Below are 117,968 nucleotides of genomic sequence, written 5' to 3'. Positions count from 1 at the left end.
TTAGTTATTAAGATGATCAAAGCAAGATCAAGTAATACGAGGTTAAACTTGAGATTCAAAGGGTTTTCTCCGTAGAAAAGGCCGAAGGAGCGAGAAGTATGAGTAACTTGATTCAACTTTGACGGTACCGGAGACATTTGCATGAAGGAGTTATTGACAGGGTTTAATAATCTGGCCATGACAAGAACCTGCAAATTAAAACCTAATTATGAGAAGGATTAGAAATGAAGCATGATAGGCCCCACGATCTGGGCTTTCCTCAAAGCGACGATAGGGCCTAAAACTAAGGCCTGCCTTAACTTCGTTATTGCCAAGCCTAGAAGATTTGTATCAAGAATCAGTAGAAGGCGGCCGTTTATTGTGAAGGTGATTTGAATACAATATATTCAGCTGCGTTGCAGCCACCACCTGCATAAATATAAAATTGAGAAAAGTATTTCAATCATCTCTTTGCACGTTAAAGGGGATAAAAAGCTATTTGTTGGATCTGATTCATATAATTAAATCAATTTTTTTAATTGTTAGCATGGTGTTGTTGGACCTAAAATGCAGCTGGTTTGATTTGCATAGATCCGGTAGTTTTAATAATCCATTATTTGAAGGTATTCGGTAGAAATTTTTATAAATAAGCCCTCCTGTTGAAGTCCAATGCACTTTTCTTGGGCTTATAAATAAAATAAATTGACATTTCTTAGTGCAGCTTGGTAGAATAAATTATGATCTGATAAATTTTGAAGATTAATCATTACAACGTTAATAGCCTAAAAATTGTGTAAATAATAGGCTACATTGAATTAAATAATAAAACCCAAATTAAAAAAATGAAATCTAATTAAATAATAAGTTCTAGATACAAGTTCTCTTCAAATCAACGTCCCTGATCTACTGCATGAAGACAGGTGACTTTGGCAAGAGACTATGTCTGTACGTGTAAGGCGATTTAATTGAGATTTTTGATATATTGCGGATCCAATTAAGGACAAACCAGTTCGTACTTGCAAGTTATAATTGATGCATGGGCTAGGCTCTTTGCCGGCGTCTTGATTTTTACCAGTACACTTGTTTTCAGTCAGCTCACGGCGCTGCCAGTAAAGAGTCGTCTATTTCTGTTGTAGACGAGAGGTTATGTTCTTATGCGATGTAGCGACTTCTTGCATAATATTACCGGAACCTTTACTTGTATATCTTCTACCTGTCTAAGAATTGGAGTTCGGACCTTCTGTTAAAGGAAACAAATGGGGAAAAACCGGCCTTGCGCATACACAGAACTCTTGAAAAAGAAAAAACCATTTAACTTGGTCGATGATGACATTTCTGCAAGTATAGATATTTAAGCCTTCTGTCATAGGTTGCTATAACATCTCTTTTACCCGAAGTTGAAAAAAAAAATGATGGATCCCGCAGAATCTTGGGGAAAAAAAAGAGATGACAGCATTTTTATCTACCTTCTGGGAATATAACCTAATCAGATTCGCATCAACACCAGGATATATACCACCATCCTCCCAATTTATAGACCTCTGAAACAATTACATCACATTCAAAATCTAAAAATGCATGTTTCAATTATAAGGCATTATTTTCATGGAAGAAGAACAGAATACTATGTATCAGTAGCTATTTTGGGTCAAAGATACAGTCAAGATTTTGATGTCTCTCACTGGAGGCATACCCTTAAAGCTCTCCATACTGTGGAAAGGTGGGGGTTTCTGTTTAAGCACGCTGTCCACTATCCTATAATGATGAAGATCATATTATATAGTCAATAATAGCAAAAGGTAGGAGATCTGCTAGGGGAAAGACGCTTCCTTTGTCCCCAAACAATAGGACACACTTCGTACCCTAAAATTAAATTAAACTTCTCAGTAGATGCGATCAAACTAATAAACATACATTCCAACCTTACATTTTGGCTATAATGGCCAACAAAATGATCCACTTTTGCAATCGAACAGAGAATGGATTACAATATTATATAAAGAACTCAAAATATTCAAGTCAACTTCACCCATCATCATCCACATGAATGGCTATGAACAGCAATCTTTATAAAAATGCATGTAGAATAAAGATATCGACAATTACCATGTAATTTGCATCAAAGTTTGCTTTTAACAGGGATGGTGGTGGTGGTGGTGGTGGTGGTGGAAAAAATTATAGAAAAAGAAAGCGAGGAACCGTGATCTGAACAAAGTGGGGAAGGAGTCAACATCCACAGCAAACAATCCCCATTATTAAAAAGCCTGCAAAAAATTTAAATCAAAACAAAAAACCCTAACACCATAAATTTATATCAGGAATCTCTAGGGTTTCAGAGTTAGTTTCAGAAAAGCTTACATTAAAACTTGAAACAGCCAAAACCGTAAAATCAGGGTAGTCTCTCAAAAGGCTCTCACCGAGCACCTGTTTCAAAGAAAAATGTGAAAACCCTGGGTTTTTCTTGTAAGAAGAAAAGGTAAGAACCTTTCTAAACAGTGGACCAACAGAACTGATGATTGGCATGCCCAAAAGACAAACCCTAACGTACCCAATTCATAATATTACTCAGCAGTATAAAAATCTAATTAACTATGCAAACCAGACGAAGAAATAGATCACGAATTCCTGGGGTTTTTACCTAATTGAGAAAATCATGGAGATCAAAACCGTTCAAGGAAACTAACTAGAGCATCACATAAGCCAAAGAGGTTAAGATTGCAAGCTGAAAACAATTACAATTTCAGAGACATAAATATCAATCTAAACGGGATAATCAACCGCGATAGCAAAAGTTAGAAATAAAATAACATACCTGATTACCTGATAAGCATGAATGATCACAGATCATTTTATTTTGCAATGATAACATCCCCAGTGAAAATATGGCCATGAAACAAAGGAATTGTGGAAAAAAGACCAAAGATCATTTATCTTTCTATTACCAAAACCTTAATGATATAAAGCATGTAAATAAATAAATAAATAAAAACCCAGAATAGGTAAGAAAGTAAAGCCGTGTCCTTGCAAAGATGTGGAGCTTCCCTCATAGCGCTAATTCCAGGAAACTAGAGCCAAAACAAGAAAACATACATCTTGAACCAACTTATGTATATAAATATCGTATTGAGTTAGAAGGAAGAGAAAATAAAACGCACATCATTGATCTTGGTATGATCATGCTGCTGAAAATCCAACCAGGAACAAAAATGGCAAGATCAAGGATATATTTATCCAAAATACCCCAAACATGATCATGAATCTAGGCTCTTGTCTTTTTAAAAGAAAATCTAGCGAAGGAGAGAAATTGTAACCTAATTAAGAACGCATTTATAGAAGAAAAGTACACACATACCCAGAAGCCAACAACCATCTTTAAAGCTGAAACTGTACCGGAATAGTAAGGAGAACCCATAGAACTCAGGATAGATAGCGCCACTAATGACTAGATTGATTATGTTGAGATTAACCCATCAAACATCAACTTATCATCAGCTCATGGCGCTATCCCTCCTGAGCTTAACAGATTCTCCCATACTTATGCACATAGCATCCATTTGAAGCCTTTACCAAGAAAGCCTGAAGCAAGAAATATTTGAAAGAGCCATAGCTAGGAGCTAGCTATTGAAGATCCTCAAGTCATGACTCACATGGTGGTGGGTGCAAAGGAGGGTGAGAGTCTATTTATAAAGGGAGGAACGTGGTAGAGCATTATGGAAGGACGGTTTTTTTTATCATTTTATTTGTAGTAGTATTTTCTTATATTTTTATATTATGGTTTAAGTCCATGTGTAATGTTTTTCTTACTCTTTACCTGTATATATACTTCTGCCGACTACGTCTTTCATGCTAGGAAGATCACTCGGGATACGGTATGGACTATGGCCTATAATTTTCTAAATTCGAAATTATTTTTTATTTTCTCGCAGCTTTGCCGCATGGTAGCCATGAATTCTTTCAAATTTTGTCTCGAGTAATGTTTAGAAGGAGGGAGCCTCAATATTGTCTAATATGCACTCTACCATATCTTGACCACTGGACAATTTGGACTGGATAGTAATTGACAAGCGAGCTAGCTAGTTTCAACCTCCAAGCATTTCCAATACAGCAATGACATGGTTATCGTTGTTAGCATTAATGAGGCATTGAATTGTTTGGACTTTGGAAACCAGCTGTTTACGGCTGATCAAAACCATATACTAATATTTGTTCTCCATAACGTCGAGTTCAATTATAAGATGATTATATATATATATATATATATATATATATATACACGGACACTCATTTACCAATCCGTTAAGCCTCTAGAGATAGAGAGTTATATAAATTGGAGACAATATCCAGTTTACGATCCATGATCTAGGATGTGTACAGAATCAAAACCTAATGCTTTTTGCTTGTGTTTGATGAGAGTTTTCCTGTCCGAAACACATCCTGATTTTTTACCTAATTCTTCTTCTTGTTACGATGGTAAGGATTAATTAAAAATGTGTTTGGAAACGCAGTGTAAATTGCATTATCAAAAAATTTAAAAAAATTTTATTTTTATTAAAATTTAATATGGTTTGTATGTTTTGAATTGTTTTAATATATTGATATAAATATTAATTTTTAAAAAATAAAAATTATTATTGACATATATTACAGCATAAAAAATTATTTAAAAAGTAAAATATCTCAAGACGTCCATGTGGCATTATGATCCACTTTTTTTTTCCAAGTCTTCGTTCATCAACCCATCTAGTGATTGATACTCTCGAATATCTACCTTTGAAATTTCAAGTTCTCAACAATTTAATTGTCACTGTCATATTGAGGAAGCTAAATTTCAATATGTATCGAAATAATTGCTCATGCATATTAATTATATGGATACATGTACGTTTTCTAACATGAATAGGTATGGATGTAACAAGGGGCGGAATCAGTCGAGACTGACAGGGGCTCGAGCCGCTGAATTAAAAAAAATCCATGCTTTCTCCTTGAAGAATTTAAAATTTTAGAGCTAAATCCAGTAAAATTTAAGTTCTGTCCTTTAAATTGTTTTCTAATCCTGGCTTTCCTATAAAAAATCTTGTCTCTGCCCAGATAGGGAATTAACTAGATTAGTAAAAATTGTATTGATTTTCAGGTTCTAGTCTTTTTAAGAAAAACCTGCTTAAAGCCTTTATTGAACCAAAACAAGTTCAGAGCATACATAAATGTTTGCGGATGATTCATTAGTGAAAAATAATGAAGCCTTGTTACTGGTTAACATGGAGGCCTTCCCTTTTCGTATATTTTCTAATCAATAAAGATGTTTAATTTTTCATGTTTTGAATTTATCCTTTAAAAATTACTACTTCAAGATCACTTTAGACTTCATAATCATTAATTTTAAAATTTATATAATTAGTTAAGATATTCATAAATTAATCCAGATAGTTATGTTAATTAAAAAAAAAAAACGTATCGTTAATTAATTGAGCACTGGGCGGGGGCAGGGTTCAAGGAGTGCCTTTACTGTTATCCCACGTCACTTGTGAGCTTTATAGATACGTTGCCCTATGCTGTTTCTTAGATATTTTTATTTATTATAAAATATATATATATAAATACAGATTTTTTAATATATTTTTATATTTTAAAGAATTTAAGTTCAAATAAAAATTTTTATATATACATATAATTAAATAAATTGAAAATTATATTTGAAAATAAATAAATAAAAAGCCATTAACAATACCTAAAAATAAAACTTGAAAAATTAAGGATATTTACCCAGTTGTATCTATTAAATTTATTTATTAAAATAATTTTTATATTTAAACAAAAAATAATAAAAATACATTATATTAAAATGAATCAGAATAAATTTTATCCGTACAAAAGATTAAAAAAATGATTGATAAATCAGAAAAAACTCTTTAAATTTAAATGCATAACTAAAAAATAATCATTATTTAAAAAAAGCTTTCTAAACAAAATAAATAAGAGAAATGGTACTGATTTAAATATAAATTAAAAAATTTTAGAAAAAAAACCATAAAATATTTTTTTAAAAATAATTAGAAAACAAGAGAGCAAAAACTAGGTGCTGCTAGGCTTGACTTGCTTAGTCTATTTTGTCAAGTTACGCGTGATTGGGCTATGATTTTTTTTTTCTATTTACAACTAGGGTTGATGACATGCCCTAAATTTTTGTGGTAAAAAAAATTAGATGACGCATCGTCTGATTTGCAATGGTTGGAAAATTACAACTTCAATTTTTTTGACCAAAAAACTTATTTTTCAACTCACTACTGAATCACAACAGCTGTAAAATACTGTAGGAACCGTGATAAACTTATATATGACCTATAAAAACCCAAAAAATCATTCAAGAACATAAATTAACCCAAGTTTAAAATCAACTCGGGTTCAAGTCTATTTTTCACGAACTTTAAAAAGTAAAAAACACCCACGATGAACTCCCCTTGTCAAATATAACCATTTGACACTAATATCGTTTGTTTTAGTGGTCTAAATTAATGTCAGCGATAATTCTCTTTCTCTATCATTTAAATTCGACGATATCCCTCCCTTTTTCTCTCTCTCTCTTCTTTTTCAACCATGGATTGAAAAACAATAAAAATATATTGAAAAAATATTGAGATGCTGAAATTATATAATTTATGTTATTTTTAAAGTTCAACAATCAAAGTGTGTTTTTTATGAAAACTTATAGCATGTCATTTATATTTGACTCTTCATTTTAATTTTAATTAAAAAAAATCAAAACTAATTAATTTTTAATTAAAATTAAATCTTTAAAAATATAAAATTTTAAACGTGAAATGATGAACAACTAGTTATATGACCCGTGTAATACCGCGAGTCTTTTTTTTTACATAATTTAACACTAAATCAAACAAAATAAAAAAAATTAAAAACAAAAAAAAATTAAAAACAAAAAAAAATAATTCTATAATATAATATATTAATAAGTGAAAGGCAGAGAAAAGATACAGTAGTTTCCCCGTATTTTTTAGAGTATTACTTAATACTTAATAAAGTCTTGAAAGTAAAGAAACCCAAAAGTTCTAGAGGAATACTAAATACTCTTGGAACCCCATATTCGTCAAAGTAAACATCATGACTTAATAATCTCAATTAGAGTCGGCAACCATCCTGCATCACACTTAGAGCTTGAATAATTACTGATTGATCATTATTTAGTCTCTAGCAACTAAGTGTAATTTAAGTGCTTGAATGCTTTGAAGTGTATTATTTTAACTGTGATACTGTGACTGTCACTGTCTGTCACTGTCACTGTCACTATCACTACCCTTATCTAGAAAGGCGTTTGTGATCTTTTTGCAACTTTACTCTTTCTTTTGCAGGGGTAAGAACATGATGCATGGAATTGGTGGTTGCATTTAATTTGCAATAAATCCTTCGGTTATTTTAAGAGAAGAATAATTGGGTTTTCGATCAGGAGTGTGCATGTCCAGGAAACACCGGCTTTTCTGCACTAGCCATCCGCTTCAGTACTTGCACAAAGGACTGGAAAATTGCTATAAAAAAAAAAGGACGGACCAATTTTTTTAGTACAAAAAAAAATTTAAGTGGTGATAGTATTTTTAAATAGATAATAAAAATTTAAAAATTAGATTAAATTTTGATTAATTTGATAATATAATAAAAAATAAACAAAAAAATAATTTATTGTACAAAACCCGTGATTTGACACACGAGATTCTGATAACCCTTGTAAAGATGAAATCATAAAAAAATCAATTATAAAAAAAACTTAAAAAAAAAATTTAAGTAAGTCTAGTCCGATCTTTTAAATCCGTAACCGAAAAAATTAACAAAATCCTGATAAATAAAACTTCAGGAGATAAAATTAAAAAAAAACTCTAATAAAATAAATTAAAATAAAATAAATAGTAATAAAAAAATTAAAAATAAATCCTGAATAAAATAAAATGAACTAAAATATTAAGAGACGCAATTAAATAAATATTCCAACTAAGATAAAGATATAAGACAATGAAGGATGTAATTAAAAAGATAATATTTAGTAAAAAAATCTAATGAATGTTAAACTGAAAGGAAAATCTCAATTTTGTGTATTATTTCAAAATTTAAAAATAATAAAAATCAAATCTAAATTAAAATAAAATTGAAAATTTATTTTAAAAATAGTGGAGAAAGCTCTAAGAATAATAGAGAGAAAAAAAAAGACACCATAGCAAAACCCTATATTGTTTTTTATACATATGCTGCTCATTAATGGAGGTGATACCGTGAAGGATAAAAAGCCATCATGAAAGCTGGATTTTAGCCTTTGTACAATGATGTACAGGCTGGACGAAGATCGTGGGCGCATTTACACATGCTCGCGTGAATGTCATGTGCAATCAATTTTTTAAAATTAATTAATATTTTATATGTATTTAAAATATTAATTTGCTCTTTATCAAACTTGATAGTTAAAAAAAAAACAAATGGAAAAGACATAAAAACACCTTCACTCAAGGCAAAGACAATTTAAATTCAATGGCATTGTGTTAATTTTACTGTACAATAAAATATCGCATTACTTCGCTGAAGGCCACTTGTGTTTTGTTGTCAGTGGCGTAACTATAATTTTACTGTTATAACTCACAATGACTGAGTTTAAAAAAAAAAAATACAATAAATATTATATTATTTTTTAAAATATTTATTTTAACATCAACATATTAAAATAAAATATATTAATTTAAAATAAAAAAAAACCAAATTTTTATAAAAATTAGCTCAACCTCAGCTCCTTCTTTCAGTAACTGCTCCCATGATGAAAGCTTGTGACGCTGCGTGCGCAAGTTTCAACGCATGAAGTTTCATAGTTTTCGAGTATCTTGTTCTTAAATAAATATTTCAATTATTTAAAATTTCACGATCGAATGAATGTTTTTATGCACGGAAGCATTGAAGAAATTAACAGACTTACAAGTTTTTACTTTATTTTTAAATTTTAAATAATTAAAAAACTTATTAAAAAATATTTAAGATAAAATGCTTGATTGTAAAAATTTAAAAAATTCGAATAAGAAGTTACATGTACAACAACAACTATATGTAAAAAATATAATAACTATCTAGGTGGTGACCCAGTGGTAAAAGCTTGGGATCAAGAGGTTTGCTCTTTCTGTGGTCTCAGGTTCGAGCCCTGTGATTGCTCATATGATGGCCACTGGAGGCTTACATGGTCGTTAACTTCATGGCCCGTGAGATTAGTCGAGGTGCGCACAAGCTGGCCCGGACACCCACATTAAACTATATATATATATATATATATATATATATATATAAAAATTTATGACTGTTATTAATTTCAGGATTTGTAAAGATTAATCGAATGTAAATTAACTCAAACATCCCATATAAATTAAAAAACACATAAACTCTATTGAAATGATTGATATAACAAGAACATCTTTATTATCTAGTATATTTTAATGACTAATTTGTTATTAAATCACTTTCAGAAATAAAAATTAATTTTTTTTTCTTTTTAATTTTTTTTATTTTTAGCTACGTTTTTTTTTACCTCCTCTTACCTTTTTCCCCTTGTTTGTAGAAAAAAATCTAATAGATATCACTGGCTTTTATATGTTCATGATAAAAATATATATATATGATATAGTCAGGAACTTTAATTAAAGTTTTCATTATATTTCATATATCTGATATATAATTTTAGATTTGTTAACTATTTATATGTGATTATATTCACGGCTTGTGAGTTGGTTATTTTTTAATGGTAATATATCATAAGTTAACATTAATTATCTTCGTTAATTTTTATTCAATTTAAAATCACTTTTACTATTAAAATATAATAGCGCCGCCGCTCATTTTAATATTAAAATCAGCCAGGGTGAGTTTACTGGCTAAAAAAGATTGTTACGCATCAAAAAAACATATGCATGATATTTTTCATATTAAAATATATTTTTTCTTAACTCATCATAATTTTTCACCCTTGGCTCTTTTTAGTCGTTAGGTTAATTATAATTAAATGTAGACGCAATTATATAAAAAACTATTTTTAAATAAAAATTGCCATACCTTTTTTTTTCCATACCTTTCATCAGGAGTAACCTCATCCGAGTCGCGAAGATGGAGTCGACAAAGTCTGTCTCCTCTTTTCAGCTTTGAAAATGGCTTCTTAAATCAAAAGCTTTGTTGATTTCTCCAGAATCAACCTTTTGTATTCCGGGATCAAATTATTGAAATCTCCTTAATATTGGAAAAACGATTCAACAATTCTTCGTCAAGTTAAATTTTTTTTAATGTTTAAAATTGTCAGATGGTTTTTCATTTTTTTTTTTTAATTCTCTTCAACATTGTTGGATGGAGCTTCCCATAATTTTTCATCTTCAGAAAAATCCTTAAAATTACTGAATGGAGGATTTCCAATAATTTTCCGTGTATTCTCCTTAAAAAAAATTGAAAGAAGCGCTCTAATAATCTTCTTAAAATTACTGGTGTTACTATGATAATTTGTAATATTTTTGAAGGATTAATATGCAGTTAAAGTTAGTTGACGAGGCATGGAATATTTTTGTATTAATTCAACACCTTTTCTATAAATTCATGTAACTCGTGATCTAATTTATTTTTATATTAATATAATGAAGACAATTAAAGATTACTTAAAGTATTGTATAAATGTATGATTAAAGTTTCATGTAAAGATTGGATTGTATACCCTTTGAGAGATCAGACAATATTAATTCATGAGGTGACCTAGCTAGCTGAACTTCAAGATGAAAAGTACACGAGGGGGAAACAGGAAAAAACACAAGTGAAAGGGGAGTCCCTTGAAATTCTGTATTCACTGAGGAGCAAAGAATAATACAAGGGTGGAAGAACTGAAAATCTGCCTTGGGCCCTGGTCATTCTATACCCTACTTTCTCTGGCTCTCGAGGGCGCAGCACCCCTCGGCACTTGGTTCAGCTTTTCGACAGGGGGTTTTTCTTGGAGACCCCATCTCTCCTATTTCTTTTCATTCATCAGTACATACTCTTCACAGACTCAGCTATGCCTGCTACTCTCTCGAAAATCGTGACCCTGATGATCTGCATTTCATTAATTTTATTCTGGGAAACCCATATTTAATCGTAAGGACATCAATGCCTTGATAGAATCTGACCGGCCCCTCTCCATCCTCTGCCGAAAAGGTGATAGCAATCTTTGATCCTTTTTGGCCTATTAGGGCATTTTTTAACTAGTTTCTCATGACTTGTCTCTAGCAAACTAGGTTTAGAAATCGTAAAAAATCATGAAAACCTTGTATGTGTTTGTCCTTCTGTTTTTGTTGGCTTGGTAAAATCCTTTCCTGGCCAATATGGTCGAAACCAAAGGTTAGCAAGTCAACAGAAGGTAAGAAAATTAATAAATGCGTTACAGAGCAAATACCGCAAAAACATAACTATATTAAAAACTATTGATTAAATATTAAATGTCTAATTTTATATATGTACTACTGGCTATTCTTTTTTCTCTTTTTTCACAGGTCATATAAATCAAAGCGTATTGGAATACTGAGTTTAATATCTTTCATGTCACGAAATTAATTTAATTACCGCAACAAAAATCTCTTGCGTGGTTTAGAAGCAAATGCTATTACGTGATCGATTCTATAACCATTAATTAATATATTGGAAAATATTCAAACCTTCTTGCATGTGGTGGTCAATATTGACGGGTTTTAGGGTACCATTCCACCACTCTCTCTCTTTTTTCTTTTCTTTTCTATTTCCTGTGTGGAAAAGCTAAGTGCAACTGAGTCCTTGTAATTTATCAATATTAATTAATTATTTTTTAATAATTGAAATAATTAAGTATTTCATTGATGGATTTGGATTATTTCAATTTATTGGTTTTTTCCTTTCTAAATATCTTCTTTTCTAATCAAATTTGCTTTGCTTTTCTTTAGTTTTTTTTTTCCAAAAAAAACATGAAATCAACAAAATGATTAAATTATACAGATCTAAAAATAGATAAATTAAATATTTAGTTTCTAAAAACTCGAGATCTGATGAATTAGTTTTGTCACTGTGAGCTCGAATCTTTAGCCTTCTTTAGCATTTGATGCGGTGATTGATTTAGTAATTCTGTAATAATTGATAAATCTTGTCGTTCCCTTCCCCATTAAACGCTAAACGCTACACAATTTCTTGACTAGAGTTTCGGTCATATTTAATAATGCATTTTGAACTATATTTCAAAGTAGTTTTTAAAGTATATACAGATTGCAAGAATATTAAAATGATTCTTCGATGTTTTCATGATATTACTGAACACGGTACTCCGATGGCAAATAAACAATCAAAGCCCCTTGACCATGTTTGATTTGGAGTTGTATAGCCTAAACTATTAGCTATGATCCGAGTGTTGGCGTGCAAATAACTCGCAGCTCATAGGGCGAGAGGGAATGACAAAAGTTTGATGATGGACTTGAGCTAGATTTGAAATCAATTCTCAAAGTATGTATAGTTCGAAAAACTAACAAAACGATAATCTTTAATATTTTCACAATATTACTAAACGCAATGCTTTACTTGTAAATAAACAATAAAAGTCCCTTGACATTGTTTGGTATGGTGTTATATAAGCCAAAACCATTAGCTATGGTCCGAATTTTGGCACCACCAGAAAAACCAGGGTATGCAAATAACTCGTAGCTCATAGGGCGAGAGGGAATGGCAAAAGTTTGACTTAACAATTCGACAACAAATCTAAGAGATAAATCTGGGAAAACTAATCTATAACAGTAGGCTGAACGATTCTACCACGTACTAGTTGAGGAGGAGAATGGCCCAAAGCAACTTCTGTAGCCAAATGAGCGAACATGATCAGTTTCTAGCCAGATAAAAAAAGTGTATAGTTTAATATATATATGTGTGGATGTGTATAGGTCACGTCAACATACTCGAAAACTCAGGAGAGGGCCGCCTCATTAATGCCACTTGGGTCTCACAGGTTTCTTCTTCAGCTATGCCCCCCCTCCCCCTGTTCTTTTCCAGCCTTACCTAGAATAATGGTATAATCCTTGATAAAATCTCCCACCATGAACTTAGCCCTTTCATTTAATTAACTGAATAGTATGAACTTTATCGAAGAGTTTCGGGAATCACAATTGATTATATGCCAGGTTTGTTTTGCAAATTTGACAGACATTTACTCATCAATTCTTGTATATAATCTGTGTATCAAAGCTAAACAACTCCTAATTAATTAGATTTTATATAGTCGTTTACATTCAGATTGCTAAGAACTTACAAGAATAGAGAATTTTTCTCTCACAAACTCTTTTTAAAATTAAAATCAAGATCAAGGGTGCACCCTAGATTGCATAGGATGGTGTAATAAATATATATTTTTTCCAACAGCAACATAGCATACATTTTCATCCTTCAATGACTGGCCTGAAACCCCCCACCGTAATGGCAGTTTGGCTGATGTGCCATCCTTGCAGCAGCCTGCAAACTCTGTCGCTACGTCAGCCTCTACATCCATTTGAAAACTGCATTGACATCAATATTTCTGGACACTACAAAGTGTGTATTAAACTATTAATTGATTAAAACTATATATTTCTTGCACTTTATTTTTCAAGAAAAGGCATATTGATGCAATTGGATTATGCAAAGCCTTACAATTGACAAAGCAGAACACATTTTTTAGATGAAAAGGCTGTAAAGATCTGAATGGACAAGTAAGATCAGCGGCAATGCCAAGGTTAAAAAAACCAAGCTAAAACTTGTATCCAATCTTGATTCCGTACTGCCTCCCCAAGATAAAATTATAGATTGGTCATGGTGTGATTATATCCTTTTGAAGATATGTAATAGCGAGGAGGTATTAGGTGGGGAGGCAAATCCCAAGAGATAGAATTAAGAAAGGATATAAAATCATTAAATCTAGAGAAAGTGGGTGGGAATTTCACAAAGGTCAAAGTGAATGTGTGTGGGGGCATTGGTCAAATCACGAATCTCCGTATGAAAAATAAAATATACTCTATGAATTAGAGAAGAATAAGACTTCTCGGTAAAGGGGTCCACAACCCGACAATCTCTTCATATTTGCTCTCCCACTTGTCCTAGTCTTAGCGATACACCTAACGTCAGAGCCGGATCTGGCCCCTATGACTCCCTTTCATTTCTTAATTTTTTTTTCAACTGCGGGTAACCAAATCAATTTACATTATTAATTTTAAAATTTGAAATTAACAACTAAAATAATTTACTATTTTATAACACTCAAATTAATAATTTTACGGAGAAAACTTAGTATCTAATGTAGAAATACTACTCAGGTCTTTATATTTTTAATTTTTTTATTAACATAAATGTTCATATTAGCTTATACACATCTCGACTAATCCTACAAATCTTGAAGTTGACGACCATATAAATCTGCAGTGATCATCATATTACAATCACAATACTCGAATTTGAGACCATAGAAAAAAAAAAAAATTTAATCTCAATCTCTTATTACTAGACCTCTTTCTAAATAGTTGTATTTTTTAATTTTAATTTGGTAGGTGGTTTACAACACCCTACATCTTGGCTTCCATAATACTCTAATCTCCTTTTTAATTATCATCAAATATTCGCTTGTTTGTCATTGTTGTTGCTGTTGCTTTTCAAATAATTTTTCGTACTGAAATGCATGTCAATGATATTTTTTTATTTTTTAAAAATTATTTTTAATATTAGCACATAAAAACGATCTAAAACATATTAAATTTTAACAAAAAAATAATAATTTTAAATTTTTTAAAAACACGGTTTGCACCATATTCCCGAATGGTGTCTTACCACCAGCAAACCTTTTAATCAAAATAATTTCATTGAGGTTTCAGTTAATAAAATAACTCAAAACGAAATTCACAGAACCCAATTAATCAATCCTTGCAAGAAATTTTCGATTTGAGCAATGAATATATATTTCTACAAATTGCCAAGAAAAAGAAGAACCCATTCAGTTTTAGATTGAATATGAACACAAATCCCTATAAATTCTGAGAAACCGAAACGAGACCAATTTACCTGGAGATATTAATTGGTTAATTTTCGTTTTAGTTTCTTTTTCTTTGGATTTAACCAAGCTTTTTATTCTGTTAACGATATATACAATTATAAGGTTTTTACTCGTAATGCAAGATATCGGGCTTCCTTGCAAGAAAATAAACTTGAAATGTTTTGAGGTATATATAAACCAAAAAGAAGTGAATGGATCCGAGTAAAATTGCCTTGCCACCTTCATCAAAATATCACCTATATTATGTAACCATGGAACTTTTCCCCAAGGACCTGACATAAGATACCTGACATAATGCATACATCAAATTGAGAACGATAGAACATAGCCAGTTATGGCATCTACGTTCTCTCGTGTGTGGAGGTGCAGCTAGCATACGTTTACAAGATCGATCCAAAAAGGGAGATCTCTTTAAAGTCACATGCTTCCTCCACCAGAAACTCCGTTCCAAGTCCGGCAACAAAGATGAATAGCGATGTACATTTCTTGCCATGTTTGTGTATAGATTTGACGGGTTGGCTAAGGTGCCCACGATACACTTGTATTATCAGATACGAGTTCCATCTTCCTCTACTTGACTTTCATAGCTTGGACATACAAGGAAAAACTCTCCACTTGGATGGTGCATGATCAATCCGGATACGATAAGGTTGTTATTATTTTTAGCGTTTTTTAATGTTTGATATTTTTTAATTAAAAATATATTAAAATAATATATTGTAATGAAAAAACAAATGCTCACTTAGTTAACCAGGGATATCTGCCAAGAACACAGCTAGTCTGACTTCTTAGATCAGCATAACCTATATCTTATTAATGACGAAGACAAATTATACAAGTATCGAATGCTTGTATATATATGTCTCTGAGACATGCATGTGACATCCCACAAGTTGGGCTAGGAGCTACAATTGATCTGAAGTGAACAGTGCTTATGATGCAGCTGTTATTTTCAATATTGATATAAAACCAGATATGGCAAGAGAACTGACTCATTCGCTTCTTACTAGATGCAACTTTGTCATAGCTTAATTATGACTACATAAAAAAATCTTGATAAAGCTGTTTTTTTTCCCTTTAATTCTCTTCCTTGTGGTTATAGCTTGCGAGGGAGGTTGATATTGTGTTTTAAGGTATTTTTATTTATAAATATATTAAAATAATATTTTTTATATTCTTTAAAATATTTTAAAAAATTATATATATTTTTTTAAAATTAAACTTTTTCAGAAGTTCATTTTAACCATACTCTCAAACTCATTTCATATCTTTTCTTCGCTTTTATTAGCAAAAACTTTTTTTAGACTTGCTTTTCAATGCATCTTTATTAACTTATATATTGGAGGGTTTTTAACACAATAATATTTGTTTATTTTATGAAAAATAGTTTTTTTTTAAAAAATTTTAAATTTTTTTATATTTATCTGAGATAATTTATGAAATTAAATTTTGTTTTCAATTTCATTCTTATTCAACTTTAATTTGTAAAATCTGTTTCTCATTATTTTAATAAATTTAAAAAAAATTATTAACAAGTTATTTTCCATGATATAGCCAAACACTGAAAATTATTTTCCAACTTATTTTTCATAATATCACTAAATATTAAAAAAAATTAATTTCCAAATTTTTTTTAAAAATTTAATTTATAAAAAGAACTATTTTTCACAAAACAAACATATCGTTAAAATGGAACTTGTTTTCCAACCACTACATTTTCGGTATTCAAAATTTTTCATTCTATATCAGTACCGTGAAGATCCATCCCATTGTTATAGGTTTTGCATATAATACCACTGATTTTATGTTTTCATCAACGTTGTACATATTTTAGATTCAACCATGCATCCTCTCCGCTACCCTTTCTAGCTGGTAAGTTCCGAGCTTCGTGTGTAAATGGTAGTTGTGAATAATGACACGAAGCTATAGATGCTACGTTATCCACTTATATTTCCACACACAAGATCATGTGAAAGAGCCAAACATGTTCCGAGAAAACACCGCAGGAGTGCTTTTCTTTTTATCCATTGACATTGGATATTTTTGGTCGTTTCAGCTGGGACATATTTGGCCCAGGGATTGTTCAGTGGATGTGCATGCCCACTTGCCCACCTTTGTTATATTTTCTGGTCAGATCCTGTAACTTCTATTGGAGAGGAAGAAAAAAAATCAAACGAACTCCGATGAAGAGTGGAAAGCGAAGTTCGAAAGCAGGTTTTTGAGACCCTACAATTAGGTATGCTGGATGTTTGATTTGATAGAACCATCATTTCAACGGCATCCTGTCCTAATTCGGGCTTCTCACATTATGCTGTTAGAATTGAATTTCTCTTCCTTGGATGTTTTTTTTTTAAAAAATTAATATGGATTTTCAGGTTATTTTATGAACATCTCAATTAATTTTACAAGTTTTAAAATTAATAATCACGTAAATTTTTAGTAGTCTTGAGGTTTATGAGATTTAAACTAGTAATATTTAAAAAACAAATTTAAAATCTAACTCGTTGAGTTACACTACTCATTATTACTCATTTTTAAAAGTTACTAATGAATTAGTAGTTATTTTGAATTAGAGAGGTTTTTTTTTTGAAAAAAAAAAAAAAATTAATTCTCGAAATTTTCTCTTCTACCAAATAGAGAACACTCACACAATCAAATGGATTAAAAAAAATACTACGGGTTTCTTCTCTTCAATTTTTTTATACATTCCGGTTGGGTTTGCACCAATTAGCCATGAGAGAAAACTCGTCTCGACTTTGGGCGATGGGCCATTGGCTCAGTCTGGGCCTGAATTTCTGAATGCGTACTTTAATTTCATATGAGTTTCTGCTAGCTGACATCTAACTCTTTCGTGGATGCATGGGCCTATGATCAGGGGCAAATTAATTAGCAAAGTTGGGCTGGGCTTGATCGAATCTGGTCTGATGACGAAAATTGCCCAGTAACGAACAGAACGCTTAAAGTTGAAAAAATGGCTCCAAGTGCTGTGGTGATTTTCATCCATGTTCACGGGATTGTTAGTTTTGGACCATATTCTGCAACACTGTGCCCATGCCTCTTCATCCATTTTGAATATAAAATATTTTTTATTAAAATAATATATATTTTTTATATTTTATATTTAATATAAATATATCAAAATAATAAAAAAATATAAGAAAATTAATTTAAAATTTAAATAAATTTAATTTTTTTCAAAAATATAATTAAACTACAATATCAAACAAGGATTTATTTTGACACCCAAGATGGACAATTTGCAGTTTGGACACCTTCTTTCACTGTCTGACAATTAGCATGATATGAATTAATCTCGCTCTCAATCTCAACTGATAATCGTCAAACTTCTGCTTGATTTTATTTTTATTTTTTTAGAGGATAGACTTTGTGTCTTTTCATATTTAATTAAGAAGTTAAAATTGATACGTGGATCCTCACAGTGAATTTCACAGAATTTATTAAATATATAAATGACCACGAGTAAAATAAAAAAATTATGCAGATATAAATGGTACCGAAAGGAGCTGAGAAACATGAAACGAGAGTTTACGCTAACAAAAATAAAAATGGAAAAACAAAGAAACGATGCCGTTTACAATTGGACATCCCATGCCCAACTGTCTCGAACTCTCGTTTAACGATAACAAAAACTAACCAAGAGATTTTAACAGGCCACCATTCAAAAGAATCTCAATCCACAAAGTTTCTAAAAGGAAAGCGGATATAAAGTAAATACGTGGCTGAGAGGCAAGGAATTTCGCCCTTTACTGAAAATCGAAACCAACAAAAATAAGAAGCCTCTATATTCGTAACTTGCGTTAAACTATAGAAATGAAGAGTGAATAAGAGGGGAAAAAACCAATGGCTTCATCATGTCTGAATTCTTTAATTCTACCACCTTGTTCACTTCCTCGTAGAGTAGCAGAGACTTGTGCTTCTTTATCTTCTTCTTATCCCGCGTTAAATCCTACTAGCAGCAGCACAGGAGGAGCCTTGAAGCCTATAGTTATCAATGGAGACCCTCCTACTTTTGTCTCTGCTCCTGGTCGCCGTATTGTAGCTGGTAATTTACTAGTCATCATCTCCCTTTTTGGTTTTGGTGTTTTTTTTTTAACTCTGTCTGAGCTTGGTTCTTAGTAGTACCGATACAGTATTGTCATTTTCTGGTATTGGTGAGTTCTTTATATACTTCAGCTTCATGACTTAACGAACTTGAATTGTTGGAAGGCAGTCTTAATGTTGCAATGCAAAATTTGAATTATGTAACAGAAACTAAGTTAGTCCTGATTATTTTTGTTGAACGCACCCACATTAGTAAGTTTGACTAAATTTTCAGAGAACTGAAACGCTATCCATTCTGCATGTTGATATACACTAGTATGAGTGGTGGTAATTTTCATTTATTAACTCATAGGATAATATACAGATTCTTAATGGTTACTGGAGGATGTATGCTTAACTTAATTGGGGTTTCCCCGCTATGGCATTCAAGGTGCCATTTTGCTCGGCTGTGATGTCTTTTGTCATTAAGTCCTATTTTGGAAGGAGATTTGTGAAATGTTTTTGTTAGTTTTGTACAAGTCAAAATTGATTTTTTTTTTCATTTTTCAAAGCGATAAAAGATATCTTTGTGAAGATTTCATGTGGAGATTGAAGAGAAACAATATAATCTCTATCAATCTATTGTGCTGGCTTTTATGCATGCCATTCATTAACTTTTTCTTCACTGTCTACTTTGACTTGTATTCATAGTTGGAGATGTTCATGGAGATCTTGACCAAGCAAGATGTGCGCTTGAGATCGCTGGCGTACTGAGTTCTGATGGTCAAGATTTATGGACTGGTGGAGAAACCGTATGTCTCTTATTCGTCTAATATGCAGAAAACTTTGAACTACTATTGGTCTACAATTTATGGACTGTAATCTTATATGATATCATTAAGATAACACTATCCTCTTCAAGATTCTATATTTGTTGTCTAATGTTTTCAAATCCTTCTTTGGAAATGTAGGTATTGATTCAGCTTGGAGATGTACTTGATCGAGGTGAAGAAGAGATAGCAATACTGTCCTTACTACGCTCATTGGATATTCAGGCAAAAGCTCAAGGTGGAGCTGTTTTTCAGGTTTGTAGTACTAAAGATGGAAAGAGCTCTGTCAGTGAGGCAACATCAACATCATGCCACAGCCACATTTTAAATATTGCACAACAGAATATGAATTAAGGATTATTGAAGTTCCTTTAGGATTCCTACCTCTTATGTCTCAAGCATATAATCTTCTGTCATCCTGCAAACTTTTCAGTAATTTGAGTTCAATATATTCATTTTAAAAGATTTCTTGTGAAACTCCAAGATATTATTCTCCTGTAAAAATTTTCTTGATTTATGTTTTAACTATATTATTGTTTTGATAATAGGTCAATGGGAATCATGAGACTATGAATGTGGAGGGAGATTTTAGATATGTTGACTCGGGGGCATTTGATGAATGTTCAGATTTCCTGGCCTACTTGGGAGACCACCAGTACAACTGGGAAAATGCTTTTCTTGGCTGGATTGGAGAGTCTAAAAGGTGGAGAGAAGATCGAAAATTGTCTCAGAATCAGTGGGGTCCTTGGAATCTGGTGAAGGTACAAAAATCCTGTCCTTTCACTTATCAAATGCAGTGAACCTATCTGCTCTCCTTCTGTTCCTCCACAGAAACTCTCCGTCTTTGCCTTTACCTGCATATGGCGCATTTACTGATATCATCTTAAAATATTAGGGCAGAGGCAAAAGGGGGTAATTGCCAGATCAATCTTGTTGAGACCAGGTGGTCCATTAGCATGTGAATTGGCGCGGCATGCAGTTGTGCTCAAGATCAATGACTGGGTATTCTGTCATGGTGGCCTCCTTCCTCGACATGGTAAGAAATAAAAATAGCAGCATCTCTTCTTGGAAGATTTGGTTGTCATGCTGTTTATGCTTTGCTAAGACATGTAAGATTTTTATCTTTTCTTGTTTGAAATGCCTGATAGGAGTATTGGTACTTCTGCAGTTGCATATGGCGTTGAAAGGATGAACTATGAAGTATCTCACTGGATGAGAGGTGTAAGTGAGGATGATACTAGTCCTAATTTCCCGTTTATAGCCACAAAGGGTTTTGATTCTGTTGTTTGGAACCGCTTATACTCAAGAGACATGCTGGGTTTGGAGGGCTATCAGATTAACCAGGTATGTATCCTTTAATGGTGTGTATTTCTATCTCTTTCTTGTGAGGGAATCAGGCAATTAAAAATAATATGAAATGAAACAAACTTGTTGCCCCTGAAAACTACAGCCACTGCTTATCAGAGCATGCATTTGTCTGCCAACTTGATTTACTTTAGGGTGGATTACTTCGTCTTTGAAGCAAGAAGAAATCAACTCTTTCAAAATGAGATTTTCTGATGTCGTGTTTTTTTTCCCATGATTTTTACTCAATTATTGGAGTCAAGATTGAACTGTGCCATCTTAATACTGTAGTAACTTCTCTGGCTTTTGGAACTAAAAACTGTATGCTCATCAGATACAATCCGTTCTTGAAGAGACGCTGCAATTGCTTGGAGCTAAGGCAATGGTGGTAGGGCATACTCCTCAAACTACAGGCGTAAATTGGTACTCATCTATACTGTCTTTAGTTAGGTTCCGATTTGCATCATAATATGGCAGCTATTTTTTCCTGGTCGTAGTTCTGAAATTCTGTGTGTTTCTTGCAGTAAATACAACTGTAGCATATGGTGCATCGATGTTGGAATGTCCAGTGGAGTTCTAAATTCAAGACCAGAGGTAATTTGAATTTGGAGTGCCACAATTCTGCTGCATAGAACACGTGAAAACAGAAAAAAGGAAAATTAATTTGCTTCAAAAGATCTTGCACCCAAGTTGAGGAGCCCCTGTAAAGCACTTCTTTGTCATTCAAGCAAACAATGAACCACTTAAAAGGTGATGGATTTTTTTTTCCTTCACTTCCATTCTTCAGGTGCTTGAAATAGTAGAGAACAAAGCAAGAGTAATAAGGAGCAAAAGGGACAGATTTAGTGAACTTCAGGCTGTTGATTATACATAAAGAGAAGCAAATGAATTGACCAGGTATTGTTCTGAATCAAATTTTCTTGTTTGTTGCTTTATTTCATGCCCCACGTAAAGTAAAATGCTCTGCAAGGACACAGTTCGGCTTTGCAGATTCTGCGTTGGATGGATATAACCATCTGCTGCAATGCTTTTTAGCTTGTAATGTATTTGCTTCTGAAAAGCTGCATTTTATTAGATGCCGTGCAGTACGGGGCAAGGCCTGTACGAAAAAAAACATGAAAATTAGGGTATATCACTTTCAAAATGATGGGGGATTTAAGGGTTCTATTTCTGTTTTATATGTTTGCAGGAATACACCTACCTTGACTTTTTTTGTGGCAGATTCTCTTCCCATTGGTTAAATTGTTTTGTAATTAAAAGAAATAGTTCAACATCAAGTCAGCAGGAGAAGTGGAAATTCAGACAAAAAGTCCAAAGTAATTACGCGCATAGACGGGATGATATACGGGGAACCAGCCTTCATATTGTTGTCTAATGAAGTTAGTATATATTAGTTTGTAATAAGATCAGAAGCAGGCTAGTGATTGCCACATAAAAATTGATCTATATCGAGCAAGAATAATAGCACTAGCAGGCTCCGGAGAACATATCAAGGCAAGGCAGACCTGGTTGCGGAGATAATGTCTGGCCTCCCCGTTATTTTCCCTGTGGCTACATATTTGTATCAACGAACGCCATGGTACATGCAATTTATCCACTATATTGCTTTTCTTTTTTGGCATTTTGGGTTTGTCGCTGCATTATTCCTCGAGTAAGAAAAACCAAGTCAGCTAGTTCTTTATCACCGCATAAATCTAGCAGAATACCGAATGAAGAAAACAAGAGCTTCAAAATTGGAATTCAACTCCTGTTAGCAAAACGAAGCAAAATATTTTGTGTTAAATGATCCATGAACTTGAGGGTACTCAAATTCGATAAGTATCATATCGAGGACTTCAAGTAGGTCATGATATTATTATTTTTTAGGGTAAATTAATTACATGGACCCTCTCAGACTCTCAGTCTCAGTCTCAGAATCGCAAATTACAGATGCTGTTAAGAGGTTTTTTTTTTGGAATTTAGCCAAAATCCTCCTGAGATTTCCTACTCTCGATGAGAAAAGCCTCATTTTATATGTTCGATAGTTCCGTCAGAATTTTTTTAAAGTCATTCCTGAGAATTTTATTTTATTTTTTTATTTTTTTGACATGGCCTGGTTCTGATGTTCGAGACCTCTCCAGGTGAAGAGAAGCATTCTCCTTCCTTCTTCCTTGGAACTTTCTCTCATCGACTCCTCGTTCTCTAGTTTTTCTTAAACGACAATAACAAAGTGAAGTTGTGTGCCCTAAAATAAAATAAAGAACACAATTTGAGAGTGCTTGTTTTTGTGTTGATATTACTATATTTTTTTAAAAAAATATTTTTTTATTTTAGATAATTATTTTTATATTTTGAATTGTTTTGATATAAAAATTTCAAAAATAAATTTCAAAAAATAAAATAAAATATTATTTTAATAATTGTTTTAAAAAAAACTAATATCATATTACCAAACAGTATTGGTAGGCTGCTCACTATGGCTTTGAAGTCATCTCCAACGTCTCTCTTTGTAAACTCCGCTACTCAATACCCACACCATTTCACATTATAAAAAACCCAAACAAACAAACACTAAATTCACATGCCAGTATCCTTCACTACCACCACCAACCTCCCTCTTATCCTACGCACCCTCCCTTCTTCAACCATGGCTTCTTCTTCTCTCGCTATCCCTTCCGTTTCTCTCAAAACCCTCTCTTTCACTTCCTCTGATGCTTTTAACAAAGGAATTCGAGGATTTGCTCTTAAAAATGGGAACCCATCAAGGGTTTTCATGAGCTTGTCAGTTGGATCACAAACTCAAACTGTTGTTGTTGATGATACTTTGTTTCTCGATTACAAGCCTACCTCAGCCTTTTTGTTTCCTGGTCAGGTCAGTCTTTTATTGATTTCTTTTACCTTTCTAATTTTACCTGCATTGGTTAATTCCTAATGTAGGAAATCGTTAGATAAGGCTTGATTGATTTTTGTTACTGGAATTAAAGATTAAGAGCTTAATTGTTAGTTTGTTGATTAATTAATTAATTGCTACTCCTAAGTCCTAACTAGAGTGGTGTGTTGTTGTTTGTTCTAAGTAATTCAGGGTGCACAAGCTGTTGGGATGGGAAAGGAGGCTCATAGTGTGTCAGCTGCTTCCGAGTTGTACAAAAAAGCCAACGATATATTGGGGTAAGCATTCAAAAAAATTATTCCTTTTTTGTCTCTTTCAGTCAGCTTTAGAACTTCGGCCTGGAATCTATATTCATTGTCTTCGTAAGCATTTGTTGGATGCAGGTATGATCTTCTAGAACTCTGCACCGGTGGTCCAAAAGAGAAGCTGGATTCGACTGTTATAAGCCAGGTACTCCCTCTTTCTGCTATGCAATGTTTACTGCTTTACTCTGGGCTTAATTGTCCTGGCAATAATCAACAGTCATTTATGCCATAAGGAGACAAGCTCACCCGATGCAACATGTATGGTTGTGAAGAGACTCTACTTTGGTGAAAAGATGTCAACATTTTCTTTTAAATTACTAGGTCCCATGTGATAGATTTACTACACCAATCGGCTTGATCGGTTAATCTTATTTTTGAAACTAGGATAAACACTATGTCACGGATCTACACCCTTTTATCTAAATAGCTGCATTAATTTCTGGTGATGTTGATGCTTAGCTGTCATGCATGCGGTGTTATTATCGGTTAAGATTTATAAATGGTGATTAATGGTGAGCATCTGTAACTATCAATGCAGCCTGCTATTTATGTCACAAGTCTAGCTGCAGTTGAGGTGCTCCGAGCTCGTGATGGAGGCCAGCAGATAATTGACTCTGTTGATGTCACATGTGGTCTTAGCTTGGGAGAATATACTGCGCTAGCATTTGCTGGAGCCTTCAGGTGAGCATTTAACTCAAGAAAACAACTGTTGTATTTGCAAACTAAAGCAACTTCATCTAACAATAACTCTAACTGAGTTGAAACAATATTGTGTTGATGTGTTTGCACAAATTGATTTATGAGCTTGCTACCTCCTCCTTCGTATTCATATTTTAATTTATCCTGCATTGAGCCAAGCACTTTTAGATTACAATGCTTATCAATATGATGCTTCTGTTAAAATCCTGTTGTGTCGTACATTTGGATGAGCTCTGCCCAATAGTTGATCTGACTTGCAAATTAGAAGGACCCAGTTATATTCAAACTTAAGTGATGACTACCTCATTTAGGTGAGCTCTGCCCAACATTTAATGTGACATGCAAACTAGATTAATCCAGCAATATTCAAATCTGATCGATGATTGTTACTGCTGGGTGGTTATCTGGTCATTGCTTATGCTGTGTTCTGTGTATCAGATCGGGGTAGATAGAACATCTTCGTATTCATGTTTTAGTTTGTGCACCATTTACTGTTTTCAGTTAATAAAATTTTTAATCGCTTACAGATAGTATATGCCTATATGATTCCTGCCTTTTTATATGTCACTTGTGTTTATGTATTCACATGTCCTGTTTCTTTGGATTCCATCTTATTATAGCTTCGAAGATGGACTGAAGCTGGTCAAACTAAGGGGTGAAGCCATGCAGGTAATCATAGCTGGCTAAGAGATGGCTATAGTATATGTACACCTCGTATTGAGTGTTTCATGACATGTTTTAGTAATAACATTTTCTATGAAACTGCCTACAGGAAGCTGCCGATGCTGCTAAAGGTGCGATGGTCAGTGTTATAGGACTGGACTCTGATAAAGTTCAACAGTTGTGTGATGCAGCCAATCAAGAAGTTGATGAAGCTGATAGAGTTCAGATTGCAAATTACCTATGTCCTGTAAGGTTCCTTTAAATCAGATTCTTTTAGTATCAGTGCCATACTTGGTGTATTTATTAACTTAATGTATGAACTTTGGTATTGAATGCATTTTGGTAGGGTAATTATGCGGTATCTGGAGGTGTGAAGGGAGTAGAAGCAGTAGAAGCCAAAGCAAAGTCATTCAAAGCTCGAATGACGGTAATTTTGTTTCATCATCGTCATCGTCGTCATCTTTTCACTGTTAATAACCATGGTTCCGACTTTTCTCAGGTTCGTTTGGCAGTTGCCGGTGCTTTTCATACAAGTTTCATGGAACCAGCTGTCTCAAGATTGGAAGCTGCATTGGCAGCCACCGAAATCAGACAACCAAGAATACCAGTTATATCCAATGTTGATGCACAACCACATGCAGATCCTGCAACAATTAAGAAGATCTTGGCACGCCAAGTAAACTACTCTTAACTTGCTTCTCCATGATAAAGCAGAGGAAACAATAATTTGATCCTATAAATTCAAACTTGCAGGTGACTTCTCCTGTTCAATGGGAAACAACAGTGAAGACTCTCTTAACCAAAGGGCTGAAGAAGAGTTACGAATTGGGACCTGGAAAGGTACAAATTTATCCCCATCTCATAAATTACAGAACCAGAGTCATGTAGTGGTAACTCATTCTAATCTACACTCTTGAAAATTCCCATCTTACCTAGTTTATTAAAATCATTTTACCAGGTTATTGCTGGCATTTTCAAGAGAATGGACAAGAAAGCTGAAATAGAGAATATCAGTGCATGAGAAGGAAGCTAGAAGCATGCCTCAAGTGGTTCCTGATCAACATAATAGCTGGAGCACAACGTGCACAGGACCTTCATTCCAGTGTATGGCAGTTCAAAATTTCTAGGACCATGATTTGCAACTTCAGTTTTGATTTGAGATTAATTTGTCTCGATGCGCACTAGAAACTATATATTCAGATTGGCAACCGCGTCAAATAATTATAATGTATGGATTTTCTATGTACGCGGAGTAGCATTAAAATAACAGTTTAAAGGGAAGAAGGGGTTAAGGCAAAGTGACTAATTATCACCTTATCTCATTGTGATCTGTATGGAGAGGTTCTATCCAAGCCTGCTTAATAATGTTGCTGGCGTGCCTCGCCACCCTAAATGCAAGAAAATTCTTCTCTCATCCTTTTGTTTTGCGGATGATTTAATGGTTTTTACTAATGGGCTGTGAAATCTGGGGAATTTGCCTGTGAGATATTTAGGCGCTACCCTTATTACAAAGAAGCTATGATGATTGTAAGCCCCTTATCAGTAAACTTCCTGTTCTAACTCCGCGTTGGGCATCAAAAGGTATCTTTTGCTTGAAAATTCAGTTGGTTTCCTCCAAGATACTTAGTATGCAAAACTATTGGTTCCCGTTTTTGTCATCTCATCCAAAGTCATCAGAGGTAGAGCAGAGATGCTATGCATTTCTAAGGGTAAAGAAGGTTTTCGGCTGCAGGGGCAAGTCTCATGGAAAAGTGTTACTCTTCCTAAGCAAGGTGGTGGATTAGGTCGAAAGAAGTGTTGCTCTGTCACTCTTCCTAAGCAGAAGGTGGATTGGCCTCTTTCTAGATCGGATGTATGGTGTGACTTTTTGTGGTGTTAGCTTGTGATTTTACCGTGAAATCTTTATGTGATCACATCAGGGAGAAGCAAGTGAGAGTTGACTTTCTACCATAAAAGAAAAAGAAAAGGAAAGTAAGAGTAGACTGGTATAAGGTGGCATGGGATAGTTTGCACATACCAAGGCATAGCTTCATTGTGCTGTCAGCTATTTTGAATAGGCTCACCATCAAAAGAGGCGGGTTAGAACGGGATGGAGCATTAAAAAAAGTCTTGTTTTTCTCTTGCGCTGCTGTCAGAGAGGTATGAAGCAAGGATAAATATTTTACAGGCGTGTTGGAGATAGTGATACTGAGCAGGAGTGCGCAAAGAGGAATCTGCAGAGGAGGTTTTGCTGCTATGATCGCAAGGTGAGGTTAGTGCTCCTATAATTATGTAATTTGGTGGGAAGGAAATAGGGATCCATGAGGCAAAAAAGTTGAACAATCAATGCAATGGGGAAGAATTACCGCAGAATGCTAAAAAGAGCACTGAATTTCTAGAATTGCATGCAAAATGGAATTTCTGAACTAGTTTCGGTTTTGCTTGTTGAAACGGGGAAATCCCATTCCCATTCCCATCCCCATTTAGCTCAATTGGATTTAAAAACAGTTGACTGATGGATTCAACTACAAATGTTCATAGATTCTTCACATCACACTCCATTAAAATTTAAAAAAGCTTTTGATACGAGTAAGAAAGGACGCAAGGAATAGTCTTCATAAAGAAGAAATAAAAAGAGAGCAAAATCCCGAAAGCAAGACATCTAATTTTGAAAGGAAGGTTGATTTCCAGCACCAGGTGGTTGCCTCAATCTCCTAAGCTCATCAATCCACTGCTCTCCACCAACCCCACCCGCCCAGTCAGGAACAAAACTACCCAACGACACACCACGCATTGCCTCCATAACACGTGTCGCATTCTCTGGCGTCAACGGCGCATTCCTTCTACTCTCGTCCTCTCTAAACGCCCTCAAGATCGCCGTCTCAGATTCCTCTCCTACTCTCTCTTCTTCTAATCCCTCTTCATCGCCATCTTCGCTGCTGCTGCTCTTTCCCTCGACATCTTCGTTTAGATTAAGAGTCGAGATTCCATCCTCTGCTTGACGCGCACAGTGGCCGTTGTCAAGGTGGTGCTGGTGGTAATCAGAAAAGTGGGGATTGTTATGGTGTTCTTCATCTGAGTTTGATTGATCGGAGTGGGAGTCATCGTAATCAACGGCTGAGATTGGCTGGTAGTATTCGGGTGTGTCATCCGGATTCGTTTCGGTATCGCTTTCCGAATTGTTGTCTACAAAACAGATAAAAAGAAAAGAAAAGTAAATTGGAGATTATAAACCAAGAATAAGGAAAGAAAAGGAATGTGAATGTGATTGACTGATTTTACCTTGAAGGAGATCGGGTGGGGAAAAGGGAGTGGCGTTCATCGTTGGAGATGGAGATAGAGAAAGAAAATTTTAGAAAAGCAAGGCCAAGATTGATTGATTTATTTAAAAAATAAAAATAAAAGTGTCAAAAATACAGAAAGTTAAAAATAAAAATGCTTGCACCAGCCGGGAATCGAACCCGGGTCTGTACCGTGGCAGGGTACTATTCTACCACTAGACCACTGGTGCTTGTTGATCTATGAGTTCAAGATAAACTATATTATTAATGAATACAATCTAACTTTTGGTTGCCTGGAAGAGAGTGCTTTGTTTGTTTTAACTTTTAACTAGATCCACACGCATTTGATTTGAGCTCGCTCTGCAAAAAGGGTGGGTTGTGGATAGTTACTCGAGGGTGGGAGAGAGGGTCGAAGCGGGAAATGGGGATGTTTCCCATATTAAGGGCTTCGATTTCTCGGTCTCTCCCAATCAATGTTCCAAATATATCACTATCAAATCCGAATTCAATTCCTAAGAAAAACGAGTTGTTGTGCAGCTTCATCCGAAACCATAACAATTCGGCGGTGAGCTGTTTTTCCCAGTTTCTTCCTTTTCACTACTTTATCGACAATTGCAAAAAGAAAAACGCAATAGTAATGTAGGCGGTTAAGCCTGAACGGGAGCTCTCAAAATCAGCTCCTTCAAAGAGCCTGGTAAGTGTTACCTGCACCTTAAAAAGGTAAGCCAATTACTTGTTCATCTTTATGCTTTTGGTTGGATGTTAATAACATTTATTTGAACTTTGAAATTTGGTCTTTTGATAGGTTGAGAGAGGTGGGGATGATGCATTCTTTGTTCACGACTACAATGGGGGAGTTGTTGCTGTTGCTGACGGTGTCTCTGGGTATGAAACCGTACATAAGTATATTGCTATTCCTTTTTATCATGCATTTTTATCACCCTAAAATTCTTGGCATGAAGCTCACTACTAAAACTTCTTATATTACTGATACAAAGACGAGTTTTGTTTCCTCAACACCACCAAGTGAGTTTCTTTGTTTGGCTGGTGGAAAAGTTGATGATATTACTGTGATTGTTGGTCAGGTTGTGAGCTCACAACATATATTCTTCCCTTGGCTGAGGATCAAACTGGTGAAACTCGTAGAGAACAGGAAAAAACACTCGAATTATAGTCACGAAGTTCTTATTTATTCCTGGCTTCTTGGTTGTCTTGTAAAGTTCGAGGATCTTGTAATGACGCCAAGGAAATTGAAAGTGTCCACATTTGAATATAAATTGACGCTAACATGGAAGCGAAATTACATAAAAAAGATCACCTCCTCCTCCTCCGCCCACCATAGCCCCTTTTTTCCTTTTCTCCCATCAAGTAGTTAGAAACTTAGCATTACCCTGTCCTTTCACCAATGATGGCCGTGTCACGTGAGTATACCATCGGAATGTGCTAAATGGGCAATCGCTTCTGCTGTCATCTACAGGCCCTCCGTAAAGGTTGATTCAACATGAATGCAGTGACAGTACTCCCAGTATGCTGTAGGGGTGCAAAAGCTGCGGTTTACGAATTATAAGGCCGCAGAAGCATGCGTCCATATTTGGAAGGAAAAAAAAGGCAAATCCAAATAGAAAAATGATAGTCTTGGTTAAAAATAAACCATCTCCTAATGATGCCATTGAAATTGACCGAGACGAAGGAAAGTTTTACCCGGATACCATTCTTGTAGATTCAATACTGTCATCTGCTCCTGGCATAACTAGACTCGTGGTATCATTATGTCAACCTATGATATCTTAATGTTCGCCAGACGCCATAATAGAGACCCCAAAAATAAAACCGAGTAAAAACAAATAAGCTCCAAAATCATCAATGGAATCACCACGATCAGAAAACTGAGTGGAAATCAATAGCTGCAAAAGGAGAGATAGCAATGGTAACTAACTCTTGAGTATCCAGATAAACGATAATTTTTTTTTTGTTGAAATAAAATAATCTTGCATCGTTATGGAACTGAAAATTTTAAGGAAAAAATGCAGGGACAACAGGATTATTAAATGAGCAGCTAAGTATTCAGCAGTAAATTCTATATGACCAATCAATTTGACTCGTAATACCAATTAAATTGACAGCAACTGGGCCTGAAAAAATGGTACACGTGCTTGCTTGCGATCTCTCGTGGGAAGCTAGCATCTCATTACTTGTACACATTATTGTGATGCATCAGCAGAATAGCGAATACCCTTTCGCTCCTTGGTTATTCAAGTGACATTGTCACTGTTACTATTATCATTGAGTTCCTGAAAGAAAGATTTTGAGGCCTCGTATGTAGACCAGGAGATTGCTGCGGCTGGTGCATGGAAGAGCATCCTTGGGATCCAACCTCTTATGAGGCCTCTGTAACCATCCTTTTTAACTATTGTTTTAATCACATCTCCAATTGAACCACTTTTAAATCTGTCGCACCCACAAACACCCTGCATATCCAATCAGTGTTCATTGTTATCGTTAAGAGAAATTTAACACCCGTAATAGATTATACACAAATTAACACATGCTATTGTCTTTATGTGACAATGACAGAAAGTGAACCTGAGAACTAATTTATCATAAGAGTGTTTGATTTTACGTTCAAAAAGTGTTTTTGCTTTAATTTTTTTTAATAGTTTTGGATCATTTTGATGGCATTATTTTAATGCATTTCCAATCGAAAATCACTTTAAAAAACAACCACTACCATAATCTCAAACATTAACTCACTCCATCTCCCCTACTATGCAAGGGTTTGCACCACAGGACCGGACACCAATAGGTTACATGATACATCTAGTAGCCTTAGTAGATTCTTACAAGCTATGCCTTTTGAAATACAAAATGGAGTGGACCAATGAAATTCTTCAAGACCTTCAACGCAAATTTATCATCAATGAACAAGCAACACTTACTAGGCATCACAAGACACACAACAGAAAGACATACAAAAATTGACTAGTGTCCAAGTTAGCTCAGGAGTCGAATTATGTGGTACTTGCATAAGAAGGTGATTACTGCTGGCTAGGCTAGATGGTCAAGTCATTAGTATTTGCGAGGCTCTATGGAAGTCAATTACAGAGAATAGCAGGTGCTTGGTTGAAGAATATCCTAATTTATAAATTGGACATGAGCCCAGTATTTGCTGCTCCATTGATAGATTGATGTCCCCGCACTCTATTGACTTTCCAGCGATGTTCTTTACATCATTAGTGGAAGAGGCATAACAAGTTCCTTAACAAACAAACAGACATGCAGAGGTGTGATATCAGTAACATGAGAATACCAATTTAACATTCGGTATTCAACTCTTGTCAAAGTCATTTCGATTGAGACTGATAAGGAATAGTCAGATGTGGAAGATTAAACCAAACCCATAAAAGTATAAACAATGAGAGATGACAAATTGCTTCCCTTACAGCCATAATACTTGTAAAGCACCTAATATACAGGGTTTGCAAACTGCTAAAAAATTACATCGGGCTCGGTCAGAAAATGAACTGTTGTTATGGCGTGCCAAAACTTTAGAAGATGTTCGGACTATGGCAGCATAAAAAAATCAATAGGATGATATAAATGTTAGATATGAAGCCGGAATAGTGCGATTAAACAGGTAGGCATCCTCTTTCTCTATTTGCCTCATATTTTCTTAAAATTGGCAAAATAGTTCACTGTGAATTAAAAACAGAGCAAGAAGAAAATACCTGACACTGCAACTGAGTTTTAACAACATCGAGTGGTGTGGTAATAGCAGCCGCCAATGCTCCAGCTGCAGCACCAGCAGTAGCATGAAGAACCCAGTTCTCATCATTAGCACTCTCAGGAGAAATCTCCATCAAGCCCTTCTTCGCAGCCTCATATGTTGCAAAATAAACCGCAGTAAATGGAGCATTCATCAAAACAGTCGTCCTATACGAAGCATAAAACGCACCAAACCCCTCTTCTCTCACCACCCTCTTAACACAATCCCAAACACCCTTATAAACACTATCACTCCCCAATTGCAATCTCTGCTTTACCATATCCATTGGTGTAAAAACCGCATCGCTAGCAACCGTTGCACAAACACCAGAGACGGCGTGAGCAATTGAACTATTTGGGTTGTCTCGCGACAAATGTTTCTTGCAGACTTCATAAACTGAAAAATGGACAGCGTGGGCAGGACCAGCGCCAAGAGCCATGGCGGCAATGCCACGGTAAAGGGAAGAAGGGCCTCCGGATTTGAGAAGGGAATTGAGGACTTGGGTTACACTAACGGATTTAATGGGGCAAGACCCGATTGCTTGCATATGGGTCTTGACTGTATCAACAGGGAACATGGCCATGTGTTCCACAAGACCGGCTATGGAACCGGAAATCATGTATTGCCAAAAATGGAGACCGTCGTAAGAGGTTGCGGAGGAGATTTTCTCCGAGTGGAAATCGGGGCGGAAATCGGTGGGGTTTTGGAATTTGGTGGTGGTGGCATCGGTGGCCATGGCGAAGAATATTTTGTCGTTTTATTGAGAGAATTGGTGGAGTGAAGAATTGAGAGATTTTGACTATTCTTGTTCTGAGATAGATTTTGGTGTTGGGTTATAAGGGTTACTTACAGCCATACATACAACACTTACATCTGTTGAAGTTTAGCAGAAAGAAAGGGATAAATGGAGAAGGAGAAGGAGAATGAGAAGGAGAGGAGAAGGTGGGTATTTATTTTTTATATAAGATTAACGTGGGTATCCGGTTAGGGTTTCCAAGATTTTGGGTCTCTATTTTCTTTACAAAAATATGTGTCATGTAAGATTTGACTTGGTTGCGGCAAGCACGGGGGTTTAGGTGTCCGAATGTCAATACAAGCTAGTCCCTAAATTCTTAACTAATTTTAATTTAGACCTCTAAACAATATTTTTTATGGTTATTTGACACACACATTACAAATTACACGTTCGAGACCACATTGCAAGATTATACCATGCAAGCAGAATAAACGAGGACAATTGTTGACCAGAAGGTGCACCATGTTTTTTTTTGGTATAACTAGATATGTTTAATGATGCTTCCATTTGTTATATTTTTCAAGGTTTTCTTATATTATTTAACATTTAACAAAACACTAATAAAGATATGGCTTTTAATGTCTCTCCTAATAAAACATTATTAATTCCAACAATGCTTTGTTTTTTTTTTAAAACAAATCTATGTATTTTTTTCAATTTTATTTTTATCTTTTAAAATTTGGTTAGTCAAGGATTAAGCTTCATAAAAAAATTTATTTGATTTTTATAGGTTATTCTAATCTCATGACCCGGGTCACGGGTTTGAAAGTATAACTTGGTTGATTCAATTTTTTTTTCTTTGTTTAATTATCATTTTTTGTCAATCTCATTCTTAAATATTTTATTGTTTGAGAATTATGCTTCATGATTTGTTTTGATTTACTTTCTACGAGATTATCATAGTCTCGTGATCCAAGTCATGAGTTTAGTGGGTTAACTCGGGTCATATTTTTTAGTTCCTTTTGAGAATTGATTTCTTAAAAAAAAATTCATACTTCAAAATTGGATTTGTTGAGAAATGTGCTTTATTATTTGTTTCAGTTTATTTTTTATGAAGTTATTATGGTCTTATGATCAGAATCATGAATTTGATAAGTTATCTCAAGTTGTTTGTTTATCCTTTTTTAATTGATTTGTTTTTCTCAATTTTATCCTTTAATATTGGATTGATTGAAATTTGAGTTTCACAATTTATTTTGATTTTTTTATGGGGTTATATCGGTCTCATGGCTCAAGTCGTGAGTTTTATATGTTAACCTGAGTTAACTTGGGTTCTTTTTTTTTTATTTGATATTTAGTTGATTGAGAGTTAGGCTTCACAATCTATTTTAATTTGCTTTTTGTTGGGGTTACCATGGTCTTAAGATCAAGGTTATAGATTTGACAAATTAATCTCGAGTTGATTCAATATGCTGTCATTTTGATATTTTAAAAAAATTATCTTAATTTTTTTTGTTAAACTATATTTTGTACCAGTTGTCCGGGTTGTCTTTGAATTTTTTAAGTCAATTAAATCACATCTAGTCAACAACAAATATTTTTTTGTTTGTTGGTATTTTTTTATGTTAAAAAAATTAATCCAACCAATAACATATTGTGGGATATTGATATGGTACTTTTCTATTAAATTTTGTTGTGATCATTGTATTTAAACTATTAAATTAAAAATAAACTAGTAAACATACATAATTTTAATATATATTAAAAATGGTTCCTACTTAACTATTAATTTTTTTTTCTTTAATCAAATCTAGATCATCAAATTTACAATGTACTTACCATAGTCACTTACGAGAGGCAAGAAAATCATCAACAATAATTACTTTGAAAGCACACATCTAGCCAAAGCATTTAATTATAGTGTTATTATTTTATTTTCACCGAGGCTACGGATATAGACAGTTTCTTAGCTAAATTCTTTTACTAGATGCTAAAAATTCATCACATCCATAACAAGGTGATGAAGTCGGATAATCAGTGTGATGGCGTGCGTGAATAGAATGACAGAGCAGACTCCTAAATTGAACGGTTTTGAGATTAATAAAAAAAAAATTATAATTTTGAAGGAGTATGAATTATTTGGATATGATATATGCGATAAACTTATATTGTTTTAAGTTTGGTTGATTATCAAATTTAAATATAGTTGACATGTTCACCAAATTTATTTTATATTTATTAGACACATATTATCTTAAGTTTGATTGATTATCAAATGACAATTAATCTTGGATCTGATACATTCGCCAAACATATATTGCTTTGGGTTTAGTTGATTGTCAAACCTAAATATTTTAAGTTTGACATGTTCACCTGATTTATATTGTCTTAGATATAGCTGATTATTAAATTCAAGTATCTTAAGTTATGCCAGACTCATATCGTTTAAAAAAATATTTAATTTATAAAAATTTAGAGGAAAATCATGGTATTCACATATTAATGAGTAAAATAATTTTTTTTAAAAAGTTTTAATCTCTCCAGCATCACTCTCTTATTTTTTTTTGCTCAACCATCAAAAGTCCAAGGAGAGTTTTGGGCGGCTATCTAGCAATGTTTTAATCAAGCAATGCATTTTATTTTCTTATTGTTTAGTAGTAGTTACTGTGAATTGTGAAAGATGCGATGTACTCCACATTCATTTGAAATATAAAGATGCAGTGTGTGCTGGAGCCTTGATGATAATTCAGTTTTTATCATGTTCAAAAGGGAACATGAAGAGTCATGTCCTATTGTGATATCACTAGCTAGTGTTTTCTCCTTGTATCAAAAATATAATAACTTAAGGGATTAATTTGTACTTTAAATCCTTTCGTGTAATTGGCACCAAAGTTTAAACAACCTTGCATTTGTTTTTTAATTGAAAAATACATTGAAAGTGCAGGAAATGATTTGGACTATTGTCTCCATTCTTGTTGTATGAGAACGCCTCTGAAGGCTGCAGAAGCACGCGAGCTCTTGTTTGTATGTTGCACTACCCATGCATCTTCCTAAGATTTCTGGGTTACAAGCGTTGGGCTGCAAGCCAATCCATAGTCTAGAAATCTTTCTGACGCATGGAAGCTCTTTGAGTGATGTTTTTGTCGGTAAATCCAAAGTTTTGGTGTTTGATAGTCAATTTGTGGGCCTTGATAGCTCTACCTTCCTCAGTTAGAATCCTTCAAAAGACATGGCTGAAAAGGAGGCCGATTTGTAAAAGAATTGTTCTCTTTTCAATTTTATCAAGATCCATAGACAATAATACCCCCTCAAAAGTTATAGCCTTTCCTAAAAATCAACTAGTTATTTTTACATTTGAAAAGTGTTTAATCAAAAAGATTTTTTTTTACTTCAGTTTTTTTTTTTAAAAATCAACTAGCAGAGCAATGTCACCTTCGGCACAAATTGGCAGCATTTCAACCTTACAGGAGACAAACGCACATATCTGTCCAAAGACCACCGAACTGCCACTACAATTGGCGAGTCCGTGGCCTTTTCAACTTTCTTTCTTTTTGAACAACATGCTTGTCGGTGTCCATTGCCATAAAAGTACTAAAAATATGACCTCAAAATGATCAGATAAAATTTCTACAGTTAATTCTGGCAAGTTGAAACGATAACCATAGGAGAAGTGGCTGAAAACAGAAATTACTAGGAGAACGGATCTCAAGATCCATTTGGTCCCAAATAATACAGGGATAAGAAGATTACTTGCATCAACCAGTAAGCGAACAAAATCCATGCTCACACAGGTTTTGATAACTTCATTGCATTACTTGTTTGTGATTTTATTTATTAGATTTGTCGCCAAGATGTCCAAGAACAATGGATCTGACTTGGTCATTGTGAGATGTCCCGGATGAACGCATTAATGTCAATCTCAGAAGTTCCACCTTCAGCAATTGCATGTTCACATACTTGTTGAAGCTCTCTTGATCTTCTCCTCATTTCTTTGACTTCAGCTCTTCCTAAATCCATAAATTTCTGCACAAGCCCTGCAATTTCCTCTCTTGCCACCAAAGTTTTGGCTACCACCTCTTTCTTCATTCTCCAACCTATCTTCCAATCCTCCACAATTACCTTACTATGAGTCAGTTGGTCAGCAACTATAGGGAAGGTAAGAAAAGGCACACCAGCAAAAATACCTTCTTTAACAGAATTCCACCCGCAATGTGTCCAAAATCCCCCCACAGAAGAATGGCACAACACTTTCAACTGGTCACACCATGGTTCTACCAACCCCATATCACCACAAACCTGTCTCAACCTAGAAGTTTTATCGCGTGCCACCCACAAGAATCGGACACCACTATCACACAAACCAGCTGCAATCTCATCCATTTGTGCACTTGAAACTGCAACGTGGCTTCCCAAAGACACATACAGAACTGAACTTTCAGGTTGGCAATCTAGCCATTGTACAATGTTGAGTTCATTGTTATTGCTACTTGAAGAAGAATTGTCTCTAAGTTTCAAGTCAGGTATGGCAGGACCAATGGTATAAACGGGAATTGAAATTTTATATTTTAAAGCCTTTATAACTTGAGATTCAAGCTCATAAATTGACGGAAATAAGAGGTACCGTGCTTTAGGAATCCACGAAATAAGGTCCAAGATTCGGTGAAGTGTATATTGGTTGCTTGCAAATATGAAGGATGGGAGATCCAGTAGACGTAATGGAGAAACTCCGGGGATGTAATCCACTATTTCATTACCCTTTTCTGTACCCAAATAGAGAAGTAGGCATACAGCAAGCAAGTTATCAGTATTTTGCATTTCTTCTGACTTATAGAATCACTGAACAAAAAAGAATTTATAAACTCTTAACCATTATGTAATGCTCTGTATCAATTAAAGCTTTTCTATTCATTCACTACATGTATCATTTGTGGCTAATGTAACTGACAGATTTAGACAAAGAGTCCCTTATATATACAGCAAATTTGACATGCTAAAGCAACACATTTATTATCTCTACAATAAAAATAATTCACATGCTAACAAAAGATAAATCCATTTACAATTACTAGGCAACGAGGATCTCAGAAATTTTGCTAAGATATTATATGTATTATAATGACAGTGGAATAATTCTTGCAGAAACTAAATTATAACCCTTCTTTGAAAAGAGGAAAGAAAGCTAGAATTGACCTTACCTGACAAGTCCACGGGGAGGTGTCCATGCTGTGCAAGAAGATCAAGATGATAAAACACAGAAAACACTGTCGAAGACATAGGAAAAAATGAAGCCACCGGAATATTCCTTCGATTCCCGACACCAATCGCCCAAAACAGGAAAGCATCGGTCAATATAAGAGTAGGCCTCAAAGGCTGATGAAAACTATCAAGAAGCTCCTCAAATGGGGTCTCCATCTTAGTCAAGGCAGCTTTAATGAACCCAACTGGATCATCGTTGCGGACCAGCTCTGATGGAATAACGTTGGGTATGGAGCCAAATTGGAGGTTACTGGGCCTGCTGTTAGAACTGGAGCTAATGAAGCCAAGCCATTCTTCAGTGACTACAAAGGTTATCAGAGTGTCTGGTTTTTTTGATGCAAGTATGTTGCAGAAGTTAATCAAGGGGTTTACGTGGCCTCGACCTGGATAAGGTATGGCCACTACGTGGCAGCTATAGGTTGGTTTAACGGTAACAGCATCCATGTCTGAAACAAGGCGAGGATCCTTGGCTATGAATTTCCAAGCTTGTAGAAGAAAGGAGTAGGTTATTTGGGAAGCGTAGATAACGACAATGCCCCCTCTTAAGAGATGGTGGAGCGGACACAGGGATACTTCCAACGTCATCGAGTCCGAGTCATCTGAAGAAAAGTCTCAGTTGCTTTTAGTGGAAAAGGGTAAAATTGATGCCTTTCCATAGAAAACAGAACGATTATAGCCATCCATCCATCATATGCATCACTGTGTAAAGATTACCCAACATTTTCTTTGAAAGATCAATTTAACTCTCAATGGAACATGAAGAGGAGGACCAAATTAGATTTCAAAAAGAAAAAGAAATACTACATATATTTACTGTCTCAACTCTCAATGGACTCTATTTGTGCGTGGAAATCGAAGTACAGTGTCAATTTCTCAACTCTCAAGTCAAGTTTAAACGAGCCAATCTAGTTCAATAGGGTAAGCACAAGCATGCAATAAACTGACATTGCTACGCTTCCTAACAGATTCATTCATGAACTTCTTTCTCATTCTTCGTGTTCTCCCTTTATTACGCATTTGAGTAATCTTGCAAGTTGCAACCATATTCGTAATTAGAGTGGACGTTTAGTTTTAGACAACAAGGAACAAAGCCAAGAAGTTTAGCCACAAGGAAGCAGCAAGAATATTTTGTTCAACTTAATATGGTTGTGGCATGATATGCCTTTGATGAAGGCTTCAATGTTAGATTCGAAGTCCCTTCTTGTGCAATTGCGTGCTGACATGTCCTGAAGCTCTCTTGCTTTTCTCCTCATTTCTTTCCCATTGCTTTTCAAATTCATGAATTCCTGCTATATATTTCATGTTTTCTAACCAAGCTTTCTGCTCCTGATTTTTCCTGCATCTTGTAACCAATCTTCCTTCCAATCTTAATTTTGAATTGAAGCTATCGGGAATGTAAGAAAACGACCACCTGAATAAATGCCCTCTTGAACAGAATTCCATCCACAAAGTGACAAAAATTCTCCTACAGAAGAATAGCACAACACCCTTAATTGGTCACACCAGAGAGGGCACTTTTAGTCCCAAGTTACCTCAAATTACTTTCAATTCAGAAGTTTCGCTACGTGCCACCCACAAGAACCGAACACCACTTAACGGAAATCAACTGTGAATTCATCCGTTTGAGTACTGGAAACTGAAAGAATGCTCCATAAAGAGAAGTATAAAACGGTTTTACCAGTTTGGCTGTAACAGAGAACGAAAACTTTTTCCTTAAAATGTCAATGGTTCGGGGTTCAAGTTCATAGATTGTAGGGAATAATAGATGTTGTGCTTGATGCACCAATGAGAAAGCTCCAATAGCTCTGTCCAGAAAGTATTGGCCCCAGGAGAAGAAGATAGCTTCTTCAGATTCATCATAGACAAAATACTGATATAGTGATTTAGTAGTTTAGATATTAAACATACACAATCCTGGTATTCATCCATGAAAAATATTTGGCAAAGATAATATACCATTTGCTCTCTTCAACTGTTTAAGTAAGATACAGTAAACCATTATCTTTTGATTTTCCATAAGTAAAGAGAAGAATTAATTTCCAGACAACACACATTTGATACAGCATTATAAGCATTTTGACCAACCTTTTTCCTAAACCAGATTTACCGTCTCACTGTGATATTATCAGAGTACGTAAAACAACCAAGATGAAAGCATTCTATTGCTCAGAAATGATAAATAAAGCTAAAACGTAAATAAGATGATCTAACTGGAATTGGTCATTCAGCTGTATAGACCAAGAAGCCCCTTTCTATATTCTAACTTGCATGTAACAGCACAATTGAGAAATTTCAAGCAGTTCGTTCTGAATTCTGAATTTGAATCTTCCGTTTATATGTTTTTCCACGTGCTTTGTAGTACATACCCTGCACATTGGTGATTCTGATGTATTTGAGAAAATGATAATAAGTAACAGGTCAAATAGATTTTGCTTGCTGCATTTTGCTTCGTTTAGATAATTACCCAAGCAAATTTAATTCAAATGGCTTGTAAATGAATTTCCAGTTAACATTTATTCCAGAAAACAAATGGCACATGCTTCAAGTATTCATTCATAGTTTTATACCAAGAAAAAAGTATTCATTCATAGTTGAAAGAACCTAAGAACATGACAAATGACCAATGCTGATTTCCCTGATGAAGGATTTGATGTTGGTTTCAGATGATCCATCTTTGGAGATTGCTTGTTGGCATATCTCCTGAAATCCTTTCACTCTCCTCCTCATCTCTTTTCCTTCATTGCTATCCAAATCCATAAAATCCCGCACAAGTCCTCCAATTTCCTCCCTTCTCACAAGATTTTCAACCCTATACTCTTTCTCCACTCTCCAGCCAACCTTCCAGTCCTCCACGATTAACTTGCTGTTTGGGCGTTGATCTGCAGAAATTGGGTAAGTGAGGAAAGGAACACCTGCAAAAATACCTTCTCGAACAGAATTCCACCCACAATGCGTCCAAAATCCTCCTACAGATGGATGGCACAACACCCTCAGCTGGTCACACCAGGGCACTACTAATCCCTTATCACCGCAAACCTCTTTCAACCTAGAAGTTTCTCCACGAGCCACCCATAAGTATCGAACACCACTATCATGCAAACCGCCAGCAATTTCATCCATTTGGGCACTGGAAAATGAAAGAAAGCTCCCCATGGAAATGTACAGAACGGATTTACTAGGTTGGTCATCTAACCATCTCAAGTAGTCAATGTCACCATGTGCAGTAATCGTATGAGATCCATCTTCAAGTTTCGAGTACGGTATTGAAGGACCAACAGTATAGACAGGAAAGGAGAATCCTGCTTTTATAGCATCAATGGTCTGGGGTTCGAGCTCATAGATGGAAGGGAATAAAAGATATTGTGCTTTAGGCACCCATGAGAATACCTCCACAATCCGACCCAACATGTATGGGCTGCTCCCATTAATGAAAGAAGGGAAATCCACCAGACTTGTTGAAGAAACTCCTGGAATGTAGTCCGCACGTTCATACCCTCTCTCTAAACCTCACACACAAAGGAAACAAAACATGAAGCAAATCCCATTAAATCTCTGCATCTGGATCCATAACTAATTAGAGCAATGCACAATCTTTCAGAATGCAAATATGATCGTAGATTCATCTTTCATTCTCTATATTTCTTTTTGCTGGTATTTTTACTTGTTCCAATACTGTGGATTAAAAGAAATGCTAATGCCATTCAATCATATAGTTTGAAAACCTGCCCGGTACAGGAGTCCATCAGGTTACTGGGCCATTGGTTCAATCAATGAGTCATGACAAATCAAACCTTATTATCACTTGAGAAAAAAAATTAAATATATAAAATGTTTTGAAAGAACAATAGTGTTAAAAACTACAGATATACAAAGACACAGCTAAAAGAGCAACAATATTACAGACTGAAATTGTTAAAACAACATGAGTGATTTTAAATTTCCATGTCTTCAGTAGATTACCAGAGTGTTGAACTCCATGAAGCTTAAGCTTTGAACTAGTTGAATATTTCAAATCATGGCATATCTTTTGAGAGTTCTAATTCCATGAAAATTAGGCGAAGATCTTCGATAGTAGTTCAAACGTAATGTCCTAAACACATTTGATCATAGTTTGACTTATAAAATAGTAATGATGGATGATGCCAAATATTCAATCTGCCTGCTGAAGACCTATATGAAATTCTTTTAGAAAAAGAAAAAAAATAGTGAAATATGAAGATAGATCCATTATAGGACTCTTAGTTCTATCATTTTTCCATGTTCATATTCTGAGAAAACTGACAAGAGATGGGATTGTGAAGCTCTTCTCACCTAACAAATCCACTACGAATTGTCCATTTTCCCTGAGAAGATCCAAATAATGAAACATTAAAAACACATTAACTGACATAGGCCAAAATGAGGCCACTGGAATATTCTTCCGATTCCCGACCCTGACAGCCCAGAGCAGATATGTATCAGCTATTATGACAGCCGGCCGCTGCACAAGATGATCCAAAAATCGCTCAAACGGAGCTTCCATGTTTGTCATGAGCGCTTCAAAGAACTCTAGCATGTTGCTAGCGCGAACTAGCTCAGACGGGACAACATTGGGAATAGTGCTGAAGCTTATTTGATCAGGCTTAGGATCAGAACCGATGAAACTTAGCCACTCTTCAGTGACTACAAAAGTAACACGGATGTCATCTTTTCTTCTAACAAGTGACTTGCATAGTTCCATCATGGGGTTGATGTGGCCTCGACCTGGATAGGGCATCGCCACCACGTGACACCCGGCGGCTGCTTCCCTGTAAATGTATCCCATCTCTGATGAAAAGGGATGGTCAATTTGGTGGACGCTTGACAGTAGGGTTTGAGCCCATTATATTCACAATTCATAAAGAGGGGCGTATGGAACTGTTCTCCATGAAATGAATACAATAATTAGACTAATAAAAAAAAAACAACCAATTGTTTCGTAGTTGACCATTTTTTTGTTGATGTTGCTTTCTAAACTAGTTTGATGAATTCTAGGATAGAAAGACAAGCAACTCAGCAGTAGCTCTCCTAGCTTAAAGAATCTTCCTCCTGCCAAGGTTCTATGACCTTTAACTTCTTGCAATTTGTTTTGAAGGTAGTATAGTCTTCTATCGAATGGTGGGTTGATTGTTTTCCCCTTTCCTTTCTTCCAATTTGTTTTTGGTCAAGCAATTGAGATCGAGGAGATAAAAATAGAACAAAGGTTGCCATGCATTGAAGTAAATGGTCCATTGTCTCTTGCAGTATGCAGGAGGTTGCCAGGTGGATCGATGCTTTCTGTACAAAAAGTCTAATGTTTAGCTCTATAGATTTGAGAACAGTCCTTTACTTATGCAGTGGCTGTTTTCGAACAGCAGAGTTAATCAGAGTATATCAATTTAATTTTTATTTTTTTATTTATATTTAAAATTTAAATTATATAATTTCAAGTTAGTTTATCTTTGAATTAAAATTAAAATTAAAATTATATTTATTAAATTAATATTTTTAATTATATATATACGATATGTTAAAGTCCTCGAAAATTAAAATATATTATTCTAATTGAAAAAACAAAACATCATCCGGAATGGAATTGATAACTTAACAACTTTGTGTTGCTACCCAAATTTTGACCCATGTTTTAATAAATTTTTAGAAAAAATCCAAAAATCATGAAAAGCATTGAAAACCTAAAAAATACATTTTTAATACATTTGCATTGTTTTTAGCATTTGCAGCGTCGTCTAAAAAGAATTTAATTTTTTAAAGATATTTGGAACGCGTTCAACTTTTAACGCGTTATTTTTAAAATCATTGATTTTCCTCATCGAGTCGACGTTGATATGGCTCGTTTTCAAGAAATACAAAAAAATTAAGAAAAATCAAATTTACAAAAAAGAAGGAAAGTTAAGGGACCAATTTTGAGATCCAAACAATATTTTACCTATAAATACTGGTCCACAACTCAAACAAAGAAGGGGGAGGGTAATTTTGACAAATAAAAAAGGGGAAGAGAAACCCTAAACCTATCTCTTTCACACCCAACCGCCGCTGCCCACCAGAGGATTTTTTCTTCTCTGCACACAGCCCCTCCCATCGCCATTTCCCCTGCCATTTCAGCCTTCCACCTCTGCCTCTCCACCCTCACAGCAGACCACCACAGCTTCTACCCACAAACCAGCCATAAGTCTCACGTCTGCCCCTGACATCTCCTCCCTGCGTTTCCTTCTCTTCCCCAAATCGGTTCGTCCCTCTCAACACAGAACAGCCTTTCCCTCATCAACAGCCGCCTCCAGCATTTTCTTCCCCACAACAGCAGACTATAACAGCATTGTAACCCCATCTTCCTCCCCTCTCTCCCAGCCGGCTTGCCTTTCTTCTTCACCCGAAGGAGCCAACAGCGCCCTCCTCCAGCAGTGTCGTCCACATCCAGCCACAGACCAGCCTTCAGCAGCCCACAGGCGGCTCCCCCTCACAGATCGTCTCCTCAGACCCACGGTCTCCCTCACCGGCCAGCAACAATCCTTCTTCCTCCACCAGCAGACCCCACGGACGACAGCAACAAGGCCAATCACCACTGCCACCTACAGGAGCAAAGATCACCGACGCGCCACCAGTCCCGACAGCTTCTCCTCCGATCTTCAACCATCCAGATGGCAACAAGCAACGGCGGCGTTGGCCCCAGAGGAAAAAGGGAAGAGTAGAAAATCAAGAGGAAGAAGGGAGGCCGAGGCAGATCTAAAAAAAAAGGAGAACCGGAAACTGTTTGTGTTGATTGGGTTGCTTTGCAGGTGACGGGGAGATGCACAGCTGGTACGGACGGGAAGAGAAGAAGGAGGCGATCCCGATCCACCAGCTCGCTGGTCTTCGCCGGTGGCGGCGCGTGGACCCACGCGCCGCCGCTGTTCAGACGACACCAAGGCTGTGCAGCACTGTTCCCGAGGATTTCTTTGTGTTTTTGTTGTAACTTTCAGATGATGTGTATATTTAGATATTATTGTATTTGATTTATTTTGAATTTTTGTTATTTGTTTTACATGTAAAAATTGTGTATGTAAAAAACAAAAAAAGAAAAGGAAAGGAAAAGAAAAGGAAAATATAGTGAAAGTGTATGGGTATGTTTGTATTTGTTTTATGGATGTTTTATTTTTATTTAAGATAAAATTGTAAAGATTAAAGAAGAATTTAATATTTTGATTGGATCACGGTCAAGAATTATTAACTTACATGTAAGTTGTATTTCTAATATCCGATGAAAAGATAATTATTAAAACTTCTTTAACACATCAAAGTCACGAAGCAGCTTATCTCAGGTAGGGTGTGTTAGGGGTGCTAATACCTTCCCTAACCACAACCAGTCCCTTACCCGGGAATCTCTGACAAGACCAGTACATCTGGGTTTCCTAGTAACCCTCAATTGAATACTAGGTGGCGACTCCAACGAACCAATCAAATTCAAGCAATCAAACATAACGACGATAAAATCGCCAGCCGACGCCGCGCGGATTTTTTGACGTGCGACAACCTTGTTTGGAGTGTTGAGTTGCAGTATGTAGCTTCTATACACACATGACATGATGCATTGTTTAGCATCGATCCTAACTATGTCAGGACCAGTGTTTTAAGACCCGGCCCGGCCCGGCGGGTCGACCCGGGACCCGGGCGACCCGGGTCTGTGGCCGGGCCGGGTCCAAGTAAAAAACAGGCTGGGAATTGACCCGGTCGACCCGGAGGGTTGACCCGGGAACCGGCCGGCCCGGCCAAACCCGGCTGAGACCCGGGTATATTTTTTTTTTATATCCTCATGCCCGAAACGACGTCGTTTTGGCCTTTACAATTAAAAAGCCAAAACGACAACAGCAGAGGGACGAAAGCATTGCAATTTACAGAGCACCGAACTGCAGAAGTGAGAAGAAGACCTAATTAATTTCAAGAAATTTTCAAACCCATTTCACTCTCAGTCGCGAAGAAGAGCAGATGAGCAGAAGACTCTTGAATCCTTGATCGCCGTTTCAATTCTGAGCATAAGGTTAGATGAGCTTTTACTGGTTTCTTTCTTCTTTCGCCTTTCGCTATCCTCTATTTCATCTTCTTCCCTCTCGATTGAACTTGCAGGAGAGTATAACAGTGGCATCGGTTCTTCCCTCTGTTGACCCATCAATTCTTCCCATCGATTGACCCAACGATTCTTCCCACAGGTATGTATCTCGTTTTCTCTGTTCTTTTATTTTTCTGCGATTTCAAAGCCTCGGTCGGAGACCTTTACAGTCACCTCCTTTATCTTTATAGTTAGTGGTTCTATCTTAGTTTCTTTCCATTTTTGTTTTAGATTATTATTTTGTGTTTTCGACAGTACTGGATTGTGAAAACTGAAATGTGAATATTTCGTTCTTTAATTTTTGTAGCTGTGAATATTCTGCAAGTAGCTGTGAATATTGTTGTTAATTTTTGGTCGTCCCTGTTCGTTTACTTCTGCTTAAGTTGATATTGGTTGACTGTTCGTTTGCTTCAGCTTCTGTTTCTGCTTCCGTGATGTTGATATATTGATTTTATGAATGGTGTTGGCCATTTCAGTTTTCTGTGATGTTGATATAATGGTTGGCCGTTTAACTGAATTTGTGAGAATTAGTTATTAGTTATTGTTGAATTGAACTTGTTGAGTTCTAAGATAAGACAGGATGAAGTATTGTGTGCAGTAGCATGAAATCAGAATTTTGTTATAGAAATGAATTGAAACTTTAATTATGGTAGTAATTAGTAATCTCGTTGAAAGAATTTTCCAATGATATCTTATAAATTATGCCAGGTCCTTAAAATGTCTTCACATGATGGTAGTACTCCAAGTAGTGATCCTTCAACGGCCCAATCATCTCAACCTTCAATTTCCATGTCAAGTGGTAGTAGAGGAAGAACAGATTTGGCATGGGGTCATTGTAGAGAAGCTCCTGAACTTAGTGTTGGATGTAAAAAAACTAAATTAGTATGTTTATATTGTGTTAAAGTATTTGCGGGTGGTGGCATTAATCGATTTAAGCAACACTTAGCTGGAGCTAAAGGAGAAGTTGAACAATGTCGCAAATGTCCTCCTGATGTTCGACATCAAATGCTTTTGAACCTTAAAGGAAATGTTGAAACAAAAAAAAGAGTTAGAGAAATGCAAGCAGATTTCAATCCATTTAATGCACAACAAAGAGAGCATGAAGAGATGATGATTAGGCAATTAGAAGATGATGGTGATGATGATGATGAGGAGGAGGATGATGAGGATGTCAATACTAAAAAACATATGTTACCACCGAAGGTTGCAAAAAAGAAAAAGATTCAAAGCACCAGCACTGTAAAACAATCAACTACAAGTTATGGAAAGCAGAAGAAATCTGCAACATTAGGGACATATTTCATGCCGAGAACAACTCCTGGTGCTCAAAAGTCTCTTCAGAATTGTTGGCAAAGGAAAGAAGCAGTTGAACGGTGTGATCTTGCTTTAGCGAAGTGGATGTTTGATGCATGTGTGCCATTTAATGCCGTTAACTCTGTGTATTATCAGCATGCCATAGATGCTGTAACAACCATGGGTCCTGGTTATAAAGGACCAAATTTACATGCTATCCGTGGTTATTACTTGGCAAAAGCGGTTGATGAAGTGAAGATTTATGTTGAGAGTTATCGAGAGATTTGGAAGAAGACTGGTTGCACATTAATGGCTGATGGATGGACTGATCAGAAGAGGAGGACTTTAATTAACTTCTTAGTATATTGTCCTAAAGGAACAGTTTTTTTGAAAACCGTGGATGTATCAGATGTCTCAAAGACTGCTAGATTGTTGTATCAGTTGTTTAGAGAGGTTGTTTTATATGTTGGGGTAGAAAACATTGTGCATATGGTGACTGATAATGCTGCAAATTATGTTGCTGCTGGCAGGTTATTGATGGAAGAATTTCCTTCAATATTGTGGTCTCCTTGTGCTGCTCATTGCATCAACCTCATACTCCAGGACATTGGTAAATTGCAGTCAGTTTGTTGTGTTGTTGAGCATGCTTCTGGTATCACAAAGTACATTTATAATCATTGTTATCCATTGTATTTGATGAGGAAGTTCACTAGAGGAAAAGAAATACTTCGTCCAGCTCCTACTCGTTTTGCCACCAATTTCATTGCATTGCAAAGCATTTTAGCTCATAAAGATGAGTTGAGAGCTATGGTGACATCTAGGGAATGGGTCTCATCTGCTTATGCTAAAGATATCCAAGGAAAAAATTTTGTTGACAGTGTGCTAGACTCTTTGTTTTGGGAAGAATGTGTAATAATTGTGCGAATGAGTGAACCTTTAGTTCGAGTTCTACGATTGGTTGATGGTGATGATAGACCTTCGATGTGATATTTGTATGATGCTATTCATCATGCAAAAGAAGAAATGATGAGGAGATTTCAAAAGAGAAAGCCTAAAGTGAAACCTTTCATAGACATTATCAATAATCGGTGGGATGGACAATTTTATAGAAATCTTTTTGCAGCGGCATTTTGGTTGAATCCTCGATTTCAATATGATGCAAATATAATGGATAAACATATGAGAACCATTTCTGGACTTCTAGATGTTCTTGAGAAGTATGCACATGGAAATCTACCATTGCAAAGTAAGATTACAAGTGAGATGAAGTTTTTTAGGAATGCTGAACATGACTTTGGCCGAGCGTCTGCAATAAATAATCGCACGCTTATGCCTCCAGGTATATAATTTTTATATTTAAAAATATTATTTGACATAGTCTTTCACAATTGACATAGTTTTACATTATTTATTATTTTTTTGTATAGATGAATGGTGGATGACATATGGAACCAGCGCTCCAAATCTACAACAATTGGCTATACGAGTGTTAAGTCAAACTTGTAGTTCTTCGGGATGTGAGAGAAATTGGAGTATGTTTGAACATATTCATTCCAAGAAGAGAAATAGATTGGAGCACCAAAGGCTTAATGATCTTGTTTACGTCCACTGCAATCTAAGATTGAAGCAAAAGTATTTTTCTTTTCTCTAATTCCTTAAATATTATTTTATCTTGTTTAGTAGCATTATTAATACTTATATTGTGTTTACCTTCACTTTTAATATATAGGAATTATTGGAAAGGAAGAAATTATGATCCAATTAATGTTGAGACAATTTTTGACATTGAAAATTGGGTAGTCGAAGATGACCCATCAATCTTGACAACGGAAGAAGTAGAGAGTTTTCACCAAGCTCTATCAACTATGACCATACAAGATACTTTAGATGATGGTAATTAATGATTGATTATTTAGTGATAAATATTATTTAAAATAAAGTATTGTTTAACACATAATATTTATTTGTTAATTATGTTTGAAATGTAGATGTCATAAATGTTAATGAGATTGAAGATGATTGTGATGATGAAGTTTCAAAGGAGCATGCTGATGATTTATTAGGTGTTGACAAGATTGGCTCATTTCCATCGACATTTGATCCAAATTTTGCTGCCATAGACACAGAAGAACTTAATGTGTTCATTCAACAAAAGTGAATGTGTTGTTGATTTAGAATTTATGTTGTTGGATGTTTTGTTTAAAATATTTTAGAATTTAATTTATGTTGTTGGATGTTTTGTTTAAAATATTTTAGAATTTTATATTTGGTTTGTGTTTTGGATATTGAATTAAATTTATGTTGTTGGTTTAAAATTTAAATTTGGTTTATGTAAGTGTTGCATTGTAAATTTGTAACTAGTTAGGTGTTTTATATATGTGGTTTTTTTTTTGGGTTGACCCGGGTCAACCCATCTGACCCGTGACCCGATCACTGGACCGGGTCGATGACCGGGTCGGGTTTTAAAACTATGGTCAGGACAACTTAGGCTGCCAAGGCTGATTGTAAGAGGAAAAATTCATAAGGAAATAACAACCGGGGAATACAAATATTATTTAGCTAGAAGTTATAAACAATATATGGAATTATGTGATTTGCGCGCGCGACTGATTCTTTTTCTTTTTTTTTATTTACGTGGATGTCCGGGCCAACTTGCGCGTACCACGACTAATCTCACGGCTCACTGAACACCCTGCAAACCCAGTGGACATGTAAGGCATCACGGGGGTGACAGACGTGCACATGAGGACTCGAACCCAGGAGCAGCAGGAGGAGACAAGCCCCTCCTACCGCCAGGCCAAGACCCTCGGTGCACATGAGGACTGATTCTTGTTATTATGGTTTCTTATGCTGAGCTGAATAACATTGCTGGAGAAAGAAAATAAAGGTCATAATATTCACAATATTCATCAATGAAAATTCACTTCATTTGCATCTTTTTTGTGTTTTTCAGAACGTGGAGAAGAACGTGTGGACTACATTTCTGGAATTCCTCCAACACGTTGAGTAGATTTTCCTACAGTATTCCATGGAACTGGTCGACAAACCTTGCCCCGAGCTTTAGAGCCCGTTTCACTGGCTTCGAAAGCTGATCAGTATCTTCTTTTCACTTCTGTCTATGAGCTTGCAGCCCAAGTCATTGACGCTTTAAAGTTGAAGTTAGCTTTCCCTGTCTACCCTGTTGGCCCTCCTAGACCTTATTTCGAACCCAAAGACTACACATCAGTTATTAGCAGTAATCACGATATCCCTGGCTTCATTGAATGGCTAAATTCCCAACCTAAAGGTTCTGTGCTCTATGTTTCAATGGGAAGTTTCCTTTCAGTTTCAAGTTCCCAATTGAATGAAATTGTTGCCGGGGTTCATAATAGCGGCGTTCGGTTCTTGTTGGTGTCACGAGGGGAAACAACTCTTTTTAAAGATGGTTGTGGTGACATGGGGCAAGTAGTGCCATAGTGTGATCAATTGAGGGTGTTGCGCCATCCTGCTATTGGTGGTTTTTGGACACATTGTGGGTGGAATTCCACTCTAGAAGCTGTTTTTGCTGGAGTTCCAATGCTTACTTCTCCTATATTTTGGGATCAAATTTCAAAAAGCAAAATGTTGTGTGTAGCCCCGCATCATATGATGGGGGACCACCACATTAATTAAGAAGAGACAATTGGCTACCTCTTTGATTTAAATTAAATGAAACTGCCACTGTAGAGGCAGTAGCAATTTTGAACAAGAGAGGAGAAGAAAACCGAGAGAAAGAAAGAAGAAGAGGCAGCAGAGCAGCCTGTGTCCTGTGTTCTTCCTTTGATTTCCAGCTCGTTCACGGTTGGATTGAGCTGAGATTTTGACAGCAGCTTCTAGACACGTTCCTCTTCATTCTGGACGGTTGGATCAAAGATTGGTGCTATGGAAGCTGGTTGTTTTGACAGAAAACGGGGCTGTTAGTTTGTGAGTTTTTCTCAAATAATTCTCCTTTAATCTTGTTGTAATCCAAAAATAAATTATTCTTAATGATATATATGTTGTATCCCTTAGTTGAATCTAAGAAAAAACAGTTGTGATCCCATTATTTATTGATAGTGGAAGTTTTTAGGTGGACTAAGATCCGTTTTTTCCACATCGAGTTTTCCATGTAAAAATCTTGGTGTTGATTGGTGTGATTATTTGCATTATATTTGATCATTGTTTGATTCTATTTTTACTGCATAAAGAGAGAAAAAAATTGAAACTTGTGATTTGTGAATTGATCCGGGTAAATTGGTGTCCGATCGTTCCTAGTTTTCCCAACACAAAATAATTGTGGAAGACTGGGAGATAGGGTGGAGAGTGAAGAGAGAGGTTGGAAGTGAAAATATGGTGACACGAGAAGAAATTGCAAAGCTAGTGAAAAGTTTTATGGATGCAGAGAACAGTGAGGTGAAAGAAATGAGGAAGAGAGCTAAATAACTTCAAGAGACTTGCAGTGCAGCAATTGCAAAGGGTGGATCATCTGACACCAACCTTGATTCTTTCATCAGGGACATTTCACAAGGCCAGGCCAAGTGAGCAGATTGATTATGAATTAAGTATTGTTATTGAATAATGCATTAATTGCTAGCTGATTTAAGGTCTGCGACGATGCGTTTTCGGAAATGATTGTGAATTTGGAACTCTTCTTTACGAAATCTGCATTATAATATCGAAGTCTTTAAGCAGAATACGTTGATTAGACATTTAGGCTCTGTGGATACCAATTTAGCCCCCGTCATTTGCAAAATCGCAGAAGGACAAAGGCAATATAATCACAATTTACGTTAATTCCGTGACCACTTGTATTTACGTAATCCAAATCTCTTCGCTCACGGTATATAAATCCAGAGCATAAATAAATATGTATGTTGGTGAGATGTTAGTTTCTTGGTGCATAAATCCAACAAGACAAGGACAAGAACTTGCAACAACTTTGCTGTAGTAAAGCGATAGCTTCGTTAAAAGACATCTGCGAGTGGTTTGTGTATTTTTATTTGAATAGAGCATTGATCCAAAGGCTGGGAGCATTAACATGTCACGCTTCCTGAATTATGCGGGCAACACACAGATAAAACAGAAACGTCAAAATCAAATCAAGTGGTGATATTGTCATCTTGTAAATCTCTTTTAACTGCACATCATGTGCGAGTCCTTGTCTTGCTAGCCTTTGATTGCTTCCGTTCTACTACAAATTATGGACAGAGAACACCTTCCGTTCAAATCATTCTAGATATACAGATGGACTCTAACATGGACGCCGTTGACCAGCGATCAACAACCAACTGCCATGTGTTAGCAGTGCCCTATCCTGGCAGAGGCCATGTCAACCCCATGATGAATCTCTGCAAGTTACTATCTTCAAAGAAACATGATATTCTCTTCACTTTTGTTGTTACTGAAGAGTGGCTTGGATTCATTGGCTCTGATACTAAACCCAGCAACATTAGATTTGCCTCGATACCAAATGTCATCCCTTCTGAACTAGTCCGTGGAGCTGATTTTCCTGGATTCTATGAGGCTGTGATGACAAAGATGGAAGGTCCATTTGAACGGCTACTTGATCAGCTTGACCCGCCAGTGACTACTATCATAGCCGATGCCGAGTTACTATGGGCAATCACCATTGCAAACAAGAGAAATATTCCAGTGGCCACTCTTTACACTTTGTCAGCAACCGTATTTTCAATATTGTATCATTTTGCTCGCATAAAAGACCTGCAAAAGCTAGCCAATTTGTTAGGTACATCTATATATTCTTGCTTTTATTCAAAATTGATATTTTATTCCTTTTGAGACTTGACGAATAGAAATCACTGATGGAAATTGGTGTATGTTTGCCTATATTTAGATGATGGAGAAGAGATTGTGGACAACATTCAAGGAATTTCTTCAAAGCATGTATTAGACCTTCGAACAATCTTCAATGGAGGCGAGGCACGAGTTATGCAGCTTACTTTGGAAAGCATTTCATGGGTGCCAAGAGCACAATATCTTCTAATCAACTCCGTCTACGAGCTTGAATCCCAAGCCCTCGACGCACTAAAAGCAAAATTACATTTACCAATCTATCCAGTTGGTCCTTCCATACCTTACTTTGAACTTAAGGACAACTATTGTGTCACTGCAGGTTCTGATAGCACCAACTATTTCCAATGGCTGGATTCCCAACCTACAGGCTCTGTTTTGTATGTATCATTAGGAAGTTTCTTTTCAATTTCCAGCAAGCAAATGGATGAAATTGCTTCTGGGTTGAGAAATAGTGGTGTTAGATATTTGTGGGTGGCTCGTGGAGAAGCTTTACGGCTAAAAGAGAGTTGTGGTGAAAAGGGGATAGTGGTCCCATGGTGTGACCAGTTGCAGGTCTTGTGTCATTCTTCTGTAGGGGGGTTTTGGACACATTGTGGGTGGAATTCGAGTCTTGAAGCTGTTTTTGCAGGGATTCCAATGCTTGCTCTCCCTTTATTTTTCGATCAGGTTCCCAATAGTAAGCAGATTGTTGAAAACTGGAGAATTGGGTGGCAAATGAAGAAAGATGAGGGGACTAAAATTTTGGTTAAAGGAGAGGAAATTACAGCGCTTGTGCAAAGGTTTATGGATACGGAGAACAGTGAGGGGAAGGATATGAGAAGAAGAGCGAAAATGCTTCAGCAACTGTGCGGGCAAGCAATAGCAAAAGACGGATCTTCTGATAAAAACCTTGATGCTTTTATCAGAGATATTTCATAAAATTCCTGATGCTTGCAACTTGTAGATATTTCAGAAGCCTGTTTAAGCAGCTTAATGTAATTGAAGTCTACTAGATTTCATGATTTGAAGCTTGTATCAATTGGCTTTTCATGGAGTTCACAAGTATCTGAAACATTACTCATTTAGATGTAAACTGCAAATCCATCAGAGAGCTGTCGACCGTTTTGACAATTTCTTTGACTGGGCAGGTGATCATTCTTAGATTGAATAGCATCAGCATTTCTTTCTTTCTTTCTTTCTTTGGTATAGATCAGCATTTCTTTAAATCAACAGGATTGGAGCAAGTAAAATCCTAGCAAAAAGAAATAGAAAGAATGGAAGATGAATCTAAGATCATATTTGCATTCCTGAAAGATGATACGTTGTTATATTTTATGGATCCAGATGCAGAAATTTAATGGGATTCGCTTTATGCTATGCTTCCTTCGTGTGAGGTTTAGAGAGCGGACATGAACATGTGGACTGCATTCCAGGAGTTCCTTCCTTCATTACTGGGAGCAACCAATACATATTGAGTCAGACAGTGGCGATTTTCTCATTTGGGCAACCCATACATCATTTTCCAGTGCCCAAATGGATGAAATTGCCGGCGGTTTGCATGATAATGGTGTTTGATACTTGTGGGTTGGTCGAGGAGACACTTCTAGGTTGAAAGAGGTTCGTTGATGAAAGCCCATTTCGATATTGCGGACTCTGTTATCATCCATGTTTTTTAATTAGGGCCCAGAGAAAGTTCAAGCCCACACCAATGACAATGGCCTGTCACAGTCCCCTTTCTTTTGGCATCGCAGGACCACTCATGTTGAAAGAGACCAAACATAACAGTAGGATTACAAATTAAAGTGATTGCGGTTAAAATCACAGCAAAATCTAAAAATATAAAAAAATTTTAAATAAAATTTTAAATTTTAAATTTTAAATTTTTTAAAAAACATAATTATAACTGTGTTACTATACTTAACCTTAAAATATAGTAATTTGGATGTATCAACAGCTAATTTCTTTTCCTTTTTTAAAAAAGAAATCTGAAAATATTGATAGTTTTTTATTTATTTTTTGGTTTTAATAATCAAAGTATTCTCCGACCGATAGTAAACCGTTTATATTTATGATATATTTTAAACCGTGAACGATATAAATTAATTGATATGTGAACGAAAATAATTAACATTAACACCGTGCAAACTAGACCTCGATAACACATTAACCTCCAAATTGCTGGGAAAACAGAAAAGATTAATTGGGCGTAACTATATTTCCGTTTAGATCTAGCTAGGTTCAGATTATTTTTTTTTAATTTTTTTTCGTATCCTAATTAATTTACAACCATTCCTTACTAGAGGGGGGGGTGTTACACTACAAGGTCGATGTTGATATACCAAATGCTAATGTTCAAACAATGAGTATAGCAAACAAAATGATGCCGTGTCAACAAAAATAAAATTGAATGGTGCAAGAAAGAGTAATTTTATGGTGTTCATGGGTAATTATAATTATTGAACTTGAATCGAGTCTTGAAAATAGAAAAAAAAAAGTGTATGTTTGGAGTTTTAAATCTTAGATGATTTATTTCTAAACAATACATGTTAAATGTGAATGTAAACTTTTTTTCTTCCTGTGCACGGGGACCAAAATACCGATGACATGTCGAGTGTTCTAAACACTTCAAGATGGTGTGACTTATTGATTGATTAATCAAATTCAGGAGCACACTCTTTCCTTCAGAATAATTATTGTAGGTAGGGTTTTTTTAAAAAAATTATTTTGATGTGGTAATATTAAAAATAAAATTTAAAAATTTAAAAAAATATTTTAATATATTTTTAAAAAATTAAACACTTTAAAAAGTAATCGTCATTGCAATCTCAAACACTATTTAAATTAATTTAATATAATATAAAAATAATTAAAAAAATAAAAGTTCGATGTTTTAATTAAAAAAGACAGAAATTTAAGAATGAATTTTTTATTTAAATAAAAATTAGTTTCTGATTTAGTATATTATGACTTTTGATATTTTTATTAAAAGAAAAAAATAAAATATTTATAAAAATCATATGAAATGAATATCTATTTGTCATGTATAATAATACTTTTCAAAAATACTTTTTAATTCAAAATATATTAAAAATATTTTTTTTAGATTTTTATTTTATTTTTAATATGGACATTTTAAAATAATTAAAAAATATTTTAAAAATATTAATTTAATATTTTTAAGTGGAAAAAAAACAGATTGAACGTATTATCAAAGACATGATTGGTTTGTTTGACGTACTACCTTCTCCGTCTTAGATACTAAGGTAATTGATGTCTTTAATGATGGCCGGGTCCTGCAATAATTTGATTTATTTGTTATAAATTTGCAACTTGATGGGTGATTGCCTTGCCTAACAATTGTTTTTTTTTTTTTTTTTCATTAGCTCCGCCTCCACGTTCTCTCAGCCTTTTGGTCTTCAATGAGTAAATATTGTAACGTTCAAATCAATACCCACATGTATGCTATCCCTATATAAACACCCAGCCATGATCAATCTCCACACCACTTTCGAAATGGCTTTTAATCTCATGCTCTTTCTCTTGGTTGCTTTCTCTGCATGCTGCAGCAGCTTGGACTGCAACAAGGCCACAGCCACGGCCACGGCCCGACCATTAGCCTCGGCCTCGAACCTCACGGTTCGCTTGAAATTAGATGAAGAGTCATCGAGTTGCTGGGACTCTTTGATTCAGCTCCAAGCATGCACTGGGGAGATCATTCTTTTTTTCCTCAACGGAGAGACTCAACTAGGCCATAGCTGTTGCCAGGCTCTGCATACAATTGGTGAACATTGCTGGCCTAACATGATTGATACACTCGGGTTTACCACTGAAGAGGGCCAAATACTTGAAGGCTACTGCGATAAAGCTACCGATTCCAAAGATCCGTATGCACCATCTGTAACTAATGTTGTTCCAAAGCAACCTTTGCTTCCTTGATTAGTTGTGGCTGGCTAGCTGTTGATAATAGCTAGCAGCAGCAATAATATAATAATAATAATAACGAATAAAAAAACGAATAATTACACTCTTTAATTACATTCGAAATAGAAATGTTGGTTCCTTATAAGTAAAGCTCTACTTTTATATTTAGTGCTATGTTTCATGTCCATTGAGTTTTTTTCTTACAAATTCCTAATAATACGTACATTTTACAATGATTTTGGTTATATGTCAAAAGATAAATTAAGAGCCAATTTGTTTTTACATTTTAAAATTTTAAAAAAATTAAATTTTTTATTTTTTATCTATTTCAATTTTTTTTTTGTATTTTTTAGATCTTGACGTGCTGATATTAAAAATAAAATTTTAAAAATAAAAAAAATATTTCAATATATTTTCAAGCAAAAAAATACTTTAAAAAATAATATTTATTACCATAATAATTTTTCATTTCTTAACATTTATACATTGGTTATCTTTTTATAGACAATTTACAAAAAAATGAGGCTAAAACTGAATCAAGGAATTCATGAAAACGAGCCATTAGAAAAGTGAGATTCATCAATATCATTGCATCCAATATTAATTAAGATCACTATATATCCAGTAACGGGTAATATCTTTAAAGTTTTTCCTTGCTATTATTTATTACTTTTCTTTCCATGATATAACTACCGTAGTAATAGAATTGATATCATTTACGATTTAATTTGTTTCTTAGGAATCGACATTTTTTTAATGATTAATGGATTTTTAAATCGACATCAATATATTCTTGCAAAGAGAAATAAGGTACTAAATCCTGAAATTCAAATCTCATCATTGTCAAATACACTTAAAAGTTCCATAAATTAAGCTAAATTAGATAAGGAAAATAGATAAAATAAAAAATAAAAAGAAATGGTGATAGAGAGAGATTCAAGGAAAAGAATTACCTGAAATAACAGAAAAAGAAAAGGAAAAATAGAGAATTGTGAAAGGAAAACTTTAAGTGTAAGGTTTATTTTTGTTAAGGGAAAGAAATTTTTTTTCCAGAGTTAAGAAAAGAAAGACGTTTTATTTTCTTAAAAGACTTAATTTATCTTATTTTATTTTTACTGAAAACACTTTTCATTAATTAATTTTCTCAAAGTGGTTCCCACAAAATTATTTTATATGAAACAAACGAGTCCTCTGAGCTAGAGTTCAATGCTAGATGGACTCTGACTGAATTTCAGCTGGGCAATAAGCCCAAGATCGGCCTAGAACGGACAAGAAGATGCCAGCCCAGGGTTGGATGCAGGCACGCCTAGACTAGACATGTATATCCACTACAACCCAACCCAAGGTATAAAAAAATGTTTAGAAGAGCAGCTAGGGGAAAAAAATAAAAAATAAAAAAAAAGTAAAAAGTACCCCCAATGAGACGAAATAGCAACAATGATGCCCACCGAAAAACTGAACCTGTCCCCGACATGCCTCCTAAAAGAGTGGCCCAAGTCATTTTGGTAATTAGCTGACGATTCCTGTCTATCATTGAACTACAATCTCAATCGTCGGTCCTCTCCTCCATTTGTGAAGAGATAGTCTTTCAGATTTGAGGTTCAGTGTAATAATTTATTTTAAATGCAAATGTACGATCTATCTTTCTCTTCAACTAATAATAATAATAATATTCACGTTCTGCACCAGGGCTTGTAGCACAGCGGCAGAGTGAAGGTTTCTTTGTCTCTGTCACTTGGATTCGAGTCCTAGCGTGCATGTCTGTCACCCCCGCGGTATTTTACATGTCTACTGGGCTTGCAGGGTGTTCAGTGGGTCCGGGGATTAGTTGTGGTGCGCGTAAGCTGGCCCGGACACCCCGAGTTACAAAAAAAAAAAAATATCCACGTTCTAACCCTTTAATATATAATCAGCAGTAAAAATTTGAGATTAAAAATTTTATTGTCCTTGTAATTTCAGTAATTCTATAATTATTAATATTGATAGTCACTAAAGGTTTACTTAATCATTAACTTTAAAATTCACAAATATTAATTAAGATACATGTAAGTTGGCTGGACACCTCATATAAATTAAAAAAATAAATAATTAAAAATAAAAATACCGATGTCATGATCTAGAGATAACTAGCCTACGAGGAGGTTGCCATTTTGCGCCTTCGCATATTAATTCTAACAATATTCTAGGGATTCCATTTTATTTTTATTTTTCATTCATTAGAGGGTTTTAGCTGGGTGCGTTAACAAAATTATTTGTCCTTATTTCTTGTTTAATTTCATATTGTCAGGGCCGGGTTGGTTGTAAGAAAGAGTGAACTTTTACTATTAAAAAAATAAAAATAGAAGGATCTTTCCATTCTGAGGATCCGTCTCCAACCAACCCCTGACTCAATGTCACCGAGCTAACTCGAAAGAATACCAGGCTGACGACTATGAAAAAGGGCAAAAAGAAACAGTCAAACAAGCCATTGTTTAGATTATTTTTCCCACAACGCACGCAGACATGATATAGCAATCCAACTAACCCCGATGACCATATAAATCGCTGCAAAAACCAGGGCAAACGCTACGTCCTAAAAGCTTATTCAAGCAACGCCCTTATGGAAAATTCAATATTGGAAAGGTCATTTTCACAAAAGGAAAATTAAAAAGCATTTTCCAACGAGGGACGTGTTAAATTAACCGCTTCTATATTTGACTTCAAGAAATCTTGCACATAAAATACTCGTACCCTAGCTATTTGAAGCTAGCTAGCTAGCTCTAAACCTTCGCTTAGATATATACGTACAAACGCAGGGGAAAGTTGCTGCGCAGTTAGAATAATATTTAAAACTGTGATTTTCTTCTTACAAACTTTAAAACTAATATTAAAATGGGTTTTCCAAGATTCTTCTCACAAGAACAGTGCACTTCTGAATTGCTTTGTAGCCCCCATTTCACGTGATAAGATTGAAACAAAGGATGTATGTTATTATTTAGAGATTGGAACAACACAACCATAATTATATATATGCTTGTTATTAAGATGCCAGGATGTGTTAACGTGTTCTGTTAATTATTAAGCCAGCGGTCTGTCATGAGCTAGCAAGCTAGCTAGCTAGAAATGATGGTTAATTTAGCATTTCAATTTTATAATCATGTGTGTTGAAAGAGAACTACCAAAGGGGACAACAAGCCCCGTAATAAGTAACGTCTTAATGAAGAAAAGAGAATTAATGTAAACCCGACCGTGTTTATATCTCACATGCGGTAGTACTACTGTATATTGGCCTGTTAACGATCGACGTTGACCCCTTAACTCAATATCCTACATGAAGTTTGTTTTTGTCTCATCTATTCCAAGAACTAAAATTATTAGTCTCTCTCTTTCACATGGACACGCACGTGCATACTGCTTAATTACACGCAATCATGGATTTGGTTTCCATGAGAAACACAGAGCTAGAACGAGAGCAAGCTAGCTAGGTCAATATTGAACTCAAAATTGATTAGAGAGAACCTTGAACAAAAAGGGTACTAATTATTCATTAAAAAAAAACAATTTTCAAGTACTACTCAAGTCCAGAGAGACTCTCTCTTAAGAGGGTCTTGGATTACATTGCTAGAAGAGGCAAAGGTAAAATATTGAGGAATGTTATTGAAGTTATTACTACTGGCTAAAAGAAGTGCCTTCTCATCTTGGTCTAGCTGGGTTGGTAAGGTAGGCTCTTGTTGCATCTGGATGCAATTCATCTCTGCTTGAGTAGCTGCAAGTTGTATTTGCAACTGTGATACTTGATTTTGTAAGTAAGATATTGCACCAACACATCCATACACTGGGTCTCGCACTCTTGCATTTGCTTCATAAACTAAACTGCTCACAGCATCTACTCTCTGATGAATTGGAATCTCCTGCAAGATTACAATAACCTCATCATTTAAAGGATCATCATTAATATTAAAAACTGCGCAAACAACGTGCTTTGCTGTTTTCATACACGCATGGTATAGATCACACACACAAATTAATTAAGGAGAGAGGGGGAACCTGCAACATTTTGCTAACATTACTAGCACCAAAGACCTTGTGAACAATGGCAAACTTATGGGGATCATCAGAAGGAAAGTAAGGGGCAAAGATGCAGTCTTTGGCGCACCGGCGCCTTAGCAGTTTGCAGGATGCACATGGTGACGAACCCCCCATGTTTTCGTCTTAAAATAACTCAAAGAAAATTCTCTTTTGATGCAGATAGGTAGAGAGAAAGATATAAAGAAATCCAAAAGGAAGCTCAATGTGGAACAAAATGAGATTAGAATGTGTATTTATAATAGTTGAGGGATGTGCTAGCCTAGTGTGTAGAATGGATGCACATGCATGTTCAAGTTAAAATAAAGAGATTATCATTATAATTAAACAAATAATAAAGTACATGGAAAGAAGCAGCTATGATTCCTAATTGTGGAGGAAAGCACCGTGGAAACAATCGCATGCACATAGATTTACAGATTAAGGCTTTTGGTATGAAAATCAAATGGACGAGGTTGACCACCGCCGAGGCGCGTGATGGGCTGGCAATGCATTGGTGTACTAGTACTCTTGTCCACGTTCTTGTTTGACTATTTGTTTCTATGTTCTGATTGCATGTATGTATACTCATGTGAGTATGTTAAAAAAAAAAAAAAGAACAATGTATAGCATGATGATTGTATTATTATACTAATGTCTAAGCCTATGTTACATAAAAAAAATACATGTAGTAAATAAAAGTCTAAACCTCGTAGAGAGTGTGAGAGTCGTTAATTGTGAGGCCGGTTTAGGGTTTTCCAATATGGTGAGAACGATAAGAAACCTACCTAGCTAGCTAACCCGAATCAAGACATCAAAAGAAATAGGCTAGACATGAATGTTTGTTGGCGACATTAAATAAATCACATGGAAATTTCATTCTAATTCCTCTCTTCCTTTATCTGAATTAACGTTAGATGTCTGCCATTCACTATATATACTATTGTCTGCGAAAAAAAAAATATGGATCCTCTTTTCGTTCTTTTCTGTTATTTTTTTACAAATTAATAAAATTAAACAAGGCGAAGAATAGCATAATACACACACACACACAGCTCTACCAGATCCAATGTCCAGTCTTTGTGATCAAACAAGGAAACATATATAGCATAGTACTGCACTTCATTGGATTTTTTTTCTTTCAATTTAATGTCTTATATTTAACTATAATTAAAATTAGATTCTTTTTTAAACGATCTCAAATATACATCCATGCATAACTATTTTTTTCTCTTGCAGAAAAAAAAACCATGTGAAAATTAAATTAATATAACTCAATTGATTTAACGGATTCAAAAACAATCTAGAGAACTATTAAAAATATAATTTGATTAAAAAAATCAAAATATTTTTTTTTAATTTTAGAAAAACATCATATTGAATCGACTCGGGTTATGGGACCATGATAACCCCATATAAAACAAATTAAAATTTAATTCTCAATAAACTCATTGTTGAATGATAAAATTAAAAAAAAATCAATTTTAAAAAAAACATGATAAAAAGTACATAAGTTTACTTGGTTAACTCACAAATCTTGTGATCTGGGTTGTGAAGTAATAACTTTATAGAAAACAAACCAAAATATATGATAAAGTCTATTTCATAATTAATTAAATGTTGAAGATGTTGAAAGATGAAATTAAAAAAAAATATCAATTAAAAATTATAACAAAAAAAAACTTGAGTCAACTAGATTATCCTGTCAAATTTATGACATGGATCATAAGATTGAAATAACTATAAAAAATTCAAATTATAATAAACTATGAAGTTTAATCTTCAATAAAATCAAGTGTTGAAAGATAAAATTATAAAAAAATATAAATCTAAAAAAAAATTATTCATATAACAAAACAGATGAAATGAAATTGGAACATCTCATCTAGAACGAGATAAAAATTGTTATATATAGATTGTTTTGATTTTTAAAATAGCAAAAAAAATATCGGTAATTACAATGTCAGTGATGTGCATCATCAACCACATAAAAAATTACAGATGCCATTGTTGTTGTTTTTTATAAGTTGCTACTCTTGTTTTCTTAATTGTAAATGACATAGTTTGAATGCTTTGCAAACATTGCATTCCTCATCGAGGAATGTAATTGAACAATGTTTGGTTATGGTTCCACCGTAAAAACTAAGATCTCGTTTGACAACAGTTGCACTGTTCTAAACCAAGAAATCATTGAAAGACTGTCACTTCGAGTAAACAGACATCATTTGAAGTCTTAATCCTCTCCTCATCTTATCTCCATGAAATAATTTATACGATGATCACGATAACCCACCAAGTAATTAATGTGAACCATTAAATGAGATCCGACATCAAGCTAAGGTCTAACTTCTGAGGGATTATAAAAATCCCAATTGCAGAGAGATTTAAACGGAAAACACAAGAGGTGTGAAACCCTAGGACCATTTCCTTTTCTCTTGCATTTAATGCTTACCACATGATTCCAAGCTTCGAATCTTCTGTTCCGAGCAGAATACCTCTCCTTCCCTAATTATTATTATTATTATTATTATTATTATAAAGAAGATGCTCAAACACGAGATTTATTAGAAAGAGAGATTTTACTATCAATTAAGCTATATATATATATGCACACTCTCCTTCTCTAGTTGTCCTGGCGTATCTATATTTTCTTTTTTTCTCGTGTATGTGTCATTTAATGAAGTGCATGTGTGTTATTTTAGACCCGTATCTCAGCCAATATATTACTATGGGGCCACCTGTTGAAATTTCTTTTATTGGCACTACATCACAGAGCGCGTATTTTCAAGTTCACACCTCCAAGTTTCAAACCCCTAAGCTCTAGAACGAAGAAAAGGAATCATAGTTTGACGGTGAGAACCTTTGTATTCTTTGTTTTACAGTGGTTTTTTTAAAACACATGAATAAAATAGAGGAAAAACAGACATCTTTCGCCCTCTTGAAGAAAAATAAAACATGCGAGGTCCAACGCAAGCATTTAATGTGCTTGGTGATATGGAAGATTCGATTCTTGAAATTTGCATATAGTTTACTTTCAAATCTAAAGGGGTGACGATTAGAGGGCAGTATTTGACAAAAGCGAACATCGTAAGTGAGGGGCTCATGGCAACAGAGACTTGAAATTCAGTTGCTTGAACAGAGTCCGTGTTGGATTTCCAAGGTGACCAATTCTATTCAAAATGCAAGGTCTGCATTATCAGTTCGGTGGAAATCAAGAAAAACATTAGGCCTGAAGCAAGAGGAAAGCACGTGAGCATGCACACGAACATGGGCCGTGTTAATTTGTTGCTGCAGGGCTACGTTTTGCCCTCATAATAAACTCCTTTATGGTTTAATACTTCAAAAATTGAAGAGGTCATCTTCAATCTAGAGTTTGAAATATATATTTTAAGGTGACACGTACTTCACATACCATGGCTCATGAATGAATCTCTCTGTTAGTGATATTGGCTGACCAGACTCGAGAGGCACCAGAAGAGAAGCCTTTCCTGACAGCATACACTACAAAATGGAATTGGAGAATGAATAAGTAGAAAGATAATTCATTTTTCTTCCAGGGCATGCCAAAGAAAACTAGTTAATGACTGATGACAGCTCATTTTCATTATTGCCTTGATTTTCTATTGCAAAATACAATAGTAATGTACTGACGGGCACATAAATGCTCTAGCCATGCTAATTGTTTTTATTGGTTTGCATATACGACCTTGATATGGCTAATCCAAGACAAACCAGCAGAGCATGTCATCCAGACCAATCTCTTCCCTTCTTGTCCCCTGATCAGACCAAGCACACTAGCATCAGCCTCTACAGTTAAGTAAATACTCCCAAACACATCGTATCATATGGAAAGATCCAAAATGATCAGATAATTAGAGCATACACTGATGTTCTTTTGATTGAATGGAGTAGAAAAGCATCTGTCTTCAGAATCGTTACAATTTAAGGGGAAAGAGCTTGTAGTTAACAACGAGAAGTGACTTGATACAACTTTGCAGTCATACAAACAAATTCCGTGAGGACAGGTAAATTTGGCAACAAAGTTATAATTCAACATTCTGCTGCAAACTGTGGCGTTTACGCAATACACGTGCATGCCGCTTCTTGATTCCATTTCTAAACAGAGTGCTAGCAGGGCTCTTTGTTTCTCTAGGAAATGAAGAGCATATTTAGCTCTTCTCAACTATTTTCCTTTTCAATTACTCAGCCGCTTGTGCCTGGACTGGAATGACCGAACAGAATTTGTAACCATCAAACGAATAGGAATGTTTAAAAGAGCTTGACATGAATCTTATTTACCAACCCTTAAGCACTTGGAGAAATGAGAACCACATAAATATCCACAAAATAGTTGCACTAAATCCAAAGTAGTTATTCCTGAGGTCCAACATTAACGAGTTCATTGCCAAAGATTTATAGATTAAAGCTAATGTCATATGAATAAAAGTGATGTCTAACCTCATGTAGAATCTGAGATGATAGCTGCATGAAAATAAAAGAACATATATTATATATCCCAAAATCTCTGTGTGAAACGTCGAGTGGTAATTGCTAATGTAAATCACTTAAAAATTTATAATCCATCCAAATGGGCCACGGTCGTGAATTCTGTTAAATTGAGAATAAGAGGCGCAAAATTAGCAGAGCATACTACACCGTAAATGCCCAAACTGCTCTATTTAAATTTGATCACTAGTCTCCTTGCTTTTTGGAATTAAAACACACAAAGAAATGCTGCATGCCCTGCTTATTATCTATCTTGAAGCTATCTCGAAGCTTATGTTACCCTGAGTTCGCCATGACATGAAACTCCACAAAAGCCCGTGAACAAGGATACAATTATATTTAAATTATCCACTGCCAGGAAAAGAAACGTAAAGAGTTGTTCTGGACACTCCTATAAAAGGCTATGAAATCCATACACAAACATCTTGGAATAACTCCTGAGTCGTGCTCAAACTCTGGCATGGTACATAATATCAAAAAATTTCACCAACATGTGCATCGAAAACTGGCACAACATCATGGCAGTCTCTTTCACATGAATTAGCTTTTGAAGTGAGAACTTGTAATCTCATCATCAGTGCCAGCATAAATTTTACCATTCCATTGCATCCACGATCTCTACAAGCTTAATTTCATTTCGCTGCAGTTTATGAATTTCGAACACCAAATTCGACAAGCCCAGTAGGCTTTCTTCCTTACAGCAACGATTAAAGGATCCTGCAGTACACTTAAAACAGTGCTCTCTTGTTTGCACTTCTATCTTTATCAACAGAACGTGGCATGTAGAATGTATAATATTCGCTTCCAAAATCAACATAAAACTAAGAGATCAAAGCTGTGCGCGCGCGCGCGCGCGTGTGTGACACAACACAAGCTATCATTGAAGTACGCATTTCATAAGCCTGATTGATTATCATAGCTGATCAGATGCTATGCATCCATGTAAAAAGATTAAAAACAAGAGAATAGAAACATACCAGAACCTGAAGCTGCAGACTTTCACGTCACGGTTCTTGAACCTCTTTATCTCTTCAATAATCTGAGCATTTGTTAGGATACTGGCATGCAAACCCGACAAGACAAAAGGCAAGGAATAAGATAAAATGAGAAATGAGACACACAAGAATTTATGTGGTTCACCCAATTGGGCTACGTCCACAGACAAGTATAGAAGGATTTTACTAAGTAATGTGGGAATTACAACCTCTCTCAAATAATAGGAGAACAACTAAGAATCTCTCTATTATTAGGAGAAAACACCTCACTTACTCTCTTACAAATACCTCACAATTTTGTGGGATTACTCTCTCTTTACTCTACTCTTCTCTTCTCTATCTTGGTGTGCATTTAGGCTTGAATGCATTGCCTATTTATAGGCAAGAGTGAGGGTATAATGGTCATAAATTTAGGAGGAATATATGCCTAACAACTCATCCTCCACTCATACTCCACCAATTATACCAACTCATCCTCCACTCACACTCCACCAATTACAACTCATCTCCCACTCAAATCCCATCAATTATGCCAACTAATGTAAAATGGCTTTACATTCTCCCACTTGAAGACTTTGATGATTTAATCAAGTCTTCACACTTGATTATCTGTGATTCTTCTTCTATCCTTTCTATACTTGCCATCTTCATGCTGCTTACGTTTCTGTTAGGCCATAAGAGGATCTGCACCATATATACTTGTCAGTGTTGACTGGTTTGGTCAAAGCATCTGCTGGGTTTTCCTTTGTGTGAACCTTTTGAAAATCTACACTTCCATCTTCCACCACTTCGCGAACAAAGTGATACTGAACATCTATGTGTTTTGTTCTTGAATGAAACGCTGGATTCCTTGCAATATGCAAGGCACTCTGACTATCACAATACAAAAGAATGTTCTCTTGTTTGTGCCCGAGCTCCTCCATAAGTTTCTTTATCCATATTGCTTCTTTACAAGCTTGTGTAGCTGCCATGTACTCAGCTTCTGTTGTGGATAACGCTACAACAGTCTGAAGTTTAGAGACCCAGCTCACAGCTCCTCCTGCAATTATGAACACATAGCCTGTCGTGGATTTTCTTTTCTCAAGGTCGCCAGCAAAATCTGAATCAACATAACCCTTGACAGTAAATTCTGATCCTCCATAACATAAGGCAGCATCTGAGGTACCCTTGATGTATCTCAAGATCCTCTTAATAGTATTCCAATGCTCTCTACCAGGATTTGCCATGTATCGACTAACTGCTCCCACTGCTTGTGCAATGTCTGGTCTTGTACATATCATGGCAAACATTAAACTTCCCACTGCTGATGCATACGGTACTCGAGACATCTCCATCCTCTCTGCTTCATTGCTAGGAGACATACTTGAGGATAATTTGAAGTTAACAGGAAGTGGGGTGGAAATTGGCTTACAATCTTGCATGTTGAAGCGTCGCAAGATCTTCTTCAAATAATTCTTCTGAGAAAGCCAAATCTTCCTCTTACTTCTATCTCGGTGAATTTGCATCCCTAGAATCTTGTTTGCTGGTCCCAAGTCCTTCATATCAAACTCCCTAGCCAACTGTGCCTTCAATTCTTGGACTCGATCTTTGTTGGGGCCTATTACCAACATGTCATCCACGTACAACAACAAAATGATGAAAACATCATCTTCTTCAAACCTCTTGTAATACGTACAATGGTCTGAACTGAGTCTGTTGTACCCAAGGCTAATTATGAAGGAATCAAATCTCTTGTACCAACACCTCGGCGCCTGTTTGAGACCGTATAGAGATTTGTTCAACCTGCAAACCAAGTTCTCTTTGCCTGTTTCAGCAAAACCCTCTGGTTGGAGCATATAAATTTCTTCTTCAAGTTCTCCATGAAGAAATGCAGTTTTCACATCTAACTGCTCTAAGTGAAGATCAAATATAGCACACATCGCTAAGACTACTCTGATTGTAGTAAGTCGTACCACCGGAGAAAATATCTCATTGAAGTCTATCCCTTCTTTCTGAGCATACCCTTTCACCACCAATCTTGCACGATACCGCTCCACTTGATCATTGCCATCACGCTTTATCTTGTAAACCCATTTGTTGCCAATGGCATTTCTTCCTTGTGGTAGCGGAACAAGATCCCAAGTGTTATTCTTGTGCAAAGCTTCAATCTCCTCTTGCATTGCTGTCATCCACATAGATACATCTGTGCTTTTGATAGCCTCATGGAAAGTTGATGGCTCTCCATCCTCTGTTAGAAGACAGTATGCAATATTGCTCTCAGTAACATATTCTGAGTGCCAAGCCGGTGGTCTTCTTTCACGAGTCGACCGCCGAACTTCAAGAGTTTCAGACTCTATTTGTTCTTGCTCTTCATGCTCTGGTGCAGCTTCAGAAGAAGTACGATTCTGAGTATTTTCCATCTGGACTTCTGTAGTCTCCTTTAAAATGCTATTATTTTCTTCCATTTGCATTTTATCTTCTGCAAATATAACATCTCTGCTGATGACTACCTTGTGGGCAGTGGGATCCCACAAGCGATACCCCTTCACTCCATCAGCATATCCCAAGAATATACATTTTCTGGATTTTGAATCCAGCTTGCTGACTTCTTGAGTATTGTACATCACGTACACAGGACTTCCAAATATATGCAATCGAGAATAATCAGTTGGCTTTCCAGTCCACATCTCCATCGGTGTCTTCAGCTCAATTGCAGTTGATGGAGATCGATTTATCACATAACAGGCGGTATTGACTGCTTCTGCCCAGAATGACTTTCCTAGACCTGCAGTCTTCAACATTGCTCTTGTTCTTTCTAATAGGGTTCTGTTCATCCGCTCTGCCACTCCATTTTGTTGTGGAGTGTATGCCGTTGTGAACTGCCTTTTGATACCTTCATGTTGACAGAAGTTATCAAATTCATCACTGGTATATTCTCCTCCATTATCAGTCCTCAAACACTTGATCTTCTTTTCAGATTCAAGTTCCACCCGCGCTTTGAAAATTTTAAAGACTGCGAACACATCTGCCTTCCTTCTAATTGGATACACCCAACATCTCCTGGAGAAGTCATCTATGAATGATACAAAGTATCTTGCTCCTCCCAAGGATACAACCGGTGCTTGCCAAACATCAGAGTGAATCAGGTCTAAGATGCATTTGCTCTTAGTTGTTGATGTGCCAAACTTCAACCTGTGCTGTTTGCTTGTAACACAATGCTCACAAAAGGGTAAAGTAACCTTTGTAAGCCCAGGGAGTAACTTCTGATCAGAGAGAACTTTCAAACCTTTCTCTGACATGTGGCCTAGTTTTTGATGCCACATCATCGTCTTCTCTTCTGCAGGACTGGCTGATGCAATTGACGCTTCTGCCCCATGATGTGTTTCTCCCATTAATACAAACATGTTTGCAACTGTCTTTCTCGCCTTTAAAACCACCAGCGCTCCTTTGACAATTTTCATTATTCCATTGTCTGTTCGGATCTTACAGCCAAGACTATCAAATTGTCCTACAGACAAAAGATTCTTCTTCAAATCTTTCACATGCCGCACTCCTGAAATAGTACGAATTAAGCCATCATACATCTTCAATTTGATGGTGCCAATGCCAGCAATCTCCAAAGCATGATTATCACCCATGAACACTTTGCCTCCAGAGATGGGTTCATATGTATGGAACCAATCTCGATTAGGAGTCATATGCCATGTTGCTCCTGAATCCATTAGCCAGACCTCAGTGAGCTCTTCTCTATCTGTAGAGACTGTCGCTGCTTCACTATATAAAACCTCTCCATCTTCTGAGGTGCTTGCGACACATCCTTGAGGTTTTGATGACTCTGCAGTATTCTCTATACCCCTTTTAAACCAACAATCCTTTTTGAAGTGCCCTTTTCTGCCACAGTTGTAGCATTTCACAGTCTTCTTACTTCTTGATTTGGACCTCCCTTGCCTTTGACTCCCACTAGAGCCACGCTCCGTTGATCTCCCTCTTGACACCAACAATGCCTCTGCTTGGTTTGAACTATTTATGTCTCCTTTATTTTTGCGCCTATTTTCTTCTTCCAAGATGGCGGCTGCAACATCATCAAAGACTAAATAGTCTGTGAGGATATTATTGGTCAAGTTGATAATGAGCTGATCATACGAATCTGGAAGACTTTGAAGTAGAAGCTCTGCACGTTCACTTTCCTCTATTTGTTGACCCAACGTAGTGAGTTGTGAAAATAGAGTCCTTATTGTGTTGATGTGGTCAGTCACCGTCGTGGTTTCTGCCATTCGAAGGGTATAAAGTCTCCGCTTTAAGAAAATCTTATTGTGCAAAGACTTGGACTCATATAGCTTTGTTAGAGTCTCCCATATCTCCTTAGCTGTTTTCTTCTCCGCCACACTTGATAATACTTCATCGGCTAATGCTAAATGTATGTTAGCAATAGCATTGCCATCCATCTCATTCCATTTTGCATTATCAGTGATCTCCGCGGGTCGATCCCCAATTGCTGCCAAGCAATTGTCTTTCCTTAAGATTGCCTTGATTCTCATTTTTCAGAGTGAGAAATTGCTCCCATTAAACCTTTCAATCTCGTACTTTGCTGCCATTTTATTCACCGTGATCTATTCAGCTATCACCGTTTCACAGAACTGTAACGTATACAGAAATAGTATCGTGTGAATAATACTTCACTAAGTAAGTTCCCAGGAAAGATTGGAGGGGTCACAAACGGTCCCGCTTAAAACCCAATCTCCTTAGACAGAACTTCCTAGACTGTATTTAATCACCGCACTGACTTTCTATATACGCCAACAGTAACTTATGTGAACAGTACCGTATGGGTGAATAGTGTCGTATAGGTGAATAGTGCCGTAGACGTGAATAGTAACTGTATACACGAATAACTTTTGTGTATTAACAACACCAACCAAGAAGGCTCTGATACCACTGTTAGGATACTGGCATGCAAACCCGACAAGACAAAAGGCAAGGAATAAGATAAAATGAGAAATGAGACACACAAGAATTTATGTGGTTCACCCAATTGGGCTACGTCCACAGACAAGTATAGAAGGATTTTACTAAGTAATGTGGGAATTACAACCTCTCTCAAATAATAGGAGAACAACTAAGAATCTCTCTATTATTAGGAGAAAACACCTCACTTACTCTCTTACAAATACCTCACAATTTTGTGGGATTACTCTCTCTTTACTCTACTCTTCTCTTCTCTATCTTGGTGTGCATTTAGGCTTGAATGCATTGCCTATTTATAGGCAAGAGTGAGGGTATAATGGTCATAAATTTAGGAGGAATATATGCCTAACAACTCATCCTCCACTCATACTCCACCAATTATACCAACTCATCCTCCACTCACACTCCACCAATTACAACTCATCTCCCACTCAAATCCCATCAATTATGCCAACTAATGTAAAATGGCTTTACAGCATTTTCGAAGAACTCACCTGTTTTCGTATCTGCAATGTCATTCTTTTCAAAACATGCTTGGGACTTTTCACACGACTATACAAGCGAAAAACAATCAAAGTGAAGGCTCGGGTTAATACGCAAGTTAATCTAGACAATATTATTATATCAGAAAATAGATAAATTATTCACTCAGCAATAAGGAAACTTAACCTGTATAGCAATAGAATAGAAGCCGTTATCAAGTCAATGGCGATCAAAATTTAGCCATTCCAGATACGAAACTTGTAGCGATTATTCACCGGTAGACTTAACATCACACAAAAGCAATGCCTCTTATTTCAACGACAAACAACTCTGCACACATAATTCATGTAGAGATTGCTAGTAATTTTAATTAATCGACGGATAAAATTTGACAAGGAGTTTGTCGCTGCCTCAATATCGCCTGTGAGAGCGAAAGCGCCAACACATATTTGGAGAGTGAAAAGCTTCTGTTCGACAATTTTATCTTGATTTGGTGGATGATAGAGAAAGATTCGGATCTCATGGACTGTTTCAAATCCGATCGTGTTTCGATCAGCGATTTCAAGTCTTTAAAGACCAGAACTGATTCGAGAATTCGCAGCGTTTCGTCTTTGAATCTGCAAAAGAAAGAAGAGATTGAGTGAGCTTTTTCGAATTGAGAGATGACGATTGAAGGGTTGTGAGGATGAAAATTGGAACCTTCAGTTTGTGATTTGACCGCGGAAGAGGGAAATGATGAGGACTGAGGAGTTTGTGTGAGTCCTGACATTTGCCAAGGGCGGGGAGGCTGTGACTCTGGGCTTGGGTTTTTGTTTAAAGATTATTTGTATGTTTGGATATGTCCAAATGTGAATTACTGCAACATTTTTTTTCTTATGTTTTTTTTAATGGTGTTAACAATAACTGAAAAATAATATTTTATAATTCTAATGAATTTTAAATGAAAAAAAATGAATTAGACTTATTAGATTTGGAAATGAGTTAATGAACAAATTTACCGATGATTTCTTAAATTAGCTAAAATGTGTTTTTTAAAGTGATGAAAGTTATTTTTATAAAAGTATTTTTATATTTTTATATTAATATTTCAAAATTATTAAAAGATTCTAAAAAAATATTAATTTTATATTTTTTAAATAAAAAATAATTTAAAAAACACTTTTAAAAAATATATTCATAAAACAATCACATCCAATAATTATTTTAAATTTAAACCGATCTACAAAGTTTAAAAATAATATATTGATTTGTTTTTACCTTTAAAAAATTTTGTGCCAAAAAACCTCAATGGAAAAACGGGCGGATAAACTCATCTGTACTAAAAAACTCAATAATTCTCTTAAATCTATTGTTAGACGGGTTTGAGCGAGGCTCCCCCGCCCCGACTTGGCTGGAAATTTTCCTACTGGTGGCAACCAACAGCCCCTTGGCGCTCAGCCCTTAAACCGTTCAAATCGCTCCTCAACTCCATCTCACACTCCCAACCAAAAAAAAAACTCCCTTCGCATAGAATCAAAGAGAAAAAATGGCAGGACGCAACCATCTCCAACTCCGCGAAATCCCTTTATCCCGAGTCGCCCCCCTTCCTCGCTCGACCACCAACCCACGCCACCTCCGCACCCGACCTCACCACCACCTCCTCGAAGACCGAATATCAACCCAACACCGTGAGATCCAATCCCTTCTTTTAGACAACCAACGGCACGCTGCCACACACGTTGCATTAAAACAAGAAGTCTCTCTGTCACAACAAGACCTTCGTCACTTATCAACACTTGCTGCTGATGTTAAAGCCGAGAGAGATAATCAAATTCGTGAAGTCTATCAAAGATCGTTGAAATTGGACGCCGAGTTACGGTCTATTGATGCTATGAGTGCTGAACTTGTTCGGGTAAGAACGGATGTACAGAAACTTACTGTGCAACGGCAGGATATGACTGCACAATTGAAGGAGATGAATAGTGAAATTGTTAAGGCTAAAACGGATACGCAGCAGGTGGGTGTTATTAAAGAGGAGATTGAAACTGTACAGCAAGAGATTCAAAGAGGAAGGTAAGACAAAAAAAAAAAAAAAAAGAGGGGGGGGGTTATATTTTAGGGATTAAGTTGATTGATTGATGGATTAGAATTTTAAAAAATAAAAATAAAAATGCGATGTTAATTGTCGTGTGATTAGGTCTGCTATTGAATATGAGAAGAAAACACGGGCATTTAATCTTGAGCAAGAAAAGGTGTTGGAGAAAAATAGGATTCTTTTGGTTCGAGAAATTGAGAAACTTCGCACTGAGTTGGCCAATGCAGAGAAAAGAGCAAGGGCGGCAGCCGCGGCAGGGAACCCAAGTAACTTACTATAAATGTAACATGTTCTTAAAGTTTTTTTAAATAATAGAGCTTGACATTATGAATTGTGTGTGTTCAGGTCCTGGATACGGTAGAAACTATGGCAGCGCTGAAGTGAGATATGGAGGAAGTTCATATCCTGATCCTAATGGCCTGCAGCAGGTGTGTGCTCACTATTCTTTTGCCTTTTTAATTTTTTGAACTTTAGTGTGCCATTTCTGACACATGCATTTGAAAATAGGATCAATAAAAATATCTTAGTTTGAAATATATCGATGCATATCAGCTGGTGCCTGCATACGTTTGCTGAATCCTTATTGTTGTGAAACACAATGAAAACTCGTGAATGATAACATAAAGTTGCAAAGGTTATCAAAGTCACAAAATTCGCCATAAAATATTTGAATTCTTCATCGCTTCCTATTAAACAAAAAATCATAGCTCAAGAGGTAGGGAGTGGGGACATAGAGATCCCAAGTTCAAACCTTGGTGCTCTTCAGAAATATGACTAGTAACTTATAGTTGAAAAGCAATTTCAAATGGTGTCAATTGTGCACGATGTTGTCATGGAAATCCATTGCCGCTCAGTACCATCTACTTAACCTAAGCAAATGCCAAGTGATCTATGTAGAGACTATAATGTAGATACATCTGAACTGTATTTGTTTAATGCAGATATGTTAAAGTTTTACTTATGAGCTTCATCTTTCAAGACATTTTGATTTGATATGAATCAAAACTAATACTGTATGTATTGCACTTGAGCTCATTACTGGTGAACCTCAAAATTTGAGAGAGATACTCCTCTATGCATAAAAACATACAAGTCAATTTCATAATGAGCACTTCGCAATGGAAACAGAGCTCGCACTGAAGTGTCTGCTTGTGTTTGAATTGCATGTTTGAACCTCATACAATGTGATTTCTGACCTCCAAAGAAAAGACGGGCACTCGAATAACTTCTAAGATGCCTTACCGTTTCAGGTTCAGATTGGTGGTAGTGATTCTGTTCCTACATTTTCATCTGGAGCAATGTCTAATGGCCACCATGACACTGCACATAGATGAGTTTCTTTCACCATGACAGCCAAAATCTTAAAATCTTGATATTGTTTCCTGTGGGAACGTTACAAATTCTTTAGGAAATTTTTTGCTTTCACGGGTACAGATGTTGTGCCTTCCAAAAATTTGCCTTGTTTTATGGCTTTTTTAGCCGGATCCCTTCTTAGTTTTTTTTCTATCTGGAGAATGCCTCGTCATGCCATGAATGATAGGTTAACAGGGTCGCTTTACCTGGCCACTGGAAGCTGTTTTAATTTTATTTTTTTTATCAGTTTGTTCCCTCACCAGCATTTTACATGTAACTGTTGTGAACCACTTTGTAAACAGGTGAAGAAAAGTAGCTCTGTGAAGCGATACATGTACAGAAACTATTTGGACAAGCATTGTCGCTCTTTTCTGTATCAACGAAGAAAGAAGGGAACAAGGAATCGTAGCTGATTCATTTCCTTTGTTTATTTCCTTGAACTTGCTTGAAAGTTGTAGCTGACGATGGGCTGTCAATAGTGAAGTGATTCGTAATTTTGAGTTAACAGCTTGCCGTTTTCTTCCCTTCTTCGAAATACATGTTACGAAGGCAATGGTCAGTGGCCCAAGCAGGATATACGCCCCCGAATTTAAAGAAAGTAAATACGAAGACTAGAAATGAACTATATATGGTGCTGTGAATAATTTTTTTTATTGTATTGTTTGAATTAAAATGACTAGAAAGCACACAAACTTGTCATAATATGTTAATGGCCAACTTAAAAAAAAAATTAAAATAACACTACAAGTAATATCTAAAATGTCTTGTTAATTTGTCTCTCAAAAAAATGTCTTTGGTAGTTTAATATAATTTTTAAACTTGTATTTATTTCAATTTAAATACAAAAGTTAACCTATCTATATAGTTCATATCATGACTTAAAACAAGAAAAACTAACCATTACCATCAATAAAAAATATTCATAATTATATATCTGGTTATGATAGAAATAAAGACTAATTTGCTTTAAATAAGAAATACCATTTGTATTCGTGGATAATTTGAAAACATTGAATAATAACACTTAAATATTGTAATAGATATCAAGCTCTTGTGACCCTAATGTAACTTAAAAAACAATTTAAAATTAGTTATTTTTCAAAAGAAAAAATTCTTCAATTTTTTTTATATAAAAAAAATCCCTTTATCTTTAGCCATTTTTTCACAAGATTAATTTGCTATTTTTTATTTGTTTGGAGACAACACTGTTCTTTTTATATTTCAATAATAGTAAAATTTATTATAGTCCGTGTTGTTATGTCGACCATCGATGTGATATATGTATACTAGTTATTTTTTATTATTATTTTATATTTTAATATTTTTATTCACTTTCACCCATTAATATTTGACTTATTATAACTAAATATTTTTAATTTATTTCAATTTATGTTCCATTATTTTATCATTATGTCATATCTTATGGTTAACTATAATTGACCCTTGTTAATATGATGTATCAACTTCTTAATATTTCTTTTAGAAAAATATTTCATCTTACATGTCATAAATAAATATTTTAAAAGTATTTCCATCAATATGTATTAAACTTTTTACTTCCTAATATTTTTACAATGTTTTTAATATTAAAAAAAATTATATCTTGCTTCATGTCACGAATAAAAAACTAGTAAAACATAATACACGTGACGTGGAATCACTTTTTAATTTCTAAAGTTAAACAATAAAAACAAAAGCTTTTCAAAAAATAAAACCTATGTATGTTTTACAAGGAAAACCACATTTCACTTCATAAAATTAAACAGTAAAATTAAGAAAGCAAGCAAGCTCTTAATAACTAAAAATACTAAGTGTAATGTGTACCTAAACCATTTCAGAAAGTAATTAATTCATCCTTTCAAATGATTTATTTGGTCCGTCTATGTAAGTAGGAGCAATAAAAATAAATAAATAAATTTGTGCGGCTATGTTGTCGTTTCCTTTTGATATATCCAATAGTTTTAGACGTCGGTTGTTTGATAGACGACAAATTCCTCTAGAAAGTGAATTCCAAAATTATTGTTTGTTGCAAGAATAGATTACTTTTCAGTTGTATCATGAAAAATAAATTAAAATCAAAATCTATTTGCTAATGTTTTAGTCATGTTACAGAGAATAAATTGAAAATAAATTTTTGGGCTATTAACTTTCATAAAAATAGTACTTTCAAGTATTTTCTCATTTTTTAAATAAACTTCTTTTTTTGTATCCAATCTTTATAATAAAAATTGTATGATTTAATATATTATTATTAATTTTATTTCATTCAATTTAGAAATAATCATAAAAAAGTTGTATTGTGAACTTAAAATATCTTTATATTAGATTTATTATAAAAATTAAATTTATGAAACTAACTAAATATAAAAAAAATAATCATTACTCAAAAAATTATATTGTTTATGTTTTTTCTTCATTTGAAAAATAGTGAAGAACTTGCATTGAAAAATTATTAAACTCTAAAATACGCTTTTAGAACTCAAATTAATTTTATACTTTTATAGATGAAAAGATATTTCATTTTAAATTAAAACAACATATACACTAATTTATTAAATTAATATAATTATAACATGGGGAAATATATATTGATATATCCTTCTGTACATGTTAGTAATCTCTTATTTACTAATAATATTTTATATTTTAAAATGTTTTATCAATACATCAATGTTAATTTTATATATATATATATATATTCAACTCTTGTTTTTTTTATTTTCTAAACGCAACCAAACAGAAAAGTCACAACAGTACCTTTTAGAAAAACACTTCTTGGCAAACATACGAGTACTGAAACCAGTAAATAGCAAATCAAGTATATTGGCATTGGTCGTTAGATTTTACGTATCGTTTTGAACCTCACAAGCCATTAAATTACGATTTGCAAATTCATTTCACAGAAGCAACAAATCAACCCGCCCAAGATCATAAAACAGGAAATGGAACGTTAATTTACATAAATAACAAGTCAAATTCTCAGTCAAAATGAATGAACCCCAGACCAATCGATCGACTTCCTATTAAAAAAAATGTCAAATACCGCCGACCAACCCACTAAACCTTTACTTTCTAAACTCCCGAAATGGCAGAAGACTAGTGTCAGGAACAGCAAAGATATCAGGTTGTTGGAGGTCGCATGAGAACAATAAAGAAGCAGTCATTTTGTCTCTGACAAACCGTGACAATCGTCGCAATAAAAAGGCACCAGCAGCGCCCCACACCAAAAAAAAAAGGTGTTTCTCTGCAGAATTTGAGCAGCTTCCATGTTACTGCTGGTTAACAGCTTGGATGCCGAGAAACTAGAGATGTTGATGGCATATGGGCAGTAGAGCACCGGTGGACCCAAGAGACCCCAGCCATCATTCAATGATCGCTCGTGTTATGGCAACATGATCAGAAGTGCATCTAACCAAGCAATCCTAATGCATTTTATAGCAATTACTATAACCAACTAAAAACAAATCATAGACAGACCTTTCAGATCATGAAATCAACATGTACATGGTTTGTGTCAGGTAAAATTGTGATGATATAGACGGCTATTAGACATCCCTATGAAATACTCACAAACATCATATGGAAAAAACAAGGCAGATCCCAAACAGTAATGCAGGTAATTTCAACATATACAGGAACATATTCTTTCATGCAGACCAAGATTTGGGTGATAAAATAGGGAACATATCTCATAAAAATCTAGGTTCACTCTCCAGATAACAAAAACACATAAATACAAACGGGATTCTTCTTCATTGACCAACTGCCCTGCCCAGATCTACAATATTGCCTAAATTCCATTTGTATGTAAAATATAAACTACCAACATTAAACTGGAGCACAAAAATAAAATAAAATAAAAACTTACAAAACAGATTGTTGTGGAATTTCTATCTCCCAATCAGTATAACAAACCAAAGCTAGAAGGGCCCCGTCAACTTTTTTTAAACTTTATTTGACATATTACCTAGGAAAGGAATGCATACACCAATTACGAGTTCCCATGCCTCATTCAAAAGGTATTTCTACAATGCAGCACATTGCGCATCCTAAAACAAGGATAAAGCGTGATTTTGTAAGAGGCGCAACTCACCTGAAAATATCAACCTACCTTAGCAGCAAGCAATTTGGAGTTTATCCACTTGCCTCTATAAAAACATCCACACAATTAAATCAATCCCATGCCTAAAGCAGAAACCCCTCCAGGTAGCAACAGATGAACAAGGAAAGGAGAAAAGGGGGTGCTGCTCGGTGCAAGTGAACAACCTACCTCTTAGTCTCCAGTTCAAGAACAACCCCAGGAAATGGAATATAATTAAAACCCTCAGATCATAATTCTTAGTACATAAACAGCTCAGAGATGAAACTCAGTAAGGACGTGATCGGTTTCCACCATGTTGATGCCTGTCTGGGCCAGAATTTCCAGCATCTCGGTAGTTATCCCTACGTCGATCTCCACCACCATAGCCACCTCTACCACCGCTGTTGCACAGTCAATCAGTAAAAACAGTAAAAAAAATGCAGCCTCTACATAACCACCACTGCATCTAGATTACATTTAACGAAATGGGAAGTCAAAATTAAACATTTGTTTTCCACAAAAGCACTTCCAGGACAGGGGGGAAGAACTCTTGAAAAGCTAAAGTAGATACAAATTCAATAAAAGAAAAGGCTAATAAAACAACTTCCAAAAAAACAAGCTGTCAAACTCTCAACCTATCTGAGAACAAACTCCTGACAAGTATGACATGTTTTGCAGGCCAGAAATCATAATATAAGCACGGTGACTATTTGATTTCAAATTTAATCCTATTTCTGCCAAATAAGGGACGCACCAAAGAAGTCAATACAAAAATACATTATGCATCTAAATAAAGCACTAAGATTATTTGGTCATCCATCTTCGTTGCATGGTAACCAATCACGCCCCAGGGTTATTAAAACCCAAAACACAAGTTTAAATGTGATGAAGATAGAAGCAAGCCAATCCAACTCCTCAATGATATTCGATACAATAAACAACACTTCAAGCTAATAACACTTGTTCTTCAGATTTAAAAGTATCAGATACTAGTCTCCCTCCCATCCCCCAAGGTCAACTTTTGAAAATTTCCAACATCAAAGTTTCAAAGAGTTATAGCTGAGATCACAGAAATGAAACTGTAAAAGATAATAGGGAAGTAACCACTGAACTGGTTACATATAACTTTTAAAGGTCAAGTGCCAGTCTCACTCCCATTATTTCAGCTTTTTTTAGTTTCATGCTCCCATTCAAAAAGCTGAATAAGGGATCATCACTGAGATTCAACCAGGGAAAGAAAAGAGCAAACTTCTAAAAGTAAGCAAATATGTCACAGAAAATAGTTATATAAGCTCCCACCAAGGCCCATTAAAATAGGACAGCTTGGTAGATTGCACCTAGATTGCTATTGCTAATTTTAGTTAAGGGTTAAGCAAGCACAATATAAACAGGAAACTCCAACAAGGCAATACGCCTCCCTATCCATAAGTGTTAAGCAAGTTGAGCATTAGCTGACCCTGGGAATGAAAGAAACCCCGTAAGAATTAAAAATGCACATGAAAAAATAAAAATACCACCACCCACAATCAGAAATAAAGTACCCAAATAGGAGCACGCTTCAGAACCTCCCAAACACATCTGAAATAAACTTTTGCTAGTCAAAAGAAAGGAGGGCATCGTTAGTGGGAATTAGTGGGAATACCCGTGGTCATGTGCAGGTTGCCTCGGGGCTGACTTCTCTGCCATTGCAACATTGATTTTATAGCCCCTCATATCATAATCTGGAAAACCAACACAGTTATGAAGTAAAAATAAAAATCTGTTCATGATGCTTAGTTAACTTATTTAAGAAAAAAAGTACTGGATAGGAAATGGAGAAACAGTAGCATGGTCAATACTGTTGTAAAAACCGCCAGCAGAGTGAGCAGCAGATGGGTCTTCATAAGCCAAACATGCATCGCCTTTGTTGTTTCCCTTCTCATCTGTGTATATCTTTATATTCCAGGGCCATTGATCTTTATAACCCCGCTTCTGCTTAATCCTTCCAACCTAAAAGACACAGTTTTCACATTATTTCAGTGCATCTCCAAAATTTGTCCTTGAAAATTGTATCAAGGGAATGAGCTTCAAGGATTCCTCATAGGTACAAGGGATGGAAATTTATATAGTGAAGTTTGGTACATGCTATGACCATAGCACATGAATACTAGGAGCTAAATTCCCCTCACAAAAGAGAAGCCACTACATAAGAAACGCTAAATTGAAATTCTTTCCCACAAACAAGGGCATTGATAAAAAAAATTCATGCATTTGGGAAATAAAAAACAGAAAACACTCTTTGAAAGATAAAACTCCCATAAATTTACACTATAATTTGATAAAGAAGGAACAATAACTAACCAAATCACAAATTTGTTAATGCAATTTACAGTAACAACAAGCAATTATGTAGCGGATTACAAAATCAACAATTTCTGTCAAACAACAAGCAACTTCAGCGCAATTACCAAATTCAAAATACATTTATATATAACAAGAAAAGATCTGGAATTACTTGTCCAATTCCAGCAAAAAGCTCTCTCAGTTCTTCAATGGTCACATCAGGTGGCAAATTAGATATGTATATTCTTGAGTTGTCGCAAGTATCATCACAATTATCATCACACTGCTTAATTTTAGCCGGGGCATCATCAGGAGCAGCCCCATAACCACTACCTCCAGGATATCGTGAACCGCCACCACGACCACCAGGCTGACCACCTCGTCCACCACTCCTCACCTCACCCGTAGCATCACCACCATAACCACTAGCAGGGCCACCATAAGACGGAGGGTACGTTGTGGGTCCACCAGTATAGCTTGTTGGTGGAGGAACTGCTTCCATTCCATAATTAGCATTTGCACTGTTCGAGTTAGGAGGAGGTGGATAATTACCTCCACCACCACCATAAGAAGGAAGAGATGGTGGTGGCGCCTGATTATATCCACTATCACCTCTTCCTTGATTACCACCATAAGATCCACCTCTATTGCCACCTCCTCTGCTTCCATCATTATAATTGCTACTTCTATTACCGTCATAACTACCACCACCTCTCCCCCCTCGATTACCACCATATCCTCCACCACTTCCTCCTCTATTACCACCACCACGATCATTTTGGCCAGCAGAAGGAGAAGGAGTACCGCATTTATTACACTCGGATCTTCTTGCAAAGTTCAAATTCCCACAGCTACATACACATATACACCAGTTTCCATTACAAAAACTCACACATGCTATAACACAACAATTGTATAACCCAATCCTAATAAATCTTCAATTACAAATTATAAAAAAAGCGTTAAGACCTAACTAAATCACAGAACAGAGATTACCTTGGATCAGGGCAAGGCCAGTCACCGTCCCTGCCGCTTCCACCTCGGCCACCACCTCTTCCGCCGCCGCCTCCTCTGCCTCCACGATCTCCTCCTTGGTATCCATCTCCTACAGATCAGACCCAATAACAGTTAAATACTCAAAATCACAAACAAAGATCTCAAAACCCTAACAGTTACGAATTCAAACTAGTAAAAACAAATTAATTAACTAATTACCTCGACTTTGCGAATTACCACCATATCCCCCACCTCTGCCGCCAACGCTCCCACCGCCACCTCGACCACCATATCCACCGCGGCCACCTCCGCCATAGCCTCCATATCCACCTGCGCCAGCTCCGCGGCCGCCTCCACCGTATCCACCACCACCGCCGTAAGATGGAGGACCAGAATCGCCTTCTTGACCATACATACCAGACATTATCTAGTTTCTGTTTAGCTTTTTTTTTTCTTTTCTAATTTTTTGGGTTCTTGCTTTGTTTTCTCACCGAAAAGCGGTGTAGACAGATAAAGATTAGGGTAACGATATTATCTGCTGTGTTTTTGCGACTGTAACTTGATCGTATAGGGTCAGAATATTTGACAGGCAGATATTTTCCACCTCTTCGTACTAGGGAATTACCTTATTTTCATTTTAACCCTAAGACAACTAGATCTACCAATTCAGTACCCAATTGTTTTACTCTCCACAACTTTCTAAAGTGAAACGCCGGATTATATTAGACGCAGGGTTGTTTATTGCATCAAATATTAATAAAAATGAATGGAAACAATCAGTTTAATATTTAATACTTGACATCCAATTGAAACAGTTTTAGTTTAGGAATTTTATTGAGAAATAGTGGGTATGCTGGGGACTCATTTAACGTTTTCCTTTTTATTCACCGCTGGGAGATGTACAAGTGGCAACTGCTGGTTCGACTGGTTTAATTTAGATGTACGTACAAGTGGCGACTGCTGGTATGACAAATCTACAAGACTTTTTTAACAATGTTAGAATTATTACTTATAATGAGAGATTTGCATGCCCTGTAATTCCAGATATGAAGTACCAGTTCCCGAATGCCTGCGATGGCGAAGTTCTTTATTTTATTTTATTGTTTCGAAAATATATTTTTACATTAATTTGCATGTCAATTAATATTTTCAAAATGCATCTCTCACGCCAACTTCAACTTGATACATCTAAAAAAATAAGTTCTTTAAATGCTAACACCAAAGCGTGAATTAAAAATAAATAAAAATAAGCAAGTCTCTTTAATTTTGAAGGATTATAATATTAGAATGATGCGTAGATGTATGATTATTAGACATAGAATAAAATAAATGAAATATGAAATGATAATGAACTTTAATAACCTCACCAATCACCATTACCAAAGAACAATCTCAAAAAAAAATTCAGGCTTTTTAATTTTGCCTTGGGTTCCACCACTGGTAAAGGCTTAAAAGCAAATTGCAGATTTCAGCTTCCTTTTTTTCGCCCACAAGGAGAATCCAACCTGAACCTCTACCTTCGGGCAATCCACACCTTCCCCACTCGCTAGACATTTCCGAATGCAATCAACTAGTGGTATTTATTGGGATGCTGTGAATGAAAAACCTTTTCATTTCAACAAGAAACAACCGCAAAATCTTGACAGGAACAACCGATGTCATTTTCCGACTACTGTGCTCTAACAGTGTAAAGATTCTTGCAGTGCACATCAAACCTCCTACAACAACTATCATGCACTGCATAAACCTGAGGCAAATCAAAAGGGTGCAACAAATCTCAGATATCCCTCCGTCACAAGAAATCGTGTAATATCGTGTTTATGGTTAGCAAGATCATCCATTGGAGGAGACAGGTCCCATACAGAGACTCCGAATGTGAAGTGCGAAGTTCAACAGGAAACCTACAGTTACCTACTGATGGATCAACTGTCGTAATCAAACCCAAACCCCCAAAATCACAACTATCTGCCCTTTGATCATGCACCTGGTAATAGTTATTGAAGGCATATGAAATATTCGCGGGCCAGCTGATATTGAAACAGGATCCACCAGGAGAAAGTGCGGTGCAATCAGCAGTTGAACATGCATCCAAGGCGCTTGCAGTTGCATTAGACAGGTCCTTGTTATTGTTAACAACACACCACTTGGAAGAAAGATATTCAACATACTGTGCGTTTACTAGATTCTTGGAACCCTGGCCAAGATCAACATTGTATTTGGCTTGACCATCGAAGGTGAAAACTCCCCAATGTCTCTCAAAATTTCCATTAACTATGCTTCTCCGGTCCTCGTCTAGCAAGCTAAATATGTATGTCTCTATAGGTGGATTCCGAGGCCTAAGAGGGGTACCTGATTTGCTATGAAGGTGATCCATTAGACCTTTCATGAATGTCTCAGCAGCGGATGGGGTGGCATTGGCTGCTCCATCCGTAGGCCAACCAATCTTTGCAACAACAACATCCATTTCTGGAAACCCAGCCGTTGATAACGCAGAAACCAGGGTATCGTAGCCTAGGTCAAAGCTGTTTTTGTATGTTCTATGGCCATCATTACGAGAGTGCTTGGTTTCTTTGAAGAGACTAAAGTCAGGAGAAATGTTCTTGTTTCGGTGGGAAATCATAAATGGGGAGATGGTAGCAAAAAATGGTGAGTGGTGCTTAGTGAGAAACGTTAGGAGTTCAGTCATGGTTTTATTGAGGTCAGGCCTGAAGTGTCCTTTGGAGGGCAAGCTGGATTCTGATTGAAAAGTATCATAACTACATGGAACCACAACCTTGACCTGGTTTGCCAAGCTCACTCTGGCCAAAGCTGTCTGGATGTTCATGGCTGCCCCAATAACAAAGGGATGGTACTGCTCACCGTAACTTTGTTGGAACGGCTCATCTCCAACAGCAACATACCTGCAAAATAGTTTGATTAGAAGCACAATGAAATGAAGCAACACTGATATCTAATGCAGCTTTTGATAAGGATATTTTAGTAGAGAAGGTAAGCTACATATTTCCATGGTGCTTTAAAAAGGCTGGTACACAATTAAGTCTCTCAAAACAACTACTTGCACCACCAAGAAAGCCAGCAAAACAGAGATAGAGATTTTTTGAGGCATTTTCAATCATACTACTATGAAGCTGGGTATTATTTTTCTGCATTTGATCACACACGGGTCATGACAGGTACTAAAAAACCAGGTCCTATGCAAATTTGCATTCAAAATCAACAAATATTTTCATATTTTTGCAAAGGTAATTTGAAATGTAGATCTGTTGCTTAATCTTAAACTAAGAGAAGCAGCAACAATTATTTATGTGTGATGCAAGTGTGCGTTACAAGAGCAGTAGATGCACCCAAAAGGATAAACGAGCTGGAACAAGATCATTCAAGCTATCAGATTCTTCGGTAAAACCCGAGATTATACTTTGACAAAGAGCAACATTTTCTAAAGCACCAACAATTCAGTGAACATTCTCTATTTACTGTACTCAACATCAACAAGGACGATCGCAGAACACAACAAGCTGGACAGCCCTAAAACAACACTTGGCTAACTCTATTGAGCCTCGATTTCAAAGTATTCCAGTTCACCTAAATTCAATACTTCTCCACCGTTTTCATTTCTGCGCCGAACTTCGAGTGAACTATTGCAAAATCCAATTTACACATTCCACTCAATCGACAAATCCAAACCTATACATATTTTCCGCCACAAATCCCAACATAAATAACAGACCTTAAGTGTGAAAGATAAAATCTAAATAAACAGGCAAGCCACAAATATGATACAAATGGCCACGTACGCATTTCCATTACCAAACACGATACTTGAAAACTAAAACCAGCCCAGAAATTCAAGACCGTTAACTAATCAAACCAAGAAACTAAACAGCAACCAAAACAACTTGTAAAGAAACATACTCAATTCGAACTCCACTGTTACCACTAGAAACATAGCGGGTAACATTATCATGAACCCAGCTTTCAGCAACTTTCTTGGAAGAATTCAAGCTTTTAAGCATGGAATTGGGAATGCCAACAGTTACACCAATGTTAGACCCAGAAAGAGCTTGTAACACAAGTGGGTCAGCATCAAATAACTTGACTTTGGTAATTTTGTTAGACTTCAAGAGCTCCACCACTTTGTCTGGTGGTAGTGGATGCGAAGAGGTAGTGCCCCAGTTCACACCAATGGCTTGAACAGTGATGTTACTGGCGGTTAAGAAGAGGAGAAAGAGAGAGAGATTGAGAAGCATCCTGGTTTGGTATGGGTGGGAGTGGAATGTGGAGTCAGGGAGGGGTTAAAAGAAGGGTTTGTGGGGTTTGAAGCAGTTGATGGTTCCAACTGTGAACGCATAAAAGAGTTTGGTCGGGATTTTTGTTTGTTCAAATTGTATGACCATTGCAGACTACAGTGCAGAGTTGTCATTTTAGCAAATTCTTTGATTTTTTTTTTTTTTTTTTGGGGAAAAAAAATTGACCAATTAATCGAGTTTATAACTACCTCTTTATTTTTATTTTTTTAATGTCTTTTTAATTAATCACGTTAATTAATTAGTATTTATTACATTCGATGTTTTCTTAAGAATAGATTCATCACTGTGTCTGCATCAATTAACTCATATTTATTGTATTTGAAAAGGATAATAAGTTAATCAACTTAATTACATTGATTTAGATTTATAATAAATCAAACCCGTAAATATTTATTGAAAAAATGTTTTAGTAGGGTAAACTAGTAATTTCGATTAATTTTTTAATGCCTCTATCTCCCTCCTTGAATTTTCAAATTCATGACAGGAAATAAATAAATAAATAACACTACTGTTCTATCTTTTTGTTGGACCTGTTGCTTTGATTGATGGGTACTCTTCCCTCAAAACATTCTGGGATTGAACTTCGTACATCTATTATTATAATTATAATTATAATTGTGGGTGTGTGTATTGTTTTTTTTCACTTCTTGAATAGGGAGATAATGCTGTTTTTTTTTTCAAATTGGTTGTGAACTTAATTAGTGGAATCATCTAAAAAAAAATGGAATGAATTGTCTATTACACGGTGCAAATTGTATTTTTAAAAATTTTAAATTTTATTTGTTAATAATTAATTTTTTATATATTTTTAATTATTTTAATGCACTGATTTTAAAAATAATTTTAAAAAATAAAAAAAATATTATTTTAATATATTTTAATATAAAAATAATTTTAAAAAGCAGACACACTTATAAGAAGATAAAATATTGATAAACCTTCTGTAAACAGTTACAGACTACGTTGATCACTTAAAAAGGACTGTATTTAAATCATTTCCCCGAAAAGCAAGTCAAACAATCAACAACTGCACGATGCAGTGGGTGCCATGCAGGAGTGAGAGTTGCATGAACAGGGATTTGTGCCCTTGTTTGTTGAAAGTTTTGATTTGTAATTTATATTTTTTTGATTTTTTATCTATATCATTAAGGATTTATTTGGCATTGCTCTCTAATTGTATTTTTAATATTTCAGTACCTAGTTATATATTAAAGATGAGAAAGAAAATTGCTTGTAAATAAAGAGAGAGAGAGAGAGAGAGAGTGTTTGACCAATCACATTTCCATGAGTTTAAAGTTGAATGAGGTTATTTGTTTTTTTTTAATATGCTAAAAAAATAGACAAGAGCTTGTGAAATTTTTTAGATTTAGTTTGTTTTTTAATTTTAAAAATGATTAAAGAGTGTTTTAGAGTTAAAACAGATTTATAATATTTTTCATGTATTTTTAAATAAATGCACATTAAAAACTATATTTTTTTTATATAAAAAAACTCATAACCTTGTTTTTTAGGTGATCGTAAAACATACGAGTGGAGGGCTTGTTCTCCTATTTAAAAATATTCACTCGCCCGTTTATTTTCAAAACAAAGAAAAGGAAATAAAACTAGGCGCACAAGCCTTCATATTCTTGCTTTTAGGCTAGAAGCATGGGATAACCTTCGAGACACCTTGCCTATTTTCTTTTAAGAAATTCTTCGCCCCTCATCTTTTATTTTTTTCTCTTCCAAATAATACTTTTTTTTTATTTTAAAGATCTTCGAATAAATTTATTAAGATGATATTTACAAAGTTACCTGGCTATGCTATAATTTTGAAACACGATTAATTTTTTATTGTAATATTAGTAATTATTGTATGAATAACTACATAGGACCATGACATGTGGACTTTTTTAAAACAAATTCAGGATTACTCAGTGAGAATAAAACAAATATTTTTCTATTTTTTATTAATTTTTATATATTATTCTCAAATTAGTTATTCTTTTGTTTTTTTCCATCAAATAGCTTAAAACATCAAAGCATGATTCTTTTTATTTTTTATGTTAAAACTATGATAAATTTTTATTTTAAAAACCATGCTTGTGATTTTTAAAAAATATGTTTTCATTAAAAAATTACACGAATAAAAAAAGAAATCTTGACAAGTTTTTTTTTCTTGAGAATATAAATAGTTTGAATTGTTATGAGTGTTTATTTAAATTGTAGTAAAAATAAATAAAAATAATTTTCAAACATGATCTCGCAACATTAAAAAAAAACTAATAAGACACCATACAAATTGATAAAAGTAAAATTTTAATTTAATGCAATGGAAAAAAAAATTCACCTGAGAAATAAATAATAAGAATCGATGACTAAAAATCTATTTATTTTTTATTTCAAAAGTATTTTTTTAAAAAAATATTTTTTAAAATTATTTTTCATGTGATTTTAAATCGTTTTGAAGTTAAAATATTAAAAAAAACATTTTAAAAATATTTTTAAATAAAAATAAAATTTAAAAAATAAATATTAAAAGAGAAGACATGTCGCTAGTATGAAAGATTGATGTCAACATGCATGCAGGGCAGGTACCATATAATATAACAATGCATGTCAAACCAATACAAGCCGTTGTAAACTCAAGCAGAATAAAATCCAGAGGGACAAGCTAACAAAATATTGATCCGCATACGATGCATAGTTGCTTCAAGCTGATCGCAGTTCATGAAATATCTCGCTCATTAATTAGAGCATCATCACAAGAAAAGAAACATGAAAGGTAGTTTAATTGGTTAAATTTTAAATTTATTTTTTTAATAATTATAAGTTTAAATTTTTTAAAAATCACTTAAAATTAAAATTTACATTATTTTTAGCTTCAAAACTAATAAAATTAATCAAGTAAAAACTAATGCACCAACATTAACCTAAAAAAATAATCTTGCCACACGGAGGAGAAGGTCGCTAATTAGAGTGATCCACTCTGGGCCATGGGTTTAAATATTTGCCTGATCAATTGGGGTTGAGGCCCAGTACTAAGGGCCTCACAGTTTAGCTTCTTTTACCACGAAAGAGGGCAAACTTTTGGCATGGAACAGGAACACTCCAATCTATAGTCATTCTGCTAACGTACAAGCCACTTCTTGCAGCCCACGATTAAAACCTCGTGACTGGCCTCTTTTCGTCTTCTTCAAAACCCCAGCTGAACCCCAACACCGTTCATGCAATGGCGGCTAAAACCCCTGATCCATCTTAACCTCCATGCCATATAAATTTAGTAATTATTCCCTAGCCTTTAAATTTGTTCGGCTTTGGTGGGTTCTTGTTTGTATGCTTTTTATCAATGGCTAGCAATGATAATCCAGGAAGTGAATCTAATATTAATGGTGGTGATGCTGCTGCTTCTTCTTCGACCTCGAAAGTTGGAGAAACGCCCACTCAGATTCAGCCTTTTAGAATGCCTACAATAGAAGAGGTTCGTGCCCAGGAAGTTTGGAATAACTGTGCTGTTCGCAGTGTGGCTAGTGGAGTCATGGGTGAGGATTGGTTGATTAATTTACCTTCCCTTTTGGTTTTCAACTCATTGCAATTAATGTTTTTTTTAACGTGCTTTCAATAATAAGCTCTTATGTTGTTATAGGGGTAATAGGTGGATTGAATTTTCAATAATTCTAGCCTCTAAGAGTGAGAAATTTTAAATTTCTGGGGTCGTTTATGATTGGTTTTGGGAGGATTTTGGTTTGAAGTAAAATGATCGATGCGTTCTGTGAAATGGAAATTTTTGTTTGTAGGAGGTGGGCTGGGGTTGTTCATGGGACTGTTTCTTGGTGCCTTGGATAATCCTATTATGCAAGATGAGATGACAGGAAGGCAGCAATTTATTTATACTGCAAAGCAAATGGGGCGGAGGAGTTGGAGTTCTTGTAAAGCGTTTGCAATTATGGGCTTGGTTTTCTCAGCTGCCGAGTGTGTTGCTGAGAAGGTAATATACTAAGGAGAATGCACTAATAAAAACCATGATTTTTATGTATCTTCGAAGTTTCAAAATTCGTTATAGCCGATAGGAGCTTATTTTGGGTTGGTTGTTTCTAGGCACGAGCAAAACATGACACCACAAATACTGTAGTTGCTGGGTGTGTCACTGGAGGTGCCATGTCAGCAAAAGGTATGTTTTTTTTGGCCCATGTTCAATACTTCTCTTGTTAATTGCTTTCAGTTTGAGATTAAGTAGCCAAGGTATGGATTTCATTTACACAACTCAGCACTCACTTGTCTTAGAGCTTTTAAATCTGTGAGTTCATGCCTGATACCATCCAATCAATTCACTTCCCCCGCACAGCTTCATAAACGATGTTCATTGAATCAAAACGGTGCTAGTTTTTTGAATCCATGTGCTGTATCATACCTTGCAATTTATGCATGCAAAACGACTCAAATATTGGATGTTTCATCAAGCATAAAGTTAAATTTCTGATGTTGTGACCCCGTGGTATTTGCTCTGTGTTTTGCATAGTCTCGTGGTCCAAATGATAAAATTACATGTCAGATTAAATTTTGATGAAATTAACCTGCATGGTTTGGGCATGGTATGCAAGTAGTCTATTTTACTTAAGAATTTCTGACTATATTTTCCGATAGTATCTTGTTAGTGGAACTAAATGACATCTGTGGTGAACTTGCATGTACTTCCGAAGCAATTTCGAAGGAACAGAGAAACTTTATTTATTAGGAAACCAAAGGGAAAAACTTAGGAAAATGTGGAGAATTGTATATGAATGCAACGAGAGTGGTGAAATATTTTAGGCATTTTGACTGTTCACTTTGTGTTATTGAGATGGAAAGGAAAGGGAGTGGATAGGTTTAGACTGTAGGTGGAAGAGGTGCTCATCTTGTTTGGTAGGATAGTTGTATACTCAAGAAAGGAATGGAAGAATTCATCCCTTCAGTTCTTTCAATCCTTCCAAATTGGAAAATACGGAAGAAGAGGCATGAATGGCATGAAAGTTTTCTGATTTTACCTCATCTGAATCCTTTTTGTTTACCTCCTTCCCGCATTTAAACAACTAGAATGATGGATAGTTTCCATCCCACAACCTTTCCACTTTCTTCTTTATGCACTTTATCATCCTTATATTCCATCCTCTTGAATGACCAGTGTTAATATGGTGATGCAAGGACGTAAGCTCACCGTTCTTTTTTTTTGTTACGTGGCTAATGAAAGGAGCAGCTTCACTTTTGGCTGTTCCTGTTAGGAACTTTGCTCTTTTTTATTAATTGATTTCACTCTCCTGTTAAACAGCTATTTTCCTGTAGTGTCAGTTAATTACCCGTACAAGCTCAGGATAGTTTTGGTCTTTCAAAACCTGTAAGAGTGTGAATAAACCTAGGTGTTAACCAATATTAATTTTCTCTTTAACTATTATCATCATCATTTTGGTTTATTTTGAGTCCTGTTCATTTATCAACTTGATCTCAGCAGTATGACCTGTATCCTGATTGCAGGGGTGAATATACCCTATAGAGAAGCGGGACAATTGCCCCCTTTATTTTTTTGAACTTTCTCTTTGGTCCTTATATTTTTTAATCTTTTCACACAAGTCCAAATAAAAATGATCAATTGTCCCCCATAATTTTTTTTCTTGTTAATGAAAAAAATTACCCCCCTTAACAATTATTTAGGGCTTCGCAACCGCCTGAATATCTTTAAGGAACATATTTTAGGTTCAGATTTACAGGTCAGAACCTTTCAAATCATTAGCTTTTTCATTCTCTTCAAATATTTTATGATATCTAGTGCCAATTCCTTTTGGTATTTTCTAGATGGATTTGGATTTTCAACAATGGAAGGCTTATCCATTTTGGCATGGATGATTAAGGGTTGGATTTCCAACTATGCCATCCATAGATAATGTTATGGCATGGATGATTAAGGGTTGGAAGTTTTCCGCCCATAAATTTAGAGTTCTATTAGCATTGATGACGACGTGTGGTCATGTTGAACTGTGCTTCGTGGAATTATCTATCTGGCCCCGACCATTGTTTATCTGTGTCTCAGTCTACTGCTTCACTTGAAATTTGATGTTGAGTTATTTAGGGAAAAACTCAAGTTTGATTTTTCAAGCTGCTAATTTTGCAACCATCTCTAAAATGCTATGGCAATGGCTGTTGGCTTTAACTTATCCACTTCACTCTTAACATCAACACTTCAATATGCAATCTCTTTCTTGCGTTTTTTTGGTTGGATTATCATCATTCATTATCTTTCCTGTCTGCGGTTTGTTTTGCTCTCACTCTGCTTCCCCTTTCCAGGTTATCTTACACTCCTGTCTTTTTTTAGGTGGTCCGAAAGCAGCATGCTTTGGTTGCGCTGGGTTTGCTGCATTCTCAGTTTTGATAGAGAAATTCCTAGACAGACATACTTGAGTGGACAAGGACCCGGATCCAGTTTTGCAGGCTGGCTTTGGATTAGAGACCTAGCAGTCTAGCAGCTAGCAGAGAAATTAGTTCTTTTTTATACACATTCATTTTTTATTCGAATTAAATTTCTGCCCTCAACGAAGGAGAATGACCATAATATACGAGCAAGTTTCGCGTAGTCTTGTACGATTTCTTTTTCGATTTTCTGCCCCTTCATTGACTGATACATCACCCTGAGAATATCCGGTGTGGATTGTATTACAACGAGGGTTGCTAGCGGCAGCCGCTAGCAACACTCTGTGCATCTGCCACGGTTCTCAAGATGTGACAAAAACTTCCAGGCTGCTGGTTACCCAAATTTCTAACCAAAAAATACAACTTTATTGACAGTATACAGTCAAGTTGCAGATTAGGAAAAACGAGAAAAACTTAAAAATTAAGAAAGCAACATACAGTAACCAAAGTCACCAAATATCAAAAATCGATCCCAACTTAAAGATGCTTGTAAAAAATCATCAGAACCGGTAAGTGATAACTTAAGATTTTTGTTCTTGTATAAAAGGCATTCAATCTCAAACTTAAACTGTTTCCTTAATTCAAGTAAAATATATTCTAAAAGAAAACAAAGAATTTTCCGATAGGATACATTGAATTCAATCCGAGGTACAGAATGAAAATCATTGATCAAACAAAAAAACGAGTTTTGATTATTCATTCAATCGATATATGTGTCATCTTTTGTTGGTTTCTTGATTTTGAAGTGCTTGGTCTTGAGGGTCTTAGTTGCCAGTAATTTGATGTCTACTTCTTCCTTTTGTTTTATTTATATATTTATTATTGGTGTGTATTTGTAGGAGGTTTGCTAGGATTAGTCTCTTCTCCGCTTCAGATTCTACTTGAAACAATGGTCACTCGTCTTAAAATCTCACAAAGAATGGCTCTAAAGCAAATTCGCGGAGGGGTTGGGGTCGTTGCAAAACATTTGCAGCTAGGGGCATGCCTTTCTAAGCTACTGGGTGCACATACGAGAATGTTTTGATGATTTTTTCATGAATTGATTTAAAATTTGTAACGTTTTCTATGCTACGAACTTGATTTGGGTTGTATTAGTGTATTGGTTAATATTATTATTATTTTAAATATCAAAAAAATATTAAGAGTGCAAATTGAGTTTGGTGGTCATATCAGACCTAAGTTTTCTAAGTTTAGCAGTCATTCAATCAAAATTTATCTACATGCATTGCATCATATAAAATAGGATATGTATGCGCATTATCTAAACAACATATTATAATATTTGATCCCTGGAAGGTGTTTCACATGCCTCCTTAATAGCATAGGCACTGCTCACTCGTTAGGACGTGTAAAACATGCATCAACAACTTTTTACCACATGTCTTAACAGTTTTTTGAATAAAAAATAGAAAAAATAACATGAAAAATACTAAAATATTATTTATGCTCGTTTTAATTACACACCGTACCCAAATAAATTTTAGCATCACAATCTATAATAATTTGTGTCTTGAATTACATTGAAAACTCTAAACCATTTAGTTTTCTTTATAATTTCTGTTTTAAGGTAAGGGGAAAACATGACACGTGAGCGACGGCTTGTGTGTAACTGGAGTTTCCAGGTCACCAAAAGGTAACCTACAATCCATGTCGAACACCTCTCCCTCTTTTTGGACTTTGATTCTGCTTCAATCTAGTTTATCCTTTTTCTAGCATGCATTGGTGGTGGTTAGAAGACGAGTCGTTTTTAAGATTTGCTATTTCATTTTGTTGAAAAGCATGCATCACAGGGGCAGTTTTGGGAAAACTCCTTGTGGGTTATGTTTGTTGATGCGTCATGTATGGCTTTAAATTATGGCATTATATGTGTTGTTGCTCGTTCCGCCACAGGACATTTGACTCTTGATTTTGAATCAGTTTTTAGATGACGTGGATTAATGAGTTTGTTTATGAGGTGATAATGCACTTAGACAAATAATCATATAGGGAATCAACTTACAGGGTGCCCGCATTTACTTGTCTCGGAGCTTATAAATCTATCAAGTCCAGTCTAGGTTCTAGAGATAGAGCGAGATTTCCTAATGCAAGTGTGTTTGTTTTTTATAAATTTAGAAAAATTATTTTTAATTGTAATTATTTAGATTAAAATATATGTAAATTTTTGTTAAATAAAAAGTTGTTTTGTTAAAATTATATTTGAATTTGATGTTTATTTTCAAAAAGATCATAACAAATATATAATTAATTTATTTATCGGCTAAAGGAGAGAGCTTGAGATGAGGGTATCTATTAGCTAGAGGAGAGTGCTCGAAATGAGGGTAGAATGGTCAATGGCTGTAAACTGTATTCTTTAGCAAAAAAATTGTCTGTCAACTGTTCGTGAAAAGCAGAAATATTCTGCTACGTATTATCAATTCTTAGGTGGGTCACCTTTTTTCATAGGTCCCACAATTATAAACATGTACCACTGCACTGAAAGATCCTGCAGAAATTTATGGGTCCCATTGGCATGTAGATACACCATAGGACCCGCCAACTCGCTAGCGAAAAACTCTCCCGTTTATGGGTCCCATCTACTGCAATCATTTCTTATGGGTAAAAAAAAAACACTATAATTTCTTCTTGCTTGCTTATCCACCTTCTTAACTTTGCTTCTCCTTCTACTCTATTTCAAGCAACAAATTCATCAAATCCTTTTCACAGCTATAATTTAATTTCAAATTCAGCCCCTTTTTTTAAAAAAATATATCATGAATCTGAAAAATATATATTCAAACAAACTTTCCATACAAATTAATATATTAACATAAAAGTGATAAAATATAGGTGCCATTAATTTTAAATAATTAGGTTCTTATGAAAATAAATTATCACAAATTTGTAGTTTTTTAGTAGATTTTAGTGTTAACCATTTTCAGTGTGAGTTTGTTTAGTTCAATAAACATGCAAATGCTTCATAACCAGCTAATTAAAAGACATGGAAATATATACTAATTCAATTTAAAATTACCATGCATAAAATTACCATGGTCGATTTATGCTCGATCATGGGTATTATTTTATAAATAATTAACATATTTCATGTTAAGTAAACACTAGAATATATATGGAATAGATGTACCCTTTGAAGAATTATATGTTATCAAAGAAGTTAAATTATATTCTTGCTATGGATTCAGCAACTTGTCCTTGGAGGCTTAATTCTCCACCACGTGGTACAAATGGTCTTGATGCATGTAGACTCTTATAATTTAAAAAATTACAACATCAATCAAGTTCTACAAACTTTTGAAAAGATACCCGCATTAATTCGGTTGAAAATTTAGGATAAAAAATATTAAAATAGCAGAAATTAAAATGTGTATAGTTGAACAGGTAGAGATATAAAAATAAATATGTCTCGGTAATAATTTTAGAATGAATTTTTATACTTTCAAAACATGAAATATAGAGAGAATATATTTCTGAAGATAATATTTTTAATTTTTAATTTCTTAAATATTATTATAAAAAACTTTTAATTACAAAGTTGTTCAACTAAGATATGTAAAGATAAAAATGATTATTATTATAGTTTTAAAACCCAACCCGGGAAATCAATTTGGAGTAAAGCTCGAGTCACGAGTTAACTTGGGTTGATCCGAGTCGGCGTAAGAATAAAAGTAGTACGTTATTATTATAGTTTTAAAATCCGACTTGGATGTCAACCCAGGGCAACATTCAGTCACGTTTCAAGAGGGTTAACCCGAGTTGACCCGAGTAGGGCATCAATCAGGACAAGACTCGGGTTATAGGCCGGAAAGGTCAACACAGGTTGACTTGAGTCAACGTATGAATAGAAATAGTTATTATTTAATTTTTAAAACCCGACTTGAGATCAACCTGAGACAAGGTTCAAGTCATGAATCTTGAGGACAACCCGTCAAGTTAGTCCTTGTTTTTATAACTAAAGTTATTATAATATTATTAATTTCAATATTTAATATAAACTAAAAAAATAATATCTTATTATTTTTAAAAAAATATAAGTTTAATAACAATATATATTAAGAGTAAAATATTTTTTTTAATTTTATCCTGGACTATTCACCATGACTAAACATGATATAAATATAGTCATTTTATCTTATACATCATTACCAAACATAATTATATCTTGTATTTTATATATATTTTATCTTGGACTATTCACTATGACTAAACATGATATAAATATAGTCATTTTATCTTATACATTACTGCCAAACATAATTATATCTTGTATTTTATATTTATTTTATCCCGAAACAATAATCAAACACTACCTAACATTTGAAGAACAAGAAAGGAACCATAACAAAATGAAGTAAATGGTTGTTGATAACAGTAAAGATTGCCATGATCATTGCCCAGTTATCCCACGAACGCTGAATGCCAGCATGTTGATGCTCGTGCGCATTCTTCAAGGTGATCTAAGTAATCACAATGTTTTTTAACTGTGGTGTGCATTCCCGCCTCCATTTTGCAGTTTTTAAATCGTTTTGATTGTTAAGATTGGTAATAAATATATGTTGAAACAAGAATTGAGCATTTAAAGAGAGTTTTTAGGACTGCTTTAATGTGGCTGATTGTTGCATAAAGTTTTTGAGGTGCAAATTGAGTGGGCATTTTTGTTTCTTTGAATGAACTTTGCTTGGCTACCTTCTAGTTTGTCTGTAAAGAGGCTTATGGTGAAAGTCGAGTTTAAAAAGATATGGCTGGTTTTGGATGTCCGGTTTAAGATATTCTGGGCTGAGCTAAACTGAGATTCTAAGAACTAGAACCATAGATCTTTTCATTAGTTTTGATGTCTGTTTGTGCTTACAACCTCTTCCATTTAGGCTAACATTTATCTGGGGACCCAAATACATGTACGTATAACTATTTCGTCAGTAAGCTTCGACCGACCTATAGCTCATATATGATCGAGGCACTTCAGAGTATTCAATTTCCCTTCAGTAAGAAACTAGTAGTAATTTAAAATTCTGCAGTTATGATAGCCTTGGCGCATACCATGGTCTATGAGAATCCATTAGCATCCGGTAGCCACTTGTGTATCGGAGCTAGCTATAACTCGTTATGGTGATTTTGTGGAAAAGGTCGTCGAGCTATATCCGGAATATAATGTTCACAGGTAATGGATTGTTCCCTGAGCCGCATACAGCAGACATTTGACTGATCTATCCATGATCTTTATTCTTTTCTAGGCAGTGGTGGATCCTGACGTTTAGTTTTGCAGGGGCTAAACAATTTTTATGTTTTATGATTTTATAGTTATAAAACATAAAATTTCAAACAATAAAACTGCTGCAAGCCATATGCCATATTCTGAAATCAAATTGCTTTCCATATGATCTGCTATATTTATATCTATATTAATTATTTTTTAAGTTTTCAATATGTGATAAATATATTATATTTCATATGTTTTTTTTATAGCTTATATTTATATAAATTATTTTTTAGTTTTTTAATGTGGGGTAACTATAATACACTTCACATCTTACATTTTTTTTTTATAGTCTACATCTATATGTGTTATTTTGAATTTTTTTTCATGTAAAATATTAAAACCTCAAGCATGAAATTTTTTTTGACTTAGGCCAATCCGTGTAACCTGAGACCCAGCTTCTTGGCTGGGTCAACCTCCAGACTAAATTCAATAACCATTGTTTAATTAATTCTCAACCAACCTAGTCTTGAAATATAAAATTAAAAAAAAACACAAAAAATTACTCGAATTAATTTGAGTTAATTCGCCAAACTCAAGTTATGAAAAGATGATAGCTTCATAAAAAGCAAACCGAAACAAATCATGAGATTTAAATCTCAATCAATCCAATATTGAATGATAAAGTTGAGAAAAAAAAATGTAAGTCAACCAAGTTAACTTATCATGCCCGTAACTTAAGTCATGAGACAGAGATAATCTTATAAAAAATAAACAAAAAAAATAAAGTTTTTCCCTCAATAAATCTAATGATGAAGAATAAAATTGAAATATCAATTAAAAAAACATAAAAAGTGACTTTAATCAACCAAATTATTTGATAAGGATAACTTTATAAAAAATAAACCGAGATAAATCGTGAATCATAATTTTAAATAAATTTAGTGTTGAATGATGAAACTAAAAAAAAATAGCTAGAAAATAGAAAAAACTTATAGTAATTAAATTAATCTGTCAAACTCGTGGTTTATGTAATAATATCAAAATAATTGAATAAAATATAAAATATAAAATATAAAAATTATGAAATATAATTTACAATAAACATAATTTTAAAGGTTATAAATAAAATAAAAGCTGAAAGAATGAAAAAAAAAATTGAATAATGTTTTGTAAGAAAAGCTGTGTTTTTTTTTTTTGCAATATTAACTGTTAATGTTAATATTAATATTAATGGTAATCGTTACTAATCCACTATCCTTTGAGCCTGTTTTGCTAAGTGTTTGCGGCAGCGTTTTCATTTAACAGTACCAACATATCGTTTGGTTACAAAATGAGTTGCAGTGTTCATGCATGGACCCCACTTTTATCTGCGTTCAAAACTCAATTTTGCTGAAGCAGAAATTAGATGCTTTTCGTTTCTTGTTCATGCAACTGTGTTTATAAACACAGTATAAAGGTGCTCCCATCTTTCTTCCTTTACCAGTGCTTTGGGTATGGATGAATTTTGTCCAGATGAGAAAACCATGAGAACTGTTCTTACCTGGACATGGCGCTACTGGAGGCGTCGAGGGAGACAGCTGGGTTGACCTGCTGAAAACATTTTTCTTCTGTTCAACCACGAGGGTTGTTCTTAACAGTTTTCCTTTTGTTCTTCCCCTAGTCTTCGTAATTGTTGCTACACTTGAAGATGATGATGACGGTGATGGAGGGCTGGCCTACTGAAACCATTTTCCTCTCTTTTGTTTTCCCTTTGCTCTTCCCTTAGTCTTTTGGGTGCTCTCCTTGTCTGCGTGGAGAGTGAATTAATTCACTCTCAGCAAAACTTCACTCTCCACTGTTGTGAACAGTGGAGTGTGAATTATTACTTCACTCTCTGAAAAAAAAAAAAACGTAAAAATATTTAATATTTAATTGTATTTTATTAAAAAAAATTAATATTTAATATTATTTAATAACACTATATAAATTAAAAAGGAGATCACATGATGACGTGATATTTACAAAATTTGATAGTAATTTCAATTTTTTTTCTGATGATATTTTACCTGATTTTGTTGCACGCTCAAAAAATCATGGAAACTGTAGTTCTTGTCTGATGAATTTCGTATGTGATGGAATTATAAATAGTTTAATGAAACAATAAAATATATTTATTTCATTATTTATTTCATTATATAATAGCAGTAGTTAAATCGACAGTATTTGAATTAAAAACCATCAATATTAATATATATATTTTTAAATTATTTTATAACCTCAATTTCAAAAATATTTTTAATAAAACACATTAAATTATTTTTTTTTTATCCTTAATTTTGATCACAAATCTATTTTTTCAAATCAATCTCCATTAAAAATATATTTTATAAAACAACTTTTCTGGACTACAACCTATTACAGATAACGCAATACCGAACATACTTTTATAAAAAAGCACATAGCTAGATACTGAAGTCTGTGAAACAAGAACACGAAGGAGAGAAAGAAAAAGGAAGAAATCATGTCGAAGAAAGGAGAAGTGGTGTGTGTTACCGGTGGAAGCGGTTGTATTGGCTCTTGGCTTGTCCGTCTCCTTCTCGACCGTGGGTATACCGTTCACGCCACCGCAAAAAATCTCAGTAAGTTCAAAAACGACTTGTAGTCCGTCCAATATTGTTAGCAGTGGTCGTCCTATGGTGTTTTGCTAATTCTCTTTCCTCTGATTTTGAATTGAAGAGGATGAAAAGGAGACGAAGCATCTAGAATCACTTGAAGGAGCAGACACGCGTCTCCGTCTTTACCAAATCGATCTCCTCGATTATGACTCCATTGTCGCCGCAATCAACGGCTGTGCTGGCGTCTTTCACCTGGCCTCTCCGTGCATCGTTGATGAAGTCCATGATCCTCAGGTACTAGAGGTTTAGTGATAACTTGTCGCCTTTTTGCCTTTGATTGATTTCTTATTTGTTTAGTTACACAAAATTTCTGTGCATTTCTGCCTTTATTTTTCCTGAAAGAATGAGCTTCTGGATCCGGCAATTAAAGGAACAATAAATGTACTAACGGCGGCAAAGGAGAACGGCGTCAGGCGCGTCGTGGTAACGTCTTCGAGTTCTTCTATTACGCCCAGTCCTAACTGGCCTGCAGACGTCATCAAGAATGAGGATTGCTGGACGGACGTTGAGTACTGCAAGCAAAATGGAGTGAGTACCGACTAGTGTCTTGTTCTTTTAATTTATTTCCTAATAAATATTACTTTGTTGACTTTTGTGGATTATAATGTGGTTGATTTTGTTTGTTTTTTTGTGGTGATTAGATCTGGTATCCATTGTCAAAAACACTAGCCGAGAAAGCTGCGTGGGAGTTTTCAAAGGAGAAGGGGTTGGATGTGGTGGTGGTGAATCCGGGTACAGTTATGGGTCCGGTTATTTCACCGGTGCTGAATGCTAGCATGGTGATGCTTGTGCGCCTTTTCCAAGGTTATGTTGTTCACTAACTCAGTCTATGATTACTTGTTAACTGCATTGTCATTCTGGGAAATGTGTATGTTCGTCAACTAACGTTGAAGATTCATATAGTGTTAGGGCTGTGTACCTTTATGTTTCTTTGAATGTACATTATTTTTGCAATTCAAACCAGTTAATCTGAGACATCTGACTGAGGTTTGAGGTGAAAGTAGAGTTTGAAAGCATGTGGCTTATTGTGGATGTCTGGTTTAAGATATGGGGTAATTTGAGTAACACTAGGAAATGGGGAAAGTGAACAGAAAGAAAGTTAGGGACGAAGGAAAAGGTGTGGAAAAGATTGAAGTTCTTTTCTCTTTATCTTGGTTGGTAGAGCCGAGTGTAGAAATAGAGGAAGCGAGTAGGAAGGGTAAAAAATAATAATTAAATCATGCTTTCCTCCCCGTGTCCACATGTTCTGGGAGTGAAAGGACTTTATGGTTGTTAAATGGAAGCTAAATTTTCCTTTTTTTAGCTACTATTTGTGAACAAGGGAAGTAGTGTTCACTTGGTTCAATTTCCTTCCAGTCCTTCATCTTCCCTCCCACTTCCCACCTACCCAACAAGTTGTCAATGTTTAGCTTCCTTGCCATAATCGAGTTGGCACTTGGACACTCTAAGCAGTCAGATCATAGAAGTAGCCTATCCATAGTTTGTAGAACAGCAGAATTAGTCATGAACTAGAATCCAACATCACTTTTATTTCTTTTGCACTTATAGGCTTATAGCTTATAGCTTCAACAGCACAATTAGATTTCCTTCTAATGCACCTCTTTCTCCTGCCGGATAGTAGCTGTGTCGGGGAAAAGATTTTGAGGAAAATGCATAGAAAATTGCAAGAACCAGGAACAAAGATTAAACTTTTTGTTAGTTTTGATTGTCTATTCTTGTGCATACCCTTTTTTCAATAAGCTAACATTCCATTATACTATTGCAGACGTGCAAACATGTTTATGGAAGTATCTTGCTAAGAAGCCACTAACTCAATCATTTTGACTCCTGGATTTCAATTTCCTCTACTTCATTAGCAAACTGAAACTAATTTAAAAACTTTGCTATTATGATTTCTTGAATAAGGAAAGCACTAACAATGACATTTTGTCCTTACTGCAGGCTGCACTGAGACATACCAGAACTTCTTTTTGGGATCTGTCCATTTTAAAGATGTAGCCTTGGCACATATTATAGTGTATGAGAACCCATCAGCAACTGGCAGACACCTGTGTGTTGAAGCTATATCTCATTATGGTGACTTTGTGGCCAAGGTTGCTGAGCTATATCCTGAATATAAGATTCCTAGGTAAAGAATTTAAGTTTGTTTTTCTGAGTGTGTACTGTGTGATGAATATTTGACCAGACCTATGTACATTTTTTATGCCTAGGAATTTGATTGTCTGTTGTCTGCAAAACAGTATTGAAACCATGTACTATATTCTGAATTATACTTTCCTCATCAAAATGCTCTACTACATAATTTATCTAAACTTTGGACGTGGATGTACATGTGCGAGGAGCATTAAACCTATGTACATAATTGCTTGCTGTTGCTTTGTGGATCAAACTTCCGTCCATTGCCACCCCTGCTTCATCGAGATCTTAAAACTTCTTTCTGGCTGTTTGATGGTGTGAATCATTACTGCTTGATCCTTAATGTGCCTATTGATGTAGGTTGCCGAAGGATACCCAACCTGGGTTGTTGAGGGCAAAGAATGGAGCCAAGAAGCTGATGGACTTGGGTTTAGAATTTATTCCCATGGAGCAAATTATCAAGGATGCAGTTGAAAGTTTAAAGAGCAAAGGATTCATTTCTTAAGAAAAAGCTTCAGGGATCAATCTATGGGGTAGAACTGATTAGTGTGTTTGTGCAGGAACAATCACAGCTTGCATATGGAGGTTTCCTGTAATGTTCGCAGGTCTTAGTGTTGCCGTTTTGCTATGTGGACAGTTTGAACAGGTGTATGTATTCGAAGAAAAACAAAAACCTTGGTTTTGCTTTGCTTCGTCTTCTCTTTTCTCTCCGCATTTCAGCGTGTCTTTTGTTATTGATGGTTCAAAGTCTTAAATTCTTGGTAATTAGCATGAATGGGATCGATTCAACAAAATCATTGCAGTTGCATGCTTGTAACAACTAGTTTTCTGATAGTTATCTCCTGTTTATGATATGCAATCATTTAAAATATGTGCTATCGGTGTCCTGTAACAGTCTTCAGTAAGGGGGAATTTTGTTTGTTCATGCTTTGATGATTTGATCATAAGAGATCATAGTCCATCTTCTGAGGTGAGGTAAGACTCCTTTAGTGGTGTTAAGAGCGTGGGAGAGGTGGTGCTCGGCAAGTGCAAGATCAAAGGAGCGGGTAAAACGTAAATGTTGCACGCAAACCCATCAACATTTCTACATTTTTTAAGTATGAGGGCTAGAACCTGAAGGAGCTCATATCTTTCTTGGGAAATGAACCTGTTTTTTTTAAATAAAATAAAATAAATTTGGGCTACAGGTAGCCTGAGAAGCCATTTTTGAAAGGCTGTCTTTGGTATTGGAGGTGAAAAGTGTTTTTAAAAAAATTTAAAAAAATTTTATTTTTATTTTAAATTAATATGTATTTAATGTTTTTAGATAGTTGATATTAAAATTAATTTTTAAAAAAATAAAAAAAATATTATTTTAATATATTTTAAAATAAAAAATACTTTAAAAAACAATTATTACTATACTTTTAAACATCATTTTAATGTCTAAGCCTGGAAATCCAAAATCAGTACTTCTCGAAGGAAAAAAAAACTATTAGACTTTTATTTTCTAGCACATGAAAATTAAAAACAAAAACAGAAGAAAAAAGGGGTACTGAATTCCTTGTTTTCCTGGATACATTTCCTTGTGGATGGAAATAATGGATTTACTCTCTTGCCCTTAAAAAAAGCACAATGTTCATGATTGAGAGTAGAATTTTGTTTGCAATACAAGCATTTTAGTATTTTTAAATTGATCCAGGGCAAGGCAATTGTTTAACTTTTAAATTGCATAATAAAATATCATAAACACCCTTTAAGATTCATATATTGTTGGATGCCATTTAGGGTAAAATTATATTTTTAATTAACAGATGCACGGTAAAATAATACATTTGCTCTTATAAACAAAAAAAAAATTTGGTTACTAAAGAAAAGTGTTTTGATTTTATCCTTTTTATTTGCACAGTAAAATACCTCTTTGCTCCCGGGGTTTAAATTTTGATATCTTGGTTTTGAGGGCATTTTTGCCATTGCCCTGTTGTTTTTTTCATTGTTATTGAGTAAAGCTAGGATTGATTTTATCTTTTGATAAATTAAAAAAATTAATTCATTAACACGTGTTGGGCTCACATCAGCCAACCTGTTTTATTTAGATGACACGTGCAGTTGATTCCAATAATTAAAAACATCGTTTCAAAGTGTTTTTAAATTCATCTCGGCGTCTCCTCCATGTAATGGTGGCACATGCATGGAACGACTTTCCAGTTTGGCTCCGACAACTATTTTTTTTATTTCTCTTCTCTTTCTCTCAATTTTTGCGCTATACCCTACAATTTCCTAGACCAACCCCTCAAGTTCTCTTTATTTTTTATTTAGTCCCTGATCTCTAGTTAATATTTGTTTCATTTAAAATAATTTATGCAAAGCAAAATTTGTTACAATTTCATTCTTGTTTGATTTTTTTATTTGTCATATTTTGATCTTCGTTCTTTTAATTTCTATTTATATCATCTAAGATAACTTTTATAATTTATTATTTTTTTGTAATTTCACCCCTATTATTTTTTTCATATCAGATTTTATTCTCATTCATTTGAATGTTTTTTTTTTATGCTTTGCAAATTTTTTAGTTTAATTTTTTTATTCAATTTCATCCTTCAACGGTAAATTGATTTGAATTTAAACTTTTTGGTTAAGCCCGTGTTTGAGATTTCACTGAAAAATTAACCTATTCTAAAGAGGTATGTCTGGGGTTTGCTTTATTTTTATTTTTTAATCATTTTTTAAACTAATGTTTTTTCAATTTTTTCTTTTGATATTTATTTAATTGAAAATTGAATTTTGTTTTTTATATGCTTTCTATGCCTTTTGTTTTTTTATTTGTTTTGGTTATCTTATGGTTTTTTTTATTTATTGTTCTTTGTTAAATTTATTTTTCCAAAATAAATTTTATTCTTGAATTAATTGAAATTGATTGGTTGGATATAAACTGGATACTCATTTCAATGTATTTTGTTTAGTTTGCTTTTTTAAGACGTTGCTCTACCGATCCATGTGACTTCTTTTGATGTAATTGTGCATCTTGTTGCAGTAAAGTTTGAACCGTCTCAACAAACTCTTGTGATTGTGGGTGATATTCACAATAATATTTACAGTAAAGTAACTTTGAGTTTCAGTAATTTTTTCTTTATTCTTCTTATATTTATGATATTAATAACTTATTTTTTCTAGTTAATTATTGTCAAAAAAAAATTAGGATTCATTTTCTATCATTATCTTCAATTTAAATCAAGCTATTAAATTAACTGATTTTACTGAATATAATCAAGCACGGGCATTGGGTTTTTTTTTAAAAAAAATATTATTGTTGCCTGAGTTTTTCCTATGTTAAAAAAAATAAAATTGAATTAGATGGCGGCATAGCGTGGGTTACACTGTAGTTGAAAACTAAGGGCACATGAAATCAAGGCAGTGGATGATTCTAATAAATAAAAAATTTGTCGTAGTTTTTTTGCCTGGAATAGCATAAATGGACCGTTTTGACTGTGCTGGCAGCGTATTATGTGGTGGCAGAGTCAGCTGACATTCACCTGTAAAATCCATCATTTTTGTTTCCTTGAAAAATCGTCTTCAAATGTACTCTCACTGCTCCAAGTTATCCTCATCTTCACTTTCAAATAACGTCGTAGCCACCTAATCTCCCTTCCTCTTCTTCAAATTAAAGCGAACAATAATTAATTAAAAAAATCATAAACTTTCAGTGATGGCTTCTCGTCTAACGACCACCGCCCTCTCTTTCCTCACTTACCTCTTGATTCTCTTCTCCTTCTCTTCATCTACAACAATTCTCCCTTCAAATTCTGATAAAGTTTCCCTGGCACTATACTATGAATCTCTCTGTCCATACAGTGCCAATTTCATAGTGAATTACCTTGACAAGCTCGTTGAAGATGAAGATCTTCTCTCCATCGTTGATCTCTACCTCTCTCCTTGGGGCAATGCCAAAATCAGAGGAAACGACACCTTTGTTTGCCAGGTTCTTTATAAAAATTGACCCTTTCGAGCTTTTATTTCATTGACTATTATCCAACTGAAAAGGTCACATATTTTTGTGGGCAAGGAATTGCTAGGCTGCTAAATTTTGTTTATTTGATGTTTAAATTGCAGCATGGTCCATATGAATGTTTATTGAATACAGTGGAAGCTTGTGCAATTCATGCTTGGCCTAAATTGGTTAGACTTCTTGATTTCTTCAAGCGTGATTTGATTTGGTTTAGAATAATTTTAACGTGGTAATTAAGGTACCCAGTATTGGTATTTGTGTGTTTTGGTTCTCTGTCTTAAAATTGTGATGTTTATGATGCAGGAAGACCATTTTCCTTTTGTTTACTGTGTTGAGAAATTGGTTTATGAGAGAAAGTACCCAGAATGGGAGTCATGCTTCGAAGAATTGGGTTTGGATCCAAAGCTTGTTTCCGAGTGCTATACTGGTGGATATGGCAATGAGGTTAGTTTACTGTTAGATTTATTATGCTTTTGAATGAATCAATTCAAGTTGTGTGAGGCAATTTTGTGTCACCGTATTCTCTATGAACTAACAAATTAAGTTACCAGGAATAGATCTTCATATGTGGTGATTCCTCCTAGTTTACAGTAATCAACAGTTGCTTTTTTAAGTTGTTCATTGAAATGTGTGGACCTCGTATCTGGTTGATTAAGATGATTTGGTCTATTGCATATTAGCTGGAGTTTTATGTAGACGCACAATGAAGTTAAGGCTTTGATTTCATGATTTTTTGATGCTAGGAAGCTCCAATAAAGTTTCGACAGTGATTTTTTACAGATTCTGATGACGATCTGAACTTAGTCAGGCAAAATTGTCTTAACTTTCAATTTCCTGGGGCACAAGTAGGGAAACGCCTTTGATTGAAGCAAATGCATTAAGAAATTAGCTATAATCTTATGATACTCGCTACTGTGGTTTTATTTTCTGGATTGACTTTAAGGGGGTAAGAAAATAGTTTTGTTTTCTTTACCCTGCTATGAAGATACTGCCTGGTTGGTTATAGGCAAAAAACTAAACTCTGAAGCTTGGAAGAGAGAAAAGTTTGAATCATGCAGATGAAAAGTTGTGCTCATTAGATATCTGAAGAACCAGCATACTGTTTAGAAGAGGGATAGTTCGGGCAGGCAATACATGGACAGTGAGGTGAAAGTGAAATGGAATAAATATATTGAAATCCCTGTAACGATTTTACTTGCTTCAGACCTCTGTTTAATGCCTTGCGACAGTGAGGAAAGCCTGAAGCAATGCTTGAATCAAATGGTTCTAAGAGAAAAGCCCATGCAACTAGAAACCTGAACTCTGATTCTGAAATTTCAATGTACGGTGATCATGTCATCTTTGGCATTTCTCCCACTTGTGGCTTGGTTACCTGTATTTCATTTTGGCCTCCCACCTAAGTGTTCATTGTCTTATACCGCAAGAAGATAACTCAATGTTCTGCTGACTTCCTAATGTTTCCTTCTCTCTTTTGCCATTATGTTATTTATTTGATGGTCCAAAAATTGTTTTCGGCACAAAACTTATTGGATCTATATTTGGCACTTCTATGCAGCTTGAATTAGAGTATGCTGCTGAAACAAATGCCCTTCAGCCTCCACATAAATATGTGCCATGGGTGGTGGTGGATGGACAGCCACTTTATGAGGTTTGTTCTTTTAACTACAACCATGAGAAATTTGTGTTGTTTGTCGACTACAAAGTTTTGTCACCAAAACTTTCTGCAACCCAGTTGCAATTTTGCTATTTATGATAATTGTTCTTCACTCATGAACCATTGATGATTGATCATAGGTTATTGATTTCTCTTTACTTTTTATTTTTTTTAGTTTTAGAGGATTACTTGATGGAATTTAGAAATTACTCTGTTGTGATTTTTTTAGGACTACGAGGACTTCATAACTTACATCTGCAAGGCCTACAAAGGCACTGCCACACCCAAAGCTTGCAGCAACCAATCTCGCCATTCCATCCTAGGGGCAAAAGCAAAATCAATCCCTCCAGTTTGCTACAGGGATACGATTGTATCAACATTATTGGAATCAGTAAGATCAGCAACATCATTGTGGATGCAGTAGATGAAGATCAGGGCTGCTTATGCATCTCGATTTTATTTACTTTCCGAGTTTGATTCCCTTGTTGTTGGCATTGTAGTAATGATGTCAAATTAGCAGTACTCAGGCTCATGTCTAAAGTTGTTTCCCCCCCTTTTCTCGACTGAGCATTATCTATCTATAGTCATCTACTACTTGATAACATTGTGCTGTGATTGTGGGATTGGGATATGGTTAGATGATAAGCTGCCGGTATATATTATCAATTGAGCTACAGGTATGTGTCTCGAAGAATAATTGTAGCCTGTATTATGGTGTTGCTTGATAACAGACGGTGCAGTGGTTGGTTGCATGGATCTAATATGAACCTTTATAGAGATCAAGGCACTTGAGCGGAGCAGTGGATAGCCGATGCTAAGAATTGGAGTTCTGATAGATCAGTTGAGCCTATGTTAACAAGATCACCTGTACGATTTACACATCAGGTGGAGGTGTGCGGTGTGCCCGTCCGAGCGGAACAATCCAGTAGTTCAGATTTTGTCATCACGGTTCTATTCTCCACTAGCAAGACTTAAATGCAGTAGCTGTTACACGCCTTTGAAATGGTCTTATATGCAATATGCATTAGCGCTTTCTGTCTCACCTACGTCGGGAATTTTTTGTTTGAGCTTGATTTTGGTTAAAGCAACCATCCACTGAACCCTCTCATCTCTCCCAGAATATTTACACGGATTCATGAGAGTCGTGTTTATACGTCGGCGTGGTTATTACTTCTTAAAGTTTAAATAAAATCTTTAGCAGACCTCTCCCCCGTCGATATGTCTGAGTGATTAAGGAGACAGACTCGATATCTGTTGGGCTTTCCTGCGCAGGTTCAAATCCTTCTGTCGGCGGCTTTTGCTTTCGTATTCGTGGAATGCTCTTTTTCTTTGATGGGCTGATTGGTTCAAGCAATCGCTCTCCATTTCCAAGCCCAAATTACCAGATCCAGTTTTGGACTTAAATAAGCTGAGCCTACTACCAAGACCGTCCTGGCCTCTTTCTTTCTTTCTTTAAATTTCTTTTTCCTCTTATGCTCCTTCGATGTCCATCCTCTTCCTCTGTTCAGGTGATACGTTTTCTTTCGAGAAAAACAATTCAAGGGACTCTTAAGACTTAACTGATTACTATATTCTTTCTTATCTATATTCTTTTTTAATGATAAAAATTTCAAATCAGTTTTCATATACTAAGATGAGTTAAATTCACAATTGATTTCAACCTCAATACATTAAACTGTACAACTGACGGAAGAATGTCGAGATATCTATTTTTCTGCAGAAAAAACTAAACAATTATATGAGCAGATTTAACGAATAATTATACTTGGATTATAAGACAACATACAAATGTGTATATTTTGGATTGGATTTCGAATCATGTTTAACAATGCACATATTATATTTATTATTCATCTAATAAAGTGAATGAACAAAAAAAAAGATCTATCTCAAAGAAAAGTATCTATCATGTTTCATGTTAAATTATCATCTTTACTTGCTAAGGACGCCCACAAACTATTGTTCATCGAAACCCATGAATATGCGCTGTCGATTACGTGATATCATGATAATCTTGTGATCAGAAACAATATAATTAAATGACTCAGGCACATCAATTTTCTCATGGTTTTTGAAAATGGCGAATGACCAAATAATAATAACGGTGGAGCCAGGGGTCTCTGTCCAGTAAATTTGTCCGTTAGCACACAAAAGTCAGACATCCCAAGCCAATATTAATACTAGGATTCTCATGTCCTCCCGTCGTCCCATGCATCTTCACATCTGTATCCTACTCTCTCTGGTCTCGAACAGGGTTACAGCAAAGCAAAACAAAAGGCAATTTCAAAGGAAGGAGAATGATAGATGGGTGTGGGTTCATGTTCTTTAGGATTAGGGGTTGCAGTGCAAAAGTGAGAGGAGAAGAAGGGCCATCACGCACCGTTTGTCAGTAAATTTTACGATCCAGATATCATGTCGGCGACCAAAACTACAGTTTGTCAAACTATGCAGGACCCACCATGCTGTGACATTTCAAAAAAAAAAAAAACACACCATACAGTGACACTACTCTTCTCCTCTGGCCCTGTTTTTGGTTTTACCAAAAACCCACTGTCCCTCCAATTCCGGGTGCCACCGACTGTTTCTTCCTCTCTAGCTAGCGAAAAACCCTAGTTTATTTCCGGATTTAAAGAGTTCACGGTAAAAAAATAAAAAAATCAAAAGGGTTACATTGCTCGGAGCTTGTACAAATGCTGGTCTTTCATTGGAGATTTTTACTGAACAGAACTAGAACTACCTCGTGGACAACTCGCCAGTCCTAATTAGACGTCCTTTCCTTTTTCTTTTTTTTTATCGTACAAAAATTACATGTGATCTACTAATGTAATAGCTTGTTTATCGAGATTCTCAGCAAGAATTTAACATGTTTATTGTCAAGAAATATATATTAACTGATATCTTTTAATTTGGTCGAGGGGTATTGCTTAATTATGCCGCCAGATATGTAACCCAGAAATACGCAAACCTGTTCATATTGGATCAATTTTGAACCCAAAAGCATGTAACCCTGCTCACCCAGCAGACACGAAAATATTTATTTATAGCTAAAGATTAAGAAATCAAGAAGCTTGTATCCTACATCTAAATTAATCACATATATAATAAACACACAAACCCATGCTTTAATTACATAATTGCGCTTCAATGCTAGTATATATTTTCTTTCATCCTCAGAAGTCATGTTGTCCTCTCTTATCTGCCAAATTTAAGAACATTAATTGGATCACTCAAATACATTCATTTATAAACCATCTAATAATTAATTAAGTTTATATTCTATATCATGGCTCAATGTTTAGTCGTCATAGGATAGTTTTAACATATTTTTTTAATCATTACGTCAATTTTTTATGTCGTTTTCTAGCACTAACGCTTAGTATATACACGCGCATAAACCCTTATTAAGTAATACATATAAAAACATGCTTGTAGGTTATAATTCCAGCAAGTAAATGGGCATCAAGGCAATTAAGCGACAACCCCCACTAAGAAAATGGAATGAGAGGGCAACAAGGCCAATGAAAGCAAAGCGTGAGGCAAATTCTCTGTGGATACGATGCGAGATCACGTTATCTTTCTTAACGCCGTGTATGTTACAACATTATCTTGACAGCCGTCATCCTTCAACACGCACCAATTATATATTTCTTCTTCATCAATTTATTTATTTATTTAATACGGAAAACAAGGAGAAGAAATTAAACGACGCTGTCTTTGTTTTTTTGTTTTCAAACGTAAACAACGTTCTTGTCTGTTTGATTATCCTGTTGCTTGCTAGACGTATTATAATGGTGGTCTGTGATCTGTGGTTTTTCATTTTCTACGCTTAGATTAGACGTACATTTTTTTAATTAATTAATTAATTAAATAGAAGTAGTTGCACTGTGCATAAGTTCAGAGATTAAATATATTAAATGAAATATGAGGTAATAAGTTAAAGGAGTGAGAGTGTACGTAATACCATATGTTTAATTTATCTTCTAGAACGAGACGTCACCAATTATTGTGATAATAGCTCATCTTATTTTATTCCAGAGTAGTTGTTTTAGAGGTGCGGTGTGGCTAAGTGCTAACAACACCCGCAAGAAGTTCCCAAACTATTATATATATATATATATATATAATAGAGCATTTCTAGAGCTTTTTTAAGCTGCCATCGTTCCGCTGCGTTGAGAATTTTATTTAGATTTTATTATATTAGCATGTATTTTTTTAAAATTTTACACACTTGTGAGGACGTTCACACTGTGTTTATGATATAAAAAATTGCATTATAGAATTTTGAATTCTTTTCAAAAAAAAGTTTTTATTTTTGAAAATGATGGAGTACCGTAGACCAGTTTGGAATGAAATGGGACGGTATGGCATGACGTCTTCCTACCAGGAAAAAGACAAGAAAGGAAAACACCAGCATAGATAAATTGATTTGCAAGCAAATTCTACGGTGACACGGGGCCGATCATTCAGCTGTCTTAAGCACTGTTTGGCCTAGTAATTTGGGAGCCTGTGCTCTCGGTAGCCAAACTAAGAACCTGCATTGATTCCGCCTAGAATTTGTTAGGCAGATAAATGACACGTGTCTTTTGTTTAAGAGAAAAGGGCTGCAGCTAGTGAGGCCCATTTTAATTGTCTTGAAGCACGACCACGAGCCAAGATCATTCCTAAGTAACCGTGCCACTCTCCAATCCAAGTGCTGCTGCATCATCTCCTAATCACGTGCCCTAATTGGAAAATAATGAATAAAGCTTCACAGCTCGAGCTGGCTGCAAAATTGCCAAGGGAATTGATAGTCTCACCAAAGCTGAAACTTATTAATTTCAATTCAGCATCCACAGCGATTCTCATGCACCTGCCCTTCAAGCTGCATGCCATGGGGGGGAAGAGAAAAATAGAGCTGCTCGTGGCCATACAATATTTTAGATGCATTGCTCTCTCATGGTAAATTCTCAAGTGCACGAAACATTTATTGATGGTAACTCACATGTAGCTTTTTGTGCACCTACTCATCTTCTTTTTTTGACCATTCAACCACACACATTAATTGGTCAGTCCGTGACATGTATAATAAATACAGGAGATCAAAGGGAAATTCCTTACTTAGAAAAGAAGAGAAAAACAATCTATCTACTAAATTATTCTTAACATGAAAATTGAAACGCTACTTTTTTTTTCTTTTTGATTCACATAGAATATTTGGGGAAATTTGGACACACCTCGACTAATTTTTATGAATTCTAAAATTAACAGAAGATAAACTTTTAATAACTATCAATATTAATAATTACATAACTGAAAAATAAAAAAAAATTTAATTTCAAACTCTTACCACCAATGAACACTAATGGCTAACTATATGTTTGAATTGAAACGCTGCCTGCAAGAGCCCGTATGCGCTACAATGGGCCACCAGCAGTTAGAAATTGCTCATTCCCTTTTCTAGGATCGTTCAACCACCCATTCCCGAACAAATTCCCCAGGTGCATCAATGGGCACACCACTCAATCGATTTCCCTCAGCTATACTGCAGTAATATCCCATCACGTCATTGCACTATATTTGGGGACTAGACAAGCTTTTAACTGGAAAGGAAATTGTAGATGTTGTCTTTAAACACAGACCCTGAGACTGTATCACGGAAACTGTAAAAAAAGCAATCCCATTTTCACCTGAAGACTGACCACATTTATGGGATGATGATCATCTGCCATGTTAGGAGGGCATGAAGGAAGGTTTCGACCCTTTGGAAAACGGGCTCGGAAGAACCACTCGCATGACCTAAATGTTAGAGCAACCATTGATGTTGGCTGTAAATTCATGGTGCTTCGCCTCAGGGGTGACTGCTTTGTCCGTTTATTTTTGGGCCTATGAACACAGGGCATGTGGTGCCTCTTTTGCTTTCCCAATATAAAAGTAATAATATATTCCTCACATCAACCCACACGTCAATAATTACACCGGCTGTGGTGTGAGACAAGACTTGTCGCTACAAGGTGTGGTTTAGCACCCCCAACCAATCCCGCACCTCCCCCACTCATCTATCACTCTTTCTTAAATGAAGTACCTTCGGCCCAAACGACAACCATGAATGCTAACGTAACGACAAAGAAACTAAAATTTGATCAGTATCTCTGTGGGCAGGCCTCCCTCTCTCCGTTTTCAATTTTTTTCACTTTTTTTTTCTTCACATTTTGGTCTTTTTTGTACATAACTTGCCCATCAGGCCAGAACCCACCTCCGTACGAAACCTTGTAATTAGATCCAAAGATGACCGCATAGAGTGATTAGCGTCAGTCAGTTTCGTTGCATTTTAAAGAATATAACATTTTCTACGCAAGGAGAACAGCATTAATGAGTTAAACTTTCTTTGAACTTCGTCCCCGGAAATCCACTGTAGCTATGGAATATATACGGGTGTTACCTATCCATCGATTTATTTTGCTTATTTTTCCTGACAGGAATAATGGATGAGACCTAGAAGAAGAAGCAGCAGCGATCTCTCAAAAGTAAACTAGAAGGGACGAATCTATCATTTTTTATTTCCTTTTGACTTCTTCAGGACTTTGATATGGTTAAAGTTACAGCTCAAACGAAGGAAAAAATAAAGCACAGTAATCAAAATGATTTGATTCTACAAAACGACAGAAAGAGAGGCGAGGAAAGTTGCTGCTATATGAAAAATGATCGGGAATATTATTTTAAGATTGAAAAGAAAAAGAAAACCAGGACAGGAAGAATAGTACAGGAAAAAAAACACCAAGTTATTTAAGAATTTGAGATCATCACCAAGTGTTGCATCATTTTAATTGGATATGGGTCTGAATTGAAATATAGAAATGGTATTTGTATGGGAGTGACTGGTGGGTCTGTGCTAATAATTAACAAAATATATAGAATACCATATGCTATATAGTAAGATATGCATCAATGATATATCAATAGAATGGAAACTAAAGGTTGGCTACTGGTCATTTTCACACTTGGGTGGTGGTTAGCAAAATAAAATAAGAGCAGCAATCACAAAGATTATTTTATTCCATTTCATCGATGCTTGTACACCCTATTATCTCTGTTTTTTTTTTCCTATATTTGTTGTTATCTCAGGGAAGAGATGTTGTTTTCATAGGGACCAGAGAGAAGGATCAAAATGAATACCATCCTGAATCTCATAACCCAAGATCTTAAAAATCAATTGAGAAAAAATAAAAATAAAAGAAGAACAAATCTAAGATCAAGATGGATAGTTAGATGGTGTAGTATAAAGGTAGCACCAGAAACTGTAAGTGCAAAATGTGTAAATCAGTGATGCACGTGTGTGTATTTGCCCATGGTGGGGAGCCCAGACGATCAAGAAAAGCCGGGACCATGAAGCCACATTAGTTGCTAGGGAATTAAGATTTGGTAAAAATTAATGTTGCCCTTCTTGCCAACATGCCTGCAGCCTCCCAAAATTCGAGTAGTTTGAACTTTGATGCTAGCTAGAAACCAATCACAAGAAAACAGTGCTAGGAAAGAAAACAAAGAAAGAAGAGAGGATCGAAGAATTATACTAATTAATAACCTATAGAAATCAGTGCAGTCATCATATTGTTCAGGTGATATAATGGTCAATCTTATCAACAACTGTGCTGTGATATTTAGTACGCAGAGGGAGGGAGGCGAGAGAATAATGATCTTAATAAGCAAACAAGATTCTATGGAATTCTTTCTCGCAGTAAATTCTTTACATATAGTGGAGTTTTAACAGGTCAAAACAAGAAAGAACCTGAAACAGAAACAGAATATCGCAGTAGTAATTAAGGCATCTAGGTCAGTTTCCTAGATTGCATAATATAAGAGTAGATGATCCAAGAGAGTTAAACTAGGTTTAGTTCAAGAAAAACAAGGGTTTTAGGCCTCCTCTTCATTCTTGCCG

The 117,968-nt window shown here is 35.2% G+C and overlaps 16 protein-coding genes, 5 long non-coding RNA genes, 1 other non-coding gene and 1 pseudogene across 33 annotated transcripts; 11 read left to right on the top strand and 12 right to left on the bottom strand.

The window, feature by feature from the left end:
- Positions 1-701: 701 nt before the first annotated feature.
- Positions 702-3,614, bottom strand: LOC133679931 (uncharacterized). Its single transcript, XR_009836229.1, has 2 exons — positions 2,338-3,614; positions 702-2,243 (listed from the first exon to the last, which is right to left on the bottom strand). It is a non-coding gene; the product is annotated as an uncharacterized LOC133679931 (long non-coding RNA).
- A 15,186-nt stretch (positions 3,615-18,800) lies between these two features.
- LOC133679905 (shewanella-like protein phosphatase 1) lies at positions 18,801-22,882 on the top strand. The gene is made up of 10 exons (XM_062102634.1): positions 18,801-19,109; positions 19,799-19,899; positions 20,059-20,172; positions 20,466-20,678; positions 20,818-20,953; positions 21,086-21,261; positions 21,596-21,684; positions 21,786-21,855; positions 22,049-22,158; positions 22,451-22,882. The coding sequence occupies exons 1-9, from the start codon at positions 18,908-18,910 to the stop codon at positions 22,133-22,135; spliced, it is 1,188 nt and encodes a 395-aa protein (XP_061958618.1). The 5' UTR covers positions 18,801-18,907; the 3' UTR covers positions 22,136-22,158; positions 22,451-22,882.
- An 821-nt stretch (positions 22,883-23,703) lies between these two features.
- LOC133679906 (uncharacterized) lies at positions 23,704-27,211 on the top strand. Its single transcript, XM_062102635.1, has 10 exons — positions 23,704-24,112; positions 24,323-24,408; positions 24,514-24,580; positions 24,974-25,116; positions 25,755-25,803; positions 25,907-26,044; positions 26,144-26,224; positions 26,297-26,473; positions 26,551-26,637; positions 26,756-27,211. Exons 1-10 carry the CDS (start codon positions 23,822-23,824, stop codon positions 26,816-26,818), a joined length of 1,182 nt encoding a protein of 393 aa, XP_061958619.1. The 5' UTR covers positions 23,704-23,821; the 3' UTR covers positions 26,819-27,211.
- Positions 27,212-28,339: 1,128 nt separating this feature from the next.
- LOC133679907 (uncharacterized) lies at positions 28,340-29,174 on the bottom strand. Its single transcript, XM_062102637.1, has 2 exons — positions 29,059-29,174; positions 28,340-28,962 (listed from the first exon to the last, which is right to left on the bottom strand). Exons 1-2 carry the CDS (start codon positions 29,096-29,098, stop codon positions 28,439-28,441), a joined length of 564 nt encoding a protein of 187 aa, XP_061958621.1. The 5' UTR covers positions 29,099-29,174; the 3' UTR covers positions 28,340-28,438.
- Positions 29,175-29,216: 42 nt separating this feature from the next.
- TRNAG-GCC (transfer RNA glycine (anticodon GCC)) lies at positions 29,217-29,287 on the bottom strand. Its single transcript has one exon. It is a non-coding gene; the product is annotated as a tRNA-Gly (tRNA).
- An 83-nt stretch (positions 29,288-29,370) lies between these two features.
- Positions 29,371-30,334, top strand: LOC133679209 (uncharacterized). 3 transcript variants are annotated; one of them, XR_009836131.1, is made up of 3 exons: positions 29,403-29,777; positions 29,863-29,942; positions 30,143-30,334. It is a non-coding gene; the product is annotated as an uncharacterized LOC133679209 (long non-coding RNA). The 3 variants fall into 3 exon arrangements; XR_009836129.1 differs by having other exon boundaries at positions 29,404-29,751; XR_009836130.1 differs by having other exon boundaries at positions 29,371-29,777; positions 29,863-30,334.
- LOC133679207 (uncharacterized) lies at positions 30,226-33,850 on the bottom strand. Of its 4 annotated transcripts, XR_009836128.1 has the most exons (4): positions 32,783-33,850; positions 31,166-31,525; positions 30,759-30,961; positions 30,226-30,604 (listed from the first exon to the last, which is right to left on the bottom strand). XR_009836128.1 is itself a non-coding variant. In XM_062101738.1 (2 exons), exons 1-2 carry the CDS (start codon positions 33,554-33,556, stop codon positions 31,310-31,312), a joined length of 990 nt encoding a protein of 329 aa, XP_061957722.1. In that variant the 5' UTR covers positions 33,557-33,850; the 3' UTR covers positions 31,001-31,309. The 4 variants fall into 4 exon arrangements, 2 of the variants coding, with proteins under 2 accessions (XP_061957722.1, XP_061957723.1); XR_009836127.1 differs by having other exon boundaries at positions 30,226-30,961; XM_062101738.1 differs by lacking the exons at positions 30,226-30,604; positions 30,759-30,961 and having other exon boundaries at positions 31,001-31,525.
- A 3,377-nt stretch (positions 33,851-37,227) lies between these two features.
- On the bottom strand, positions 37,228-39,543 carry LOC133679771 (UDP-glycosyltransferase 87A1-like). Its single transcript, XM_062102458.1, has 2 exons — positions 38,752-39,543; positions 37,228-38,316 (listed from the first exon to the last, which is right to left on the bottom strand). The coding sequence occupies exons 1-2, from the start codon at positions 39,395-39,397 to the stop codon at positions 37,436-37,438; spliced, it is 1,527 nt and encodes a 508-aa protein (XP_061958442.1). The 5' UTR covers positions 39,398-39,543; the 3' UTR covers positions 37,228-37,435.
- Positions 39,544-41,300: 1,757 nt separating this feature from the next.
- Positions 41,301-44,007, bottom strand: LOC133679932 (UDP-glycosyltransferase 87A1-like). The gene is made up of 2 exons (XM_062102673.1): positions 43,124-44,007; positions 41,301-42,312 (listed from the first exon to the last, which is right to left on the bottom strand). Exons 1-2 carry the CDS (start codon positions 43,614-43,616, stop codon positions 41,414-41,416), a joined length of 1,392 nt encoding a protein of 463 aa, XP_061958657.1. The 5' UTR covers positions 43,617-44,007; the 3' UTR covers positions 41,301-41,413.
- A 4,010-nt stretch (positions 44,008-48,017) lies between these two features.
- Positions 48,018-50,361, top strand: LOC133680161 (uncharacterized). The gene is made up of 5 exons (XM_062102978.1): positions 48,018-49,167; positions 49,327-49,542; positions 49,631-49,735; positions 50,004-50,096; positions 50,192-50,361. Exons 1-5 carry the CDS (start codon positions 48,018-48,020, stop codon positions 50,359-50,361), a joined length of 1,734 nt encoding a protein of 577 aa, XP_061958962.1.
- Positions 50,362-50,945: 584 nt separating this feature from the next.
- On the top strand, positions 50,946-52,742 carry LOC133680159 (UDP-glycosyltransferase 87A2-like; annotated as a pseudogene).
- Positions 52,743-53,160: 418 nt separating this feature from the next.
- LOC133679688 (uncharacterized) lies at positions 53,161-54,240 on the bottom strand. The gene is made up of 2 exons (XR_009836193.1): positions 54,114-54,240; positions 53,161-53,921 (listed from the first exon to the last, which is right to left on the bottom strand). It is a non-coding gene; the product is annotated as an uncharacterized LOC133679688 (long non-coding RNA).
- Positions 53,445-55,184, top strand: LOC133679687 (UDP-glycosyltransferase 87A2-like). The gene is made up of 2 exons (XM_062102360.1): positions 53,445-53,946; positions 54,055-55,184. The coding sequence occupies exons 1-2, from the start codon at positions 53,445-53,447 to the stop codon at positions 54,930-54,932; spliced, it is 1,380 nt and encodes a 459-aa protein (XP_061958344.1). The 3' UTR covers positions 54,933-55,184.
- Positions 55,185-57,506: 2,322 nt separating this feature from the next.
- On the top strand, positions 57,507-57,929 carry LOC133680158 (egg cell-secreted protein 1.1-like). The gene has a single exon (XM_062102977.1). The coding sequence runs from the start codon at positions 57,507-57,509 to the stop codon at positions 57,927-57,929; it is 423 nt and encodes a 140-aa protein (XP_061958961.1).
- A 3,484-nt stretch (positions 57,930-61,413) lies between these two features.
- On the bottom strand, positions 61,414-62,170 carry LOC133679173 (LOB domain-containing protein 12-like). Its single transcript, XM_062101688.1, has 2 exons — positions 61,941-62,170; positions 61,414-61,804 (listed from the first exon to the last, which is right to left on the bottom strand). Exons 1-2 carry the CDS (start codon positions 62,094-62,096, stop codon positions 61,469-61,471), a joined length of 492 nt encoding a protein of 163 aa, XP_061957672.1. The 5' UTR covers positions 62,097-62,170; the 3' UTR covers positions 61,414-61,468.
- A 3,316-nt stretch (positions 62,171-65,486) lies between these two features.
- Positions 65,487-67,507, bottom strand: LOC133679573 (uncharacterized). Its single transcript, XR_009836174.1, has 2 exons — positions 65,842-67,507; positions 65,487-65,734 (listed from the first exon to the last, which is right to left on the bottom strand). It is a non-coding gene; the product is annotated as an uncharacterized LOC133679573 (long non-coding RNA).
- A 5,371-nt stretch (positions 67,508-72,878) lies between these two features.
- LOC133679572 (uncharacterized) lies at positions 72,879-73,694 on the bottom strand. Its single transcript, XR_009836173.1, has 3 exons — positions 73,586-73,694; positions 73,073-73,503; positions 72,879-72,955 (listed from the first exon to the last, which is right to left on the bottom strand). It is a non-coding gene; the product is annotated as an uncharacterized LOC133679572 (long non-coding RNA).
- A 524-nt stretch (positions 73,695-74,218) lies between these two features.
- Positions 74,219-76,818, top strand: LOC133679876 (protein FLC EXPRESSOR-like). 2 transcript variants are annotated; one of them, XM_062102602.1, is made up of 4 exons: positions 74,219-74,938; positions 75,063-75,226; positions 75,306-75,388; positions 76,616-76,818. In XM_062102602.1, exons 1-4 carry the CDS (start codon positions 74,412-74,414, stop codon positions 76,724-76,726), a joined length of 885 nt encoding a protein of 294 aa, XP_061958586.1. In that variant the 5' UTR covers positions 74,219-74,411; the 3' UTR covers positions 76,727-76,818. The 2 variants fall into 2 exon arrangements, with proteins under 2 accessions (XP_061958586.1, XP_061958587.1); XM_062102603.1 differs by having other exon boundaries at positions 76,211-76,818.
- Positions 76,819-79,185: 2,367 nt separating this feature from the next.
- LOC133679817 (transcription initiation factor TFIID subunit 15b) lies at positions 79,186-84,525 on the bottom strand. Of its 5 annotated transcripts, XR_009836214.1 has the most exons (8): positions 83,932-84,522; positions 83,713-83,821; positions 82,889-83,567; positions 82,233-82,383; positions 82,037-82,115; positions 80,584-80,795; positions 80,407-80,461; positions 79,186-79,735 (listed from the first exon to the last, which is right to left on the bottom strand). XR_009836214.1 is itself a non-coding variant. In XM_062102520.1 (6 exons), the coding sequence occupies exons 1-6, from the start codon at positions 84,134-84,136 to the stop codon at positions 80,681-80,683; spliced, it is 1,338 nt and encodes a 445-aa protein (XP_061958504.1). In that variant the 5' UTR covers positions 84,137-84,522; the 3' UTR covers positions 79,186-80,680. The 5 variants fall into 5 exon arrangements, 2 of the variants coding, with proteins under 2 accessions (XP_061958504.1, XP_061958506.1); XR_009836213.1 differs by having other exon boundaries at positions 80,407-80,795; XR_009836212.1 differs by having other exon boundaries at positions 79,186-80,461.
- Positions 84,526-85,049: 524 nt separating this feature from the next.
- LOC133679675 (glucan endo-1,3-beta-glucosidase 9) lies at positions 85,050-88,093 on the bottom strand. Its single transcript, XM_062102346.1, has 2 exons — positions 87,625-88,093; positions 85,050-86,612 (listed from the first exon to the last, which is right to left on the bottom strand). The coding sequence occupies exons 1-2, from the start codon at positions 87,957-87,959 to the stop codon at positions 85,505-85,507; spliced, it is 1,443 nt and encodes a 480-aa protein (XP_061958330.1). The 5' UTR covers positions 87,960-88,093; the 3' UTR covers positions 85,050-85,504.
- Positions 88,094-91,105: 3,012 nt separating this feature from the next.
- Positions 91,106-94,599, top strand: LOC133679786 (mitochondrial import inner membrane translocase subunit TIM22-4-like). Of its 2 annotated transcripts, none has more exons than XM_062102481.1 (4): positions 91,106-91,540; positions 91,796-91,986; positions 92,097-92,169; positions 94,342-94,599. In XM_062102481.1, the coding sequence occupies exons 1-4, from the start codon at positions 91,348-91,350 to the stop codon at positions 94,425-94,427; spliced, it is 543 nt and encodes a 180-aa protein (XP_061958465.1). In that variant the 5' UTR covers positions 91,106-91,347; the 3' UTR covers positions 94,428-94,599. The 2 variants fall into 2 exon arrangements, with proteins under 2 accessions (XP_061958465.1, XP_061958464.1); XM_062102480.1 differs by having other exon boundaries at positions 94,314-94,599.
- A 7,416-nt stretch (positions 94,600-102,015) lies between these two features.
- LOC133680495 (cinnamoyl-CoA reductase 1) lies at positions 102,016-105,211 on the top strand. Its single transcript, XM_062103483.1, has 6 exons — positions 102,016-102,245; positions 102,343-102,515; positions 102,624-102,809; positions 102,923-103,085; positions 104,223-104,409; positions 104,778-105,211. Exons 1-6 carry the CDS (start codon positions 102,128-102,130, stop codon positions 104,920-104,922), a joined length of 972 nt encoding a protein of 323 aa, XP_061959467.1. The 5' UTR covers positions 102,016-102,127; the 3' UTR covers positions 104,923-105,211.
- Positions 105,212-107,913: 2,702 nt separating this feature from the next.
- Positions 107,914-110,730, top strand: LOC133680528 (gamma-interferon-responsive lysosomal thiol protein). Its single transcript, XM_062103532.1, has 5 exons — positions 107,914-108,375; positions 108,507-108,572; positions 108,706-108,846; positions 109,958-110,050; positions 110,286-110,730. The coding sequence occupies exons 1-5, from the start codon at positions 108,103-108,105 to the stop codon at positions 110,478-110,480; spliced, it is 768 nt and encodes a 255-aa protein (XP_061959516.1). The 5' UTR covers positions 107,914-108,102; the 3' UTR covers positions 110,481-110,730.
- The last annotated feature ends 7,238 nt before the right edge of the window (positions 110,731-117,968 follow it).

This window comes from Populus nigra, chromosome 19 (assembly GCF_951802175.1).
Source record: "Populus nigra chromosome 19, ddPopNigr1.1, whole genome shotgun sequence".
NCBI classification, from domain to species: domain Eukaryota; kingdom Viridiplantae; phylum Streptophyta; class Magnoliopsida; order Malpighiales; family Salicaceae; genus Populus; species Populus nigra.
Note: the sequence above shows the minus strand (reverse complement) of the source record. Positions and strands in the feature narration are given on the sequence as shown.

Bases quoted from the DNA above. Each gene is read 5' to 3' on its own strand.
- LOC133679905 (XM_062102634.1), top strand. From the start codon at position 18,908: ATGGCTTCATCATGTCTGAATTCTTTAATTCTACCACCTTGTTCACTT. The intron at 19,900-20,058 runs GTATGTCTCTTA...TTGGAAATGTAG, and splicing joins TATGGACTGGTGGAGAAACC to GTATTGATTCAGCTTGGAGA. The intron at 21,685-21,785 runs GTACTCATCTAT...TGTTTCTTGCAG, and splicing joins CAAACTACAGGCGTAAATTG to TAAATACAACTGTAGCATAT.
- LOC133679906 (XM_062102635.1), top strand. From the start codon at position 23,822: ATGCCAGTATCCTTCACTACCACCACCAACCTCCCTCTTATCCTACGC. The intron at 25,804-25,906 runs GTAATCATAGCT...AACTGCCTACAG, and splicing joins TAAGGGGTGAAGCCATGCAG to GAAGCTGCCGATGCTGCTAA. The intron at 26,225-26,296 runs GTAATTTTGTTT...GACTTTTCTCAG, and splicing joins CATTCAAAGCTCGAATGACG to GTTCGTTTGGCAGTTGCCGG.
- LOC133679907 (XM_062102637.1), bottom strand. From the start codon at position 29,098: ATGAACGCCACTCCCTTTTCCCCACCCGATCTCCTTCAAG. The intron at 28,963-29,058 runs GTAAAATCAGTC...TCTGTTTTGTAG, and splicing joins CCCACCCGATCTCCTTCAAG to ACAACAATTCGGAAAGCGAT.
- LOC133679207 (XM_062101738.1), bottom strand. From the start codon at position 33,556: ATGGCCACCGATGCCACCACCACCAAATTCCAAAACCCCACCGATTTC. The intron at 31,526-32,782 runs GTATTTTCTTCT...TTGGATATGCAG, and splicing joins AAACTCAGTTGCAGTGTCAG to GGTGTTTGTGGGTGCGACAG.
- LOC133679771 (XM_062102458.1), bottom strand. From the start codon at position 39,397: ATGACGTTGGAAGTATCCCTGTGTCCGCTCCACCATCTCTTAAGAGGG. The intron at 38,317-38,751 runs GTAAGGTCAATT...ATTTGGGTACAG, and splicing joins CCTCCCCGTGGACTTGTCAG to AAAAGGGTAATGAAATAGTG.
- LOC133679932 (XM_062102673.1), bottom strand. From the start codon at position 43,616: ATGGGATACATTTACAGGGAAGCAGCCGCCGGGTGTCACGTGGTGGCG. The intron at 42,313-43,123 runs GTGAGAAGAGCT...TGTGAGGTTTAG, and splicing joins ATTCGTAGTGGATTTGTTAG to AGAGAGGGTATGAACGTGCG.
- LOC133680161 (XM_062102978.1), top strand. From the start codon at position 48,018: ATGATGATTAGGCAATTAGAAGATGATGGTGATGATGATGATGAGGAG. The intron at 49,736-50,003 runs GTATGTTTGAAC...AAAATTGGGTAG, and splicing joins GGGATGTGAGAGAAATTGGA to TCGAAGATGACCCATCAATC. The intron at 50,097-50,191 runs GTAATTAATGAT...TTTGAAATGTAG, and splicing joins ACAAGATACTTTAGATGATG to ATGTCATAAATGTTAATGAG.
- LOC133679687 (XM_062102360.1), top strand. From the start codon at position 53,445: ATGGACTCTAACATGGACGCCGTTGACCAGCGATCAACAACCAACTGC. The intron at 53,947-54,054 runs GTACATCTATAT...GCCTATATTTAG, and splicing joins AAAGCTAGCCAATTTGTTAG to ATGATGGAGAAGAGATTGTG.
- LOC133680158 (XM_062102977.1), top strand. From the start codon at position 57,507: ATGGCTTTTAATCTCATGCTCTTTCTCTTGGTTGCTTTCTCTGCATGC.
- LOC133679173 (XM_062101688.1), bottom strand. From the start codon at position 62,096: ATGGGGGGTTCGTCACCATGTGCATCCTGCAAACTGCTAAGGCGCCGG. The intron at 61,805-61,940 runs GTTCCCCCTCTC...GTAATCTTGCAG, and splicing joins ATGTTAGCAAAATGTTGCAG to GAGATTCCAATTCATCAGAG.
- LOC133679876 (XM_062102602.1), top strand. From the start codon at position 74,412: ATGGCAGGACGCAACCATCTCCAACTCCGCGAAATCCCTTTATCCCGA. The intron at 74,939-75,062 runs GTAAGACAAAAA...TCGTGTGATTAG, and splicing joins CAAGAGATTCAAAGAGGAAG to GTCTGCTATTGAATATGAGA. The intron at 75,389-76,615 runs GTGTGTGCTCAC...CTTTGTAAACAG, and splicing joins ATCCTAATGGCCTGCAGCAG to GTGAAGAAAAGTAGCTCTGT.
- LOC133679817 (XM_062102520.1), bottom strand. From the start codon at position 84,136: ATGTCTGGTATGTATGGTCAAGAAGGCGATTCTGGTCCTCCATCTTAC. The intron at 83,822-83,931 runs GTAATTAGTTAA...TCTGATCTGTAG, and splicing joins TGGTAATTCGCAAAGTCGAG to GAGATGGATACCAAGGAGGA. The intron at 83,568-83,712 runs GTAATCTCTGTT...ATGTGTATGTAG, and splicing joins TGGCCTTGCCCTGATCCAAG to CTGTGGGAATTTGAACTTTG.
- LOC133679675 (XM_062102346.1), bottom strand. From the start codon at position 87,959: ATGCTTCTCAATCTCTCTCTCTTTCTCCTCTTCTTAACCGCCAGTAAC. The intron at 86,613-87,624 runs GTATGTTTCTTT...ACTATTTTGCAG, and splicing joins AACAGTGGAGTTCGAATTGA to GTATGTTGCTGTTGGAGATG.
- LOC133679786 (XM_062102480.1), top strand. From the start codon at position 91,348: ATGGCTAGCAATGATAATCCAGGAAGTGAATCTAATATTAATGGTGGT. The intron at 91,541-91,795 runs GTGAGGATTGGT...TTTTGTTTGTAG, and splicing joins TGTGGCTAGTGGAGTCATGG to GAGGTGGGCTGGGGTTGTTC. The intron at 91,987-92,096 runs GTAATATACTAA...GGTTGTTTCTAG, and splicing joins CCGAGTGTGTTGCTGAGAAG to GCACGAGCAAAACATGACAC.
- LOC133680495 (XM_062103483.1), top strand. From the start codon at position 102,128: ATGTCGAAGAAAGGAGAAGTGGTGTGTGTTACCGGTGGAAGCGGTTGT. The intron at 102,246-102,342 runs GTAAGTTCAAAA...TTTGAATTGAAG, and splicing joins CGCCACCGCAAAAAATCTCA to AGGATGAAAAGGAGACGAAG. The intron at 104,410-104,777 runs GTAAAGAATTTA...CTATTGATGTAG, and splicing joins CCTGAATATAAGATTCCTAG to GTTGCCGAAGGATACCCAAC.
- LOC133680528 (XM_062103532.1), top strand. From the start codon at position 108,103: ATGGCTTCTCGTCTAACGACCACCGCCCTCTCTTTCCTCACTTACCTC. The intron at 108,573-108,705 runs GTTAGACTTCTT...TTTATGATGCAG, and splicing joins TTCATGCTTGGCCTAAATTG to GAAGACCATTTTCCTTTTGT. The intron at 108,847-109,957 runs GTTAGTTTACTG...ACTTCTATGCAG, and splicing joins CTGGTGGATATGGCAATGAG to CTTGAATTAGAGTATGCTGC.